This window comes from Pecten maximus, chromosome 13, assembly GCF_902652985.1.
Source record: "Pecten maximus chromosome 13, xPecMax1.1, whole genome shotgun sequence".
In the NCBI taxonomy this organism is placed as follows: domain Eukaryota; kingdom Metazoa; phylum Mollusca; class Bivalvia; order Pectinida; family Pectinidae; genus Pecten; species Pecten maximus.
The window spans coordinates 29,091,011-29,235,189 of NC_047027.1; the positions used below are offsets into that span (position 1 = coordinate 29,091,011).

At 35.6% G+C, this 144,179-nt stretch overlaps 4 protein-coding genes and 3 long non-coding RNA genes across 7 annotated transcripts; 6 read left to right on the forward strand and 1 right to left on the reverse strand.

Moving 5' to 3' along the window:
• Positions 1 to 16,491: 16,491 nt before the first annotated feature.
• On the forward strand, positions 16,492 to 24,622 carry LOC117341318. The gene is made up of 10 exons (XM_033903171.1): positions 16,492 to 16,799; positions 18,315 to 18,617; positions 21,093 to 21,212; positions 21,536 to 21,557; positions 22,316 to 22,371; positions 22,588 to 22,615; positions 23,189 to 23,265; positions 23,744 to 23,780; positions 23,906 to 23,979; positions 24,385 to 24,622. Exons 1-10 carry the CDS (start codon positions 16,553 to 16,555, stop codon positions 24,441 to 24,443), a joined length of 1,023 nt encoding a protein of 340 aa, XP_033759062.1. The 5' UTR covers positions 16,492 to 16,552; the 3' UTR covers positions 24,444 to 24,622.
• Positions 24,623 to 29,625: 5,003 nt separating this feature from the next.
• Positions 29,626 to 46,170, forward strand: LOC117340630. The gene is made up of 5 exons (XM_033902394.1): positions 29,626 to 29,806; positions 32,345 to 32,650; positions 34,745 to 34,875; positions 39,724 to 39,964; positions 45,899 to 46,170. Exons 1-5 carry the CDS (start codon positions 29,632 to 29,634, stop codon positions 46,168 to 46,170), a joined length of 1,125 nt encoding a protein of 374 aa, XP_033758285.1. The 5' UTR covers positions 29,626 to 29,631.
• Positions 46,171 to 58,240: 12,070 nt separating this feature from the next.
• LOC117340631 (cell adhesion molecule 2-like) lies at positions 58,241 to 87,716 on the reverse strand. The gene is made up of 7 exons (XM_033902395.1): positions 87,614 to 87,716; positions 68,192 to 68,479; positions 67,733 to 68,023; positions 65,993 to 66,280; positions 60,190 to 60,498; positions 58,834 to 59,139; positions 58,241 to 58,437 (listed from the first exon to the last, which is right to left on the reverse strand). The coding sequence occupies exons 1-7, from the start codon at positions 87,714 to 87,716 to the stop codon at positions 58,259 to 58,261; spliced, it is 1,764 nt and encodes a 587-aa protein (XP_033758286.1). The 3' UTR covers positions 58,241 to 58,258.
• A 2,172-nt stretch (positions 87,717 to 89,888) lies between these two features.
• LOC117340195 lies at positions 89,889 to 91,455 on the forward strand. Its single transcript, XR_004535391.1, has 5 exons — positions 89,889 to 90,182; positions 90,633 to 90,731; positions 90,873 to 90,894; positions 91,129 to 91,181; positions 91,429 to 91,455. It is a non-coding gene; the product is annotated as an uncharacterized LOC117340195 (long non-coding RNA).
• LOC117340193 lies at positions 91,450 to 94,572 on the forward strand. Its single transcript, XR_004535390.1, has 4 exons — positions 91,450 to 91,638; positions 92,025 to 92,061; positions 92,407 to 92,474; positions 92,866 to 94,572. It is a non-coding gene; the product is annotated as an uncharacterized LOC117340193 (long non-coding RNA).
• Positions 94,573 to 123,907: 29,335 nt separating this feature from the next.
• Positions 123,908 to 128,998, forward strand: LOC117341509. Its single transcript, XR_004535653.1, has 7 exons — positions 123,908 to 124,225; positions 125,089 to 125,193; positions 125,336 to 126,278; positions 126,467 to 126,676; positions 127,453 to 127,489; positions 127,651 to 127,718; positions 128,040 to 128,998. It is a non-coding gene; the product is annotated as an uncharacterized LOC117341509 (long non-coding RNA).
• Positions 128,999 to 135,571: 6,573 nt separating this feature from the next.
• LOC117341515 lies at positions 135,572 to 140,564 on the forward strand. Its single transcript, XM_033903385.1, has 2 exons — positions 135,572 to 135,694; positions 140,178 to 140,564. The coding sequence occupies exons 1-2, from the start codon at positions 135,574 to 135,576 to the stop codon at positions 140,552 to 140,554; spliced, it is 498 nt and encodes a 165-aa protein (XP_033759276.1). The 5' UTR covers positions 135,572 to 135,573; the 3' UTR covers positions 140,555 to 140,564.
• Positions 140,565 to 144,179: the final 3,615 nt, after the last annotated feature.

Below are 144,179 nucleotides of genomic sequence, written 5' to 3' on the forward strand. Positions count from 1 at the left end.
TTGGGCTTAATTGCCTCTTTGCCTAGAAGCCATTTCACACTCGGGTAACTATGAATTCCCAGGTAGTGCGCGATAAGGTTAAAAGTGTCTTGCCCATTGACGCAACCACAACAGCATAGATCAGTCGTCTGTTTTTTTTTCAGCTTCCCAAGCACCACAAACCTCCTTGGGTAGGGTGCGTCTAACCAAGTACTTCTGATCTTCACCTGAGGTTACGTGGCTGGCGCCCAAAACAATTGAGTGGCCCATGAGCCATGTACCATGCCCATACCAGGTCCCTTTCCTAGTCTCATTAAAAATGAAAAAGAAAAAAGTTAAATAAACACATTCCAACTCACATGTACTTCAATAAACATCGACATTGCCCTGCCAAATGTTTAGTTGTCAGAATACACTGGCTCTTGTTGCATAAGATGACCTATAAAAAGATACAGAAATATCAACAATTTCTATAAGTATTATCAAGGATTGCATTATCATTATATTTTTTAAATAACATTATTGATTTTGTTCATAATAGAGTACTTCTAACTTATTAAGGAAATATACAACATTTGCAAAACCATGGCTCGACTCATTATTGCATAACATAGCATACGATTTATGATAATAAAATCACTATCTCCACTACAAATTGAACCATGACCTCTGGGCTACTAGTCTTACGCTCAGTCAATCAACCTAAAGAAAATATTTCTCTGACCGAGCGGTATATTGCGCCCAGTAATCACCGGGGCTGTAACTACTACATTAGAAGTGCATGCAGTATTTTCAATCTTGTATACATGTGTAACTGACTTCAATTTGGGAGGAGGGTTTCCCTACATAGCCTGCCCCAACCTCAATCCCCCACCCCCACCCCCACCCCACCCCCAACCCTCAATAAAAATCACAGCATATTTGGCAATTTGGCGATGTGTAGCGTATAAATTTGCTAAAAGTTGGATTTTTTTACTTCTTTTTTAAACAAAAAAATATCTTTTTGTACCAATGCTCGTCGCTATATATAACGACCAAGTTATAGTTTATGAATCGGAATTCGTCATATTATTAATATGTCTCTGAATATCGAATCAACTAGGACTCAGAGTGTGCTTAAATAATTTCAAAATTACGATGAATTGGGAGAATATACCTACTCAGAAGAGGGCAGTTACAGGGAAGGGAGAAGGGTGATTAAACTTAAACCCGTGCATTTTATGTCAAATGGAGTAGATCGGTGAAGCTTGTGTTGAACAGTCAATGTTCAATGGTCAATTTTCAACAGACCATCCGTTGAGAATTGTTGACATTTGAAGTTGTCATTTTCAATGACACGACCCATTTTCAACGACATATCGGGTCCGCTCTCAACATTACACCGACACTAAACGAAATACAAAAGAAAAATAGCGGTTTTCTTGTATTTATATAATTTGGAGCTATAGGTAGGTCTTCCTTGGAAATCACGTAAAAAAATGATTCATTTGCAAAGAAGAGATTCGGCAGATGCGGGTCAAGTTATTGTATGCCTTATTTTTAATATATCAGGTTTAAATAACGAAAATATAATAATGTCAACGTCATCGCTGGTGTCAAGTTTAAAAAGTTGGTCTCAACTTCAAAAAATTCAGTTTATACATTAACTTCCAGCAATAAACCGAAAGGGCCACGTAATACAATAATTTCATTTCAGCAAAAAATATCCCTTCATTTATTACACAGGTAGCAACGAGTTCGACATAACTTCCTTTAAGCCTTGAAATATAAATAGAATTTTAATTAAAGTCGTGACGGCATGCAGTGACGCGGTGTTTTATTAAAAAAAGGGTGACGGGGCAATTAAAAGCACTGCATCTTCCGTAAAATGACAAATGTGTCGAAGTGCAGATCAAATTATATGGAACAAATTGGAGGAGAACTCATTTCCTAGTTGATTCTCAAAGTATGGTTGATAGAACTGTTATCTGACGTTGACAATTAATCGCGGACACGTCAAAGTCGGTCGATTTACGACAATTTTCATCGGCAAATTATGCTTTCGTTCTTCATTGAAACATAAAAAGAATGAAGACTGTGTGCAAATTTACAGTTTGTCAAAAATGGTATGATTTTTCAAAATATTATAAGTACTTTTTAAAGAAAACCTCAAATAAAACAAAAAAATTGAAAGTAAGAAAATGGTTGGTTGAGACACATTTTCTGCCAAAACGCTGGTTTTGATATGACAGAAAAAGACTCTTTCATTATATGTGGATGCATGATTGGATGTCTTGGATACACATATATAGGAGAGTAGTATGATATTGCAACAGAAGGAGAGTTAGGAGGGTAAAACACAGCTTTTGCAATGAGATAAATGCTGCATAATTGTCTTAATAACAGTCTTCTAAATTTAACAACGTATGACAATACCTATTCAATGATTTTGAAGCAAACCATGTAAATACCTGATCACTGATTCTTAAGTTAACTATTTCGAAAATTTTAAAACTAATGTTGAAAACTGTTATCGAATAGGTAAAAAAAAAAAAACGAAAAATTGTATGCATTAACCTTTTAAATCCATTCCAGACGGACCCTCAACCATAAGTCTGACTCCATCAACTGTGACCTACACTTCTACAGAGGGACAGACTATCCCCTCCATCACGTGTTCTGCTGACTGTAACCCGGCCTGTACCTACCGCTGGACAAAGGATGGACAGTCCTATATAACAGGATCAGGTCTCCAACTCACCAACATACAGCGTGGTCAGGGGGGCGTATACAGGTGTACGGCCAGTAATGGGCACGGGAGTGACGTCAGCGTCAATGTCAACGTCATTGTAAAGTGTGCGTATTTACTACTCATGTCGAATGTTGCCACGTAATGTTACTCGTAAATCGATCGAAAGTTCTTCTTATTTCCTATTCAATACTTTCACAAATTCAATTTCAAACATTTAGTATGACGTTGTAGATGGTCCAGGTACATCCATAGCTCTATCCCCGTCCGACACTACCCACATCAGGACAGTGGGTGACACGTTACCGGACATCACCTGTACAGCGGACTGTAGACCTGGCTGTACCTTTGTCTGGACACGACCGGACAACACCAACTTCACTGTCTCACCTGTGTTGTCACTGGGACAACTGGACAGATCAGAACACGGGACGTACAGGTGTACTGCTAGGAATGTTGTCGGGGAGTCGGCTATAATAACCAGTGTTACTGTACAATGTAAGTATACGAGGCTAACATAGATACACGAATACACAATTCATAACGTGAGCATATAAAGATAAATGATGTTTTTCCTGCTGATTTACTAATACTTCGGATCACGTTTATTATGTCAAAGTCGATTTCAGCGACTGCCATATGTGATATGAACCGAATTTTATAACATCTTTCCCATAAATTTATATTTTCACTCCACTTTGTCTTCATGATACCATTAAACCGATATCACATCACTTCCCGATTCAGAAAATTGGTCTCTCGCTTCGGATATCTTAATTGAGTTGCTGTTTTCCGACATGCGGATACATTGGCGATGTAGTTTGATACTACTAGTTGATATTTTATAGTGGTCACAAGTTAGACAATACTAAACAATATGGTATAAACAATATGATATATCTATCGCATGGGCACATTACTATTCTCATGCGTAACTTTGAATCATGCTCTATAACAATGGAGGACACAGAGTCTGGCCCTCAAATTCTGCCAGTTTTCAAAACAATGCTTCTCTAATTATTTTATCATACTTAATATATCAAACCTTTAGTGCGGCAGTGAAATCCTAGATTAAAAAAGATATGAAATTAAAAGAACATCACATAGATCCTCCACAATCTACGACTTAAATCCCATTGTTCTGAACTTCCAAGCGTTTAGATTGCATCACGTATACGGTCACAGGGGTTAGGTTTTATATTTTGAGAAACGTATGACGTTTGTGAAGAGTGACAAGACTAAAAATGTTACACACATTCATATTATAAAGCCGAGTCTCAGTCAGATTGTCAAATCGGGTTTTAAAAGTTTTAAGAGTGTATATAGATACTTTATTTCTAGCTTGGTGTTATTTCACTGCTGTCGGCTCGTATGCCCTGTGCTCCGGGTTTCAATCACATCAAGTTTTTAAAGTGTTTAGAGTGTATGTAAAATGCCGTGTGCCTAATCCTTTTAAAACCGAGCCCCTGCGTTTCGAGTGACACATAATAATACACTTAATCGCGCATTAAATTCGTATTATTGGGGAATCATAGATATTTAATGCGAATGTTTTGTTTAGCTTAAAAATGTCGTATTTATGTTTATCTACATCTCAATATCAAAACGTGATTGGAGCTATTTGTGTTGACATGGTGTCGAGAGTAACTGGCTGGCTGTTGTTCCACTTCAGTGAGCACATGTACTATAAGTAAAACGAATTTACGAAGTGAATTACTAACGTCATATCGTGGCGACCGAATCTTGCAGACTGACGATATGAATTTTGATTTGTTTAACGTAAATATAAAGAGAGTTAATTCTTAAACTTTGAAAAATTGAATATACATGAACATCTGGATATACGTTACTTTTTGGCATATCTCTTATCGAGGCTTGTGAATCTATATTTCATAGTATTGCAAGCTAACACAGTCCACAGTTAAGCTCATCTGTCAGTCGGTAGGTGACCTTATGCTATGGTTCGGCGTCCGTTGTCCGTTCGTCGTCCGTCCGTCTGGCGTCAATTTTCACCCTTTCTTTTCAACCTCCGAGACGCCGAGATGCCTGCTATTGGGCCAATTGCATCCTGGGGTATGGGCTATCAAGATTGTTGGAAAAAAAGAACTTGAACTGAATTCAAGTGGTTCGAATATGCTCAAATCTTTAAATGATGATTTCTCAATATAGTCCAATATACATTTGTATGCCCGTTATCAGCTGAGCACAGTTACGTTATGCACGTTAGCGATACAGGTTCACTGGACATCTGTTACATATCTATGCATTGATATTTGAACCATATTGTGTACTTGATTTTTGTGGACAATATTGCATAAACATAAGAACATTTTTTGTTCAGATGATTTGCGATTCACTAAGGTATGATGTAATTGTGTCTGATGATGTCGAATTGACTCGAAAATGCGACAATTTACCTATACATATTTGTTTTAAAATTTACGGTAGATGGTCCAGGCACGTCAATAACTCTGTCCCCGCCCGACACTACCTACACCAGGACAGAGGGTGACACGTTACCGGACATCACCTGTACAGCGGACTGTACATCTGGCTGTACCTTTGTCTGGACACGACCGGACAACACTAACTTTACTGTCGACCCTGTGTTGTCACTAGGACAACTAGACAGATCAGAACACGGGACGTACAGGTGTACTGCTAGGAATGTTGTCGGGGAGTCAACTATAATAACCAGTGTCAATGTACAGTGTAAGTTACTGGCAATGTTTTCGGGGAGTCTACTACATTTACAAGTGTTTTTATACGGTATAAGTAGTTAATGTTTTCTTGCATATTTACATTAACATTGATGCCGTCGTCACGATTGTAATGTGTAAAATGAAGACCAGTTTTCAAGGAAACGAATTTCAGGTTAATAGAATAATGATAAAAATACTTTAACGTAGTTTATTTTCACTAACATTATCGTAATTGATGATAGGTTTTAACCGAATGAAAATCGCAGCTAGTCAATTATGCATCGTTGCTATCCCAGAAACCAAAGCGTTGTTCTTAATTTGATACCTAAATTCGTAGGTGGCAAGGAGTGAAATTTTACCTGAAAAGTGCTGTATATCAACATGATCAGTGCTTGTCACTGAACGAAGGATATACCTGTTAATTTGGCTGATGGTTGTTCAGAAGCAAATAATCATCTCTTAAATCGCTTATACTGACAAAGCAGTTGCCCACGTGCAACTTTCACTTCAGTTACATGTATAATTGATATATGCGACATATAATCTATACAACCAAAATTACAACATTAAACCAAGAAGTTCATCATATATATGGACAATTCACCCGACAAACCCAACATTGTAAAACACTTACTACTGAAATAGACGGATATTATCACAATAGAACGATCAGAAAAAAATATCTTTGGCTGCCGCAGTTATTGTCGAAACTGTATGTATGTTATGGTAGGTCAAAAGATTGTCGATGAGATACTTGATCATTCGTTCCGTATCATAGCAGATTGTAAATGTGTATGTAGCGATTTTGTAATATTTTATTAAATTGTCACATGATGCATTTCTGGTACTTAAGTATGGCTGCCTTATAGTTTACATTACACGCGTACCTGCACCGACCCTACAAATGAACAAATCAACAAAATGTAATATGATGTTCGAGTTTTGTATTGGTTTATAAAGTGGTCATCAACTATCTGCTGTCTTTGATAAGAACCTAATTTGAATACGAAATAATTTCGATCTGTACATGTTCTCTTCTTTCATACAAAGGCAACTGAAATCTACAAAAACAAGTTAATAAAGATGGCCAATCTGTCACAATAGGAAAACGTAGGATTGAACCACAGTGTGTTCTTTAGTAATATTTTCTAGATCTAGCCTTTCTGAGGTTTTTTTCTGATCCATTAATTGTGTACCTCCTATTCATACCAGACGGACCATCCACCGTAAGTCTGACTCCACCAACTGTGTCCTTCACTCCTACAGAGGGACAGACTATACCCACCATCACGTGTTCTGCTGACTGTAACCCGGCCTGTACCTACAGCTTGACAAAGGATGGACAGTCCTATACAACAGGATCAGGTCTCCAACTCACCAACATACAGCGTGGTCAGGGGGGAGTGTACAGTTGTACGGCCAGTAATGAGTATGGGAGTGCGAGGGGTGCTGACGTCAGTATCACCGTCTACTGTACGTATATAAATGTGTTGGAAGGAAATAAAATGCCAGCCATTATGTGGCATTAATTATTTCATTATTTCAATTACAGGGAGGGCGTGCCATAAGCGACACCCTTAGTGTTTGAAATGTGAATGTATAAATCGATCTACATTATCATGCCATCAATAGTTATTGACATTGTCATGATTGTATAGGTAAACAGCATGATATACAATATCATGTTTTATTTTATTGACCATGGCTCTGTTTATTTCTACTATAGGTATATCAGAGAAACGGTTTCATGCTTTAATCAAATTAATTCTACAAACTATTTGCGTCTCTGGCGTTGGTGGATATATATCATTGCCACGCGATGATTTGATTTTATTAAACAGGTGCAACAGAAGATTAAGACCGTTTAAAAGTTAAACGTTTATGTTTTGTTTTTTTACCTTTTTTCAATTGCAGAATAGATCCAAGTAGAAACAAATTAAAAAAAAATAATAATAACAAAATAAAAGCTAATAGGAAAGGGAAAAAACACAACATAAACAAATAAGAAATAAAGAAAATATAAAGGCTCTGGTGGTAAAATGGAAATAACCTTACTGGCACAGTGTCATTCGCGTTAACCTCAAATGTTCTATAGCAAAGCATTACAGAATCTATTATAATACATATATTTATAAATAGCTTTGTATATTTAAGTGCTTAAAATATTTTGAAACGCGTGTATAGTCTCCAAAAGCCTGTTTGAATGAATTATTTCTCTGGAATTTATGTTTAAATATATAATTAACAATATTCAAAACATAACTGGTTGTAGATGGCTCTGGTACCTCCATAGCTCTGTCCCCGTCGGGCACTACCTACACCAGGACAGAGGGGGACATGTTACCGGACATCACCTGTACAGCGGACTGTAGACCTGGGTGTACCTTCATCTGGACACGACCGGACAACACTAACTTTACTGTCTCACCTGTGTTGTCACTGGGACAACTGGACAGATCAGAACACGGGACGTACAGGTGTACTGCTGGGAATGTTGTCGGGGATTCAACTAAAACAATCAGTGTTACTGTACAGTGTAAGTAACTAGGAATGTTGTCGGGGAGTCGACTATGGTAATCATTTTTACTGTACAGTGTAAGTAACTGGGAATGTTGTCGGGGAATCGACTATAATAACTAGTGTTACTGTACAGTGTACGTATGGGTAACCGTGTCTTTAACGCTCAGTTGATACTATTATATAATGCCAAGTGCAAAAACGCATGATAGGTGAGCTTATGCCATACAGTAGTGTCCGTAGTCCGTCCGTCGTCTGTCGTCCCTCCGTCCGTCCTTCCGTCAACAATTGACTTCTTCTTCATAACCACAGATCAGAATTGATCAAATTCGGTCAGAGGCATCCCTCTGGGGTGGGGACTCATAATTGTACAAATGGTGGGCTGCCCCCCCCCCCCAGGGGTCTGGAAGGCGGGGCCAAAGTGGGTCAATTTGGCTCTATTAATAAAAAAAGACTTCTTCTCTGAAACCGAGCAATGGATATCGCTCATACTAGCCTGGTAACATTACTATAGGGTGAGGAAATTGTACACATGATGAGGCCGACCCCCTGGGGACTGAGGGGCGGGGCTAAAAGGGGTCAATTTGGCTACATTGATATTAACAACTTCTCTGAAACAGCTTATATTTTACTGGTAGCATCATTTTGGGAAGGAACTGACCCGCGGGGTGCGCCAAAAACAATTTCATTTCATGGATTAATGTATTTTTTTGGCAAAAAAAATCAAGTTACCATATAAAATGCCTATGAAATACTGACATAGCAATACCAGTGTCAAATATACTTAATCGTCATTCTAGATTCATATCTCATGAAATCCAGGTGAGCGATACAGGCCCTCTTGGCCTCTTGTTTATATAGAAATTATCCAACAAACATCGTACCGTGGATATCTCTGTATGCATATTTTAGTTAAATATTTTAAGCAGATAATTTGATGTTTTTAAACAGTCATATGCCCAATGAAAATGTTTATCGTTTCAAGAAATGCACTGATCATATTTGTTTTAAACACATTTTAGTGTAAACTTGAATGGCTACCTCTGAATTTATACATGTCTATCTAGCAATTCTAGATCAGTGCCTTCTGAAATATCATAGATTCATGATTGTTTAGCTCCATTGCTAATTCAATTGAAAACTGGCATACATATCTCGTCAGTAACAACTTTGTGCACAAAAAGAAATTACTGCAATGCATTGCTTTATTCAGTTATTGAACCTGAGAGGTTTTTTTTCCGTGAAAACAGGAAATCATTGTAACATCGTAGATCACATCACTTCAATATGCCTTTAAGTTAACAACATATATGTGACTGAATAAATATATCTAGTTGTATCCATTGTGGAATAAAATGTTCTTTCTTTCAGTTCTGAGCTATAATTATGTTAAATTAAACTCAAAATGAAAATGAATGTCAGCGTTTATCATTAAACAAAACCCTTGAATCCTTTTATGTATTCAGACGAGCCCGGTAGCTCCATAGCTCTGTCCCCGTCCAGCACTACCTACACCAGGACAGAGGGGGACACGTTACCGGACATCACCTGTACAGCGGACTGTAGACCTGGCTGTACCTTTGTTTGGACACGACCGGACAACACCAACTTCACTGTCTCACCTGTGTTGTCACTGGGACAACTGGACAGATCAGAACAAGGGACGTACAGATGTACTGCTAGGAATGTTGTCGGGGAGTCGACTATAATAGCAAGTGTTACTGTACAGTGTAAGTAACTGGGAATGTTGTCGGGGAGTCGACTATAATAACTAGTGTTACTGTACAGTGTAAGTAACTGGGAATGTTGTCGGGGAGTCGACTATAATAACAAATGTTACTGTACAGTGTAAGTATATTGTTTGTGAAATATTTTAGAACTGAAGTTTAGACAATGTTTGAGTTGAAGATAAGTTAACGTGTAACGAATTTATAATTTCATGTTCATATATACAGCTGTATATATTATATGTAGAATTTAATACATCAACGTTGACCGTAGTTGGAAGATGTACCTCGTTGTTTTAGGCAGGTACATGTATTGTTATAATGATAGCCAGGTTAATATTATTGACATAATTTTCGGTTATGTCACAAATTAGTGGTTTGTTTATTCGTTTATAAACAAGCACAACAGATATACATGTAGAATTCTTCGTTTTAGCAAAACAGTCTTTAAAATTTCTCTACAGCTGCAATGTTGCTGTTATTTTTTTAAAATGATTCTGTTGATTAGTTTTATCCTTTTAACGTTACTGTTATCCAATACGTCCAAATGAACTGTTTCGTGAAGATAAAAGGTCTTTACATGTAAGTTGGTCTGAATCTGTAAATAGTGTTACTTCTGTATTGATCGATGGGATGGATTGAGTATTCATTGATATACAATTATTACAAATATAAAAAAAGATAAATAAACAAAATCGACATTGCTTTAAACCGGCAACAAATGTTAATTCCTCGGTTTGAAATCTCTAACGACATCATCAAGCGTGTATATAGAAAGACGGATCGGATTTAAGAAAAAGTTTAATAGACAATATACATATAAGGATATGATATAAGTAATAGTTTGATATGTTGTTAAATATAAACATTACAGACGGTCCCGGTACCTCCACAGCTCTATATCCTCCAGAAACTACCTACACCAGGACAGAGGGTGACACGTTACCGGACATCACTTGTACAGCGGACTGTAGACCTGGCTGTACCTTTGTTTGGACACGACCGGACAACACAAACTTTACTGTCTCACCTGTGTTGTCACTGGGACAACTGGAAAGATCAACACACGGGACGTACAGGTGTACTGCTAGGAATGTTGTCGGGGAGTCGGCTATAATAACCAGTGTTACTGTACAGTGTAAGTAACTAGGAATGTTGTCGGGGAGTCGACTATGATAACAAGTGTTACTGGACAGTGTAAGTAACTGGGAATGTTGTCGGGGAGTCGACTATAATAACCAGTGTTACTGTATAGTGTAAGTAACTAGGAATGTTGTCGGGGAGTCGACTATAATAACTAGTATTACTGTGCAGTGTAAGTAACTGGGAATGTTGTCGGGGAGTCGACTATAATAACCAGTGTTACTGTACCGTGTAAGTAACTGGGAATGTTGTCGAGGAGTCGACTATAATAACTAGTGTTACTGTGCAGTGTAAGTAACTGGGTAAAGAATGAAGTGTAGTGAGGGGCGATAACTCATTAGAGTTATCGTTCCTTACGGAACGTAATGATAATACGAGCTAATTCGCCTATTTTGCCGGATATAATAGCGATTTGAGGACAGAAAAATTGGCACATACAATTCGGTTGATACTTTGAGCCATTGTAAAACTCGGCTCGATCTAGGTCTGGGTGTATCTGGTATCCCTGTGGAAAATCGTTTTTGTGAGATATTTTGGGTCAAACATGCCAAAATCGACATTTTGACCGAGAGGTTCTGTTTAAATCGCCCTCAAAATTCAGAAAAAAATCCACAGATATATACAACGGTCATACAAAGAGATAAATGTTTCCTGAAGAAAACAGTTTGTTTAGTTTTTTGATATATTTAGCAGAACGGCCACAAAATTGTTATGAAAATGACCTATTTTTTCGACCGTCTCAGTATTTTTCCACTCGACTGGGGTATTTTCCTATAAATGGGCTGCCTGTTTTGATGACGCAAGGCCAGGTGTTTCTTTCCGTTTAGCGGGGTTGAACAGATGGACCGGATAGGCATACAGAGTTATCAGCATTAAAATCATTACAGATCAACTTGTTTTATATTTGTTTTGCGCGAGTCATCTTGATGATATCTTTTAAAGCCTGCATTAACATCAACAGGTCCGTAAAAATTGCCGTATGAAGTTGATACGAAATAGAAATTATAAACGCACTTGGTTTGGTCGTCTTGTCCGCATAAATAACGGAAAACTATAGAATAACGCCATCCTGAACTCATCGGGTATTATCACTGAAATGAGTCCCCGATGAGTTCCGGATGGAATAACACCGGGGACTTCACGCCGCTTACTCGTTCAACTCCAGGCTTCAGCTGCATTCTAAGTGAGTTGTATTATACATTTTCCCGTCAGGAACAGGACTTTTTAATATTATGACATATTAAAAGTGACATTGGAGGTTACAGTTGTTGTAATATGACCATATTTGTTGCTTTCCAGGATCAGTATTCATCGTCAACCCAGACCAGCGTTCAATTCTTTTCGATAACAAATCTAAACTCGTATGGAATCGTAGGCTTCCAGTAGGCCTAGTGTAAATGTTACGTGCTTATTAACGTTTTTGAGACAGGTGACGTTTAAATATGTAATATTTAATTTATTAACTGTTTGTTTGTTTGATGAAATTACTGTGTCGTTAGTTGATGCTTTGATGTCTTGATCAGCTGATAGGCCTATTTGTTTATGTTGAGGAGCAACGACGTTTCGAGAATCATATCTCGTACATAGAGTCTATTAGCTTACGATGACACGAACTTTCAAGGAACTACTGTGCATGTACTTAAGTACACACTAGCAGTATATTGAACAATTCTTTTTCAGTAATAGAAGGTTTTTTTCAAATTTTTAATGAAATATTTATATTCTAATGCTTTAAATTTTGAAATTAAAGTCTCTGACCTGCCCTTTATTGGGATGGTCCCTAGGACAGTGTCAAATTATATCATCTTTTGCATTAATAAATAAATGAAATAAGTTTTCAAATATATTTAAACCCTTCACTTTTATGCACCAAAGAAAACTTTTATGCACCAAAGAAAACAATATGCAAGAAAACTGTTCTGATAAATTTAAGCTAAAATATTGTCAATTATTATGTTACATTAAGTAAAATTATGTTGCTTTGGGCAGAGACATATTATATATGTTATATGTCTCTGCTTTTGGTGTGTAGGAAGATGTCATGTATTTTTTTTATCTTTTGAAATTAAATTAATATGTATTTATTGTGTTGCACAATGTTAGGGAACCATATGTAGTTTTTTTTTTATATCTTTTGAATTGAAGCTTTACTTGTATAAAGGTATTACAGAAAATTATTCGACAAATTCAAACAATGACCATAATTTTAATGATAACCATTCTACAAAATAGTCTTCTTCATAATGTCATCTCCACACAGGTAAAATACTGTAACACAGGGACTAGTTAACATGTAGACAGTTTATATGTCTCTTTTTTAGGCCAACACCATCATATGCAAATATTTACATTGGAAAGGGTGGTCTAAATTGTTGGCCAAAGACCGCAGTTAAGTTCCTTCTATATTCTACTGAAGAAACAAATTCAGAATTTTGAAACTTTACATAAAATTTGGTTTTAATTTCATATTGTAGAACTATTCTCTCAATATCAAATATTTTGATATTGGGATAACACCATTTTATTGAATTTTCACATCTTTTACAATTGCAACTGTGACAAATAAGAATTAAAAAGTTTTAAACAGTTAGTGTAATTGCAAGCCTTAGACCACAACTAATTACCCTCTATGTTCTACTTAAAAAAAAAATCATTAAAATGTTTTTGAGACTTTGCATAAAATATGGTTTTCATTTCATTTTGTAGAACTATTCTCTCGATTTCAAGCCATTTAGATATTAAGAAACAAATTTTCCACAATTTCCATTGTAATATGGTTTATTAATTATTTATTATTGAGGGGCCGCGGTGGCCGAGTGGTTAAGATATGTCATGACACTATCACTAGCCCTCCACCTCTGGGTTGCTAGTTCGAAACCTACGTGGGGAAGTTAACTGGTACTGATCATAGCCGGTAATGTTTCTCCTGGTACTCCGGCTTTCCTCCACCTTTTAACCTGGCACGTCCTTAAATGACCTTGGTCGTTAATAGGATGTTAAACCAAGTACACCAAGTTGATTAATATTATATTTATAGAAGAAGTATAGAAAAGTTTGAACAGTTATCCTGCAGAAGAAAATGGAAGCTGACAATCAGGCCGGTATGTGCTGTTTTAGTTGTGTCTTTGGGCAAGACCACTTTACCCTTATTGATCTGGATGATTTTTACCTCAAATGATGCATGACATTTTTAAAACTTAGAATACTGCAAGTGCATTTGTTCCTGAGCTGAACTTAGTTTGGTTTCTTTGCTGGTTTTATCATCACACATATGGTTCAGTCATGCAAGATCATTTTGAGACTTGGGCTCCTTGTAGTAGTTGGTGACTACCTCATTGAACAACACACTAGAACCCTGATTTTGACATCATATTATATAATATGCATGACATTTCTAAATCTTTGATGGCATATGTCACTATTTATGGATTAGAATACTGTGAGTACATCTGTTACTAAGCTGAACATAGGTTTGTTTGTTTGTTTATTTTATCACCACGGTTCAGTCAGGATCATTTTGAGGCTGGATCTCCTTGTAGTAGTTGGTGACTACCTCATTTAACAACAGACAAAAGGCCCTGAACTTATGCTTGGGTAGATGCAAATTGATGTCTCATAATCAATTAAAGTGTCATATTCGAGAAAAGTGTAGAATTTTGAGAATTATTATTATATAGGAGGTACCAGTTATATATCACTGTATCGGAGGTATATATTGGTATAAGAGGTGACTACCTCATTGAACAACACACCAGAGACCCTAAACTTATGCTTGGATAGATGCGAATTGATGTCTCATAATCAATTAAAGTGTCATATTCCAAACAACTGTAGAATGTGTGAGAATTATTGCACTGGTAACCCCATAACTTTCAATTTCCTCACGCCAGTATGAATTTTTAAACTTAGATAAAAGTCGCGTGTGTCAATTAAGTGCAAATGAGAAAATTTAGTGGAAGTGAGGAAAATCAGTGCAAGTGAAGGTATTAATGCTAAAGGAAGGGAATGTATTTGTATTTATCTGTCTTTCATGCTCAAATAGAGTTATCGCCCCTCACTACACTTCATTCTTTCTGTGACACTCCTTTAGGTGTCACCCCACTAGTATGTTGTAGGGGAGTCGACTATAATAACAAGTGTTACTGCACAGTGTAAGTAACTAGGAGTGTCGTCGGGGAGTCGACTATACTAACTAGTGTTACTGTGCAGTGTAAGTAACTAGGAATGTTATCGGGGAGTCGACTATAATAACCAGTGTTACTGTACAGTGTAAGTAACTAGGAATGTTGTCGACGAGTCGACTATAATAACAAGTGTTACTCTACATTGTAAGTAATTGGGAATGTTTGTTTGATATTATACTGTCGAATGTTGTCGGGGAGTCGACTATGTATGGATATTATACCGTCAGTCCATAGTTTGAGTATCGTAATTTAGTTAGAAATTTGACAGATACACACGATGTGTATATGCATATCTTTTTATGTGAATATAACTTATAAGACATATATGTGTATTTTGTTTTTCAGTTTCTCCAAGTATAACGAATCTGAACTTCAAAACAGGAGACGGAAATCTGACAGAAGGTAACAGCATATCTCTGGTGTGTTCGGTGGAGAGTTTCCCGCCGTCCACAATACAGTGGTTCTATAAAGCCAACAACACAGTTCTACTGACCACCCCAGACGTCCTGGAGAGTACTTACACCCTAACTAACGCTGACTGTCTGGACACCGGACTCTACACCTGTTCTGTCAAAAACAGTGTCTCTAATACAGCGGTTACCAGGGATATACCGGTCAACGTTCTTTGTAAGTGGCACCTCGGTTTAAATCTGAAAGTTTTTTTTTCTTTTATACTACACAAAATGTACAAGTGATAGCTTCCCAAAATCCTAATAGGCCAATCCGCTTCATTATTGTTTAAGATAGAAGGGTTTGTAAAAGTTCGCATTGTTACGCCGTTGCGGGGAAGGGGAGGTGGTACGCAACTGTTTATAATTTAGAGCATATTTATAATTCACACATATTTATAGACAATCAAAATCAACCGTTACCAACTAAGGCGTTTTTATTATATTAAATAATTTTAAAATGTAATTATATTCCTCATTTCCGTACGCATGGTTTCAAATTGTATGTGTATATGGAAAACTATTCCAACTTATAAATCTTAATTACTTTCGCGGGAAAAGCTTTTTACATACTATGTAGAAACAAACTGAATTCAAATGGCTATCTCGATACTGTATTATACCACTTGGGAATGAAAAAGACTTTGGTGATTTAATCTTAATTTCTACGCATATTCTACAACAATTATCAAAAGCATCATACACTGTTACCGCTTATATAGTTAGATTTAACGTCAGATCACAAAATTATCAATTCTACAATGCCCCCTAAGTGCCAGGACGACGCGATTGAAACATTCAGTTGGTTTAGTACTTCATCAGGATATACGGAACATAAACGAGGTTTTTTTTTCACATGAAATGCTATCGTACAAAAATGGATTGCATTTGAATGCCGTTTGTTTATGATGGATACATTCAAAGGGACATCTATATTACCATAGCAAACACGGCATGAACAAAACATCGCTTGTTTATGAATTATTTATCTGATTCTAGCAATATTATTTATGTTACTCTTATCTTTTGAATTGCTTTTTTAGGTAAGCCACGTGAAGATCCCAGAGTAAATAATAAGTATAAGTTTGGTTTAACTACGTCAGAAGGCTTCACTCTTACTGCTATGTTCCTAGCTAATACAGAACCAAGTTTCATTTGGACGTATCAAAACGCCGTTAATGCAACTAGAACTGAACTTATAAATGGAACAGGCAATTTCATTATCCGGAATTCCTTTGACGGGATGAACCTGTCTGCTTTGTCGATGGGGATACGTAAATACATGCAGAAACACCAGTACGGAACATATACTGTCACGGCCACAAACAGTCAGGGAAGTGGACGGATCAGCTTTTTAGTTGAAGAACAGGGTAAGATTTAAACCATGTCGCGCATATATTAGGAGGCTTGATTTAAGTTCTCAAAGATAATAAATAAATATATACATAAATAAATGAATAAATAAGAAAATAAAAAAAAATTTAACTGCTAAAAAAGGTTGCTATCAGGTGTGACAGGGCTCTATAGATATGTCATTTACCGTGGAATATGGTTACCGTCGACAACACATCCGATGATGTATATCTATGCGAATGATTGACATCCAAACGTGTCCATATTTCATTTAAGCAATAGATTAATGTATCTTATGAAACAAACCACATTTTTTGCCTTTTGACCATTTCAGTATTATGCGACAAAATTCATTTTTGTTTTGATCGTTCCTGTGTTACATACAACATTAACATACACCCGGTTACTGCCAAGACTTTAGTAACAGGAAAAAGACACAAAGTGATACATGTAAGCTCATTTGACTGCACACAGCGATGTGTCGCATATAATCATACTTCACGCTTGTAATAGTGTCAACGAACAGTAAAAAAACATCAAATGATGGGTATGAAGAATACGATATATCTTTCATGAGGTTAAGCTATCGGAAAATAAAAAAAAAACTTCATCTTAACTTGCGACCATAAACATAAATGCATTTTACATACTTTGCATCTTAAAACGAATTATTACAGCGTATCATGTTTAAAAAATGATGTGTAATAGGTAAACACCGTGGCGCGTCTCAAAGGGATATTTTCCGTTTGAAATGTTACGGCTATGTATAAAGTTTCTTCCAGAAAGTAGGGGAAATCAGAGAGAATAAAAACGCCGTATAAATATTTCATGATTAGGTACCTATATTCAGGTTATAAACCGACAGAATACTTATAGATAGCTCCAGCCACAGAAGCTTGAATATAAAGTGTTAATTTTGAAAAAAAGGACAAAACTATGATATGGCAGTGGTGTATATTGTGATAACAAAAAGGAAGGGAACTCCGTCACGTCAATCGACTTAAATAGACTTTTATTCAAACTGGTACGGCCCAAATCATACCAACGGAAACATAGCCATCTGTAATCATGGCCTGTTGGAAAGCCTTATCTAATTAAAAAATGACAAAAATGAGACGTATACTAGGAAAATTGATCAAAAAGGCCAATATGATAAAAATAAGCTTTTCCTTCCCATAAGGCAAAGAGATGTTATCAACAGTCGACAAACAGCTTAGGGACTCTCGCAGCATGTTTAGATCAGCACATGTGTGCATACAAATATCTATTTGATAATATCTATATGAACGTATTATGAACAAACATGGAAAATGAATTGAACCAAATTATTCGAGTGCATTTTTTTTCATCATGAAGTTGTTTTTTTGTTTTGTTTTTTTGTTGTTTTTTTTTAATTACGTATATCTTGATATATTACGTCATGTTGATTTTGTTTTCAATATGTTCGATTTGTCAGATAAGACAAGATATTGTGTATTTTTTACTGAAGGACATTTCCTACACGAACTTTATGGCATCATTCTTGTTTTCAGATAAACCAAACCCTCCTTACGAAGGCATAGCTATTTGTCCTGACTCAGACCGAGCGATTCTGATCTGGAGATCGGCTTTCAATGGAGGATCTAACCAAACTTTTGTGGTCGGAAAAAGAACCCGAACACAAGACATATTTGATATAGACAGAAAGCTTGATACCCCCGACCCAGGACAACACCGAACTGCCAACATTTCTATATCTGGCCTTACTGCCGGTACACAGTATTTCTTCGTGGTGTTTGCTGTGAACAAATTTGGAAACTCAACTATTGAACGTGACGTCAACTGTACAACACAAGGTATTGTATTTAATCAATTTTCCTATTACACGAAATGATACCCGTGCCATTTTTAGAAGGAAACAAATAACTGTACAAACAAGACGGGGCATGTTCATCAAGGAATAATATTAATTGAAACACGATTCGTTTGCAACGCGTATTTGATTGGATATGGACCATGTTCTAATCTGCGATAGAACCATGATCGATCGCGTTAAGCCCCGCCAATCGAGATCAAGCCACGCCCCGTTTCTAATCGAAACAGTATGGCGTCAAGTCGCCTGATAGCGAAATTAACTCGGCAACATTTAGGATTATAATGAAAACAGTTTCCACATCCCTAAACAACATCTATACCAACCATTGGGTTAGGGCTACATCAATAACTGTTTTGTCGCACGCGGGAGTAGAGTCAAAGGCTATTATGATAATTTCAGGTCACCGTAATGATTGGTCACTGAAGCATTTTAATGACAGTTCGGAGTCGCAAAATGGCAATACTGTGACATTCTCCAAGCTAGACCTAGTGTTAATCAGAAACAATCCTGCTCGATTTAACTTCCTGAACAAACGTTCACCAACAATCCCCATTCACGATCAGCTGGTTCGTCAGACTCAACAGCAAAATAAACGACATTGCCCTCAGTCGTCTGACGTCACTCAAGCAAGTCAACTTATCTTTCATAAGAACTCTCAAAAACTCACAGGACAAGTTGCAATTCATAGTTCAACTTTCATTATCTATAATTGTTATAGTTGAACTATTAATTTGTTAAAAAAGAATACTCTATATTCACCAAAAGTTACTGTTCTTACATTTTTTGTATTTCTAGGAACGTTTTTTGGTTAAATATGTCAGGGGTAGGGTAGGGCTAAGCTTATAACCACGTAGCAAACACATGGACAGAAAGTATTGTAGAGTACCTAATGGAAATTATTTTGTTGAATGAATTAAACAAATACAGTAGTTATTGTTCTTACCGTCATTTATTGATTGAAGCGTTCATTCCGTCCGTTTGAAGGCATCCAGTCAAGTTAAATATTCGAAATGAAATGGAACAAGTGCAAACACCTTGACATAACGATTGGGCCTATAAAAACACATGCACACTGATTTTGTCGGAACGCATATATCGCTACGCATACTGCAGAGTAAATCCAAATATTAATTTCAATCTTCGGTGTCAGAACTTTCACAACAATCCAAAAACACCGCTTCGTCAACATACAGATCGAACTCTCACGATTATGGGCGTGGCCAAATGACCGACTTTGAAAGCTTCTTTCTGATTGGTCAGTCCGCTACAGTATGATACGTCACTAGCGGAAATCACAGAGAAATTTACAGCGTACTTGTATCGATGTAAAACAATGTTTCTAAATATATGCGATAGTAAACGTGTTAGAATGGGGATAGTACGTTGTTTTCGTTCCTATTCCTATCGGTCTCGAGTTCAAACCAAATTTGATGTTCTTATTGCCAGTACAGCCGCTCAAAACAACGTACTATCTCTTAAACATGGTACCCGTGCCTTTTGTTAGAAAGAAACAAATACTTGTACAAACAAGACGGGACATGTTCATCAACGATTAGTATTACACATGTCATATCTGATTAAGGATTAATCGTGTATTTGCGATTGTTGCCAAGCATCATTTCATGTTTACAGTTATTGTTCTTTTACCTTCATTTATCAGAAACTACATATATATTTTCCCTTTGGTTTACTTGATTTCCAGCTGTATATGCCCCATTCCTAGCCCGGAAAAACTCATGTCGATCTTTTTTGATTATATTAATTAATTAATTTATTTATTTATTTATTGTATACCGATCAATGCGTCATTGCTATTTTTCAAGACAAACCATCGAAAATTACCGAGACCTTTGCTCTGATGTTACTATATGTGTTTGAATAATTAAACATACAATTTTCGATCCTAAAAACAATTAAGAATATGTGTTGAAGTACAGATAGCAAATTTAAAACCTATATTGAATACGTCCATTTACGAGTATTCCTAAGAAATAACAATGAAATAGTCAGCAAAATGAAAACTGTACCGACAACAAATCATCAGAATAAAACGCAAACAGAACATATATACATGTAGATTATATTGGTCAAAGAAAATATAATATTTACCAATGGTGTGGTATTGCTTTGAAAAAAAAACAAATACTATTCTATTGTTCTATTAGAAGTGTTTCTGAATTTGTCTACAGGATGCCTTTATGTCTAATTTACGAATTAGGAATGTGAAATCTTCAGGTGAATGTTAATTAAATTAATCATAAAATTATGTGGTGTTTTCATTATTTCGAATTTTTGCATATAGTAAAATATAATAGTAATAAAAAATCATTGCAGGTTTATGTTATATAATGATACGTAGAAGTAATGCCTTACATAAGAAACTGCTGTTTAAAAAATGAAAAGTACTAAACTAGCACTGATGATATCAATATACATGTAACAACCGTCTCATTAGTTTCCCAGGTACATGCAAGAGCATGTGGAACTGACAGTATGTATGTACCAGGAGTTGTCCTGGCGGTCACTGGAGTAATCACGCTTTTGTTTACAGTTGGACTCGAGATTATTTTTAGACGTAAGTATTTACTTTCCACACATACTAATGCTGATAACCAATGGATTTACCCGTAAATGTGTTTTCATGTTACTGATATGATATATTCTTGAGCGATTTTCCTAACCTCTGCCAATCAAAAAACGATCATGTCATAACATTTACAATAACGTTACTTCATGAATTGATGATGGCGCAACAAATTGGCTACTTCATTAGGACATATTGACTGGAAAAACTTCCAAAATGTATGTTTTCGGAGCTATGTGGTAAAACTTTTCTGATCGAAATCTATTGAAACCTAATATCCTTTAGCGTCATGGTTTATTGAATATCTTTTGCAGGAAATAGAAAACTGTGTTGTAGGTAAGTAAATGTGGCGTATTTATATCGATTAACTCTATATGACTATTTTCTATATAACTACGGCTACTAAAGTTATGGATCTATCAAATTGGAAAATAATCACAAATTACCTCGTTTACAAATGTGTATTTTGTTGTATATATAATTTTACAAGGGCCTGCTCCGTGGACAGGGATATCTAAACCCGGATGCAAGTTTTTCGCTGGCCATTGACACTCTTTCACAGGGGTTGAGATATACCCGTCCTCGGTAAAAGTGCATCTTATTATTTTGTTAATGTACATCATATTAAAAAAGTAATCAGCTTTTAAGGTAATGTGCATATTTTCACCAAACCATCATGAAAATGTGCGTCGAAATCGAAGACGTTGTCAATTTGCGGCGTGGTTACGTTACATAAAATGATGACGGTACGCTATTGTTGGTGGAGTCATAACGTGTTTCAACTGTCTTTTCCTACACCGTGCGCGATCAATTTGTCCCATACCTAGCAACCATGCATCACCATTGAAGTATGTGAGAAATTCTTCATCGAAACAGTCATAGTCGCATTAGGACGAAAGAAACGTTGTTTATAGTGGTGTACATATCACATTAGCACTTCCTATAAATAAGGAGTCGTTTTAGTATGGTTATATGAGTTATATTTTTCTTTTGTATTAATGCACGACTTAAAGACATTGCCTGTAGATATCAAAATCAAATGTCATTGTTTTCACACGACCATAAGTATAATTAACAATTCGTTTTGTTTTCAGTAAGTTGCAGCTTCCAAAACAGAAAGAGTTCCAGAATATTCAACTCTCAGAACGAGGTAACATCAGAAAACACTTCATGTAATTTAATACGTAAAACACTTTTTATCATACGTATTATTCAAACCGTTCGCATATTTAAAATCAAAGATAGATCCCCTGGTTTCTAGTTGATAACATACGTATGTCATGTGCGTTTAAAGGAAAATGGGATTATGGTTCTAATATATTTTGAGCGTTTGTGTTAAATGAAATATGTCCCATCCTATTTACAGACAGAACACCCCATAGGGACAATGAAAGGTAAGCTATAATAAATGAACACGCTTATCAATTACATCCGAAAAGTTCACAGACAACATTAGCCTAGAAAACATGAATTTAGAACAAAAAAAGAGTCACACCAATGTACATGTAAATGGTATATTTTTATTAACTATTTAAATGTCAAGCGTTCGGAAATTTAAATGTTATTTAAAGGGAAATAGTAGCTTTAATATATGACATATTGTGACAGATCCTAAACTGGAGAAGTATTTATGATATTACTATACAGAGGATTTCTTTTTCATCGTTGATATATCAAAGTGAGCGATATAGGCCCTGTGGGCCTCTTGATTGAAATGTACCTTGTTAAACGATGTGACTACAAAATGTCAAAGTTGTCGGGGGAAAATGCTTAATATATTGCATGGAGCTCAGGGACATATCCCAAACAGTAAAAACCATTTTGCAAATAACAATAAATAGTAGTGTTCTTTTTATAACCACTGAACTATTTTGGTAAGCGATACAGGCCCCGTGGGCCACTTAATGGAAGTTTGTTAAAATATATGACTAGAACATTTGATTAAATGTCATTCACATCTGATCCAGATCTTTATATGACCAACTCGATACAAATGACGTTGCCAAGGCGTCCGTCTACTCTGAACTTGGAGGACATCACCATGGTGAGACCATCTTTTGTTTGCATTGCCTGAACTGGGCATGTCGATATGTGTTAATTTATAGTGACATTTTAAAACTATGTACGCTTTTTATTTCAGCGAGTGCAGTATTAAGTAAATATTGGTCAATTTGAAAATAACATGACATCCATATTCAAAATCATGACCCCATATTTTTCTTTACTTTTGTTTATTGTCCTGTTCACATGGACATGCATATCTAACAAAATGTATTATCAATGTAATAAAATATAGTAATATTTTATTGATTATTGCCATTATGTTGCAACTATCACTACATTTCTATAGTAACCTCCTTGTGTTATGTGTGTAAGAACTGTTAGACCGATGGGTGTGTTTCACTTATTTCCTTTTTATTTTTTAACATATGACAAGAGCATCTGCATATATAAATTATCATTGTTCCCTTCATGTTTATTTATGCCAATTGATGTTTTACACATTGTTCTTGTGCTTTTAGTTTACCAGAACGATCCAGTCAGTGAAGGAAATGGCGGGTAAGTAAATATTGACATTTGCCTTGTTTTAAAGTAAAAAGAACGATGATGTTTTTCGCTTTATTTTTTTCTCGGACCCTTCGTGCAGTTACTGTACTATGTTGCACTATATATTTGTATTACAGTGACAGACAGTACGAGTCGTTGAAGGGACGCACCGCTTCAAACGTCTATGAGGAACTTCACAGTCAAACAGCTGGTAAGTCGTTGTCCATATTTGGCCCTGTCTTAATATTTGTTTTTCTTTGTTTTGTTTTTCGAAATGATTTAAAAGCTTACTTATTAAGGGTATACGAGTTAAAAGGAAGTTTTATCATAAGCGGAATAGCATTTTAATGACATTTTTTTGTGTTTTGACTATATGTTCGTTAAGTAGGATACGCGCAAGAGGTTACTGTGTTTTTGTCGATCTGACATTCAAAGAAGTGAATCATAATTTCCCATTGCATTTGCAAAGACAATTATATATGCAAAATCATATATGGTTTTTTATCTTTGTACATGATATTCCTGTTATTCAAAACATAAATATCTTAACTTGTTATATAATACTGTATAAATGTTAAGTGAAGCAAGAATAGGATGTGCTATCTATTCTATTCAGGTGAAAAAGAAACATATGTCAATACAGCCATTGGCGGAAAGAGGAAACAACAACACTGAAGTGAAAACATTTAGAGGCGATTTACCACACGTTACATAGTATGTGAATCGTGTACAGATTGAAAAGTAACATCTTCAACCTGCTGACGACCGTGCTTGAATAAGTCTCAGTGATGATAGAATAAACACTGCCAGTAGCCTGTGTGTACTGTCAATGTAATGCTCATTTGCATAAAAAAGGTATTCCGCTAAGTGAAGATTCATCACAACAATCATACTATTGTTGCAATGGCCTGTATCGTTAATGCATACAGGACGTGGTTACTTTTATCTGTGTTGCTATGTATATTTAGTGCGTAATGACAAGCTGACGACTCTGCACTTACTTTGGATGAAGAAGGTTCACCTCAAGAAGATAGGCATATTTAAAAAAAAATTAAAAAATGTGTGTGTGTGTGTGTGTGTGTGGGGGGGGGGGGGGGGGGGGGGTCGATGTGGGTTAAAAGCAATTCTAACAAAATTGAAACTATCTGGATTGGATGTAGAAAGATTTTCTCATTGGAAATCACTGCCTCATAAAAAAAATGGGAGAACATTATTCATTTAATTAAAAATAATATCCACAGTTAAAAATAACAACGTATTAATTATGACGAAAATGTGTAGAAATAAATGAAATTGATACACCTGGTCATCCAGGGCTCAAAGTTGCATCGGAAATGTCAACGTGAAAAAAGTGTAGCTCTATCAGACATGTATATGCTAATGACAGTCCTTTCAAAACCACTACCAATTAAATAATTATCGTATTAAACATATATTTTACCCTCTAAGTTCGAAAAAAATACATTAAAAAAAGCTGGAGTAAAATTGCTTGAGGAAAAAAAGAAGCACCAATTTTGTATAATCAAATAATTGTTGAAAATAGCCTTAAATGCAGGAGAGCTTAGCAAACTATTGGCATCATATATGTATCTAATTTAATATAATGTTTTTTTGCTCTCCCTTTAAACAGAAGAACCCACCATGTCTTAAACGTGCTACAGTTTGTCTAGTGCAATTCTGGAATTATGCACCAGAAGAATAAGAGAAAGCTTAACCAATAATTCAGAATAGCATACGTTGATACGAATATTCCAATAAAGCTCAATAAGCTGTTAGTTACATTGTTGACTTAAAGAAAAATTGATTGAATGCGTGTATTTTGCATATTAAACTTTACACATGCATATTCATATGTAATAATTTTATGCAATCTTTACTTGTCCCCATGGAATATGCAAAATTACAGAACTTGTTTAAAACAAAATAAGAATTGCTATGAAATTGAAGGCGTTTTCAACTTGTGTGGTGCTTTAAACCAAATCATTGTGCAAATAATGTGTATATAATGTATAATGTTTGGTGAATAAAACATTTCATTAAAATAATAATAAAAAAAATTGTAATATTGCTAGCCTCAATAAAATAACTATCTTTAAGTGACGTAAACTTGTTATTTCTAATTCTGTATTGGGATAAAGGTTATTGATAAACAATATTACATACTACACTGACACATTTCTAAAATAAACGCCGTGTGTACAACTCCCTGTTATTAAAGGATTTTTTTTAAATCCTTTTTAGACATTATACAAGTAACATTGCAGCGTTTTCGATCTACTACTTAAACGAAATCAAGTTTCACTAGCAATGCAGTTTGGTTTTCACAGAGTGTTTTAAATTCTGCGTATTATCTCTTTTTTGTATTGAAATAGAAACATATTATCAATTGAAAAGTGGAATGTGGATACATATAATACATTCTGAATAATTTCCCTTAGCAACATTATGCATTTGAATCCCTGGATGCAGGGTAATATGAAGGTTTGTTCCATGCAACAGAATATTAGTGTCGACATCTTGCTCCAGTTAGATATGATGTTTTATTTCACTGGCTCACGTGGCTCAACGAGATATGATGTTTTATTTCCGGGTCACATGCTGCGATTCGGCTAATCACAAGCACTGTTATAAACATGAGGTATACTAAATTATATTGAATGTGTATACATATTTGATCCGGGTTATTCATTTTCTTATCTATTACTGTGTTCAAAATAGTACACTAATAAACATTGTATTGATACATCACTCTTGTTTTATTATTTGATAATTCGATGACAGTAATGGGTAACGTTGCGATTTAATAATGCTGTAAAATCAAACTACGCACCAAAATATCTCAGCACTTCCTTCAGACATCGTTTGCAAAATTGTGCGATATGCGATTACACGCGCGAGTGTGCGGTTGAATTAAGCATCTGTGCAGTTTCGACAGTTTGGACAATCAATATTATAGAATGACGAAAAAAATACTTAATGAATCGTATCGAGTCGTATATACACAGGTTACTATCCAAAGTTAAAATGTGAATTAAATATAGGCCGTATCCGATACAAATGGAGCTTTGACGTTCTCCATAGTCCAATAAACATGTATGTAACATATTTCTGTGAATCTACCTTTTCATAACGTATACTTCAGAGTAGGGTATTATAGTATATTACACAATAGTACACCTAGTAAACAATGGCAAAGAAAAAAGTGGGAATCATTCTAACAAAATGGTCATCTATCCTTGATTTATCTGTACAGTTTCGGTTGATCATATATCTTACACAAACAACCGTTTCATTGTGTTAAGTAGGGAGATTTGTTTGACAAGCTGTGTCTCTATAAAAATCGTACTCGATGGCTTTGTTTGGAAATACAAATTGTCGCTGTAAATATTATAACTCTGTTATGGCATACATGGGAAATTACTTTATTTCAAAGTAAACCTTTTTAAAATCGAAGGTTTTCTTGTGGATACATACTATTGTCAATGTTTCTAGTAATTAAATCAAACAAGATATTGGAAACCACGTGTGCGCTTCCTACTTGATTTGAAAAGTTGATTTGCACATAATAATTTTGACATTCCAGTATCTCCATAATGCCATAATATTTGTTTCGCCGATAAACAGATGCCCTTTTCTGAAATATTCTCATTTTTGATTTGTTACCTACGTGCATTACAATACTTAACAGTGTAAATGTGTACTGAGGTGTTTCATGTTATCTCACAAATTAACGCATACATGTAACTAGTATTCTCTAATACAAATATCAATAAGCAGCATCACCAAAAGGTAGGTATTGGGTGTATGATAAAACACAGAAGAACAAAATTAATGTACTTCATTATTCACTCATCATTAATATCTTCGTATATTGGTGGTTTGTGCTGGTCACAAATTAGGGAAGCTCTTCATCATAATATTTGATCAGGACACATTCCACCTATCCAAAACTTCCCTGGGTTATTCTTTCGTAAACTAGAAGGTTTTATATTATACAATAGGCCAGATATATTACACTATATACAAGACATGTTATATTATTCGATTCATGGTAATGGAAAACTCAAATCAGCTACACTATACAGTTAATGAAGCTTTAATCAAGCCAGATCGAGATGTGTTTTTACAAGCAATAAGGACATACAAAGCATTTTAACCTATAAGTGAAATATGCATTAATGATATAATCAGCCTTTTCAGTTGAGGACGTTCAATGATTTTCAATTATTGACACTCTTGGAATACACATATCACGATACCTACCAGGTATCATGCCTGATTGTCGATTTTCCTGCATTAGGTAATTATGATGTATTTGTCGGACCCAACATCTCAATTGTAAACGATCTTTAACAGTGTAGCTCTTACGACTTTCTCAGCTAAAATTTCAAATTTTCCGCTCGGCAACCGTTAATCAACTATCAACCGACCATCAATCAATCAGTAACCAAGTAACCGATTACATTTTTTATCAATAAAAAAACCCAGATGACTGAAGAAAATCAATAATGGATCACCAAATAATGATCTGATTTGGACAATTCCCAAAAAGGTTATAATGATGTATCACAGTATTATAGTTTTACAATCTAAAATTATTTTCTTGTGAAATATGTTCACGCTGTATTCTTAAGTTGAAATTTACGAGGACAAACAAAAGTACTACAACCTCGTACCAGTTATGATTTCTTTTTAATTCTACAGCTGCCAGCGTCCATATGATATTAATGTTGTCAATATTTGTAGGCTATAAACTATAGCTATAGTGGACATTTTGATATCTGCATGTTTACATTTGAGGGTATTAAAATTATTAAAAATACGTTCATATTTACTGCTGTTATAGAAAAGACATTTTAGTCACATACCTTATCAGATAGCGAGGAACACCAGTCAAAACGACAACTATTTGAGCTGGCGCACTGCGTACCCTCCTATTTGTTGTTGATAAGGGAGAAATAGTAAGGCCTTGTAGACATGTGTACAATATTTAACCCAACGGTATCGCCTAGTAGGAGGTAGAGCTTACATGGTGTTGGCTGTGGTTTGATATATAGAGGTTAGACAACGAGTGAGTGTTGGATATGGAATTTATTTCACACGAGTAAGTTATTTTTTTTAAATTACAAAAGACAGGAGCTTTAGCGAGTGTCTTCTGCAACTTTTAAAAAATAAATTACGAGTGTGAAATAAATTCCATATCCAACAATCACGAGTCGTGTGACTTGTTCATAACACAATAATATCGGCTTGAATCAAAGGGAAACGTGGCCAAGTATAATTTCGCGTATGCAAATAAAGTATACCGGTGACGTCCAGGACCCGGTGAATTGACGTCATTCGATTATTGATGACGTCAATAACAATCGCAACTTGGATCAAAGTTCGAATTCTCGACCAATCAAAAGACCGGAAGGTCATATACCACTAGTGGTATATAACATATATTTATCCAACAGTCGGCACATTTATACAATGGATTGAGAGTGTAATAACACAGCGTATTGTGGTAGAAATGTACATAGATTGGTATATAATGCTTCACCGTTGTCACTAAAATAAGACATTAAAACTTAAATTTTCTAAGATTAAAAAGACTACTACACAATACCTATTATATGGTATCACAACATACAACCACGAATGCACAGTAAGACTAAACATATCTTTACAAGGTGCAAGCAAGTCAGCAATTTTTACGACCGATGACTTTAGATAACCCCAGAGAACTAAAAAAAATATCAAAACGGCGGTGAATCGTGCATTGTGGCAGGTGTTAATGTCAGCATACGCACTTTAAATCTAGATACGTTGTCGCCTTGGTAGGAACGGGGTATTCCAAACAAACGACGATTTGATTTCTATGTTACACACCGTAACGAGGCTTTTATTTAAGTGTTGTTATAGACGCCGGACACTGCAGACGTTTATCGATCTACAGCACGATTATCAGGAGAATAGCAGTAACAATATGTGGCAGGGAATCAACTTATCAGCGATTCACCTTGTTGTGGTTTCTGCGTTTGTCATCATACCAGGTACGGTAGCTTGATACACTATTTGCCAGGGCATTCGGACAACAATCACTACGCCTTTGAAACGGGTTTTACCTCCCTGGACTTAGGGAGATATAGTCATGGGTCGCATTTTTTTTTTTTTTTGACAAACGTTGTCTTTCGCCAACGGTTTGAGCTTTTCTAGTACCCACAGAGAACAATTTATTAAATGCAATTAAAGGTATGCTAATCTCGAGTTGAGAAGTTTGTAGTGACATTGACTTGATTCATTAGCGAGTAATTAGATAAATCTATTCTTTGTGTACATATAAATAGACACTGCTCTACATATGTATATAGAGAACGTATTACTGCTGGGGCCTACAGATGGGGTATGTTATTGGGGAACAAGTCTCTTGTATTATAAACCTCTGAGGTCACAAGTACTCGCATTCAAGATTTGTCCCTCATTAAATGTGTAACATATAGTCTAACGATTATATCGGACAGTGACCTTTGTATAGACATAGAACATGGAACAGTTACACAAATATAGTGGGTATACATAACAATAAATATCGTTATGTTGTCAAAACAATCCCCCGGCCGATAATTAATTCGCCAAGGGCCTATTGTAATTACTCAGAAAATATATTAGGTGGTGTACAGATGGTAAAGGTAAATAAATAAATAAATAATATAATATAACTAAAAGGTTTAACGAAATAGCATGGCGATTTGAATCAATGTGATGGCAGCGCATGCTAGTGTAGTGTTTTATTTTTCTACGCGTTAGGGTTCATTAAGTCCCCCAAAAAATCCTGGCCCAACCAGTAGTCAGCAGTGACAATTTCGTGTGGCAAATCCCATATTAACGATTAAAATTAATTCGTTTTAACGAAACTGAATATATATATAATGTAGAAATGCATAATTTAAACATAATTTAATTTAAAACAGAATGGTGGTCGAAAAGTACTCTTTGATAACGATAACCGGGTGGCTGTATCAGGACGACTCGTCACAAACCGACAACTTACATCCAATAAGAGAAACACCTTGTGCACCGTGTATATATATATCCCGAGGGTCTGTCCCCACCCAAGGGTCGTAGGTTCTTTGATATATTTCTGAAGCCACTGAGATCCCCATCCCATCAACATGTATGGCACAAGGAGATAAACACTATCTCGATCTAATAATAGGCCCCGGGGTATTTCCTCACCCCGAGGGACTAAATGTCATTAAACGTATTGTTATTAAAACAATCCCTGACGTCTTTTCACATCCCTAGGGAGGCAGGACTTTGTTTCTGGGTTTTATCTTAAAGCAGTTGAGATCAGTTCCCCATGATTCGACATCAACAAATAAAGCTATTAATCAGATGAAGATACAGGCCCTGTGGGCCTCTTGTTTCCAAAACCAGTATGCTATAAAAAAAACCCGAACAAATAACATGTCCAATGTCAATTCAGGGACGTCTGTGAATGTCCTGGTCAAATAGAGAAAGTTCCAATGAAATTTTCTCGAGTTCTAGAACAACTAACATAATAATCTGTCATTAAATAAGTGCTATAGCGTATTCTTAAAGTCAGACTGGTCAAATACGGTTAAATCTCTTTATCTTACGTAAGTCAATAGCTAATTCACATAATGCAAATATTATATATGGATAAAGAATCAGCAACATTTTTGGTAAAATGATTTAACGTGTAACGTCATTGACAACTGACCAAAGTCAGGTGTACCCCGCTCACATTTTTAAATGCCTGTCTTTGATAGGTCATATTTTGCTATCATTAGTCTGTATCCAACTGTCTGTCAACATTTACTTGTTAGAAAAAACATAGCTTTGTCGTCGAACAATCCTGTCCAGGGAGGTACGTGGTTATTGGTCTCTTGCTTTAAGAGGTTAATTGGTGTAGTGATCTAAGCTACATATATAAATAGCAAATCAATTCGAGGATCATAACATGACCTTCCATCGTCGATAATATTACTTACATATATATAACAAAATGATAATTATATCAATATAAATACTTAATATATAACATCTATGTAGCCTACACACAACACATCAATTCGCAAACAAACAGAAAGATACATGTAGCTTCCTTCAGAATATGGACATCATATTAAAATATCGATAAATTAATTGGATGTATAGTTTACATAAATGAAGTTTTGGAGACCCATGATCGAGCTCAAGATTAAATAAAACACTGCATTTGTTCTATTAATACTCAAGTAACTTTTTACTTCACAGCAATATTTTAATATTCAGATCATTGGATTGATAGACAAAAGTAATCGTAATAAAACTTCAAATAAATACGAAAAATCAATAGCGAATTTCTCATGTAATTTATCTGGGAAAACACCAAAATCATTTGAAAATTAGTGGTATACATGATGTCTAGACATGAATAAAGGACAATGATATATGTCCACCTTATTAATGAATACATGTATATACAAATAAAAGTAATCATCAACTTGTATCTTCTGCTTTTTGAAGCAATCTCGATACACTGATACATGTTTAGCTGTGCACATTGTAGATTTACCCATTTCCAGATCAAACACTTGGATATAGCATTTCGCTGAACAGGAATGCAGTAGAATCACAGTCTTTAGAAATGCATCTCAACATTGGAACAATCAGTACCATGGTAGCTTTGTCTAGACCAGATGGATCAACAGCTGGGACCTGTTTAGCACCATTAGGAGGAATCAGTGGGGGATGTAATCCAGGTTTAACACAGGATCTAACAACTGGAATAACGACATACAGTATAACATCTGTATCACGCGCCACAGATCAAGGTGTTTGGACAAGTACACATGGGAGTGATACTGGAAGTATTAACATTACAGTTTATAGTAAGTCTTTAACTAAAATAAAACAAACTTTAATTAAAATGAGTCCATCAACTATTGTAATTAACCGTTTCAGTTTCTTATCTTGATCAATTATTAATTTTGAAATCCAAATCCGAAATGATCCATTAACGAAGTTTTGGACACCCTTCGGTTTTTAGACATTCACATTATTAAAAGGAGGTGGACTCATCGAAGAGTTCCTTTCCCCTGACCTGGCTTTCGTAGATTGTTACCCGCCAATTTTTGTTATTGCAATTTTTCTTAAGACATATTGCATTGATATTTATGTTATTTTCCCACTGGTCCTAAGTTGGCAATGTATTTTAATTTCAAATACAAATATATATGTCCTTAATCTGAGAGTTTGACAGGTATCTGTTATTGTTAGATACAACTTCAAAGATCGCTCTCAAATGTTTCATTACTGTTCCTCTTGTTTATTAATTTTTTTTTTATAATTGACAGAATTGTTTTTTTTGAGAATGAGTAACGGGAAATATAATATTGACAGGTACATATTGGTACTACTATAACTTTTTTTTCAGAAATCACATGTAGGTTCTACGAAAGCCGGATGGGACCATTTTAGTAGAAGAAAATGGTTATGTTTTCGCTTATTACGTGAAACTAACGCGTTATATCGCGAAACTTTCGCGTTATTACGCAAAACTTACGCGTTATTACGCGAAACTAACGGATTATTACGCGAGGCTTTCGCGTTATTATGTGACTGTGATTTTCTTCTTTCCTGATTAGCCAATTATGAACATTCTCACTTTGCTCAAATATTATCAACAACCACGAATCCGCGCTACAGAGTGATAAAACCATACAATAACTTGAACTCGTACCTGAGTATAATAGCAAGTGACTTTCTTGCAATCCGTGACGTCAAATCCAGGGTGACATAACAATTCTACAACTCGATTACGCACCCAAATAAGGTAACAAGGGAATTTCCAACTACATGTACATGTACATGTATGTATGTGCTCCCGGACAGAGTTTGATAGACTGAATTCTAAATTCATTGCTGACTTTGACGTATTAACCTTTTCTCCGGTCGATCACTATTATTTATTCAATCCTATGACAGGTAATGATAATCATTTTGTAATATGAAAAATGTTGCAGTTTTGTCTTATGATAAAAACAGTGATCGACCTGTTTTCAGGTGAATACGATGACCTTCGGCCTCGGGAAATAGCATTTTCCCGAGTATATAGATCATCATATTCACCTGAAAACAGGTCGATAATTGTATAATATCCCGAAACGTTTGGGTTATTATGCGAAGCAGGTTATATAAGACGATGAAATGGTTTCAGAATATCAGATACTGACTGTAAAGATGGTGGGCGAGAATGAAGTGGGTTTTTTTTCTGTCCAAAATTTTGTAATTCATTGAGAATGAATAATGCATCATCGTTTATATCAGAGAACTCATTTCCTTATTGTGAAACACTATCGTGTAAGTGTTGAATTGCTTAGAACAACCCTATCTGCTATTGCTAAAAAAAGCAAAATTTTAGCTTGGGATATGCCAAGCTCAAAATAAAACCTCAATAAACTGTCGTGCCTCATGTCAATACTCTTCAAAAGTAGCCGATACTTATTGTATCTATATTGATATATTTGTGTTATAACGCGTTAGTTTCGCATAATAACGCGTTAGCTTCGCGTAATAACGCGTTAGTTTCGCGTAATAACGCGTTAGTTTCGCGATATAACGCGTTAGTTTCGCGTAATAACGCGTTAGTTTCGCGATATAACGCGTTAGGTTCGCGTAATAACGCGCTAGTTTCGCGATATAACATAGGGGTAGTGCAAATATTGGACAACCCAAACAAATTTCATACGTTGAGCCAACAATGATCATTTCACTTTTCAGAAGGAACTCTGTAAAATCTATGCTGTGAAAATGTACATGTTCTTGTTTTTGCCCAATCAACGTTCTGTAGGATAGTTATCTTTCAAATTGAATATATTGTCTGTTAACCGCAGAGCGTTTTAATCATGTTACAGTATTCACTAAACATCAGAATTATATTCTTACTAAATATGGCCTGTATGCATTTGTATTTTATTTCACAGCGATTCCTACAGTAACTGTAAGTCAGTCAGTATCGTCTTTGCCGCTGTCACCCGGTACCATTAATACCCAAAGTTTGACCATCACAGTGACGTGTGCATATCCATCAGTCTCACTCGGCTTATCTTTTGTGGTAAGTGTTAGGCTATTTAATATTCACCCAGTCTCAATAATACACGACGTTTGACTGTCACAATAACGTTTTTATATCCAGCAATCTCACCCGTCCGTTCCGTTATGGTTACCTTCTGATTATTGTTACATCACATTATTGGCCTGATATCCATCATAGATTATTACTGTCTCTACAACCTATCCTAAAATCAGACAAGCGTGACGAAGTCATTGCCTGGCTGTAAAATCCCCTTGTCCAAATAACCTGTTTGAGGATATCTTTCAGCTAATCGTTTGACTATCAACGCAGACTATTTGGTGTCGAAATTGACTAAGACGCCACGTTTAAAACAAATTCAAAAGGGTAAAGCAATTTCGATTATGATGGATGTAACAGCATTCACGACAGACCCATGCTCCGTGCCCAATAAATCATCGTGTGTTGACCTGATATCGTAGATATCGTAGAGAGAGAGAGACAGAGAGAGAGAGAGAGAGAGAGAGAGAGGGGGGGGGGGGGGGGGGGGGGAGGTACATACATGTATAAAGTTAAATGACTGCATCGGGAAGGATCTGGAACACGACCTATAAATGTTTGGAATGAATTCAAATATACTGAATCCATTAGAAAAAAAAATAGTATATGGATAAATGGAGCATTTTGGATTATGTGTTTTTATTATAGGAAAATGGTATGAAAAGAAGGGGGGGGGGGGGGGGGGGTAGGAAGTGATGATAATTAGTCGAATCTTTACAACCTTCTCAAGACGTTTTGCACAACTTTGGCGATTTTTATATTGTCAGTTGAGGAGATATTTACGATGGCCGATAGCGGCCGACAAAACACTCCTATACGCACGTAATGTATTGTTCTCAGCTCTGGAGTTTCGTAATATAATCCTATACCCCCACCCAGCCCACCTTAACTGTAACTACCTCCTCTCCTCTCTTTATTTTGTGAAAGTAAAAATGTAAACTGCCCGCATGAATTGACAAAGTGTCATGACAGGACACTTTTTTTACAAAATGTGTAAACTGTCTCCTAGTGAATTGACAAAGTGTCAGACAGAACACTTTTTACTTATAGGAGTGTTTTGTCGGCCGCTATCGGCCATCGTAGATATTCGTGTCACCATTGCAAAGTATATTTACATTAACATGACCGTACCAGGATAAATCAGCAATAAGAGTTCCTCTTAAGTTGTTGTACAGGGGACAGTTAAGGGGAAAAAATGGGAATCTCCACAGGGATGTCCACATTGACAAGCAGGTGAATCAACGAGATTGGCTCTAAAGAGATCATAGCTTAGTGCACTTGCTCGATTTCTTATTCTGTTGTGTAGTATATTTAGTTTTCGAGGACCATTACTGATACAATCCTTGACATAGATATTGTTTACTGTCATTGATTTTTTAAGATTAGATTTGAAGGAACTTAAAGTAAGCGAGTTACTGATAGTGTTATGTAAGTCATTCCAAAGTTTTGAAGTAGAAGGAAAGAAAGAGTTTTTGTATAGTTGTAGACGAAAGAGTTGTTCCCTAAATAAATCTGCAGTTCGTAAATTATAAGGAGCTTTGTTGCCAATATGCATTGCTAGTAGGTCGATAAGAAAAGTAGGTGCAAGATTATTGACTATAGAATAGAATAAGGAGAGTTTCTGAGCATCTCTTCTCTTTGAAAGGGGCAACCAACCGGTTTCTAGATATAATAACTCTGTTTTTGTGAATATGTGTAGCCCTGTGACTATTCTTTCGGCCTCTATATTTATCTTTTCCAATAACAATGAGTTTGTTGTACCGCAGTTGTCCCATACTTATTATATATATACGTATTCAAGTAATGGTTTATATAGGTACATTTTCCCTAATGTTTTCCTGTTTAAAATAAGTTTTAATTTACAGAGGGTGGCTATACATTTAGCTACTTTATTGACTATAGATTCTACATGTACGTTCTACCTACAATCATCAGAAAGAATGACTCCTAGGTGTGTATGGTGATTTGTTATTTCAATCGGGGTATTGTCGAATGTAAAGGACGAGCAAAGGACAGTTGTCTAGTTGATATTATGAAGGCCTCGGTTTTACTAGGATTAAAGGACATAAGCCATTCATTGGACCAAATTTCAAGTTTTGATAAGTCGCATTTAGCCTCAGTCTCAATAAGAATGAGGCCATATGACGCGTAGGATAGAGAGGTATCGTCAACGAAAAGCCTAGAGATAAAAAAAATTACAGGATATATCCTTTATGCATAGCAGAAAGAAAAAAGTGGACCAAGAACTGACCCTTTGGGGACACCAGCATGTATAGGCTTAAGAGAGGAAAGTGAATCATTGATAAATACAACTTGTTTTCTTTTTGAAAGATAACTAGCCACCCAATGAAGAAGAGGTCCAGAGATACCATAATTGTCGAGTTTATGTAAGAGGACTTTGTGCCACACGCAGTCAAATGCCTAAGAAAAGTCACACAAAAATTAAGATAGAATGCTCATAATTTTCTAAGGAAGAAATGACTGAATGATATATTTTGATAAGTTGGTGTGTTGTGGAGTGATTTGGAAGGAATCCAGACTGATACTTATAAATAAAGTCGTTTTCGATTAAAAAACTGTATATATGCTTATATACTACACGCTCCAAAAATTACCTATACAACTTAGCAGCGAGATAGGTCTGTAATTAGAGACAAATCTTGCGTCATTGGCCTTAAATATAGGTATTACATGAGCAATTTTCCAGCTCTCAGGAAATATCCAAGATGACAAAGAATAATTGAATATAAAAGAAAGAGATATAGAAATTTCATTTGAGAGTAAATTTAGTATTCTGCGGCTAATACCGTCAGGCCCTGACGCCTTTTTAACATCTAGAATTGTTATAATGTCTTCAACTTCACTAGAAACTATATGTATTTCTGATAAAATAGAATCTGTCCTCTTTTCAAAAAAGGGCAATTCTTTATCTATGACATTTTCTGACAGAGTACATACAGAGCTAAAATAATTATTCAACAGTTCACATTTCCAATTGTTGTCATATATAATTTCCTGTGTAGTACTAGCAAGCAGGGGAGATATATCTGTGTGTTTTTTTTGTTTTTTTTTTGCGATTCTTGACTGGATACGCAGTATTTAATGAGTGAATCTACCAAGGAATAAAATACCCCGTAGTACCTTAACTACGTAACTAAAACCGAAATGCCGTTATATATAAGGACAATAATATCCAGCGAAATTTTTTTTCAGACGAAGTTGCCTTAATTTGCCGTTATTTTAATGAAGGGCCTCTTGAATAGCCCCCATAAACCCCTGGCATTTCCCCATTGGATGGGCGTATCACACACACATCGTCAGCAACTTATAATTTGTGACCAGTTAACTTCAGCGTTTACAACATTCCCTAGAGGCGAATTGAGATTATTTGGTACTCCTTGCATAAAATTGTCTGTATAGGTATTCGAGCAATAAGTACCTTCACCAATTACTGTTGTGTATATTTTTCCAATGCAATGGTAGACTTCTACTTTATAATAATCTCAAATCCCGTCTAATTATTCAAAACAATCATTACTAGAGATGTATTGCATAATTTAATTAGACCTTTCCTTTTTGTCGAGCATATAATATTTTACTGATGCATTATCTATTTGAGCGTTTTTGATTGGCTGTGCTAGTCTGAAATCGCTTATAATGTTATTATATAACAATGCATCACCCGTGAATTAAAAGCAGCAAAATGACTTCGTAAGTTTGATTATGCCCTGCAAAATTGACATGTACAAGTGTATAAAAGAAGTTTAGTTAGAGTTGCTTTATTTTTATCTCCATATGACTCTCCCTGTACGACAGGTCTCTGTCAATATCTGTGTCTTTAGTGTACTCGCGAAACCTGTGAGTGTTTACATTGTATGTGTCCCTTATCCCAAAGCGTGCTAGCTAGTCACTGAAATAGCCAAACTTTATCAAAAAAATCATTTTCAATAATGTCTGCCGGTCCTCTGTAATATACCTGTATATGTTATGTATGAGTTATCTGTTTGCCAAGATTGAATGCGGGTTTTTGGTATTACATAACGAACACTAAGAAATACTAAATTTGTTTAAAGCATATCACAGTTAATGTCAGGGCAATAAATAGCGATATTTCAATTTTGATATCTTTAGGACTAATTTTACATATATAATATATTGCCTGATCTTCTTATTTATTTTAAAACTGTAGTCTCATAATATGTTATCCTGGAGAGAGTAATATTGTCTTATGCCTAGATAGGAATTGTTTACCAGAAAGAAAATCGTTTCTTTTTTCTATGACTATGGGAAATTGTCCTTCTATTATATCATTTCTATAGAAACCAAACATCGATTTGTAATGTTTCCGATGGAGTAATTATCCATTTCCTAACTAAATATTAAGTTATTGATAAAACATAACTCTTTCTGGGTAAGTATACATATGAGATGTTCATGTTATCTAGACCAGGTAACTGGCAGCATCCACACACATTATATTTCCTATCTTACCCTAGGATAGTTATGAGGGGTTTGCTTGTTCCCGACAATTGGAGAACGTCACGGCAATAATACACTGACATCATATCTACGTATAAAGATAAAATACGTATGCTACCAAACATTCGGTAACGTTATTGTTGTCGAGCTAGAAATATTCCCCATCACGACTCTCATACCTCAGGTTCATATTCTTCAGTCTTAGCCGAAAGGAGGTAATTAATTATGTTGTTTAAATGTACATTTGCTGCTCAATAAAACTGTTACGCACATTAATGTGCCGAAGTAAAATATTAATTTTTGCATCCAAAACTCTGTTATTCCGATATTAGTATCAGTATTTTATTCAAGCCAACTGGAGGAGGTACTGCAGTAGATGCCCCATCATCAACATCAACTTGTACCTCTACTGGTAGCACAGGGTGTTCTGACACAGATGCCAACAGTTACACTTGTGATATTACACCAAGATATGAGACAACTCTGTCAGCTGATACTAGATACTATGTACAAGTAGAGGTCAATCTTGACGGACAAATCCACACTATAGGACTGTCCTCCACCATCAATGATACAGAGATAAGAGTGCAAGGTTTGTGCAGTTTATGTATTTATTTTTGTAGATGCAACCTAGCTTTGATTGATTAGGTATACCAAGTAAGGTATGGTGTAACGTTAACGGTTTTTTTTTAAACGCAAAAACCTAGCAAAATGTCAATGTGTATATCTATATGGAAGACACAAAACAGACACATAACATGCATGGCTTTATCATAACCCTTTTAAAACATTCAGTCCATACATATCATTAATTTGTGCCCAAGGTCGTGATTAATCTGTATCTTGTGTTTGCCATGTCTTACATGTATTAGAAATATATGCTAAAGGAAAGGAATGGGCATAAAAGATAGATCGTTCGTTATTTTTATACTGCACTTGCGTTAAGAAATTTCTTATGCAGTAGCACTTATGGCAATGCACCACACAATACCATTTCCAGAGGACACACGCTAAATTGTTGTTGTGCAACCTGAAGCTTACTTAGTTTATTGTGAGCTGGGAAAGTTACCATTGTCATTGTGTCGAAAACTGAAAATCATTAAATATTGGTTAAAATTAATTGGGTTAAACTAAGCTTTGGAACATTGGTCATGTTTATAAAAATGCATTTACAAGTGTCGAGATAAGACATTTAAAGACAGAAAATATTGACAATATATTTACCGACATCTGATTTTTTTTTGTTACAGTTATATTTGAGAAAACCAATTTATAACTTATATTAGAGAACTACCGCTCGTTTTAGACTTAGTTTAGATAGTTTTGTCATAGAACAGGGGAGATATAGAAACTTCCAGAGGGACCAAAGAATATGTAACCTGTGTAAATTAGATGATAATAAGACAAATTTCATTTTATTTTAAGGTGTAATGTTTATAATGACATAAGATTCCAAAATATTAAACCATATTATTATAAAAGGCTGGGTATTTTCAAGTTGATTCCGCTCTTCACTACTCAACTCATATTTAAAATGAATGATTTAGTAAAATGTCTGTCATTTAGTTTAAAACGTTTATTTTGCATTGTTGAATGTACATTTCATTTACCATAGTTAATAAGATAAAAACTTGGCTTTCTCATTTCTGTCCTTTTATGTACTGCAGGGCTAATGGATATCAATTATGTATCATTTTATGAATTTACTTACTATATATTGTATGATATGAAGCTTTTATATATTTTGTTCTACAACTGCTGGGCGCAATCGCAATCACAGATTTGTAATATATTGAATGCATGTCAGCTCTCCAAAATGTTTTATACACGGAATAAAAATTAATTAAAAACAAATAACATAATTTATAATCGTTTTTGTTAAATGAAGAAAAATTAGGAAAAGAACAACATTCATGGTGAAATGAGGCGAATTTATCAAATAGCTTGTTTAAAAAAAATCAATTACGTTCACATTCAAATGACATACTTTGCATATTAGTATTACAATAATAGATTGCAGTATTGCAGTACTGCTTTGTATAGTATATCTTCTTATTTTCTTCAGAATATTCAGATCATCATGCATCGATAAATCACAATTCAAACTCAATACACTTTTACAACTTTAGCATTTAGAGAATCGATATATATCCATCTTTATATGAATATCTATATTCATGCATCAAATGGAAATTATATTGTTTGGATTTTATTATCGCTTTTATTTATGTATTTATTTATATGCTTAATTTTCAACGATTTGATGTTAACACTTTACTGTTAAAGCCATTCCAAGTTTACTTAAAAGTTAGAAAACAGACGACTGTTTTGCTATGAATATGATTTGTTGCGTTCTCGACAACACAAGTTTGCATGGAAAGAATGTGGTTACATGCTTATTAACACTACTCAGTTTCCTATAATAACTACAAATGATATCACTGCATTCATATTTGATATTGTTCATATGATTACACCAAACCCCCTCTCTCCGTCGCGTGCGGGCGTCGCGTGGTTCTCGTTTATGTCTACTTATTGGGGTAAGTATCATCATTTGTTTTTAATTATCAAGTATCTTCATTTGATTTATCAGGTAAAGCATGATGATTGTGTTTATGTATTGTATTTTGGGAATATCCGTTGTTACGTTGTTACGGCAACTTCATTTTATCTAGACATATTTTTTCATCTTCTTTCTTTTACTGATGCGTGTTCCGTTTGCTTTGGTTTATATTTTTTTTAAGTTTTATGAACAGCCAGTGCATGCTTCATACATTACAAAAACAGGATGAAGAACAAATTAATGTTCGAAGTTCTTATCTATTCATCTTTATCGTTGATGTCATACACACAATTGAGCATACAAACGATATATAAATGTTGTTAGAGGTTCATTGTAATCATTTTCCTTATTTCAATCTCAATTATTGACATGAAATATCTTCTTGCACACACTCGTTATCAAGTTCTATTAGTCTTCATTTCAGAAAATACCCTAGCTTTCTTTTTAAAATAAAATGTAATGAAAAATTATAACCTACACAGAACCCAATAAATTACTAAAATACAGTATGTACAAATATATCGCAAGTTATTCAAGTATAAAAAAAATACGCCACTTAAACAGCACACTCTTCCAGCCAACGTAAAACTGCAAAAGCACCCTCCACCTTATTTACGCTTTAAACAAGATTAGCAAGAATATTTACTGTAGCTGAGATGATAAAACAGGAAAGATCGTAACGATTTATTAATAGTGCCTTAACTTCAATAACTGAGGAAAGTAAATACAGCTGTTTAGACGTATGCTTGTATCAAAGGAATATTTTCCTCTTTGCATCTTATAAATCACGTGTAACTAAGGAAACGGCATGTTACGAAGCTTTGTATCGCCAAAGTGTTTACTTGTTAGGTCATCTTTCTTTTTAGATCAAAGTGAACTTCAGCGGTGTCCTGCAATATCAAGGTATGTCAATATGGTCATAAATGATTTTATGTGGTAAGATAGCATCAAATATTTATATGGTTAAACAATAAACCTTGGATGATTCTTATTGTTGCTTTAATTAAAAAAAAAATTATAAAGGAAGAAATTGTGATAATAAATTTCAAATGTCGACACAAATGGCCACATGTCGACCATTTAATTTTCTAATATGACTCAAAATGAATGCGCACATCCGATCAGTCTTCAGATGCAATACGCACCACTAGGAACTAAACAAAACATAGATTTGAGAAATATACAAAAAAAATATGATCTGAGAAAAGAAGTTCATATCTAAATGATGGTGGGCTAAAAATGAACCTGCTACAATTACAGGATTTTTTCTGATGTTATATATGCATTAGACAGATGTAAATATATCTTAGTTGGATGTAACATGCACCTTATTTTGATGTGATATGTACCTTAGGTTGATGTTATTGGTACCTAAGTTTTATGTTATTGGTATCTCAGTTTGATGTTATTGGTACCTTAGGTTGATGTTATTGGTATCTCAGTTTGATGTTATTGGTACCTTAGTTTGATGTTACTGATACCTTGGTTTGATGTTATTGGTACCTTAGTTTGATGTTACTGATACCTTGGTTTGATGTTACTGGTACCTTAGTTTGATGTTACTGATACCTTGGTTTGATGTTATTGGTACCTTAGTTTGATGTTACTGATACCTTAGCTTGATGTTATAGGTAACTTAGTTTGATGTCATTGGTACCTTAGTTTGATGTTATTGGTACCTTAGTTTGATGTTATTGGTACCTTTGTTTGGTGTTATCGGTACCCTAGTTTGATGTTATTGGTACCTTAGTTTGATGTTACTGATACCTTAGTTTGATGTTATTGTTACCTTAGTTTGATGTTATGGGTACCTTAGTTTGATGTTACTGATACCTTGGTTTGATGTTATTGGTACCTTAGTTTGATGTTACTGATACCTTGGTTTGATGTTATTGGTACCTTAGTTTGATGTTACTGATACCTTGGTTTGATGTTATTGGTACCGTAGTTTGATGTTGTTGATACCTTGGTTTGATGCTATTGGTACCTTAGTTTGATGTTATATGTAGAGCATCACCCAGCAAAGTTTATGGGAACATGAAAGTGTCCGAATTTAGGCAACCTGATAATGTATTGAGGGGGTTTACGAAAAAAAAACACATTCGTTTTTACGTGAATACCTTCAAAACGCATTTATACCATTTTGATATTTCTAAATTCCGTCCTTGAGTAAAGATAGCCATTTCACACCAATTAATTCACATGCAAGTAACAATACTATCACGTTAGCATTGGCATTACTCCAATGAAATAGAAGCCAATAATTGTTGCATGAAATCAATTACCCTCTTTATTTAAGACATGTAAAAGGATTTTTCCCATCGAGGTAGATTCCTTTGCTACAAAACATTGGTAAGCTTTTATCAGAAACCCGCCGGTTGAGATATCCTAGTCTGGACCTGAAATTATACTCATTAGTTTATGATTCTCCAAATTCGTGGGAAACAGTACAACGACGCTTTAAGTGTAGAATATTCAAACACAACATACCAATGCGATTTTAACTTTTACATTGCGTCATATCTTAATGTCAGCATACCCGCTTTAAACTCATGTACGTTGTTACCTGGGTAGGAATTGGGTATTCAAAACAAACGCCGATTTGATTACCATGTTATAAATTGTCGCAAGGCTTTTACTTTAGTGTTGTCATAGACGCTGGATACTGCAGACGTTTCTCGACCTACAGCAAGTCCATCGGGAGAATAACAGTAACAATATGAGGCAGGGAATCAATATATCAGCGGTTTATCTGATTATAGTTTCTGCGTTTGTCTTCGTTCCAGGTAGGGTGAATCTGGATGTACTATTTTTGACTATGATCTTGTCAGGGTATTGGACCGAGCATCACCGCGCCGTTAAAACGTGCCTTTTTAAGTGGTGGCTTTTGGTGGCGTAATATAAGTTGCAATTATCTCTGGTTATGCAATTCGAAAGTAATCAGACAATGAATCATAAAATAGTCTTCCTCCGTCGATTGTATTACAAGCAAATACATTTTAAAATTAAATTTAAAGTATTTTCCAAATAGTTTGAATTTGAATGCTAATGACCGTACGAGAGTAGGTTTTAAATGAACAAAGTAGTTTGTGTAATTAAAACTTTTATTGCATTTTTGCAAATGAAATATGGAAATTTATCAAACTAATAAAACTTATATTTTCACTACAGTGATGAGCAGTGAAAAGATAAGATTTTGCAGTGAAAATGTGAAAAACTTTTCCGTTCTTGACCAATCAGAGCGGACTTTTGTTTTCACCTCGCTGAAACTTCTCGATTTTTCCGATCAAAGCGGAGATAGATACAATTGTTATTTAACACTCACTTGACGTTAGCTTTTTATGCACAGATTCTTCAATAACAACAGAAAACGCTTAAAAGAGTTAAAGTCAGATTGTTCATATCAACATAAATGTTTGGTTATTAATATATCCTCCCACTTCTCATCATATCTGTCCTCTCATTTCTCATTAGATCCATTATCTTACTTCTCATCAGACCAATCATTTTAGTTTCCAGTAGGCCTGCCCCTCTTTTTCTCAAAAGACCTGTCATCCCACTTCTCATTAAGACCTTAGCATTTCTCACACATAACTATCCCTTAACTTGTTTTACTAGACTTTCCCTTCCTCTTCTCATCAGCCTGTACTCACACTTTTGATCAGACCTCATTGCCTCTACTTCTTTCATTTCAAAATCATTTGAATAGTGCAATATATTTCAAATTCTGTATGCTGATTACGTTTATAAGTCTGTATCAAGTTCTACCTTGATTTGCATTTTTGTTGCAAGCAATAAGCTATGGTTCAATAAAAGTTACAATGGTTAACAGCAGATATAATCGTTGATTTGATATGTGTGAAAGTAAATACAAATAAAACTATGTATCTGTATTTTCTGCTTTTGAAGGAAATATTGATCAACTGAGGTATTTTCAGATTTTATTATTTTACCTGTTTCTAGATCACACGCTAGGCTATATCACAACGCTGAACGGGAATGCAGTATCATCTCAGCCTTTAGAGACACAACTGATTATTGGAACAATAAATACAGTAGTTGGTTTGTATAGACCAGATGGATCATCAGTTGGAACCTGTTCAGCACCATTAGGAGGTTTCCTTGGAACATGCGGTTTAGGCTTAACACAGGATTTGACAACTGGAATAACTGAGTACAGTATAGCATCTGTATCACGCGCCACAGATCAAGGTGTTTGGACAGGTGACCATTGATTTGAAAATGAAAATATTAACATAATACTTATAAGTAAGTATTTAATCAAAATCAAAAATAAGACGAATTTTCATCATGATAAAAAACCAAAATGATTCATTAACATAGTTTTGAACACCATTCTGTTTTAGACATTCTCATTTATATCAGGTGAGGGAAGGACTAAAGAGTTCTTATCCCCATGTTCCAGCTTTCGTGGGTCGGTCTGTCGGCCATCAATTCCTGCTATTTTGTTATGAAATATTGCATGAATCTTTTAGTTAATTTCTCCACTGGTGCTAAGTTGGTTATTTTTTCATTTTTTTCGAATTTGAGATATCCATATCCTTAAACAGAGATTTTGACATATTATGTGTATGTTTTCGGTAGATACACATTCAAAGATTGCTCACAAATGCTATATAAATACTGTTTACCTGGCCCCAGGTTATTTTCGCCCTTGAGTAACATATTCGCCCAGTTTTAAATTCGCCCTAAGCTACTTTTAAGATATGTCTGTTTTCTTGTTTACAATCGGAAAATTCCGTTTGGAGTTCTCGATACAGTTGCACTCGGAACACTCGGCATTTATCGAGTTCCTTATTTTCTTTTCTCTGCATATCTCGCTGAGATGTGAAATGTGAAAAGGTGTGAAATATATGTTTACTTGTGTTCAGATTTACTTGTAGCCTAAGCAAATAGAAGCAACAAGCGACGGTGAACTCATAAAATCAGCCTTCACAATGGTAAGAATTTGATGCTATTTTGTGTGGATCTTTTAAAACAAACGACTGGATTATTAAAGTACCTTCGTATTTACTAAACCTAGAGCGCTATCCTAGCTGATATCCTTGATTTAACTCGACGTGATATTGCAACTTTACTAGGACTAGATTAGGACTAGTGTCGCTTGTGATTGTAAAGAATAAAACACACTTGAAAAGTAAGAGAGTATGTTTTGGATCCGACTACAATTGGCATATTACGATGACTTGTAAATCCTTCAATATAGCTTGACATTTTTGCCGTCATCTTCAATTCGCCCTATCATCAAAGGGCGAAAATAGCGAAATTTAAACGGGGGTGACAATTACCAGGCATACAGCAGTCCTCTTGTTACATTATAATTGTTATTTATAATCCATAGAAAACATGCTGACATATGGCAAACATGAAACGACAGGTACATTTTAGCATTCCCATACCCTGAAAAGCGATGAGTGATCCTTTTTCCAGATATCACTTGTAGGCTCCCTCTGTTCTCTAAGTGGTTTATATTATTAAAGTGACTAATGGAGTTGATTAAACATGTTTTGCAGGTGTAATAAAAATATATTTTTGTTTAATCCTTAACAACGAAAAGAACAATTAAAATTGCAATCATGTGACCATATCTATACCGACTAAAATAAAAGGTTGACTATTTTGTAAAATAACTGCACCTACGACACTAAAATATTCGACTGATTGATAGTCGTTATCATATATATCGTACCATTGCATTGGGAAAAGTTATCATCATAGTCACCGTTTATTGAGTATAATGGGTACTTCGATCTTTGTTTTTACGGTGCTAAAAACGTTGATGGATCTGCTGACGTAATTTTATTTTTTTTTATTTTGCATTACTCTCTCATGTCGTGAACTAAGGGGTTGTCTAGTGCATGTATGGAAAGAACGCCTAACAGATTACTTACGTTGATCAAACAAGGATTAGTTCACTTTTCGGAAGTAATTATGTACAAATCTCTTTTGTGAAAATGTGCACACTGTTATCTTTTATTGATAAAGGTTAATTAGGACGGATGTGTTTCAATTTGAATGCAATGTAACTTCTGTTGACCTCAGATAGTCTTATTTATTTTATTGTATTCACCAAACATCTCAAATATAGCCCTTCATATTATAGCTTGCATGCATTTTTGTTTTATTTTTCAGCAATTCCTACAATAACTGTAAGTCAGTCAATATCGTCTTTGACATTGTCACCCGGTACCAGTAATACCAAACGTCTGACCATCACAGTGACGTGTGCATATCCAGCCATCTCACTCGGTTTGGCCTTTGTGGTATGTTTTGGGTTATCATATATTCATCCGGTCCCATTCACACGCTTGACCTCCACAGGCTTTTTCCTATTGTAATGTCACACAATCGGCCTGCTATCCAACATTGACTTCCTTTCTCTCACCCTATCATTAAATCACCAAAGCGTAAGGAAGACTGTGTACGGCTTTGTAAATATATTTAGTCCAAATCATCTGATTGAGATTGCTTTCAACCAATCATTCTAACGCAGACTAGGTTTAGCAATTTTAATCATCAGCACAGACACTTTGGTTTCACAACTAACTAAGGCGTCAAGCTTAAGAGAAATTCAAAATAGTGTAGCAATTCTGATGTTGATGGAAGGCCATAGACATTGTCGCATAGCAGACTGACACAACCAACACATTTTTTCGTTTTACTAGTTCAGTTTCCCATTATCCCAGGAAAGAAAGGTTCCCCGCGTATAACTATCGCATGGGTGTTTCATCTTTTCCTCATATTCAACAATACATGCAGATACTGCAGCATTTGCCCTAATTATTCACACAAAACCCATCAATTTCTCAATCTGCTTCCGTACCGAATAAATCAGCATTGACCTGAGTAGGCATGCATGGTTAACCGTGATAGATTCGGTGAAGCTAATTTAATCGTGTAACGATGCATCTTCATTCATAACCAAAACCTCCATTCCGTTATATACATTTATCGGAATATTTCAGGACAAAATTCCCTTAGTCTGCCGTTATATTCGTACGGCAAACAAAGTTGAGCTCCTTATAAATAATTACGCCAAATAACGCCCTGGCATTTCTCTTCTTGTATGGGCTTGTCAGACACCGTCAGTAAACTTTAATTATGCGTGCTTAGTTAACTGCAGCGTTAAAAAAAATAATAATTCCCCGAGGCGAGTTAAGATGCATTTGTGCTCCGTGCACACGCTGATGTGTGCAGGTATTAGTACGATAGCTACCTACGTCAGTTACTAATTTGTAACTTTTATGCAGAGGAAAGACTTCTACTTTATATTATAATAGCATTGTGTAAAATGATTCATATTAAGGAAGTTTTTAAAATTATGCGATAACAAGTTGCTATACTTTTATCTCATCTGACTTCATCTCAACGGCGTTTACCGGTGTGTTCATTATGCCAATGCCAAACAACTCTGAAAATTGTTGATTACTTCCATTTTTTTTAAATTCTGTTTATCTAGGTACGAACACTTCGAAATGTGTATAAAACATACGACAATTAATGTCAGGGCAGTAAAAAGTGACATTTCCATTAAGATATCTTTAGAACTGATTCACATATAAGTATCAGATATTACCTGGTGATCTTATACATTTTAAAACTATAGCATACTTATATGCTAAAAAGTGAAAAGCAATGGTGACATATTCTAGATATGAATTGTTTATCAGAGGGCAATTCTGTTTTTCTCTGTGACTATGGAAAGTTTCCTATTATATCTTTTTATATAAACCAAACATCGATTTGTTATTTATTCCAATCGAGTGAATATAAAGTAGATTCCCGTTAACTCATTTAACAGTTTTATTGATAATACTCAATTCTTTATGGGGAAGTATGCATTTGAAATGCGTATGTTAATAGGCAATACTACACTGACGACATATCGATATATATACTACGCGAAGTCTATGGTGTATTGTAACGGTGTCAATATTAAACAAGTAATGTGGTTAAAAATTAGGAGAAATGTAAGGATAAAATAATAACTCAACCTGATATTCGGCAAACATTGTGTTGGTCAAACTTGCAATGGTCATCATATCCACCCTCATCCCTATGTCTCATATTCCTCAGTCTTAACCGATAGGGGGTCATTATTTATGTTATCAAAATGTACATTTGCTGCTCATGAAAAAAATGTCACGCGTATTAATATGCCAAAGTGATATATGAATTAATATGTATCAACAACTCTGTGGTTCCGATCTTAGTATAACTATTTTTTCCAGCCGGCTGGAGGAGGTACTACGATAGATGCCCCATCATCAACACGCAAATGTACCTCTACTGGTAACACAGTGCTGTTATTGGTAGCTTAGTTTGATGTTATTGGTACCTTAGTTTGATGTTATTGGTAACTTAGTTTGATGTTATTGGTACCTTAGTTTGATGTTATAGGTGCTTTAGTTTGATGTTATTGTTACCTTAGTTTGATGTTATTGGTACCTTAGTTTGATGTTATTGTTACCTTAGTTTGATGTAATTGGTACCTTAGTGTGATGTTATTGGTACCTTAGTTTGATGATATTGTTACCTTAGTTTGATGATATTGTTACCTTAGTTTGATGTTATTGGTACCTTAGTTTGATGATATTGGTATCATAGTTTGATGTTATAGGTACCTTAATTTCATGTTATTGTAAGCTTAGTTTGATGTTATAGGTACCTTAGTTTGATGTTTTTGGTACCTTAATTTGATGTTATTGGTACCTTAATTTGATGTTATTGGTACCTTATTTGATTTCATGTGTACCTTAGTTTGATGTTATTGGTACCTTAATTTGATGCTATTGTTACCTAATTCCATGTTATAGGTACCTTAGTTTGATGTTATTGTTACCCTAGTTGGATGTTATTGGTACCTTAGTTTGATGTTATTGGTACATTAGATTGATGCTATTGGTACCTTAGTTTGATGTTATTGTTACCTTAATTTCATGTTATTGGTACCTTAGTTTGATGTTATTGGTACCTTAGTTTGATGTTATTGTTACCTTAGTTTGATGTTATTGTTACCTTAATTTCATGTTATTGGTACCTTAGTTTGATGTTATTGGTACCTTAGTTTGATGTTATTGGTACCTTAGTTTGATGTTATTGTTAGCTTAGTTTGATGTTATTGGTACCCTAGTTGGATGTTATTGGTACCTTAATTTCATGTTATTGTTAGCTTAGTTTGATGATATTGTTACCTTAGTTTGATGTTATTGGTACCCTAGTTGGATGTTATTGTTACCTTAATTTGATGTTATTGGTACATCAGTTTGATGTTATTGGTACCTTAGTTTGATTGATATTGTTACCTTAGTTGGATGCCATTGGTACCTTAGTTTGATGTTATTGGTACCTTTGTGTGATGCTATTGGTACCTTAGTTAGATGTTATTGGTATCATAGTTTGATGTTATTGGTGCCTTAGTTTGATGTTATTGTTACCTTAATTTCATGTTATTGTAAGCTTAGTTTGATGTTATTGGTACCTTAGTTTGATGATATTGTTACCTTAGTTTGATGTAATTGGTGTCATAGTTTGATGTTATTGGTGCCTTAGTTTGATGTCATTTGTATCATAGTTTGGTGTTATTGGTACCTTAGTTTGATGTTATAGGTACATGTACCTTAATTTCATGTTATTGTTAGCTTAGTTTGATGTTATTGTAACCTTAGTTTGATGTTATTGGTACCTTAGTTTGATGTTATTGGTACCTTTGTGTGATGCTATTGGTACCTTAGTTTGATGATATTGGTATCATAGTTTGATGTTATTGGTATCATAGTTTGATGTTATTGGTACCTTAGTTTGATGTTATTGGTATCATAGTTTGATGTTATTGGTACCTTAGTTTGATGTTATAGGTACCTTAGTTTGAAGTTATTGGTACCTTATTTGATGTCATGTGTACCTTAATTTCATGTTATTGTTAGCTTAGTTTGATGTTATTGGTACCTTAATTTCATGTTGTTGTTAGCTTAGTTTGATGATATTGTTACCTTAATTTCATGTTGTTGTTAGCTTAGTTTGATGATATTGTTACCTTAATTTCATGTTATTGTTAGCTTAGTTTGATGTTATTGTTACCTTAGTTTGATGTTATTGGTACCTTAGTTTGATGTTATTGGTACCTTAGTTTCATGTTATAGGTGCTTTAGTTTGATGTTATTAGTGTTTTGGTTTAATGTCTCAGGTGCCAGTGCCGATGTTGGTGTTATTAATACCCGTGTTTTGTGTTGCATAAAACATTGAACTATGATTTGAAATCAGCCATTGTGACACTTCTGAAATATGCGGCCGACATTAAAATGATTATCCATGTAAGCACCGTTTATAATATATGAAATACAGTTATCAGTTTCACACATACAGTCAACATCGTTTATATGGAATATTTGTGAACCATGAAAAACACTTCATTATATCTAGAATACGTTATTTTCAACTGCAATGTTTTATATGAAGGAAGTGATAAGAAAAAACACTTAAGTCAAATTATAGCATGTATTTAATTCAGATAATCTATTGAACACAATGTACTCAAGTATTTTGTTTTGCATATAAAACTGTCTACACAGCTATACATGATCTTATCACAGACATTTTTAATTGGATTTTTTTGGGATTTTTTTTTGGAAAAAAAAATAGAAGTAATCGTCTGGTTTTTCATTTCATTTGTTTTTCGACAAAATCATCTAATGTATCAACATAGACAAAGTATATCAATAGTGTGATTGCTATGAAATACCCTATTATCTTAAGATATCTTTTTGTATCAGATACGCAATGCTTTCAAATAATTCCTATATTTGAGCACCATGTAAGCTATATGTAAGACTTCCGATACAAATCAGAAACCTTTTATAAAAGTTCAATATCAGTGACATTTCTGACCAAATGACAATATGAACCCAACTTTTAAAAAGCGGAATATACAATGGAATAATACATAAAACATTAGCGTGCATTATCATATAAATGTATTCTTAAATGTGATACATAAGAAATATTTTGATTTTTTTTTTCAGAATTGATGGCCACTATAACACCTCACAGTACATTTGGAAATTGCGGCATATGTTTGCTCACTACATTTTAGCACCTTGTTAAGGCATACGGTACCAACCTGAAGATAAACTATTCAAAATAATAAGATTAAAATTAATCGTTGAACAAGACTGGAATGAGACTGTACTGTCGTCTCTCACTTAAAAGTTGGCCGGTGCATGGCGCTCCGTACGAAACATTAATACGCGCATTGTTGATAACAGTGTTTTTTTTCATCTTACCATTGTCAGTTTTGTAATATCAGTATAATCAATAAATCAATAAATGGAGTAAGTAACTATTGCGATTTCAATTTTTTCTGGTTCATCTATTGCATTATAATATTTCTAAATATTATAATGTCCGTCGGTGCTTTTGAGTTAAATGGATATTTCTGCACAAAATGTGTTTCTTCATCCTGAGCTGCTTTTGGTTGATCTCATCGCGTATATTCGGTCAAGTATTTGCATACTGCTTTGAACCTATATTGAAAAATTAAAGATATGTACAAGACATATTCTGTATCTCTATTCGTATTATTTGTGATGATTTAAGTTAAATCCAATTAATTATCATTTCCTTTAAAACTGTTTTGCAGACAGCAAGTTATTTTTCGTAGCTAAATTGTATAAGCGTGTATTTACAGTTTTGTTTGTAATAAAGTCATTACAATTTTCACGGAAATCTATTTGTTCTTTCAATGTATCAGAGTTTTATTAATAAGTACTACTTGTCCAGGGTACATTAAATGTATATTAAATGACTAACGAATAAAAGTTTAGTAATAAAATACCTTAATACGTTGATGTTCCATTAAATATTAACTGCTTAATTACTTACCATCATCTATCTTTAGTTCGTCGTAGACTTGTTTGGAAGAACTTTCCTGGAGAGTTTCGTAGTTGTCCCTGTGAACAGAATTTCTGAATCGTTATTTTAAGCCACTACTCAAGATGCATGTTGCCACTTAAAATCTGTATTAATGCATATACAGAAAAAAAGTTATATAACGAAATCATATTAATTTGAATTGAAATTAATTTGTCATCACCTTTCATGTTCCAAACGAGAATCAATGTCACCTACAAAAATAAAGAAAACGATTGTACATTTAAGTTTGTATTTGTTTCAAATGCAATGTCCATATAACTGAGAAAATTTTGTTTTATCAAAATACAAATTAACAACAGCGTAAGAATTTCAGGTCTAATCCTAAGTAGAGACATTTACACATAGAACTTACTAAGTAACGTATTGACTAAAGGGGCAAATTAATCACCGAGTGTAAGCCATCAACATAATTCTAGAAACAGTGCCAAAACCTTGATATATGTCTGCTAAATCACAGTAAGTTTAAAAGGTAAAACTTACCTTCAGAGAGACTTGCATAAGGAGAATGGTGTTGAATTTCACTTGGATCAAGCTCTTGGTAATGGGTTTTGCTTTGACAATTGTGAAATAAAATGTTAAAGAATAATTAAGCTCAGATAGTTATACAAGATTATATGTTTTTTTCTTTCGAAATCATCAGTTCGAAAGCCAACATCCAGCAACCTGTCGTAACAATTTCATATTACTTGATCACACAGATTAAATAATCGTATCTTTACTTTCTTCAGATTAAGTAAAAATGGAATCAAAGAGCAATTCAAGCATATATATAAATACCTTTCCTCCACAGAGTCAGGCTCTCTGTCTGAAAGGTAAAAATGAAAAATTGGAAAAACCCTGCCTCGTGTCAAATAATGTTTGTATGATGGGCTTCAGTAGATATTAAAATGTTGTCCCCGCAAAAGGCATCAGTGCATTACAATACAAAATCAGAGTTAGATACACCTGGGCGGAAAGAGTGATTAAATTAAATATAACAGCTATTTAGTCTTTCGATGTGACAGGTGGAATAGTCCCATTATTGAAGGAAATATATAAATGTTAGAATTGAACTTCAAAGGAGCATTTAATATATGTGCAATGTAACTTCTCAAAGTTACGACAAACGTAGGGAACTAAAATGAACAAATACTGCCTACAACTGCAATTTGCAATCTCAAAGGATTGATGTATGACACAAGCGGTATTAGCACCTTTCGAAATTAGATTTTTTTTTTTAATACAAGAGATAAAAAGATCAAACAAATACACTTTACCATACAGCTGTTTGATCAAGTATTCCATTGTGTTTGTGATAGATAACGTGAGAGACACTTGTTTTCATGCCATATTGAGTTAATTAAGAATATAAGAGACGGAAATAAATTGTAAACAAAAAAGTTTAGTATTCTTTAATAAATTACTATATTGTAAAATGTAATAATAAGGGATCTATTCATAATCAGATCACACCATGTTAAACCTTAAATTGATACCTGCATATTCAGAATGAGATTTTGTTGAGACAATCCCGATATTAGAATTGTGTGTTGCTCAACTATGCATCATTTTGAATACCATCGCGAATAAACCAAATTATCATTTGGCCAATAATGTCTGTTCAAACTTCATTTCTGATATCATGCAATGTAAATATTATAACAAAGATACCTGTTTACATATCATTTATATATTGCTCAAAAGTTTCTATAAAAGCTGGAATGAGTATCAATACACTAAAAACGATGAGTTTCAAAATCTGTCAATTATTGCCCATCAAGGTATTATGTGATGTACTCACTGTCTCTCTGAACGGCTTTCTGTGTCATTTCTTGCCTCTGATGTGAACCATGGGTTTTACTATTACACCAGCTGAATAGAATGATTTTGATAATTTTAAATAGATACTTCGCGAAGCAATCGAATTTTAACAATTTATGGAAGTTTTTTTTATAGAATAGTTCTTACTATTATAAAACTTAATCAGGCATTTGAATGTCAGCACACCTGGCATCTGCGATGATATTCCTCAATATCATTGATGAAGTGACACATCGTTGGTATCACAATAACTTCATGCTATTTGAAAATGTCATATTTCTTCGGGGTTTTCATTTTCCTTGATCAGGATTTTATAAAGAAAATTTCTATACGACTCATTTTTATCTGTCATCCATAAACTAATAATTGAACGTTATAGCCACTGTTTTAAGTATAAAAAGACATCAATTGCTCATTTGTGTTTTCTCTTACCATCCTGAAGATGTCCGTCTCTCTGTGATAAAAAAATCATATAGTTACAACGGTCGTGGATAATATACATATAAAGTGATTGACATGCTTCATTTACTGTGATTAATTCAACGCATTGTATTTTACTATTAATATTAAATGATGGTAATGCATGGTTTAAAAGGCGCATATGTACTTACTTATAAGTACGACGAAAACAATCCCCACTAAAATCCCAGCACCGCAGATTATGGACACGCAAATCAGTGCAGTTCTGGTGGAATGTAAATCCTCATAGCAGTCGTCACCGGCTTTACAATGTATATGATAACAAAATGATCATATTTCAGCACAAAGTTTTGGATACTGTGTAGACCGTGCTAGGAAACATTATACCTGAATGTTTGTAAGACAATAGCAGCATTGATTTGAGAAAAAAATAATGGTAGTTCAAATCCCTACAATCGTATTGAGAAATACAGTGTTCCATCAAACAATTCAATTGTCTATCAGAGAGGACTATCGCCACTAGGTATTATAACAATCCTGGTCTATCAAATCCCGTAAGTAGAAACATATTTGATCGACAAACAATTGAATTGAATCATAATTTGATTCAGATTGAAGGTCATGACAATTAAACCACATGTAAATTATTTAAATCCTCCTCAATTAAAGACATAAACAAAGAATGCCCGTCTGTTTATTTGTTTTATATGTTTCCCCTGATGATAATTGTTAATCAAATCTAACAATATCGGACCATTTCATTATACCACCATCTCTCTCATCTTCGTTAAGATGTATGCTTGATACTGTAACAAGCATCATCACACTACTAATAAATCAATTTGATTTACAAATTTCACGATTAACAATGCCCTATTAGTCTCTTATAAATTACGCGTTAGATAATATATTGCGTTCTTAAACGTAAAGTGATTAGCTCTATTTACCGTTTGTGGAAATGTTGATATATCTATGATTACTCAATCCGATATCATTTTTCGCGTAAATTCGGATAAAGTATATGGAGGATGCTGTCAATCCATCTATGGTGTATGACACAACTGATTTCCGTGTTTCTGGAATGACGTCCGAGTCAGTGTAGCCATGGGTAACGTCAGATCTATAGCCAATCACAAAGGTCTGTGTCTGATAATCATCTGAAGCTGGAATCCATTGCACCGTGACACTACTAACAGATGTTTGTTTCTGTAGTAGGTAGAGAGGTGATGGTGGAGGCCCTGTAACATGGAAAGGGACAAGATAGTGATTTATTTCTGTAAATTATCTTTGCTACAAGAAGTTAAATTTCTTTTTCAACAAAGACTTCTGCTTTAATTGGTTCATTGTTAATATCCAAAAATCGACCACAAACCAATTCGACGACTTCGCATGCATTTACTGATAATATATAGAAGACTTGCATCAAATGTCTTACGTTTTTTTTTAAAATAGACGATGTTATGGCCACTACTTTGATCATGATTTGAATATTGTACTCGCGTATCTACAGAAATAGAGTCGTCCATATAATGATACAGTGACTATTGATGACAAACGTGTAAGAGGTCAGAAGAAAGTTGAATAAGTGCTTCAATTATACATAGCAGTTGACAATTGAAAATTTGACGTTTTGATTAAAAATCGCCTTTAATCTTGATTTAGGTTTGTAATAATCAATATTTTGGGATTGATTTCCACGCCCTCACACCAGACTCACTTATTTGTTTCACTGTAAAACATCACGTGCACCTAGTATTCGTCTTGGCCTTTGTTAAAACATATTTGTTTTTTCGTTTAATTTTGTCACGTCTATGGTTTCTTTTTTTCAAGTTACGCAAATGATTTTGGAACACTGGCGATGACCCTTTCATCAATCATGAATCAACAACTATTGTCATCAGACTTTGGACTTTTGATAAAGGTGACATATTATGGTTCTAAACCTAACTCATAACTGATTCATGTATGCCTAAATATATTCACACACTACTCACCTGCTTTTAATAGTTTCACTGTGTGGTTTGTCACCCCAATGCTGTTGTTTATTGTCACAGTGTAGTCACCAAAGTCCAGTTCTGTTAGTATACTTATTCTCAGTATAGTCACATAGCCTTTGACGTGAACGTCTACGCCATGGAAAGCCACCAAGAGTTACCTGTCTACTATAGACGTTAGAGCTCTAACAGGGGGAGGTAATCCGTTAGGATTTCTGGTCCACTTGATGTCATTAGGATGTACCGTTGGTCTACTGTAAAAATCTACCTCAATAGTGGCGTTGTTCCCTAACTGTTCCTTGATCACTGTTGCGTTGGTTATTACCAAAGGAGGAGCTTGAAGATAAAACACACATATACATATATATAGAGACACAACTATTCATACAACTATGTTGATGCATGATTCTCGGCATGATACAACACCATACCTGACATGAACAAATTAATTATTTACTCATATTTATTAGTATCATTAATTAAAAACCCATACAATATAACGACATACTCAAATATTATTCAAAGATTATAGTAAAATTGCTGACGTGACGTAATTGTAGTAATATTGAGCTTAGTAACTGCATGTTATATCGTCTTGACTCTTGGAGAAATACAATAAGAAAGACATTATAAGGACATTAGGGTTACTGTCTTTCCTATAATTTACATCTCTATAGACAATTGGTTGGTAATGGAGTCGGAGAACAAAACCTGGTTACCCTCAAGTTTTACCTTCAACGACGAAGAAGACAGAGCCAGACGTGGAGAAGGACGAGTCTGGGACATTGTTAGTGGCTATGCATATGTAGTAACCGGTATCCTCATATCGTCGTGGTACGCCGGGGTCGGGCAGGGTCAGGACCGAGTGTGTGGAATTTGAACTTCCGGTCAACTGACGTATCTCTGAACCGTCCTCTGCTGTATGTTTCCATCTACCGAATTTGTAGATGTTTGGATTACCATCAGGTGCGCAAGTCAGTAGTCTCTTGGATGACGTGTATGTTGTGTTTTTACCGCTAACGTTGATGTCAGCGCGGTCTGTTGATAAAAAAATGTGTTGAGTCGTTTATATCAAGATTTTGTTGAGTCGTTTATATCAAGAGTGCAGAGATTAAAATATGCTATTATTTAATTTTGAATCATGTAATTAAAATCATGAAACTATCTGTCTTTACGTTCTATTAATATTCTCCAATTGTGCGTCTATGATTCTGTTTAATACAATAAAAACGGTTTGTTGACTATATCGGATAAAAGACCTTTGCATCAGAAAAAGACCTTCCCGTTAGATACATACTGAAGTATATATGACGACGCTGTTTTTATCATGTTGTTAAAACATATACTATAGTAACCAAGTAAGTTAAGAACACAAAATACCTGAAGCAGTAAGAGCAACTTTAGCTGACTATAAAGCACACTTATGACTGTATTAAGGATAGTAACTACTCACTGGCTTCATCTCTCCAGACAAGACCCGGGTGCTGACCTTATAGCGCACAGACTCCCCGAAATAATGATATGTGATGTATGACGGCTACTTACTCAATACTTTTACAGCCCGGCCCACCCCACTGCCTCAATCCCCCTAGGATGACCCTATTACTGACTCGACAACACACCGACTCCCTACTATACTGACATGTGATTGTGTTAGGGTTACCCTCCAGACAAGGCACGGCTACTGACTCCACAATATACCGACACCCCACTATACTGACATGTGACTGTGTTAGGGTTACCCTCCAGACAAGGCCCGGCTACTGACTCCACAATACACAGACTGTCCACTATACTGTCATGTGTTAGGGATACATATTGACTCAACTCCTCTAGACAAAGCCCGACAACTGACTCTAAAGTACACAGACTCTGCATTTTTCTGACGTGTGACTGTGCTAGAGATACTTACACAATACTGTAATAGTCCGCCGTACTGACTCAATCCATCCGGACAAGGGTACACAGACCCCAACTATCTTGACTAGTGACTGTGTTTGCGATACATACTGACTCAATCCCGCCAGACACGGCCGGCTACAGACTTTTCTCATTGTCCTGACGTAATACCGTGATAGGGATACTTACACAATACTGTTAAAGTGCGGGTAACTGACTCGATCCCCGCAGGCAAGGCCCGGTTACTGGCTCTACAGTACACAGATTCCCCATTGTTGTGACGTGTTACAAGGAGGGATAATGTCGACGTCACAGTATACGTTTCTGTTGAGCTGTCAGGTTCCATGACATCAGTAGAATTGGAGGATAGCCATTTACGCCCAATATTCCACTGTATGTTGGCGGGTGGTCTACTTCCAGTTGAAGTACAAACTACCTGTAGGTTGTTGTTTTCTATCTGGGAAACCTGTTCAGGGATTTCTGGCTCTCCCGGTTTTACTGTGGACATAGAAGGCAATAACTGAACTTTAGTTACATGAAGTGGTCGAGATTGGAATAGATATATTCGACTAGCTGTAAACACATAGTGCAACTCATATTTCCAAAATGTGTAATGAAGGGAAAAAAGGTTTGAGCTACTTAAACATTTATACGCAATACTCATCGAATCGATGAATTTATTAAATTTTGTTATTTATATATACTTTTTTTGTATTTATTATATTTGTCTATGACCTTTTAGCATGCCAGATAGATGTTCTATGCATATCGACACTTTCTTGGTATATTATGCAACATTGTATGCCCACAATCCGTGTAAACCAACACAGCACACTGATGGTCTGGGCTGGACTACAATACTGACATGTATACAATACTCTTTACTCACATTAAAGGTTTACAAACACACTGGTGGTTTGAGGATTTGTCAGGGCTGGACTACTAGACTGACTTGTATACAACACTCTACACTCACAATCTAGGTATACCAACACACTGGTGGTCTGAGGACTGGCAAGGGATGGACTACTATACTGACATGTTGACAACACTCTATACTCACATTATAGGTATACCAACACACTGGTAGTCAAAGGACTGGTCAGGGCTGGACTACTAGACTGACGTATATACAACACTCTATATTCACAATCTAGGTATACCAACACACTGATGGTTTGATGACTGGTCAGGACTGGACTACTAGACTGACATGAAAACAACACTCTATACTCACAATCTATGTATACCAACACACTGGTGGTCTGATGACTAGTCAGGGCTGGACTACTAGACAGACATGAATACAACACTCTATACTCACAATCTATGTATACCAACACACTGGTGGTCTGATGACTGGTCAGGGCTGGACTACTAGACTGACATGTATACAACACTCTATACTCACAATCTAGATATACCAACACACTGGTGGTCTGATGACTGGTCAAGGCTGGACTACTAGACTGACATGAATACAACACTCTATACTCACAATCTATGTATACCAACACACTGGTGGTCTGATGACTGGTCAGGGCTTGACTACTAGACTGACTTGTATACAACGCTCTATACTCACAATCTATGAATACCAACTCACTGGTGGTCTGAGGACTGGTCAGGGCTGGACTACTAGACTGACATGTATACAGCACTCTATACTCACAATCTAGGTAAACCAACACACTGTTGGTCTAAGGACTGGCCAGGGCTGGACATATAAGAGCGCAGCTCTAGGGCGCCGAAGGCGCCCGAGCGAAGCTCTCTAAATACTGGAAAACGGTACCTCCAACAAGAGTTGCCTCCCTTCCCATACATACGAACAAAGAAAATCGTATTGTCCAAAAAACCGGTACCGGAATGGCTCAAAAGCGGATGTAGTATTCTCATGGGCAAAAATCTTGAACAATATCAACACCAAAGTCTCACTATAGTGTTTAAACATTAGTTATATATGACTTTTGTTCTCATATGAAAAATAAGTAACAAAACAGCGGTATGTTTTCGCTTTTATTTTTATCATGTCGTCCATAACCGATCGGGAATTACCGAACGTCATCGTCTCCATTCACATCTGACCGATACATTGTACACAACAAGACATGCGAGTACGTTGGAATTAAACTCAGTATAGGGTCCTTATAATTATTTTTGTATGTGGTTCCAGTCTGATCTGATCAAAGGTAGGCATTTGCCGATAAGACTGTGTTATGATCGATCCTATCGTAAATATTTAGGCCGCCTTGTCGATTTATTTTCTCAGCGTTAACGTTAGGCTTACGACAGGCACTTGATTTGCATTGTAAACAATAACATGCCGAAAGACAACTAGGCTAGGTATATGCATAGGAAACAAGTGCCTATCGGTTACGTAGAGTTCTACCAGCTTTTGTATTGTTAGTTACAGATGATACGATGTGTCTGACTCGCATTGTTTATTATAATTAGAAGAAGGTTATATTATCTACAGCACATGGGGCTAGTAACCATTAAAAATGTCCGAGTCTAGATTCCAGTATAGTAGGCCTATATAAAGCCCATGTGATAACCCTAGATTTTTATCATTTATGAAATGCAGGCTTAGTACATGTGTAGTTAGTCTACATTAGTCAGCAGAAATAAACATAGATCAACATGGCACATATGATATGTAGGTTGTACCAAGAATAATGATTGAATTTTAAATGAAATTTATCTGAAAAATAATTCTTTGCAATGTTTATAAAATAATTGTCATATTATCTGTGTGGTGTTTTATGGTTGTGAGAGAACTGTTTGTCATGTTTGTGCTCATTAGTTTATCAGCGTGTTTGTTTTTTTTGCTATTATTTTTGTTTGTCATTTTGGTACCCGGTTTAGGTTGGGGGTTTGGTTATTGGTGGTGTAATGCAGATTTCGATTCGAGTATTAGTAACGGGTTATGGCATGCACAAAAGATGGTATTGTGTGTTGGGCTGGGGGAAATGTTAATGAAAAGGGGAATCTTCTTGTGGTCAGGTAAACAATCTTTTGTACTCAATGTCAAACATAAGGACTGGTGTGTGGGGGGTGTTTCTAAGGATGTGTTGAAGGTTTGTTTTTTTTTGCCAACCTCTCCAGCCTGCAGGTGTGTGTATATAATGAGACTCAAGTTAGAGGGACATTCTTGCGTTCAGATATCAGAACCTTTACATTTTTGACTGAGGAAATCCACGGGGAACAGGGAATAAAGCAATGCTACAATGGACAGAAAAATGATGAAGCCTAACAAAGACGTACGGCGGTTTCAAGTAAAAAGTGAGAGTGGGTGATGTGCGTGCTTCGGCAGAATGGGCGTTTGTGATTTCTTGTGGGAATGGGGGGGGGAGAAGGCTTGTGTTAATGACCCTGCGAGCAAACGGGGGTTCTTGTTGTGGTTTTGTAGTTTTTGGGTTTGGTGGTCAAAGGGGTGTGTGTAAAGGTGTTGGGTGTGTGGTTTTGTTGTGGGATTTTCTCTTTTTTGTGTGATCACGTTTGGTTGTGTGTTTTGTGTTATGTCGTGCGGGTTCAGAAAACATGGGTTCTTGGTGTCGAGAGGGGAGGGGGAGGACCGAACCGTTGGTGTGTGTTGTGGAAGGGAAATAAGGGGGGGGGAGCACCGGGAAAGGAAGGAAAAGCGTGGGGGAGAGGGGGGTAGAGATCTTATCGCGAGCTCGAACCAAAGGAGGACAGGGGGGAGGGACACAAGGAAGGGGACAGGGGAACGGAAGAGGAGGAAAACGCTATTTTGCGAGGACGGGGCTGGGGGTGTTGGTGGAATGGGGCCAAAGGCGGAGTGTGTGCGAATAGTAGCGTGGAGTGATAGTGTTGGAAGGCAGCAGAAGGACACAGAGAGGAAGTGGCGAGGGGAAATGGGGGGGTTGTGGACGGACGGGAAGGTGCTAGGGGGAGACGGGGGAATGAGGGGCGACAAAGGCGGGGGGACAGGGAGACAAGGAAGACATGGAACGACAACAAAGGAAGGAACCGAACGAGGAAACGGCTAGGGAGTGCAACGGAACACGGTGGTAGAGGGAGTGTGCAACGGGGAGGTGGGCGCGGGGTGGGCACGGGCCAAGGGTAAGGCGGGGGGTGTGGTGGAGAGGAGAAAAGCATACGAAGAGAAGGCAAAGTGGACACTCAAAAACGGATAGAAGTGTGTTTCGGCTCTCCAGGCGATTGCACTGGGACGGTGACACTCGGGTGGGGTTGTTTGGTGGTGGGTGGGGTGTAGAAAATAGGGAAGGGCGTGGGAGGGGGGGGATAAGAGCGGCGGCAGACCAGTTTGGGACACGGTGGACAGAGACGGATGGGTGGGTGTTAGCGTTGGTGTGGCCCAGGGGTGGTGGGTGTGCACTTTGGTGGGGAGGGGGAAAAGCCAAAGGGAAGGCCGCGGGGAAAAAGCGCCGATGAACAGAGCGGCAAAGCAGAGGGGAAAGGACAGCCGCCCAAACGGTGGGGTAGGGGGCCACAAAGGGGTGGAAAGGTGGGAAGGGGTCCCAGAGTTCGGACAGTCGGGGAGCAATAGGGAGAGGTTCTGTAGTCCAGTGGCCCCATAGCACGGGGGGGGGAATGGCGGTGGGTCGTAGGAATTGTGGGAGGGCGGTTTATGTTTAGGTTGTGTTGCGCGGGTTTCAAGAGTCCGGTGAAAGGTGTGTGTGAATGTGACAAGGGCACGCGGGGGCGGGGGGGGGGGGGGGAAAGAGGACCCTGGGAGAGGACGCAATAACGAACAGAAATTATATTGAATATTGCTATTGGAAATAACACAAACTTTAATAGAAGTATCAGAATGGGATATCTGTGCAATAGTATATGTTTATATATTTATGTACATGTGTATATACATATACATAGAATAAAACTTGTAGAAACTTTGTGAATCGATTAAATATATATATGTATATATATATATTGGCACTATGACTGATCCACAGCGGCCGGAGTAGTGGGACCAAAAAGCGTATTTTTTTTTTGTTTACCACAGGGTGTCCTGTTACCCTATAGGGATGGGTTATAGAAATAATTATTTAATTCATATACAGAAATTACACTTTTTGGCCTTATTTAATTTGTTCAATTAATTTATTAAATAAAAGCGAGTTTACAACCATCACTACAAATATTTAATAGCAGTGGTGTCAATATTTATTTAAAGTCCACATACATTTGACAGTGTTATTGAGTTGCATGCTGTCAGATTGAATTGAAACTGGTGAGGGTACTGATACAATCATATATACTGTTGTACATGCACCTATACTGTACATGCACCTATCCATCATTTAGAGGATTTTTTTTTCCAGGGTCACCTATTTTTGGGTAAAATAAAAATTCTAACAGGGAATTTTGTGAAGTTATGTTCAGATTCACTTTAAACTGTGTTATAAAAGCAATAATAATCTAATTGAAACTTAAATGTCTTTACAAATTCACATATTTTGGCCTCAAAACTGAATTTTGAGAATTTTCATTAAAGTTCAGTTTTCACCCTATCTCAATGTCTCGCTGAACACTGGTTACTGATATTATTTAATTACTTGAACACTACTCCATAAATTGAAAGATGTTATTGATAAAGCGGGAAAGATGAGATATATAATTCTGTATAATTCTTGTTATATAAGGCCTTTTGATGACTTATCATGGCCTTGTGATTTTCATAAATCTGCTAATATAATGAAAAAAAATTACATATATATTGCATAAACATATATATATATACACGTATACAAGTGACAATTAGATTAGCTGTGCTCTTCCAAGGCTTTGCCTTCATTCATATTATACTGACATGTATATAACACTATACTTACATTCTAGCTATACAAACACATGGATATCTGAGGACTAGCCAGAGCTAGACTACTAGACTGACATTTATACAACACTCTATACTCACAATCTAGGTATACCAACACACTGGTGGTCTGGGGACTGGTCAGGGCTAGACTACTAGACTGACATTTATACAACACTCTATACTCACAATCTAGGTATACTAACACACTGGTAGTCTGGGGACTTGTCAGGGCTGGACTACTAGACTGACATCTGTACATTGTCCTGTCGTCTGCTCGAGTAACCACTTTTGTGTACTTGGCTATGCTGTCATTTATAGCAAGATAGACATTATTTTTTATCCACGACACGTTTGCCACCGGGAATCCGCCACGTGCGTTACATGACAAAGTAAGACTTCCATCCTCTGTCACTCTTGTCCTGTTCTGACCGTTTACGGCAAATGTGTTCTCTATTTCAGGAAATACTGGTGGAACTAGAACATATAAGATCATTTATATATATCTTTATACAGCAAAAATGATTAAAGTCTGCTTCAGCAGTTGTATGTATAATCATAATGAAGTTTAAGTTTGTATTTTATAAAATGGTTAGACCGACGTTTACATTCATTTCTCAGCGAAAAACATGAAGTAATCAAGGTGTTGTCTGTTTGCTACCTTTATCGCCCCGTGAACAGCCAGGGTCAATTAGAGTCAATGTTATATCGTGGTAGTTGGTAACTACCTCACCAAAACATACGGGAGGCCCGTCACATGTGACATAATTATCGTTAGTACAGTAGGATTATGCTTAATGTAGAGTAGTTGACAATACAACGTTGATGTATCACCGTATACGATAGACTATATATGTTTCTGTCACCAATTTCACAACAACTTCTGTACAATTGTAGATGACGAAAAGCGCAATATACGGCAGCAAAAGAAGTGTCGGTACTACCAATAATTACTTACTGTACATAGTACATAATATCATGTTTCTGTATTACTAATCTGATATAACTTATTGAACAATAAAAGGTAACGTAATTTATCTGTATTAAAAATCTGACCTAACTTACTGTACAGTAGTAGATGATAGAAATTGTCTGTATTACCAATCTGACATAACTCAGTGTACAGTAGTTGATAATAGAATGTGTCTGTATTACCAATCTGACATAACTTACTGTACAGTAGTAGATGATATAATGTGTCTGTATTACCAATCTGACATAACTTACTGTACAGTAGTAGATTATAGAACGTGTCTTTATTACCAATCTGACATAACTTACTGTACAGTAGTAGATGATATAATGTGTCTGTATTACCAATCTGACATAACTCACTGTACAGTAGTAGATGATAGAGCGTGTCTGTATTACCAATTTGACATAACTTACTGTACAGTAGTAGATTGTAGAACGTGTCTGTATTACCAATCTGACATAACTCACTGTACAGTAGTAGATGATATAATATGTCTGTATTACCAATCTGACATAACTTACTGTACAGTAGTATATGATAGAATGTGTCTGTATTACCAATCTGACATAACTTACTGTACAGTAGTTGATAATAGAATGTGTCTGTATTACCAATCTGGCATAACTTACTGGACAGTAGTAGATGATATAATGTGTCTGTATTACCAATCTGACATAACTTACTGTACAGTAGTAGATGATATAATGTGTCTGTATTACCAATCTGACATAACTCACTGTACAGTAGTAGATGATAGAGCGTGTCTGTATTACCAATTTGACATAACTTACTGTACAGTAGTAGATGATTGAATGTGTCTGTATTACCAATCTGACATAACTTACTGTACAGTAGCAGATGATATAATGTGTCTGTATTACCAATCTGACATAACTTACTGTACAGTAGTAGATTATATAATGTGTCTGTATTACCAACCTGACATAACTTACTGTACAGTAGTAGATGGTAGAACGTGACTGTGACTCCGATGGTACATCTGTACTCCCTGACATCTGACAGCTGTACATCACTGATTCCAAGGCTATATGTCCCGTTATGTATATCAACAGTCAGTCTGGTTCTTAAAGAAATAGGTATTGTCGGATTGATGTCTGTCCCGATAGTGTAAATGAAGACAGAAGGAGATGTAACTGACCACTGCGCTGTACCATCTGCATTTGGACAATTAAGTGTTATAGCTCCACCCCGCCTGACATACACTGAGGAAGCTGATCTCCCACCTGGAAAGCACGTAAACAAACTTATGAAAACTATGGTATATGTATTATAATCCCATTCGGAAAATTCACACTTTTTTCAGAGTTCTTGTTTTTAATATTGTAAATAGAAATAATTAAAATGGACGACACACCCAAAACTTAGAATTATGTATATAGGTATACATGTACCTTGTACAATGACCATCCGTAGACCAACTGTCCCGTCCAATGTACATGTAAATATTCCCGTGTCCCTGACCTGAAGCTCTGTAAACGTCAGTGTGTAATTCCCTCCCGAGTGACCGGCAGATATCCGTGATTTAATACCGTCACTCAGACCAGCCTCCACTGTGGTACCGGTAACGTACAGGTTACCTCCAGGTCCGGTCCAGGTCAGTGTGGTGGCCTGGTCATCAGCCGGACAGGTCAGTGTGACGGAAGCGTCACTCTGTACATACACAGGTGTGATGGTCTGACCTAAAAGGACGTTTCAAATAAAAAGGCTTGAAAGATAACGTCCTCTTAGCTATCAGTAAATGTAAACTTTATTTATTTTACAACAATCGTTATATCAACTTATATTAAGCATACGTGTTGGCACAGATGGAAGCACGGGAGGGGTCTTACTGTGGCAGAAAAAAAAATGGAGTATCCGGGAAAAACCGATGTGGTCGGGCAGGTGACCTAAGTGAAAGGCAAGTGTGTTACCACGTTGCCATCCGACAACCAAAACATACTATCGATCTATTTTCTTATCAATCTGATATTGACAGAAAGATAAATATGAATAAAAACTTCCCGTTAATACCACATTCCGGGCATGAAGAATGCTTAAAATGTAACTAAACATTATGTTACGCAATCCTGTTCAATTCAGCTACAGAAAACAAAAAAACAAATGACACTATCGCTTTGTATATGGTTTGCTTACATTATTAGGTGAAATAGCCAAATGTCGACCTATAGACATATAACGGGAGATATCTTTACGGTATAATAAAACATATAGACATATAACGGGGATTATCTCTACCATATAGTAAAACATACAGACATATAACGGGGGTATCTCTACCATATAGTAAAACATTGGACATATAACGGGGATATATCCACTATATAGTAAAACATACAGATATATAACGGGGATATCTACTATATAGTTAAACATATAGACATATAACGGGGGATATCTCTACTATACAGTAAAACATATAGACATATAACGGGGGATACTTCTACTGTATTGTAAAACAATTATCGGGATATATATATCACATGTAATTAAAAATACACGCAACAGTGGGTTTTCTACCGTAGAATAAAACATATGGAAGCTAACAGAGCTTTACATATTATATAATTACAATGCTTTATTAGCTCTCTGGACGGAGTCCAGGAGAGCTTACGCAGTCATTCTCATGTTTTTGCCGGAAGTAGAATTATTAAAAGTTTGTGGACAGAGGATATCAGAAACAGTGGGACTGTCAGAATGGATTTCAAGACACATGATTGGGGTCGACACGAACTAGATTTGACAAGAAATTTGAGTTGTTAAATAATTTCATTTTCGAGTAATCGTCAATTTACGTTATTCTGAGGAGTTATGAGGCAAAGTTCCTCTATCAACCCACTGTGATGTGTATATAACAATGTGCTGCAACACACGTATCCCTGTGACGCTGCAAAAATGTGCTGCTATGCGTGTTACATTATACACAGTATGTCGTCTTCTACAGTGTACAGGGTGTCTCGCGAAGTATATGTGTATACGTCCCTGACAAACACTGATATGGAATATTACTATGTATTCTTAGTAGTTCCAATTGTTTATCTTCTCTCATAATAATAACTTAATTTCTTGAAAGGAGGGGAATGGAGCCCTATCTTTAAATCGGCAAAAGTTCCGGCCTATCACATGGAGACTTGACACGAACACACCGGAGCCTCCCAAAACACACATACGCACTCACCACACTCATACATGTCGCACGCACGGGAGGCCGTCCTTAAATGACCTTAGATGTTAATAGGACGTTAAACAAAATAAACCAAACCAAACCAAACCAGAGCTATTACTTAGTATTTGAAATATGTCCTGTTACCCAGTGTATAGCTTTAAATCACTAATACATGTAACTGTTGACAAATGTGTTTTGGGTATAAAATGTACCATGTGTAAATATGGTAAATATCAGAAAACTTGTGATAATTTAAATCAAATTTGGAGAGAATATAGGTTTCTAATTGATTAAAGTCATATGCATATATATTGATGATTTGTATTATGTAGTGATAATGTGCAAGCTGAAAGTATGTCGCATTGGTACTATATTGATGACCAATTTGACATGTGACCTTCGGTGACTAATAAATGAATAACATTTCTCTAGTCATATACATCGGGAAACAGTGAAAATATTATGAGATGAAACAGGAAACAATTCCCTATAAGAGTACAAAATTTCATTTGAAACGATCAATACACAAAGTCAGGAAAATTCATTGAAAAAGTTGAAAATACAGAGAATATATAGCAAAGTTAAAAAGAAAATAAGACTGAAATTGGCAAGGAACTGTATATACAAACAAGCTGGATTTCTAATCAACGTCCAGAGAGCTACGAGGCCCTTGGCCTCTTGTTTATGTAGTAATTATCACTTACAAGTTTAAATTCCCGGTTCATCTCGTGTTATCTCAATTATATATGCTCACGTTAACATATCAATAAAGACAAACTGGGGTTAACTAGCGATGGTAGGGAAATGTTTAAAATACACGGTAACAAAAACGTCAGTCCTGACTTAATTGTTGTGTTGTTATAAAACTTACACTGTATCAAAAGCTCTTTTAATTGTAGCACTGATGCACAAAACCAAGGAAAAAAAGAACACAGCATAAGATCGCGTCATATGTTATATGTTCATATTTGTAACTTAAGTATCAAATTTAGTATCTGGCATCGGCTGTTTAGCAGTGACTTCTTCCTGATTATCACTTAATTCATACTACTTATGAAGGGGAGATAACTAGTAAAGCCTTGTCTGAAATGCTAGATACGATCAATTAGTTAAAAAAACACCATATGTAAACGATACTTGCCGAATTCAGAACATATTGAACGATAGTACACTTACCTCGGACTAATCGTATCACATTTAGTACCGACACGACCGAGAGAAACATACTGTGGACGATATACCGAGTCATGTATTTGTACGACCTATAAAATAAACCAGGAAGTTCATACTCAACGAAACGTTAACTCATGTGTAAGTAGCCTAAGTATTCCCTTCTATGTATATAGTTATCTGAATGACCTTTCCTGTGTAACAGCCAGTATTGTATTTGTATGACTTTCCAGCGATCACGCTTTGTAAAAATTATCAGAGCAGAGTGTAGCGTGCTAGATAGTTATCAAGTCGATCGGTCTTGTAAAGTCTGATTGTTCGATTGGCTTGATTAAAACCAGATAATGTTATTCATTGGTTTGTGGGCTTCTGTACTTAATGTGTGTATGTTTGCTTGGCTAGTGACTAGGATTGCATTTATTCATTATTATTTGTTTAACTATTTTTGTTTTGTTACCTTGATGCCATACTGTTGGTGATTATGTTTGATTTCTCATGTGATAAGATGATATGATTGTTTATTATTTTGATTGACATTGACATGATGACAATGATAATAAGGATGAAGGCGAATGATGATGAGGAGGAGGAGCATGACAAACTATGCAATTTAATGTTGGAATTTCACTTAGTGCGCGTGCGCGTTAAATTAGCATTAATTGTATTTAGAATTAAAAGCAGGACTGCTTTGTGTGTTAGCTTAATACTGACCGTCAAGTACACAGCCTCATATACTATAATAAAGGTTTATTAATAATGTATAGCTATGTTGTGCGATGACTGTCAACATTTTTGACAAAATGTCTATATTACAAAATAAATAACAATGGAAAAATGAGAAAATGATTTTTATCGTTTTCACTTGATTTTGATTATGATCTGACTTCAATTGTCCCTCCATTGTAATTGTCGTCGATTATCATTGTCACTTGGTTATACTTGTCACCTCATCAACATTGCCAAAAGATTATCATTGTCATCTGAACATCATTGTCACTCGATAATGACTGTAAATCCCATTATCACTGTTGTTGAATATCAGTATTACACGACTATCGCTGTCACCTGATAATAATTGTCATTTGATCACTATTGCCACCTGAGTATCATTGTTATCTGGTTATCGCTATCACTTGGTTATCATTCCCGCCTGATTGTATTCTGATTATCATTGACACCTGATTATAACTGTAACATTATCTTTGTCGCCTTTTCATCATAGTCGTCTAATTTTCATCACCATCATATTATAATTTTCACCTGATTATCTTTGTCATATTAATATGAATGAAGGCAAAGCCTTGGAAGAGCACAGCTAATTTAATTGCCACTTGTATACGTATATATATATATATATATATTTATGTAATATATGTAAAAATTTTCATTATATTAGCAGATTTATGAAAATCACAAGGTCATGATAAGTCATCAAAAGGCCTTGTATAACAAGAATTATAGAGAATTATATATATCATCTTTCCCGCTTTATCAATAACATGTTTCAATTTATGGAGTAGTGTTCTAGTAATGAAATAATATCAGTAACAAAGTGTTCAGTGGGACATTGAGATAGGGTGAAAACTGAACTTCAATGAAAATTCTCAAAATTCAGTTTTGAGGCCAAAATATGTGAATCTGTAAAGACATTTGAGCTTCAGTTAAATTACTATTGCTTTTATAACACAGTTTAAAGTGAATCTTAACATAACTTCACAAAATTCACTGTTAATATTTTTATTTTACCCAAAAATAGGTGAACCTGTAAAAACTTTCCTCTAAATGATAGATAGGTGCATGCATGTACATGTACAGTATAGGTGCATGTACAACAGTATGATTGAATCAGTATCCTAACCAGTTTCAATTCAATCTGACAACATGCAACTCAATAACACTGTCAAACGTGGACTTTATACACATATTGACACCGCTGCTATTAAATAATGATGGTTGTAAGCTCGCTTTTATTTGATAGATTGATTGAACAAATTAAATAAGCCAAAAAGTGTGATTTCTGTATATGAATTAAAAAAAATATTTCTATAATCCATCCCTATAGGGTAACAGGACACCCTGTGGTCAAAATAAATGTGTGCATACTATTGCACGGATATCCCATTCTGATACTTCTATTCAAGTTGGTGTTGTTTCCAATAGCAATATTCAATATAATTTCTGTTTTTGTATTTTCCCTAATTACTGCAGAGTAAACAAATAACCTGGGTCCCCTCACCTACTACAGACCCAAGGTGCATTAAATTATATCAGCTTTAAATGACTTGAATTGAAGATCCTTCTACCATGTGTAATATTTGATTCTACCATATATTTAGAATGGAATAGAACATTTTGAACTGTTATTCAGTCACTTCAACTCATTTTTGGGCAAAACCGCTTTGGACCGAGGACATGTACGTATACTTATAGCATATGATTTGAAGATCTGTTTATAGAGAACTTTTAAAAGAAATTCACTTAACAGTTAACATTGTGCGCCTTTAAAAAAAAATATGAATCAACTTTGGGATTACATGCATCATTATACAATGTTTTATCAATTTTGTAATATCTGGTTGAAAGTTTAAATTTAGTTATTTATATCAGAGTTTTTCGAGTTGTCAAAGTTTAAATTATCTGATATATATTTTATTACTATAAAAACAAAGATTTTGACTTGGACCAGTGAGATACTTTAATTTATAATCAGTGTTTTTGAATTACCATAGTTCGAGTTAATCAATTTTGATTTTAAGTACATGAATTCTCTTTTCTTGTCTTCACTAAAACATAATTTGTAGCAAATCTAAGTTAAACCTACTATTAGTCAACACCATAGATATGCAATTACTCTCCTTTTGTAATTAATCATTATTACAAAATAATTATAGAAATTCTATAATCTTCCAGGCTTTGAAAATTAACAGCAGTTGATTATAAGTTTAAATCATATTACACTGTACATGTTTTCATAAACATTGTAATAAATTTGGTTTAAATTTGGTTTAATAGTGATTGCAGATTCACTATTTATATTTCACCAGCTTAAACGTCTTGAGAAATCACACCTGTATAGATCCAGCGAAATGGGGCTGAAGGGGTTAGGCTAAGAAAATCGTTTCGGTTTGTTGGCGACAACAGGCACAGAATTGTGACTTTTCGCAACGGATAATATTGAAATGTTTATTTAGTTTTTATTTTCTATTTGCATTAAAACCTTGCAATTAAAGTTGTAGTTAAGTTAGGCAACAGGCAATATTTATAGTTTTCCCAGCTGAATAAATAAGTCCACCATGTCTGTTTTCTTCTGTATGTAAATCTCTTCCCAGAATGCACTGCAATCAAGGTCAAGTGTTTGCAAAGAAGATTATAATGTTCAAAATTTCGAATCTTTTTGGCTTCATTCCGACAATTTTTGACGTTATAAAATTATTATTTTCTATTTGTATGTCTTTAATAGGCATACATATGGCATAAATGTCATTTATTGTCAAAAAAATAACTATTCATCACACTCTGTCGGAGGTGTAGCATCTGTGGTGAACCACTGTTGTGTGTTATGTTACCTGTCGTTCCGGACTGTCCGTCTTCTACTTTGTTTATTAGTCTCGACGTCAGGTAGACGTTTGTAAGTAATATACACCTAGGAGGTTTAGAAGCGTTCTAAAGATCCTGATTTTATAATAGGTGGCGCTAGTTTCCCTTTCGCGAGAGTATAAAAGGCGGCGGTCGAAACTAGATATTGTTCACTTCTTCGTCTGACACGAACGAGATAAGGCCGGACAAAAAGGTATTAGTTAAGATATAGACGTGCCTGAACAAGGCTTCCCTATATCAAAGTACTTATTGTGTATGTAATAACTTACGGTAGAGTACGGAGGCAGATGTGCCTGAGTAAGGCTTCCCTTCTCCGTGGGGACTCTAGTTAGTCTATGTGATCGGTACATCACATACGTTGTAAGTGTATTAATATCAATAGCCTTGGGTCTGCTCGTGGTTTATAAGAAAGTGTCTGAGAGCCCCGAGTGTTGTACTGTACGTACATGCCTAACGTTAAATATATGCTAGGGAGGGGTTTAAGAAGGATTTCCCCTGAGGCCCGGGAATGAGTCTCTACAAAATACTGGGAAGGGGCTCGGGAAAAGTGAGCCTAAAGCCCAAAGTGAGGCTCTCGGTTAATGGGGTAAAACCCCCCCTTTTTGTAAAAGTACAATTTTAAAGGGAAATTTGCCCCAATCCCCAAAGGGAAATTTTTTCAACATCATTTTTATGTTTTATTATTTTCGAAAAAAAACCCGGTTTAGGAATTTTATTTTAGGGGTTTACCAGGGGAATCTCTTTTTTAAATTTTTAAAACTGTTAGTATTGGTATTATGAAATTTTACTAAAACACCCCATCATGAATTTTGTATATTTTTGACTGAGGATAAAAAATAAAAAGAAAATTTGGGGTATTTGACTGAAGGATTAAACTAATTTAATTTGGCACGTGGTGCCCCTGTTGCTATTTTTTTGGTGGCCGTTGGAAAATTTTGTTAAATTTTGTTTTTTTGTTAAAAATAAAATTTTGAAGGGAATTGTTTTGATGATTAAAAGGGGGGGTTTTGGAAATCCAAATTTTTAACCCAAAACCCGTCGGGACAGTTTAGGCCCCTTTTTAAAACAAAGCTGAAAAAGGCAAAAAAGGGGATTTTGTTCATCAGTTGATAAAATCCGAAGATTCTTCCAATAGAAGGGGGGAATGAACAATCAGGGACTTTTCCCGGGGGGTGAATAAAAAATCCATGCGAGATTCTTTAAAGGGAAAAGATCAGGCTTAAAGAACTTTTGGGCCAAGGTAAAAAGGACCAGTCCAAAAAAGGGTTCCTGAACCCTACCCCCATTTTTAAAATAGGGGAAAAAACCTTCTGAAAGCAAAAAGGAGGCGCTCGAAAAAAGGGAGAAGGGAAACATATATAAAAGCTTGACTCTGTGGGTAAGAGAAGAACCAAAGGGCAAGTTGGATATGGTGATAGTGATTACGAGGAAAATTCCATAAAAAACACAAAAAAAAATTTTGTGTTTTTAAAGCTTCACTTGATGGCCAACCCCTTGGGGGGATTACCGTCTCTTTTGAGGCACCCTCGAAAAATAGATGGACAGAGCAGGAGGGGGCTGTCCCTAGTGGGTTTGAGGGGACAAGTCAAGGATACGGGGATTTTCCTGCCCGGAAAAAGGGGCTTATTTTTCATGAAACAGCTCTTTAAAAACGGTTTGCCCCCCCCAATCAAACGGGGCTTTTTCAGTACAATTGCTGGAGAGGGACGGCCAATGAGACACTTCAGAAGGTCAAGTAGTCAAATTATCAAAATTTAAAACCCCTGGAATTGGGGGAAAAAAAAATTTCCCCAAAAAACTTTCTAAACCCATGATAGAATCGAATTAAAAAACAACCAAACCCAAAAACGGGGATCATTTCATTTTTGGGGGGCTGGGAAACAAAAAAAGGAAAAAGGAATAAGCGCCCTACTGAAAGATATGGAACTTTGAAAATTAGAAATCGGAAATCGGGGGTTAAGGAAGGGAAAAATTGAGAAGATGCAAATGATATTTGTCAGCTCCAAGCTGTAAGGAAAAAACAAACTGACCTGCCCCGCAAGGACAGGATGAAAAAAATAGCACGATCGACGTTTTTACAAGTGTCAAGAAAAAAGGGACATTTTCGCAGAGTCCCCCGGTTAAAAGGGCAAAACAGCATCAAAAGGAGTAGTAACCTAAGGAAAGGACGAGGAAAGGAGTAAAACCTGTGGGTTGGGTTTTTCGGGTCAAAGGGGGGACAACATCAAGCTGGGGAAAAAACCAAAGTGAAAAATTTTGGGGGGACGGAGCAAGGAATTTTGGGAAAGGGGAAACAAATTCAGGGAAAAGACCCATTGCAAAGGGTTTGGGGGAAAACTGGCCGAATGGATTTGTTAAAACCCGGTCCCGGGGGATTAGTAAAAAAAATTGCCCCGGGGGCTTGGGGTTTGACCTAAAAAGGAAATTTGGTTTTATTTTTAAACGAAAAGGGCTTTGTTTAAAAAAGGTTTTAGGTTACGAGTTCATGGCAAAGTACAGGGGAAAATGGGTGTTTAATTGCCCGAAGTCCTTTTTGGTAAATAGAGGAGCGAGCATTTTCTTATTGAAACGAACCCGGGGAAAAAGGCCTTTGGGGCTGTTTTTGAAAAAAGGGCTGTTAGCCCCTATTTTGGAAAAACCCCAAAAAAGGTTACGGTTCCCTAACTCGTGTATTTTTTGAAATTGCAATATAGAAATCTCGTCTAGTCCCCCGAACTTGGGGTTTAAACATAAAGGAAACCCCCTGCCCGACGCTAAAAAAAATTTTGTTTGGAATAGAATCGGGGACCAAAAAGTCTAAAAGAAAACCCGGGTTTCCCCCAATTGGGGAAATTTTGGGGAAGCCCCCCCTAAAAACCCCTGTGAAAAGAGGGGGGGAAGGGCAAGGGTGGGGGGAGGGGGGAATTTGGAACCAGGGGGGGGAAAAGGGGGGGGTCCGGGGGCAAAAAACCAAAAACCAAACCAGGGGGAAGGGGGGGCGGGGGTTTACTTTCATACCCACAAAAAAAGGTCTAAAAGGGAAAAAAAAAAAGATTTTTTTCCCCTGGCCGGGGCCCGGGACAAAAAAAGACCCTAACAAAAAGGGGAAATTTTAAAAAAAGGGAGGATTTTTAAGCAAAGGGCCCCCCCCAAAGGGGGAAACAAGGAAAAACAAAAAACAGCCTTGGAAAAACCACCGGGGGAAAATGGGGAAAGGGAAAAAATTTTTTAACCCCCCACCCCCCCTTTTTTTTCCCCCCCTTTTTGATTTGGAATTTTAATTTTAGGGAAGGCACCTTTTTAAAAGGGGTGCCCCCCTGGGGGGATTCCCAAAAAACCCCGCAAACCAAACCCCTTCCGGCACAAAAAACGAAAATGAAATTTGTAAGGAAAATTGGGAAAAGGCCTATCCTTTTTTAAAGAAAATTTAAAGTTAGGAAAAAAGGGAAAATTTTGGGCCCCTTTCCAAAAAATTAGAAGGTGGACGAAACCTACCGTTTAAAAAACCCCCAAAATCGGGTTTTTGAGTTCTTAGGCAAAGGGGCCCATTTTTGCCTTTTAAAAACGGATCCCCGTAACCCTTTTAAAATTTGGGGTTTGTGGGGATCCGGGAGTGGGAAAAAAGGGGGGAAACGGGAAATGAAAGGGGGGGGGGGGGGAAGGGGAAAAAACCTTTCTCAAAAAAAATTGTTGAAAATAGGGGTTTTTGGGGGGGAAAACCCCAAAAGGGAAGGTAAGATCCAATTATTTTCCCTTCGGAATATAAAACCTCGTTTATTTTTGGGGCCGAGAAAAAAAGGGCGGCAAAAGGTATTAAAGAAGATTTGGCCCAAAAAAAAACCCCGGAATTTCAAAAGGACGGGGGGGTATTAAAAGATTAGGTAAAAAGCGACCCCCGGAAGGTTTCCTTTTTCCGGGGGATTTTTCTTATGGGGGCCCTCGGAAAAATTTATTAATTAAATGGGGTTTGGCTTTAAAAGGGGCTTGAAGGAGGTGAAAGGGTTGGGGAAATCCAAGTTTATTTTTTCAAAGGCTAAAAAAACAATAAAACAAACTGAGTGATAAAAGTAAAGGCTTTCGGTAAAGGGTTTTAAAACTCCCGGTTTTCCCCCCTAATAGTTGAAATACCCAAAAAAGAAAAACTATTTTTTGGTGAAAAAAGGGGCCCAGAATAAAGAAGGAAGAATTAAAAAATTTTGGTAAAAAGGGGAAAAATAACCTGAGAATTTTCCTTCAAAAAGGGGGGTTAAATTTTTTCCCCGTAGGATTTAAAAGGGGCAATAAGGGGGACCTTTTAAATTTTAGAGAAAAATAAACCCCGGGGGGGTTGGGAAAATTTTGGGGAAATTTTCATAAGAAAAAACCCCAAATTTTGTTAAAAAAAGGGGGAAAAAGAGGGGGTGATTTTTGGCTGTTTTTAAAATGGGGACGGAAAAATGGTTTTCTTATTTGGGGGGAAAAAAATATTTAGGGTTTTAATAAAATTGAACAGTTTAAAACTGATTTATTGTAAAATCCCAAAGGAACCCCCGGAAAAAAAACCCCGAAACTTTTTAGGCCCGGAAACAAATTTAACAAAAAAATTGGGGGGGAAAAAAGGAAAAAGTTTTTATTTAGCACTCTTATTGATCGGAAAAACGCAAAAAGAGGGGCTTTTTCCCCTTACGGGGGAGGAAACCCGGGAAAACTCATTCCAGGAAATAAGGAGAAAAAACGGGGTTAGGGAAAGGAAAATCAGGGGGTTTTGAAGTTGAGTAGACATTTTTGGGGGCCCCCAAAACGGAAAGGAAAAAAGCCCAGAACTCGGGGCCTTTCCCCAAAGAAAAGGAAAAGGAATGCCAAAAATACCTTAAAGGAAAAAAAAACCCGATTTGGGGTTGGGTTACAAAAAGTGTTTTTAGTTTTTGGAAAAAAAAAATTTTTTTTCGAAAAGAGGGGGTTTTCCCTTTTTTTTTTTCCCTTAAAGGGGAAAAAGGGGGGCCCAAGGGGGCGCAATTTTTTCCCAAACAGGAGTTTTTTGTAAAAATTTGGGGGAATGACAAGGGGAGGAAGGATAAAACCCCGCTTGGAATTGGGAAAAGGTTTTCCCCCGGGGGGCTGCAAAAAAGAAAAGGCTTTGGAAATTTTTTTAAAAAAATAAATGGGGGTGGGGGGTCAGTTTAAAACCAAAGTGAATTTTTTAAAAAAACTGGGGCCTTTAAAGGTTGACCCTTTTGTACCCGGGAAAAGGGGGGGGTTTTGGGGGGGGGGGGGGGGGGGGGGGGGGGGGGGGGGGGCCCTTGGGGGGGGGGGGGGGTTTGGGGGGGGGGGGGGGGGAAAGGCCGGGGGGTAAAATTTTGGGGGGGGAGGGGTTGGGGGGTTTTGAAAGTCCTTTGTAAAGGGAGGAAATTTTTAAATATTTAAAAAACCCAAAAAAGGGCAGGGGGATTTTGTTTACCTTTGTTGAAAGCCCGTTTGGTTTGTAAATAAACCCGAAGGAATCTTTTTTTCCTTAAACAAAAAATGGCTTTTTATTTAAACGGGGCAGTGTAATCCTGGAATGATGAGGGTCATACTTTATTTTGTTTCCAAAAGATCATCTGGGAAATGAAGGATTTGGGGGAAAGTTTTCCCCCCAGGGGAAATTTAAACCATATTTTTAAAGGAGCCCTTCCCCTAAAAGAAAAACTTCGTTCCCCTATCCTGATTAAACCCTTGAGTGTTAGTTATTGTTTTAGCTTTATTTGTGTTAGAACGTGGGGACACGTGTTGCTTGGAGGCGTGGGTAGTGTGGTGAACCACTGTTGTGTGTTATGTTACCTGTCGTTCCGGACTGTCCGTCTTCTACTTTGTTTATTAGTCTCGACGTCAGGTAGACGTTTGTAAGTAATATACACCTAGGAGGTTTAGAAGCGTTCTAAAGATCCTGATTTTATAATAGGTGGCGCTAGTTTCCCTTTCGCGAGAGTATAAAAGGCGGCGGTCGAAACTAGATATTGTTCACTTCTTCGTCTGACACGAACGAGATAAGGCCGGACAAAAAGGTATTAGTTAAGATATAGACGTGCCTGAACAAGGCTTCCCTATATCAAAGTACTTATTGTGTATGTAATAACTTACGGTAGAGTACGGAGGCAGATGTGCCTGAGTAAGGCTTCCCTTCTCCGTGGGGACTCTAGTTAGTCTATGTGATCGGTACACCACATACGTTGTAAGTGTATTAATATCAATAGCCTTGGGTCTGCTCGTGGTTTATAAGAAAGTGTCTGAGAGCCCCGAGTGTTGTACTGTACGTACGTGCCTAACGCTAAATATATGCTAGGGAGTGCTCAGTAAGAAGTGAGTACTCAGTGAGTGCTCGGTAGAAGTGAGTGCTCGGTAGCAGTGAGTACTCAGTGAAGTGAGCGCTCGGTAAAAGTGAGCACTCAGTCAAAGTGAGTGCTCACTCGGTCAATGAGTGTTGAAACTCTCTTACCCTCATATATAAAGTAATCATAGTTGTATAATGTGATATTGCCCGGAATAAACCCCAGATAGGGAAGATTCATTTTGGTCAGGGAGCACTCATTATTTCATAGTATATTATTCCGTTCTGTTAATATAAATAGCTCTCTGTTTAGGTATATTTGTATTTCTACTGTAGGATTACTCAGAGGAACTGAGCAATCATTGTGTTATATTTCAACTGTATAGCTAGTTGGTACTTGATGTATATTACATAAACACAGCCAGATCAGCTGTATATTTCTGTATATTTTTGCACTGAGGACTCGAGTAAAACTAATTATATGTTAGACAATATGGATCATCAGTAGTGACTGATACGGACCCTGTAAACGTCACAATATTAGTAGGGAAATCTGCTATATAACCATTATCATAAAAAGATAGCAATTTACAAAACATCAAACGGGTATGAACTATCGTACAGTTGCGAGTCTGAATGTCGTCCCGGTGTGACCAAGATAGTTAGGGGCGATGTATTGTTACAACGATAGAAGGGAACGGGAAAATCAGGTGGAAAGTGGGGTACCTGTAAAGTGCGAAACGAAAGCAAATCGAAACGAAACCAAACGAAACGAAATCAAACGAAATAAAAAATGAAAACATTGAAAAAATAGATAAATAGAAAATCTTAGACTTTTCATATGCCTTAGTGTCCCATTCTCATCGGTGTTAAAACAACACACAGGAAAGAATGAATGTATCGCTATATTCACTCAGTTATTCAAATATAAGATATTTACTCTATTTCGATAATATGCTTAGTCCTCAGTTTATAGGCGCGCAAATCGCACAGTGTATCGGTGCACGCTCGATCTAAAATCACGTGACAAAGGTGATGATTGCAAGCAACTCCTTTTATAGTAGGAAAGCGAGGTGTGTATCTGATCGGGAAAAGTTAGAGTTCCGGGAAAATTGCTGGACTTGAAAGGTGCGATTCCTATAAAAACGCCGGCTTAACGCGCTGTTCCCGTATTGCTGGTGTCGGGAGTGTAGACAGAATTGAAGCATCAGAGAACGACTTCGAATAATTCTGGATATGCAGAAACTATTTAAGTACTTGGTTAGTTAAGTGGATTTCCTATGGTTGAAAACGGAATATATTTTATGTTATGTCAGCTTTGCTCGGAAATTTTCCTAAGACCAACTTGTTCTTTTCATCTAAACCCCAAGTCAGATATGCATTAAATAACGTACTGTAGCTTTTTTTGATTTAAACATATTTTTATTGCCTTAAAGCAGCGGGATTGGGCACAAGTTGTACAACTTATACAAAGCCCTCTTCCTGTGACAAAACATTGTTATATATACAATACAATTCAAGATGGCTTAAAATAATATAACATGTATATAATTATACACTCTCATGCAGTTTTGCAACCTATTTACAGAGAGAGAGAGATGAATTGCTGAGTGTGGATAAAAACTTGTTCGTTTTCCTGAACAGACATATTTAAATCTCCAAAAAGAAGTAAGTTAACAGATAGAGGATTGTATGCAGACAGTTTTCTGAAGAGTGTCGTTCTCTGTTCAGCATAAGTAATACAGTCGAAAAAGAAATGATAGTTGTCTTCAATTGGGGAGCCACAGTGGCACATCTGGTCATCAACTATATTGGCTCTGAATAAATAACCCTTCAGTATACTGGCATGATTTCTTAATCTAGTGTGTAATATATTGTTTTTTAGTTCCCCATAGAAATAAAAGATAGGTACCTGGGACAGATCTTTATTACGTATCTCATTTTAAAAAATAGAAATAGAGACGCTATGTCTAATATTAAGCGACAGTTGGTTCCATAGCCTTATTGTAGAAAGAAAAAAGGACAGATTGGACGATTCTAGTCTATTATTTGGTAAGTCATAATTTTCTGCATTACGGAGATTGTGTCGAGAGTTATTTGCAACAGGATTAGGAAGAAGGGCATTAAGATAGTTGGGAGTAATATGATTATGTACTTATAAAACAGGAGAAGTTTTCGACGAGATCGTCTCTGAGCTAAAGGTTCCCAACCCGTTTCAATGTAAAGTGATTGTCTACTGGTATAGGAAGGTAGACCAGTGACAATGCGACCGGCTTCGAGTTGTAATTTTTCTAATCTATCTGCATCCGATAATGTGCAACCATCCGCGAGCTCGCAACAATATTCTAAGATTGGAATGATGAAGGATCGATAAATTCTATTTAGCGTTTTTCGCGACAGAATGTATTTTAGTTTTCGAAGGGCACCTAGTTGTTTAGATACAGATTTACATGTGTTCTATATGAGAACTCCACTTACCATTTGAGTCGATGTATACTCCAAGATGCTTATGACAACTGACAAATTCAATGTTGACACCATTAAAACGTATATCGATTATAAGATCCAATTCAGTATTAGAGAAAAGCAAAGCCTCTGTTTTAGAAGGATTCAATTGAACCAACCAATTATCAGCCCAAGATTGAATTTTTAAGAGATCATTATTAATGTTTTGTTCAATCAGATGTGGGGATTTATCAGATTACAAAAGAGATGTATCATCCGCAAAAAGTTTTGACAGACTGTCTAAATTATCGGTAATATCATTAATAAAACTAATAAATAAGAGTGGACCAAGGACCGAGCCTTGAGGTACACCAGCATTAGTATATTTTATCGAAGATTTACTATTTCCAAAAAATACTTGTTGTTTTCTATCTGACACATAATTAATCAACCAGGCTAACAATTTGCCTGATATACCATAACTCATTAGTTTCATTTCCAGACCCCTATGCCACACTCTGTCGAATGCCTTAGAAATGTCACAAAAGACTAGACAGGTAGGTCGTTTTTTTCTAAATTTTCACATATATTGTGGTAAATTTCTATAAGCTGATGAAGTGGAAGTCGTTCATTATGTCAATAAGTGGATGATTATTATCTACAGAAAGAAGGTTGACATTTATATCGCCAACTATTACAACATGTGAAGTTTCATCAATGGCTGTTTCTACGGAGAGACGAAAAAAATTCCAGAATGCTTGTGTACAATTAGGGGGCCTATATATAGTACATAACAGATATTTTTTGTTTGTCCATACAACTTCGCCTATATGGAATTCTAAGTCAGGACGACGGCGTGTGCATAGGAGACTGGAAGTGAAAACACAAATCCCCCACCCGGGGAGCCACGGTCTTTACGATATAGGTTGTATCCCTCTAGGAGGATATCGTCGTCTGCTATCGTTAAATCAAGGTGAGTCTCTGTGATACAGACAATATCAAAATCAGATGTTATATTTTCTAGATATGACAATTTGTTCCTCACACTACGAATATTTAAATGAAAAATAGAAATATCTTTAGAATGGCTCTTAGGGCCTGGATTTGGGTGAACGTCATTACAGCATAAAAGAAGTAATTGTATCACTAGGAAAAAGCTCGAGTTATCGATAAGACAAGATAAAATCAGTTGAACGACGTAACCTAGGTTGAATACAATATATTTTGTACACGCCATGAACCTGTTTAATCATTTTAGGAGGTTAAAAAAAAAAAAAAAAAACTGTTTCCGAGAAAGGGCACCGTGCGTGCATAGGTAAAAACATCCGATCGCCGCTCTATAAGACACTAAATCGTTACCCATTGTCATCGAATACAAACATTATAATCGAGCGACGACCAGGTCTGAAAAATACACACGTGAACCCCAGCACGGACACACACTCAGCAATCCGAGAACTAAAGAGGTCATTGGGGTCAGGGGAGAACAAAAGTGGAACATTCCAAGTATAGGTATGAGAAGTTAGAAGGAAGACTAGAAGTAGAGAGGTAGAATTTAGCACAGGGAAGGAGATGATAGGGAAAATAAAGATCATTAGAGAGTAGATATGATAAGAATGTTTTGAAATGTTGAAATTTGAACGGGTTTGTAGATAATAAGACTTATAGGGCTAAAAAGGATATTATCGAATAACACCATGATTATATCAATATTACAATGTTTTCTTACATGTCATCAGTTCTATATTTAAACTCTTACATACACCCCAATATTCGTAGTTCACATATGTACATGTACATGTAGGCAATTCTAATATTCAGTATATAATGCTATGTAATATATTATACTATTTACACAAGGAACTTAAACAAAATCTGTCATGGACACATAGGTGAATACATATTAGTATACCATATAACACTGTATATTATTACGTAATTGTATAGTTGTCGTGTATATATAGTTTTAACACGATAATGACTAGTCTGTATGTGAACATTTTGGAACAGACGTTGAGTTTACTATAAAGATCGAGATTATGAGCTAAGATGATTAAATAACAAGTACTTTTCGTACACTATAACTAGTTTTGCATCAGAATTTAGCAATAGTGTGAATTCCCATGTGTCCATGTCGTATTGTAATCAATCAATACTTATATCTACATCATAGCTTTTGTGCACAATGGAAACATTTCCCATTATGTTTGACATCTCAGAATGAAGTAAATAATAATATGACTTGTTCATTAACAAAATAAACAAATGTTGAATACTTGGCTATAGTAGTGAGTACGTAGATGTTTACTTTATTAGGGAAAATAAAGCACCTTATGTTGATAATATAGCGAATGAAATACATGTATGTATCTAGTATGACTAATAATTGGCATGTGCAGGTCTACATGAGAAATCAGACACCTACTATATATGTACCGATACATGAACATACACATACATGAAAGTTTATAAGGACATTGGAAGTTTCGTTCCTTTTACATGGAGGTAATTTTATTTATACATAATGTGAATTAGTGAACTTTGCACAGTGTGTTATTGTATTGTATAACTATATCCATAGAAAAATCATAGACTTTACCTGGAGATATGCATTAATGATTCCAGATCTTACAAAAAAGAACAAAAATAAAAGACTGCAGGACTACCAACAGTTATTGGTCGTCCATGTATACGAATATGTATCAATTCGTGTAGATTTTCCATATTTGGAAAGGAATGGCTATATATTTAATTTATGTATGTAAATACGTTGCTGAACTTGTTATTTATTGTAATTTTATATAGGTTATCATTTATCTTACTTGTAGGTAATCGCTGTGCGCTCTTAGCCATACACAGTATATACACTTTGTATGGAACTTATCAATGCATAATCCATCTCACAAATACTTTCATAAGTCTTATGGAAGTATATAAAACACATCGTGATATACTACAAGCTATAATGCACAAACATGTTTTACAATTTACACAAATTGAAGCCAACCTTGCATGTAGACTTGTTTGAAAAAAAAAAACAAAAAAAAAACCAGATATATATGTTAATGGTTCCATAATTGGTGATATTCATATTTTGGTGATATTGATATAATCGGTATTTCAACAGCCTATGAAGAATGATATCCATTTTTGTAATATAAGCATTTGACATGTACAGGTAAGAGTTCAAATTTGCGTATGTAGAGCAAACTTTCTGATTCGTTTAGAAAGTTTTACTTATATATTGTAAATAATATTACGGGAAGTCGTGTATAATGTATACAGAGGACGTTATAGATTAATTTAACACAATCTAATATAGTCTAGTACTTGTTAGTCACACTGGTAGCTCTCGTGCATGTTATGCCTCAGGGCGGAGAGACGGGATAGTGACATTCATGTGTTCGCGAGATTTGAGAAGGATCTTATTTCCATCATGACTTCTTTTAATGAAAATTCTGCCGTCATTTGTCCAAAATGAGTGAACTTCACCAGACGATTTAGCTAAAGACAGATATTTCATTATTCCTTGTCGAACTCGGGTTAGATCTTCCGTAATGAATAGGCGCTCAGAGTTTCCCTTCAGTTGCCTCTTACTTCGAAACACATTGTTTTTTATTTTCCAATTACGGAAGCGACATATTATTTGGTATTTGTTGTCCCTTGGGGTTCCCAGGATGTGGGATCTACATATATCGTCTTCATTTATATTTACTTTGAGGAGTTCTTTGCAAATATTTACTATGGTAGGATCAGTGTTGGTAACTGCATCTCCTGTGAGGGGAACGTTATGGAAACGGAGAGAATTTCTCCGGGTATATTGCAGTGACTCCTCGAACTGGCCCTCTAGGTTACCCACTACATTTTCTAAATAGTCAATCCTATTTTCAAGTGCCTTATTGACATTTTTGAGTTTATCAATACGATCATTTTGTTGATCAACAGTCTGCTTGAGGGGGGCAACAATTTCACTAATGAGTCCTTTAAATGATTCCTGCAACAGCGGTAGAAGTGCCTTGGCTAAAGCGGGAGCTAGAGCAGGGGCCACTGAATCTATAAAGTCTTGTTTTACCAATGTGGTCTTAACTAGGGTACTCAGGTCAACTGTCTTTCCCTTACCCAGATTGATATGGAACTCGGACTAGTCGTCCATATCTGATGTGGAGTTCCTACGTCTAGAACTGGGACGCTCTGTGTTTGGACTAGGAGTGTTGTTTTCGGGTTGGTCTCTTTTCCTGGATGGAGTGTCTTCAGTAGATTTGGAAAACATGGACATTGGTGTAAAAAGTAGTGGTCAAGTCGGCATCAAAAATGGCGGACACGTAAACAAACAAGCAATGGGACAAAGGAATTCAGTCAAGTATTGTTATAAATGGTTTTTCCTTCGTAGACTAACCTTTAACAGCACAGTTTTTACATTAGACGTGTTGTAATCATCATTTGGTGTATCTTCCGAGAATTATTGGCCACACAACTACATGAATTAACACAAATTCAAACCCGCGGCTATGAGCCGATCACATTCCAACTTGTAGCTGAACGTGCGTGCTTGAAATAACGCTTATAGCAAGTTGAACAACGTTAACTTGTAAGAGTAACGTCCCTTCATTTTGAAAAGTAAAATTAGCAGGTGGGTAAGACATGGTGTATATAGTTTATGATTATAAATGTATTGGTAAGAAGACACTTCACCAGCATTTGTGATTATTTTTGGTAGAATCACATGTTTGATAAACACATTTTGTGTACACACAATACACTACACGATTGGCATGCCTATACATAATGGACTAATCATATATTCTGAATCAGACATCGAAGGAAGTCTTCCAAGTGCGGACACAAAAGAAAGCACTAGTTCTTAAATTAACCGTTTACGACTAACATCTAGTCCGTCTGGTAGGATTTAAATTTGTGTCCCCTGTGGGTATATCTAACTTGCACGATACAAATCTATCGGTGGTCTTTTGGTGTGATAACGCCGGCCCAGAGGATAGGGTATTTTAGGCCGGTATTTAATATTTCGAAATATTCAGTAGGTGTTTAGATGGACGTCAGAAACCTTGATAAACCAAATTCACAGGGTAGGGTATTCTCTATTATTCCTTCATCTTCGATAGGGTAAGCGTTACTGCTACTAAACAGTGCTAGGTTAGGACCCAATCGAATCTGGGAATCGCTTTTAAAAATAATCACTCCATCAATTAGGTAGGTGACTCTCTTCCACCCCACTTCCCTTTTCATTCTATACTTTTCCCATTCTACTCAATGACCTATCTATTGTCGTCCACTGAAAGATCATAAGGCCGTAATAGTGGACTGAAAAAGACCGTTAGATAGATCAATAAATATATTCCGAATAAAGTTATTTCATATCTAAAGAACTGAACGAATATTGCGATACTCTTTTTCGGGTTCAATGCTTTTGTTTTATTTTCAAAGAGATACAGATACAAGAATGTCCTTACACATAGGGGCTAGCATTCGCCATGCTTCTTTCTTCCTATTGCGATAAATTTATCCCTGTGTGTTGTTTAAACAACGCTTTCATTTTTTTTTTATTTCGTTTGATTTCGTTTCGTTTCGTTTGATTTTGTTTCGTTTTGCTTTCGTTTCTTCGCACGTTACAGGTACGCTGGAAAGTGACCACCAGGCTGTGTGTCGGCAATTTTGTGATATTTGATAAGTTCTAGTTTTTTCATGGGCATACGGGCATAATACTGAAAAACCCATGATAGGAGCTTTAGTCGTTTTTGCTCTATTTTGCCCCATTTCCTCTCTTTGTTGTTTTCGCTGTGAGTCATTTCATATTTCATATATGAATGTTATCTGGATTGTATAGATTGCAGCAGTGTTCCGATATTTACATGTTCAATGTTCATGTCCATATTCTACTAATAGCTAATGATATGTTCTTCAATGTGTCTTGGTGGAAACATCCAGAAGGGATTTAGTGTGAGTTGCGTCGCTTTGCGCATGTATAGAAAAAGTAATACGTGTTTGACTACTCATATATCTTCATGTCGAGGTCGGGTCCGGGTATGCCTCTCTAAGCAGAGCCAACAATAAGATGTCTCCACTTCCTTAGATATGATGAACGAAACATACTGTTATTACAGGGGAGTATCTAAGAAACGATTTATGAATGCTAAAACTTCGTATTTACAACATTTTTATATCTCAATTGGAAACATTTGTTATTGTTTGTGTTTTCAGGAGTGCTTTTTGTGGAAGCTTCAACATTTGCTTTCGTATGGAATTCATACTTGATTTTATTACAAATCTAAACGAGTTAGATCTATATATTTACGATATATATCGATATGATATCAGTGTTCCGTATACCTCACAAGAACAACTATTTACTTCCTAACCTCATGCATACATTTTCATTATATCGTTGGTTATAATTAAAATAAGAAAATTAATTGCTGAATTACAGGATACCCAGGTTTCCCTAACTATGTGTTAGTCGGGTGTACCTTGCCTAATTCTGCTGAAGTCTCATGGAGTGACGGAGGGGACTCCGAGTATTACCAAGTTATGTTCAGCACCGACAGGTTTCTCAACTCACAAGAAGTTTATCCGGTGACGACTTCAAAATATACAGACGGAAATGACGTGTATAGTCTAAAAATAGACAATCTGGATGGAGGTCATGTTTACTTTTTTAAAGTTGTGGCGTACAATCAGTACGGAAACACAACATCGGCTGAAGCTGTGGGCTGTACTGTTCAGGAAGGTAAGTCGTTATCAGTTAACTGGTAAACCATATAGATAAAGAAAATAATTCATTACGTCAAGTAAATGGTATACTGGTATATTATTACAAATCGGTTCAGCCAGAAATCGCCCTTTGGGCCAAAGGGAAATGACACAAACATGTTTAAAGCAATAACTGTATAAACTGTATCTGGATAGACTGTCAACGCCCTAACGGAAATAAGGTTAAACTTATATTGGCCAATTTAATGCTATGGTAATAGCTATCGAGGTATTTTTAATCAAGCTCAAGTATTTATAATAACTGTAGTTTTCCTTAAACCGATATTTGACAACACAAAGTGCAGCAGATGCCTGTAACACTACTTTTGCGTTGAACTGTGTTTATCTGACGGTGATGACGCCATGACAAATCATTATAGCTGTATCATCATGTTCCTTCATCGTTTCCCATTTGTGTCGTCTCTAGTACATGGTACCGACAGCATGTTTGTGGCAGGGGTAGTCCTCGCTGTTATTGCTGTAGTCATGGTTTTGTTCACGGTTGGACTCGGGGTATTTATCAGACGTACGTATTTGTATTGTTGCATTACTAGTATTTTTAAACGTTTCCTTATGATTAAAATCTATGATAATTTATCATTAACAAGACAGTCCTACATCAAGTAATTTCAAATATATTCCTCAATGTTAACATGTTATTTTACAGGAAATGGACGACTGCCTCTCGTGTGAGTAAAAAAAACTATCAATCAATTTATTTATTTACTTATTTGATTGTTTAGCTTATAATTACGATAATTTACTCAAGATTTGTGTTCAGATATTTATATAAGGCATAGTCATAATTAGTTAACAGAAATGCTTTAAATTCGGATTTCATATTGAATAAACAGAAAAAGGAAGGCAAAAACTTTACACATTAAAAAACCCACTGTAGTATAATAATATTTATTCTTTTTCAGGAAAGGATGCCGTAAACAGGAAGAGATAAAGAATGTTCAATTTTTAAAACGAGGTAAAATCAGAAAACTGTAATGTTTATGTTTCCGTATTTATAAAGCAATTTATAAGTCAGTTAACTTAACTATCGTATTCGTTGTTTATATGCATACTACACAGATATTTATGTATTCGCTACATGTTTTTATTATTTGTGAAAGCTTTGTTCTGACTGTTGCGATTATGGTTAAGACGGGATCAAAACCAAAATGACAGAATTATGCTTTGATTGCTATATTTATTTTTCCCTGTCAAATTTGTAGATGGAACTCATGAAAAGGATGACGAGCGGTAAGTCATATTGAACACATAAAACAAACGTAAATGTAACAATAAAGATAATTATGTTATCTTAATTGTAATATGATAGTTTAATGACAATGTTATTATACGCATATCTCAATCGGAACAATTTGATGTAGACGGCATTGCCAAGGTGTTCACTTACTCTGAAATCGGAGGGCATCATCAAGGTAAGTCCATGCTGCCGCCGTTAAGTACACTACACTGGGCATGTTTCACTGTCTGTATTTGATTTATAAACTGTCGTACTAAGTACACTACGTACCCCTGCTAAGTAGGTGGGGCTCCGAAATTATTACCGTTTACACAGTAATGTACGGATATCTGATGTCTTATGTAATTCACTCAATGGTGTCCTACTATGAAATTTTTGGTCGTTTTAATAGAACTTTCTACTGACAAACAACTGACGTTGTCTTATATTGCTGACATGCGAGTTAAAACGGTTAAAACTTTATAGAAATGCTGGTAATATATCTGTCAATATCAATCTCTCCCCGAAGTGTTTATTGCTACCGCAACATAAATATTCCTGATGCAATTTTTTCACTTGCAGTATACCAAAATGATCCAGTCAATGGCGGGGATGACGGGTAGGTGTAATATGCAGTTACTAATGTCTTAATGAAATGTATACCATTGATAATGGTATTATAAGGCAGTATTTCTTATGGGTATTTTTACAATTAAGTCATGAATATATGTACATTCATAATATTGGTTGTCGACAGATTTTCTTTCTATACTTTTTACTTGAGGGTGTTTTAATCACTTCGAATCGTCAATATGGCTTGAATATGTATACAATAGTAAAGTGTATAGAATCATCGTTGTGCTCATGGTGCGTTTGGTGCATTTAACAATGACACAATGATTATTTATGCAAACGTTGTTCCACCTAAATCACACCTTACAGCCGTTTATTTGTTTTTTAACAGAAAGTACGAGTTCTTGGAAGGGCGTTCTAATCAAAACGTTTACGAAGAACTTCAGTGTACAGAGTCTGGTATGAAGCTGTCCACAATTCATACAATTTACAATCATATTGAAGTCTTTGTCAAAATCACAAACATTGAAACTGTCCGATTTGGTTTTACCCTGTTTATCGTCAGTTTAACGTCACTAATAATGGTCATTTCATGACGGAATTACATGTGCACGATATGCGTGCTTGTGTGTTTTTATATGATCTTTAAACGCTGCTGACTTGATAGTGCTATCTCATCGCAATACACTGCAGCAGAAATTAGAGAGAAGATTATACATCAAATTTAGTCGCCGCTTACGGGGACATTGGTTGGCGTGCAAACTTATTATTTGCCGATAGAAAATATTTCATCTTCACCAACTAGATGATGTAAATGGTAACAATTCATACATTCGGTGTTCTGTTTTAGGTGACAGAGGGAGATATGCCAACACCGAAGATGCTGGTGACGATAAACATTGACGCAGTACCAGATACATACCATTATTAAATAATGTCTTGCTTTGAAAGGTGTGACAACAGCAATATCAAACTATTGCATTATAATGATGCTTTAAAGAACCTTTCGGGCGATTAAATTGGCAGCAACAACATCAATGCATATATTCAAATTAACATTTGATCTTGACGTTCCTCATCACCTCAAACAGACCTGGTGAATCGCATTCGTGGTACGTTAAGCAACGGAGAACGACATTTGTTGGAGAACTGGAAATTATTATGTACTATTTTACAATCACCTACTTTGATCATGAAGAAAAACAAGTATCCCGCTATGTTGTTGAATTGTAACAATATGTAAACAATGTGTACACTAATGCGAGGTGAAAATGATTTGATTGCAAAACAATTGAAAATTATGTTGATGATGAAAATACTTAATCACTAAGTAATTATTTTATCGGAAGAGAGATGTTTCTGTTCGCTTTTGTTTTCAAAACGAACTTAATCGGAAAAGACATATTTCAAATGACAAACGTACGACAAAAAGCTGGTAATTTGTCACCATATAAACAAAAACAGCAGAGTCCTCGGTCACTTGGAAGAAATACGTAAAACAATCTTCAGGTGTGCAAATTAACGCACTGTGGGAAAATACGAACCCTTGCTCTGCCGGTGCATTAAGTGTTTGTAAACATATTGCATGATACAATGTATGACGACCAAGCAAATTTGTAGAAATTTAGCAACATTTAATACTCAAAGAATGGGTCAAATCCTATGCCTTTGTTTAAATTAAATATACACGTATAAACATGCTTTTAAGTAGATAGATGGAATGTCCACGAATGTATCTATGTTACCAAATTCCGTTAATTGTTCAACAAGGTTTGGTTTATTCCTTGTAAGGTTTCCATAGCGTTGGAATGCATTCTGTCACATTGTACTGAAGAAATATGGCAGTTGGAATACAAGTGTACAGCAATTATATTCTATCAGTTTTTTTTTTCAGAAGTCGTTTGCCAACACGGTGATGATTCCTGGTGTTAGTAACTGGCTCTGTGCATATATGTACACTCAATCAATAGAAGCATTCGTTTCAAACGATCATGGCTCTTGTTTTAGACGCACCCGATCTGATTAGCCTAGCAAGGCTACGGGACACCTTTTCTGATACTCGTAAACGGTTAACGAGACAGCGATAGGGATTACATAATATTGTGTGTTCACACTACTGATTTTACGAGTCTTACGCTCGATTCCTGGCATCAGGAATGCAAACATTATGGAAATATCAACCTAATAGGACGAGATCAGACTAAGTTCTGTAATATAACAATACGAAATTTGAACCCTCGATTTTAATGCGCTTAAAGTAACACATTATAGTAAACGAGTTTTTTTCGACCGTTAGTTTTGGCCGCGTTTTCTGACAAGGGATGTTCTTAGACTTTGCTGATTCAAGTATCACATTTGCTTTGAATTAAAATACACCTCGCCGATATAACAGATTCATATATCATGATGCCGCTTTATTGTTATGCTTTCACACGTACACATCTCATCTTGCATACTGCAGTGCAGGAAAGAATCCGAAAACATTTCATGAAAGGTTAACAGTTCTTTCCGTCTCTCTCTGGCTCTGGCTCTGGCTTGAATAAAAAATATATTGACATAACGATTTAAGTATTATATTTGACAAATATCCTCACTGACACCAGTACAATGTCACTCGTCGTTGAGATTCAAATGTTGTTGGAAACATGCAAACACGATTGTAAATACTATATAACAAGTTTATTGTGTCATTTGTCAATGCCAGCTTGTCCACTTCAAACTTCCCCTGCGTGAATTGGAAACAATCGCACAACTTAACCCAGATAAGTATTATCACGTTAGAAATTAGTCTCAAACGTGGATGAACAAAGTGCTCTTATAGACGCCGGACACTGCAGACTGTCAGACCTACCGGAGAGTAGCACAATCAGCATGTGGCATAGAATCAATTTATCAACAATTTACGTAATCATTACTGCATGTTTCATCAGAGCAGGTAGGCATGACAACTTGATCATAAAGACCTCAGTAAAAGTAGAGCATGGATGATTACTAAATTGGTGAGTTCAATAATGAATATTTCGCCACAGGAAACTAGATCCATATTTAGTACACTATATATTGTGATAATGTCATCATATTCCATAATACTGCATTTGATAGTAAGTACAGTTATTCATATTAACGGAAGCACTACAAACCTGGTTATTTCCAGCTATAAAGCTATTCGGTGTATGAGTATGAACACCTTGAACATTGAAATATATTAAACCAGAATGCCATGTTGAATCATCATCTACACTTTACATTAAACAGGACAACAGATTTTAAAACATTATGCTTGATATAACATATTTTCTACGAGATTTAATGATTTTATTTTTCCATAAACATACCTGCCTTTGGTAGACAACCTATAGATCAAAATTGTAAACCAATATTTGGATTTAGCACAAATCATCGAATTTGAAAGAAAAAGATGAAAGTTGATGCCTGCATTTAGAACAGTACTTAAACTGGTATGGAATACTTTCAAATTGTCACATAATGGTTTCCATCAGACCCTGACCCACGTTTGCCGAAATATACATTATAATTTGTAGTGTTTGTAATGTTATAATGAACGAAGCCATATTTTGACATTTTATCGATTTCTTCGCTGACATAAATGCTTATCAGGAAAATATTCTACCAGAAGTGCACTTTACATTACAATTTTGATAGAATTTTAATAAAACTAGCGATGATATCAATACTAAACATAATTTGGAAACACTTCCGACAATATTTATGGAATGACAATCGTAACAGCTGTCTATATAAGCGAGAAAATCGGCCATAAACATTATATTATTAATATGAATTTTATACGAAATACAATTCATGGTTTCCGTAAATTTTGATTGGTTATCTAAATTATATATCAGTGTTCGTTACACTTTCTGTGCAAAACATTTGATAGAAGACCGAACAACACAAACTTAAGTAGCTCGCTTTGTTGTCCCTTGACAACTGGACTGATCAGAACAGCGGACTACATTTATACTGCTAAGAATATTATCAGATAAGGGAATAGGTATAGAGTAAATTATGAAGTAAAGCAATTCAATTGATTCTGAAAGCTTCTGTAACTGTCACCATGACCTGGTTACAAAGTATCAAAAAGTGCGACAAAATGTATATAAATGTAAGATGCATTCGATAGTGCTATAATCCAAACCAATCATCGCCTATTTTCAGATGGCCCCGGTACATATATTGCCCTGTCCCCTGCGGAGTAATTGTACACAGATACAACGGGTGACACGTTTCTTGACATAATCAGTATCAGTTTTTGAAAATGATTTAACTTCTTTACTGTTATCATTAAATACAAGTCATGCTTCCTTATATATCCCTATCAAATAATATATGTATTAATATGTTACCATATTTTTCGGATCTTACCATTTCTCTTGTTTCTGAACAACTTTCTTCTTCCTAATGTCTCCCTTGGCAATGTCCCACTTTTTTGGTCTTCAGTTGATCGTTCGCCCCTGTGAGGAAGGCTTTGGGTTCTGTCCCCTGGCCGAGACATACAAGAGTCATTAAAAGTGTTAGTTGCTACTCCTGCTTAGCGCTCAGCGTATTAGGAGTGGGACAACCGGTTCGCCTGTTGTCAGTATAATGTGACCGGGTGGGGGTATCCTTCTGGGTGTCGTCGGCAGTATGCTTCCGTGAGGTAGCACTATAAATCGGCATTATTCCGGCCTATCACAAAGAGACTTATCACAAACATACCGCAGCCTTCCAAAACACACATACGCACTCACCGCACGCTTGGGAGGCCGTACTTAAATTTCCTTTTGTATGGACAATTTTAAGTCAAGGAACTTACTCACGAGGGGAAACGCTGATGTAACTTTGCTAAGGCAAAGTAAGGAATTCAAATTAATTAAGCAATTGACGAGCCAGTTATTGATGACTGGTATGTACTCCTGAACAAATATACGGCAGGGTTGTGCAGCACTGATAAGACTTATATTGTTTCTTTATTATCTGATTTTATGTGGGTAAATCAATTTTAATATTCAATCAATTTAAAACCACCCGTTTATTTCATGATATGCCCCAGCATTTGACCACGAGTACGTTTCAGATGATTCTTCCTTTTTGCAAAGTAAACAGTCATTAATCACTGACCAATACAAGAAACGTGTCTGAATGTTGTTACAGAGATTGTAGGAGTTAGTGAGGACATGCGATTGGTATAACAGGGACTGTTTGAATAAACGAGGACTTCCGATTAGTGTAACAAAGATTGCAGTTATTAATGGGGACATCCGATTGGCGTAACAGAGACATATGCTACCTGAAGTGCACTTTGTATTGTCAGCAATTTTGACGGAATTTTGATAAAACTAGCGGCGATATCAATAGCAGTCATCATTTTTAACACGTTCGACATCATTTATGGAATGACACTCGTAATTGCTGGCTATATCAGCCAGAAAACCGGTCATAAATGATGCAAGAGTGATCTTGTTTTCTGAAGTGTGAATAAGGTCAATTTAGTTGTCATTTATGTAACGGCAGATGCTGTAACCCTGACCGGGTCGTCTGAGTACGCTGTCCCTGAGACTGAGTTTACATTGACGTGTGATGTGCCAGAGGAGGCTATTTTTGTCCAGTTTTATCGCCGTCCTGACGTCATTTCTCCAGTAGGTAGTATACAAGTAGGTGGTGACCAATGTTACAACACCAAGGCCAGCCCAGCCGTCCTTTGTACACCGGATGTCTGTTCCTGTGTAACGTCTGGAGGCCTTGGTACAGTGTTCCGGTGGATCATACAACCACAGACGGGAGACCATGGATCTGTGTGGTACTGTAGACGTACCAACCTTAACCTACCCAATAGTAACCAAACACTGGACAGTGATAACTTTACACTTAATATGGCAGGTAAGTGTTAAATATGAACGTGAACCTGTTTATATATATTGCTAAACAATTACATGCGTATCAATCTTAAAAGCTCCTTTTAATTAGTATTTAATTTGGTTTGTTTTAAATATTTGCATAGGTGAGTGTTAGGTGTTCAAATAACTATACCTTCCATGACTGTAGCTGTTTACACGCGAAATTAAGGATTGCAGTATTCCCTTAAATTGATACTGGTGGGTTATAGTTCGCTACACTTCGTAAGCATATGATATTGATACAGATATAAATGTTTGTAGTCGGTCCCGCTACATCCATAGCTCTGTCCCCGTCTGGCACTACCTACACCAGGACAGAGGGGGACACGTTTCCGGACATCACCTGTACAGCGGACTGTAGACCTGGCTGTACCTTTGTCTGGACACGATCGGACAACACCAAATTAACTGTCTCGCCTGTGTTGTCATTGGGACAACTGGACAGATCAGAACACGGGGCGTACAGGTGTACTGCTAGGAATGTTGTCGGGGTGTCATCTATATCAACCAATGTTACTGTACACTGTAAGGATTTGTATTCACCTTGTATTACACCGTAGATTGGTAGACAGAAAAAAATTATACTAATTTGATATGGTGACAGTGGTGATGACATAATATTATAATCTCTTAAGTGGATCTGAGTGAATACTTTAAGAGTCAATTATGAATTAAAACTTCAACTGATATCTAAGGTTTAGTTTACTCTCAATAGAACGACAAAGATTGATTATATAATGCTAGAAACCAGTGCCTGTATTGGGATGACCCCAATGCCTGTAAAACAATGTCCCCGTTAGATATTTACTACAGCAAAACAGATGGTAACACGTTACCAGGCACCTGTTTCAATTCTATAATATTTTACTGAAATTATTATGTAATATAACTCACGTGTTCCTATCAATGCTCATTATATGATATGCACTCATTCATTACCAGGTGTTCAATATTTGGTAAAATAGTCATATTTAGTGCACTGTCACACTAAGTTAAACTTAAAACAAATGCAAGTTGAAATATCGTCATGTCATCGAGATATTGATAAAAATAAAAGGTATAAAAGAAGATAAACACAATGTATGTAAGGGCTGACTCAATATTAAGGTTTTTGATTTTTCGTGTCTTTCAGACGGACCATTAGCCGTAAGTCTGACTCCAACAAATATGACCTACACTCTTACAGAGGGACAGACTATCCCCACCATCACGTGCTCTGCTGACTGTAACCCGGCCTGTACCTACAGCTGGACAAAGGATGGACAGCCCTATACAACAGGGTCAGGTCTCCAACTCACCAACATACAGCGTGGTCGGTGGGGTGTGTACAAGTGCACGGCCAGTAATGGGTACGGGAGTGACGTCAGCGTCAATGTAAACGTCATTGTAAACTGTAAGTATACACTTGTTTACAGGCTATATTTACCCCTTTTCAGGCATCAAACAAACTAAATAAAACACAAAAGTAAAGTGAAGGAACTTCTTGATCATCAATTTTCTTATTCAACATACTCCACAATACCAACTAGCAGATACTGACGACAAATACAGCTAGTCGTAAACTGACTTTAAAAGGACAAACGACGTTTTGTTTTACATGGGTGTGTGTTTCATAGATACTGAAAATTGATTGTTGACATGACCTATCGCAGAAAAATTACCATATATGCCATATCGTATTCAAGAACAATGTTATTTTTATGAATATATATTTTTAAAGAAGATATAATAAACACAAGTGTGTTTACAAATACGAAGTACCATAGCAATTAAATCCTGAGATGATTTAAAAGCCCTTTTTAGTAGCCGATTGAAACTAAAACAGACTTGGAACGTTATGTGTAATAAATGAATCATTTAATTCATGATCTGCAGTGTTATAAAACAAAATCGTGGTATGTGTTAGTATTTAACATTTAATCATAAAATTGTTGTATGGACGAAGTTTATAATTTAAATTCACGTTATTGTACGATATAGATTATTACAGGGGCTGATTGTAAATATCGGACTTATAAAATATATCGCCTTGCCTTTGGGAGATTGGGTAAGAGAAATGTGCGTAATAGATACACGATGTATGTACAGACCTACTTAAAATAAAGGTTTCTAAAAATCTGTCTATTTCAGACGGGCCATCCTTCGTCAGTCTGACTCCACCAACTGTGACCTACACTCCTACAGAGGGACAGACTATCCCCACCATCACGTGTTCTGCTGACTGTAACCCGGTCTGTACCTACAGCTGGACAAAGGATGGACAATCCATTACAACAGGGTCACATCTTCAACTCACCAACATACAGCGTGGTCAGGTGGGCATGTACAGGTGTACGGGCAGTAATGGGTACGGGAGTGACGTCAGCGTCAATATGAACGTCATTGTTAACTGTACGTATACACGTGTTTATGTGAAATATGTAAAATTACTCAGTCATCAAACAAACTATATATAACAAAAAAGTTAATATAAGTGACTTATTGATTATCAAAATTCTTATCTCACATTCCCCACATTACCAAAAAAAAAGGTAAGGAATAACGACACATACATCGTTATAATCATAAATTGTCTTAAGAATGACAAAAGATTTGCAAAATATCAACAACAGATACATGTATATGTCAAAAGAAATCGTACAGGTACACTGCAGTTGGTACTGTATAGTGTAAGTAAGCCACACATGAAGAAGTCATCTACGACAATAGGAGTCTTTGCATATGGCCTGCTGGATTATTCTGTCCACGTATTTCATAAGATGTAATAAACAAAAGTGTAGATTATGACCAATAACTACGTGTCTATCAATAGTCAGGGTCTGTTGTAGATTATACACAATACGTAGGTGTTTATCAGTTATCAAATAATTTAATGTTTCCTTCCTCAAAATATAGGTATGTTTAGCCTAATGGTGTCGAGGTGTCCATTTTAGAGTGTTTATCTCTGTTCTATACACCTTCACCTTATCTTCTCTATATCTAAGTAAGTGAATAACTCGCATATACCTCTCGACTTACAGTAGCTGTTTTGACCCCGATTGTTAATCTGAGAAATGAAACATCCGTGTTGAACTAAAATAATCTGCAATCGGGTGTTTACGCCGAACAAATCCGGCAGGAGGTGGACGAAACTGATTTCCGAACGCTCTTTCTATCCTCTGGCACTTTCGCGGTTTTCTGAATTAAATGAATGTGGTCATAAATATATAAGAGTACACAAAACGATGAAGGCATGTGTTGTTTTTCTTTAACATTATTTAAGGGCGAATCAGAGAGAATATATAGGAGACTGACAGTTATGTCGTTAATGAACTAAAATATTAAGGATTTTGTTTACACTTCAGTTCATAAGATGGGTGTATGTTACAAAATCACTTTCTTCAGACACCGCTGATTATAATTTACTCTGGTTCCATTGTCATCCGAAATACATTAATTTGATTTAGCATATCTTTTCTATGCATCAGTTTCAGTAAAATGGTACGCTTAAAGTTCAGGAGTATATTGGAAGTTTGTTTTTTCCTTAACCAAACTTAATTTTCTCGCCTTCGACTCTGGTCTCAAAAATTAGAAATAGACAGAAATTGCAATATCCGTCAACCACAACAATATGAATAAAACTGCTGTGTATTTTTTTCTGTATTTTTTTCTTAACTGGGTATTTCTCCCTCGATATTGGTAGTTTGGATACTTTGGTTTCTTCGATTTAAGAATACTCGTACATGTCGAATAACTGATCAGTTCTTGCTTGCTAGCAGATAGACGTCGGATTGTGGTAAAATGTTGGTATACTTGGTGTCAGTTTCAGTTAGTATGTTGCAAACAATTTTCCAAACCTTTCAGGTTGCCTGCGACTCTTTTACCAGAAACTTCGTCATTTACTATGATAATTGCAAGTCGAACAACGATAAAAAAATTGATAAGTTAATAATAACTATAAAGAATATATGAACACATCAATTCCTGCATAAAATGTAATTTAAGTGTAGTAAATAAGACTTAGCACAAATTTGCACCCCATGTTTGTAATTAAATGAAGCCTTAAATCAGGTTGGTATAACCTATTCCCTGGAAACCTACATCAAATGTCTTTACGGTCCATTATTCTGACCCCGTTTGTTATCGTAGCAAAGTATTATGTTGTTTTTTTTCAATGAATCGTCCATACATTTAATTGATATTCGTATCTTAATTTTAAGACGGCCCCTATGCTTCCATAGCACTGTCCCCGCCGGACACTGCCTACACCAGGACAGAGGGTAACACGTTACCGGACATCACCTGTACAGCGGACTGTAGACCTGGCTGTACCTTTGTCTGGACACGACCGGACAACACCAGCTTTACTGTCTCACCTGTGTTGTCACTGGTACAACTGGACAGATCAGAACACGGGACGTACAGGTGTAGTGCTAGGAATATTGTCGGAGAATCAACGACAAGCGTCCATGTTGATATATTACGTAAGTATCTTAAGTATCATATACCATGTTCACTGAAGTTGTTCGTTGTATCATTCCTATGCTTGAATAATAAAAAGAAAATACTTGTCCACTTAAATCATATTCTTATGTACTGTTGATTAGAACAGTATGAATAACAGGGAGTATAAAGTGAATTAAACTCTATCAAATTAAGATGAATTCCTATTCATCAACTATTCAATTTGCACAACACTGATGAACGTAAAAATCCATTAATGTTATTCTGATATTTCATAGTATGCTATCATTATGAATATCTTGATATGATTTCCATTTGATTCCATTTTATATGTATGCTTTGTTCCGAATTCAAGTAATACGCGTTTTCGCGTATATTAACGTTCGGCGCCATGTCATGACGACAAAACATGTTTTATGGTAAGTGAGTCAATCAATCAATCAATCAATCAATTAATCAATCAATCAATCAATCAATCAGTCAATTAAGCAATCAATCAATTTGATATTTCAATTCAGGAATAGATACATGTGCAAATGGATACCCAAATTTACCTTACAAATAAATCTGTCTATCAATTCTGTATTATGTTTAAAGTAAATTCTATAATGATTTTCGAAATGAAATGTTTGTGACGACTTATCATTGTTTTTTTGTATAATTTTACTGATATTGAGAAAAGTCACTAACCCTGTTATCACATTACTCTAAATATATTGACAGAACTAAATGTTTTAATGCACTTTAATCTACATTTACGGTTCTGTCTTACTCATGTCAAAAACTATAATAAGAACATAACAGCCCACGAATCAGTGCCTGAAGTTATACCACAGACAGGGCAGTGTATCTAATAGCAACAGTGAAGAGGAAACCGTTCATAGTTTGTGTTAACGTGAGTACGGTTCGTGATTTATAGCAGCCTCTTTTCCGGGTCTCTTTAAATATAATTTGTTTTTTTGCAAATTTAAATGTAACAAAACATCATTTTCGTTTTGAAATCATATCGCTTTATCAAGCTTGTCAGTAGTCTAAAACACACTATCGTCTCATCATTTCCCTTATAGTTATCCTGATTGTAATGGACATTTTCTATATGATATTTATCATGTATCGTTTATGTATTTAATATTATAGTCGACTGTAAATATATCAAAATAAACATACGTAGACTAATTATGGCACACTACTTACTTGAAGTTAACAAATCTATTTGTGGGAGAATTGTATTTTACATGTGTCTATTGCAAATGTATCATTGTCCTCTTAAAAACTTCCTATATATTGATGAACGACTTCCTAGCATACCTGAAGTGAAAGGCTGATTTTAAAGAAGTAAAAACAAAGGGAGCAAGTTTTCACACGTCCTTCTTCATTAGCTATTACTTCAGAAATGCCATGCATATGGATGTGTTCGTCTTATAAATATCAGTTACACAAAATTATTTAAAGACAAATTAAATCAATAAAAAAGTCATGACATTATCTCTCTCTCTCTCAAAAAAAAAAATACATACCCCGTACCCATCATATTCAATGTTTCCTCTAGGGAAATATATTAAACATATATGTATCGACCTGTACTAAGTACCGTTATAACTAGATCTGGTCATTATTTATAAGATCTTCATTTTAGTAGCCGATAGAAAAAAAAGTGCTTGATGCCTCTAGACAAGGAATAAAAGATACATGTTAAGATGAGGTGGCACGTTACTTGAACATTACTACAAACAAACCCTAACCCGGAACAAAAGTATGTATATCAATGTAATGGTCATTGTTCATATCTTTTTAAACGAGTTATGTATTTATGTTATAGCACAGTAAACCTGAGTATATTGAATGTATTTTCATACAAGGAACATCATATAAGTCACTGCATTACTGATAACTATATATAACGTTCTCACATACAATTCATATCGGCTTCTCCAAACATTACTAGAATGAAGACATCTAGTCTCACCCGCAACAATAAAGCATTCAACATTAGGTAATTTATGAGACACGTGGTGTTTTGTTAGTCGCCAGGCGAAGGAAACTAAGGCCGTTTTACGATTTCCTCTCGGTATAATATATCATATATATAATGTAAGATATGCAGCGATATTTTTTTTCTTTCTTATACTAATACACCACATGTAACTCTATACTGTATTTGTAACATGGCATTACATGCTTACATTTATATCAGTACCATCGGAAACACGTTTGGTCAAACCTAATGTTACCGATAGATATCTGTCCCAGACGTAAGCCTGTGCAGAATTGCCACCATTGCATAATCAGACGTTGGGATATTATACCGATTCCACAGACTCCATTCGCACTTGAGCGACACAGAAATCACGATATATGAACATTTGAATGTGCATCATAGTCTGTCACTTTATGCGATAACTTTAATACTATCGTAAGTAAACATATATTTATAAAACGTATAAATAAACTTCATTTAATAATTGTTAATGCAATGTACCATCAAACGAAAAATAAATTCGATCTTTGCATTTTCAATTTGGAATCGGCTTATATTTTAATGAAATAAAATACTTGAACATTCTACATTTGTAAACTACCTCGAGATTTATGATATTTGAAAACCTCAAATGATTAAGTACGTCATAAACTAAATTCTAAATCTCTCCAATGGTAATATAAATAGTGTGTAGCTAATATCAACCGTCAAACAAACAGACTAGGTGACAAAGTTTTAAACTTTAACCATTAACGATTTCGCTAGTTTACCATAACTGTCCCGGACGTTGACTGCAGCATATGACGGACTGAAATAATATATAAGAAAACTATCAACATGGGACAGGACACCAATATACTTGTTCTGGTTGTCATCTTTGTGTTGCTTCCAGGTAAGAATTGACAAAAGATGTTGGTTTGTCTTAGAGTATTTTTGTTAACGGGCACCTACAAATCTTATAAATTTAATAATACAGAATATTTTGACGGTTGATAATCATGAGAAATATACATACCAACCAATATACGTACAAATGCGCCAAACCCTTTATGATAAAAGTGATATTCGACTGAATCAGATAATGTTGTAAAATAACATTACATTTATTATCAAGAGATAACTTTCCAGCATGATAAGCACTGAATCTTAAACCAAGTTAATGAAAGAATACTTGTCTGTCGTTTGAGACCACTCCCACAGACATATCTTGAACAGTTTGTCGACAATCACAGTTTTCTCTAATTTAATTGTGTCACTAGGCCGATGTTGTTTCTAACCTGATTGTATGATAGGTGTGTTGATAGACGAGGCGAGTGTCAGTGCTCTAATATTGTCATTACGAAACATATCATTGCGCGTTTGCTTGAATTAAAAAAATATTTCTGTTTTGATATAGTTGATTATTTTCATTAATGTTATAGTCCTATATTGCTATTGTCTTGAATATAGGTGCTTTAATGCATTTCAAAAGGCCGCCGGTGATTTATAGGTGAAAAGTTGTATTATATTCGTCTTAGGCATTCTAGCGCAAGCCTCATTATTATGTACCATGTGTAAATATTAATAATTACATTCTGTATGGTTAGCATCATCTAGATACAATGCACGCGTGTAAATTTGGTTAAGGTCATCAAAAGACAGCGCAATACACTTGTAAATATTTGTAATTACTATTAGGTTATATAATGATTGTTATGTAACACTGGTTTACATAGTTCATGAACAGATAGGGTTCTATTGCAGGTACAAACAAGGCCACACATTCAGAAGTTCTGTTTCCTTCATACGTCATATGTTGACAGACAGGTTATTTTTAGGAAGTCGTTCCTTTTATTCAAACATAGGTGTTTGCGGGATGTCAGGGACTTCTGTTATTAATAACATTAGTATCATCCCGGAGGTTTTGGTACTTTGCATATAATGAGAAATTTGTCTAATTTTTCAGATAAAACACTAGGGTATGATGTTTCGCTTAGTGGGAACGCAGTGCGCTCACACCCATTAGAAATGTATCTCAACATCGGAACAATAAATACAGTAGTGACCTTGTCACGACCAGATGGATTTCAGGCTGGAATCTGTTTAGCACCGATTGGTGGAGTAAGTGGAGGATGTACTACAGGTTTAACACAGGATTTAACAACTGGAATAACTACATACAGTATAACATCTGTATCACGGACCACAGATCAAGGTGTTTGGACAAGTTCACATGGGAGTGACACTGGAAGTATTAATATTACGGTTTTAAGTAAGCATTGATGTCATTGTGAATTATGTCTGTTTATATTGTGTGACTATCAACGTATAGAAAGATATTCAATGATTAAATATTAATTTTGAATAGTCAGTTTTGTTAACCTTTTTAATCATTTGTTCAACTGATATTTTTCAAAGCAAAAAAAAAAAAAAAAAAAACAATAAAAAGAGTTAAAAAAAAAAAAAAAAAAGACAGAGAAACAAATGTGAAAAAATAATGCAATTGATAAGCTTAATGCATTTAATTGCGCCATTAATAGTTTTATCTTTCATGTGACCCAATTAAATTGTCTCTTGTCTGTGATCCGTCTTCTGTCCATCCTCACAGTTCTTATTATTGTATTTCTTGAAGAGAACTGGTGTCTTGTTATAACTTAGTTGGACACGTTTCATTATATAAGATTGATGAGGAAAATATTTTTTCTGGCAGGATGTTTTCTTCAATTGTCATCTAAGTTTGTCGTAGTTATTTCTTTTAGTTCCTGAATTGTGATTGGACTTCTAGAATGATTAATAGAAAAACAACAGACAGCTGCATGGATTTGACAATTATGAAAATTTCTTGGAAAAAAACTAGCGGAATTTTTGTTTTATAATTTTTGTTTCATTTTGTCACATTTTAAAAGGACAAAATCCTGTTTACTTATTATAAGCTTGATTAAAAACAAGCTAAAACATCGACTATGAGGTATAAATGATGCACATTGCACTAACCGCTTTATTATCATTAGGATGTACACGTAATTCTGTTCTAGTACTCGGCTAATACGGTGTTGTCTAGTCTGCTGTTTGATATTTAACCGATGATTTTCCAACTCTTTTATATTACCAGCCTTTTCTGATTTAAATAGCTTCCAAAATATGCTTTCATTTTCCAGCCATTCCTGCAGTAAAAGTAAGCGAATCACTATCGTCTTTGATATTGTCATCCGGTACCAGTAATACCCAAACTTTGACCATCGCTGTGACGTGTGCATATCCAGCAGTCTCACTTGGCTTGTCCTTTGTGGTAAGTGTTAGGTTATTTAAAATATAGTTATCCTGATTTCTTTCCTTTCAAACGACATACGGCAATCTTGAATGATAATTATCACACTTAAGTAATTAAAAACCTCGTTCTGTTCTTGGCTTTATAAGTGACACCGGTGTCGTTTAATTTAATACATTACTTTTGGAAATATAAGTATCATATTTTATTCCAGCCGACTGGAGGAGGCACTGCAAGCGATGCCCCATCATCAACATCAACGTGCTCCTCTACTGGTAACACAGGGTGTACTGACACAGATGCCAACAGTTACACTTGTGACATTACACCACAATATGAGGCAACTCTGTCACCTGTTACAACATACTACATACAAGTAGCAATAAATCTGGACGGGCAGTACCAATCTCTAGGACTAAACTCTATCATCACCGGTACAGATATAATAGTGCCAGATTACACGACCTTGCCCTAACCTAACAGGTGTAATTCTAAAATTGGTCCATTATGAAACGAGCATTACTCCAGAATCTTACACCGTAAATAAATGTTATGAGGATGACAGTGAAGTGTTTACATATATTGAGTGTAGCAATCTGCTACGAACGAAACATATCCATATAGCGTCCGTCGGTATAATTTAAAACCGTAAGACATTGTAATCATAAAATGTAATAACGGTGCAGCTGTAATGTCCTCAAAATTCAACTGTGAACTTTTTTCAGCAGAAGTCTTATGGATCAATCTCTCCGGAATGAAAATATTCACCAAACACCGACGAAAAGTCTCCACCACAACGACCCAGTAATGATAAAAGCTGCAAGTTGAGAGGACGGGTATTTGAGTTGGCAAGTTATCCATGCATTTGGACAAAACTATTCAATGCCACCTTATACAAAAATAATCCCAAATGATTATAATACCTTTAATCAACAAACTGCATGAATAAAACAATCATTATATTCATGATAACTTTATCAATACAAATTGAACAATACAGAACACAAATAAAAAAAGTAAATAAACAAATCACTTTATAAAGTACCTTGATGACTTAACCATTCATAAGTATGTACTATTTTTTAGATATAGTCAAGCATGCATTGTGATATTTCACTGGAAAGCTCTGGTTGTTACATGTTGTCCATGGGGGTACCATATCAAGAAAGTTCAGTGACTATATTAAAGATATGTAAACCAAATTTAAGTCACGGTAATAAATCATTGCTCTATTGACAGGTCAAACATTTGGGTTCAACAACTGGAAAAGCCTGTACTCGCGTGCAGATTCGTAAACAAAAAAGGTGCATAGATATCACGAATCATATTATAAACATTGGAAATTTTATCCTGATTTATTATCAACATAATCATATCTATTATCATATGTTTTATAGGATGATTAACTATAAAGTACATGGTTTTGGAGTTGTCACCCGGAACAAATTCATATATGTATTGATAAATCTCTCATTTTTACACAATTTATGCATTTAATTCATTTATTCGTTGAAGGGTTTATAAACTCAAGAATAATAACTATGAATTGATGATTGTGATGAAAAGATGTTCGATGATTTCTTCAGTTCATTTCCTTTCAAGACAAATATAACAATACAATTCATAATGAGTAATTTGTGGTATCAATCATCAATCAGAGTATCATGAGTAATGCCTTGAATAATTCCATTACAAATCTCATAGAGTGGATTTCTAAGCAAGCAGTCCATGTATCTCATCTCGTTAATATACTCAGAATACTGAGTATCAACTTGCTAATTATATACTACCATTCGGATGTCACAACATCAATACGTAGGTGGTGACAATTATCAGAGACAGTCCAGTCGTTATCTGTCCGTCGTATGGAAGAGGCCTCGGAAAGTTTTTTGCTGTTAAACATAACAACCTTAACCTGCCTAAAGGAACACTGAACAATGTTTAGTATAAGCTTAAAGGCTCAAGTAAGCAATGTTTATGAAATTTAGCATTTTATGTTACCATTTAACAATGATATGTATTTAGTACAGAACATTTTACAATTATAGCATTTAGTTTTCATTGTGATGCATTTGTATTAAAATCCCGGAAACACAACAGATATCCATAAGTCCTGAGTCATTGATACCAAACAATTCCATCTCGATGATTTATTAGGGACCAAGCAACCAATTGATTTTCCATAGACGTCAGTGTTAACGTTTTAGAGTATCTCATTAAAATTCTTGAATTCATTTGGAAAATTATCATTTATAACAAAAGTATACGGTCTCATAATTACTTAATTTCAAAAAAAAAAAAAAAAAAGTTCGGTCCTTCAGGTCAAATTCTTTCCAGGGTAGCCATTTTGAAATTTAGTAAACTCCTCTGTAAAAATTCTGAGAATTCTGACATTTTCACCTGTTACTTACATGTATCATGACGTCTACATTTGAAAAAAATAATAATCTGACTTACCCAATTTATTTCAACATTACCTATGGATAGTAGCCTATCAGGCTACATCTCTGTTTTGGAACTGCATAATATACTGGCCAATCGGTGGCAGCCAGACATGTTATCCTTGGCTCAACTTTCTATACACAGGGGCAAGTTTTAAAAGTCTATTTTTCAATTGGTTGGTTGATCCCTATTAACTACAAGACAACACTATAAAATATCGGACAGTGCTATTTATTTTGTATAAAATGTTTATAAAGTTGAAATATATCTGTTAACTGTTTTATCATATGGTTATTGCTATTGGTAAATGTAACATCGATATCCATGTCTATATCTAAGATTTGAAGAATTAGTTTTACATGAATGCATACATTTAAGTTTACTCCTGACAGTGTTAGAGGTTTATTCAGTGATCAAAATAGATATAAATTGCAAAACGCTATATTTATATGTTATCCATTAAAACCACACTTGGAAAGTAAAATAAGTATTTGAAGTACACGTGTAATAATGTTCTACTCACAATTGCTACAATGGCTTATAATCAATCGGCCATATGTTTGTTAATTAACAATAAACACAGTCCTTCAGGTTTTTGTACTTACGCAACAATTATTAAGCCATGCTTTACTGTGTCTTGTTGCTATATGCATGTAACCCCTCCATTTTTTTTTATTGAAAGTGTCGTATGAAATGTTTGAATATATAAAGACTCGTGGCCATAACTTTTTCATTGCCAAAAAAAAAACATACAAAAACAGCAACTTGATGGGCTTGTAACGTGGCTAACGGAATCGGACAACAGAGGCATTTTACTGTCGTATGACTTCGAATACGTTATATTTGTCTGTATAGTGTATTACTTAAGAGTAAAACATATCTCTAGCGTGCACAAATTAATTTTGGCTAGTCCCTTCGATACCGACCAGAAATATTATATTCATACAACTGTAATGATGAAACGATTCGGGTGTTGGTAAATATTTAGGTATATACGATACATATGGCATATCGGTAATTTATATTACGCAATGTTTGCGATGTTTTTCAGGTAATTTCGAAGGAGTAAGTAAAGAGCGTTTAGAGGAGTTAATTTATAGTTTAAAGTATTTGTAATATTTTACTGTAATAACGTCTTCATCTTCACATCGGCCTTGGTTTAAACCTTATGTGTGTCACATATTTGTAAACGTGGGATGTCACCAAATTAAGATAGCGACACAATTCCTAACTTGTTGTTGATATATGTGAAAACATCTGAGCAAAGAGAGGATAGCTTCAGAAATGTATTTGTATACCCTTATATACACCCGTGTGCACAGGTAACAATCAGAAGTTCTATTTATAACTGGGTATATGTGTGTGACTACACTTACCAGGAAGTTATGAACTTGAAGTATGTTTAGTCTAGGTATACCGATCTTCTACATGTTTAGCCTTCTATGGGTATTTATTTCTCCAGCAGGTAAGATATGTGTTTTATATTGTTTGGTCCATGGGTCTTATATAATGTCATTTCTAAGATCTGTATTATGTACTGTCATGTTATACATAGCTTCACCATTTTTATCTGAACAGTTTTATTCTAACAGTTCTAAAAATAGACCAGAATGACTTGTCGTGTGTGCTGGATAATGAATATGCATAATATTGCTGTATATATCTTTAACATTTTTATCGGAGCTGTGTTATCTTAACAATCTAAGAAATAGACCAACATGGCTTGCCTTGTGAGCTGTACAATGAATATGCATGATGGACACAATGATAACGTTTGGTAAACGCTCAGAAGGTCTTTGGCTACAATAAGACATCTGACGAAGTTCTCTCCGGGTCACTAATTGTGTTTGATACGAGTAATGCAGTGTGATGTAATGGCCGGTAATAATGATTTTATCAATAGTGTTTGATACGAGTAATGTAGTGTAATGGCCGCTAATAATGATTTTATCAATAGTGTTTGATACGAGTAATGTAGTGTAATGGCCGCTAATAATGATTTTATCAATAATGTCTTATTGCTATATCTTCTGTTTTGTTTTGTTTGTTATGTTTTTAACAAAGCGTGAAGTTAGAAGTTTAATATGCATACCGAGCTTATAATATGTTACATTAGAGTTCAGTGATGTGGTTCTACAGTCTGTTATTCCATTTGTTTATTGTATTTATACTGTTCTCACTACATTCCCAGATTATGTTTGATATCGAACTTCTTCGGAAATCATTACAAGTATGAAACAAATACATAAAATCCTACAAAAAAAAAAAAAAAAAAAAAAACACTAAAAAATCGATTAACATTACAAGGACAAAACAGAAATTAAATTCAATGCTATCACAAAATCGAATCAAGCCTAACAAATGATCCCACTTCCTATTACAGACACTTGTGGGCATAGTCCAATATAGTTGTTTTATAAAATATAAATACTGCATTGTATAAAGGCTGAATATCATTTACCTCTTCCAACGTAAAAGACCTGCTAGACTGGCGAACTGGACAGTTATCCTCTTTAACAATCGACGACCATAAATGGCATTTCAGCAGTATTGGCCATATACTCCATCGGTAACTTTTATACTTTAAAAATACTTAAAAGTGTGATGATTGATCTTTGGAACTCATAATGTTTTGTATCAAAATTACCAGATGATAATGCACACACAAAACGTACAGACAATAATAATACTCACTATGGTCAAACGATGATACATTATCACTATAGACAGATAATGATACATTATCACTAAGACAATGATACATTATCACTATGGACAGACAGTGATACATTATCACTATGGACAGATAATGATACATTGTCACTATGGACAATGATACATTATCACTATGGACAGACAATGATATATTATCACCATGGAAAGATAATGATACATTATCACTATGGACAGACAATGATACATTATCACTATGGACAGACAATGATACATTATCACTATGGACAGACAATGATACATTATCTCTATTGACAGACATTAATACCTTATCACTATGGACAGACAATGTTACATTATCACTATGGACAGACAATGATACATTATCACTATGGACAGACAATGATACATTATCTCTATTGACAGACATTAATACCTCATCACTATGGACAGACAATGTTACATTATCACTATGGACAGACAATGATACATTATCACTATGGACAGACAATGATACATTGTCACTATGGACAGACAATGATACATTATCACTATGGACAGACAATGCTGCATTATCACTATGGACAGACAATGATACATTATCGCTATGGGCAGACAATGATACATTCTCACTATAGACAGACAATGCTACATTATCACTATGAACAGACAATGATACATTATTACTATGGACAATGATAAATTATCACTATAGACAGACAATGATAAATTATCACTATGGGCAGACAATGATACCTTGTCACCATGGACGGACAATGATACATTATCACTATGGACAGACAATGATACATTATCTCTATTGACAGACATTAATACCTTATCACTATGGACAGACAATGTTACATTATCACTATGGACAGACAATGATACATTATCACTATGGACAGACAATGATACATTATCTCTATTGGCAGACATTAATACCTTATCACTATGGACAGACAATGTTACATTATCACTATGGACAGACAATGATACATTATCACTATGGACAGGCAACGATACATTATCACTATGGACAGACAATGATACATTATCACTATGGGCAGACAATGATACCTTATCACCATGGACGGACAATGATACATTATCACTATGGAAAGACAATGATACATTTTACTAGGTACAGACAATGATACATATTCACTAGAGACATACAATGATACATTGTCACTATAGGCAGACAATGATACATTATCACTATGGACAGATAATGATACATTGTCACTATGGGCAGACAATGATACATTATCACTATGGACAGACAATGATACATTATCTCTATTGGCAGACATTAATACCTTATCACTATGGACAGACAATGATACAGTATCACTATGGACAGACAATGATGCATTATCACTTTGGACAGACAATGATACATTATCGCTATGGGCAGACAATGATACATTCTCACTATAGACAGACAATGCTACATTATCACTATGGACAGACAATGATACATTATTACTATGGACAATGATAAATTATCACTATAGACAGACAATGATAAATTATCACTATGGGCAGACAATGATACCTTGTCACCATGGACGGACAATGATACATTATCACTATGGACAGACAATGATACATTATCTCTATTGACAGACATTAATACCTTATCACTATGGACAGACAATGTTACATTATCACTATGGACAGACAATGATACATTATCACTATGGACAGACAATGATACATTATCTCTATTGGCAGACATTAATACCTTATCACTATGGACAGACAATGTTACATTATCACTATGGACAGACAATGATACATTATCACTATGGACAGGCAACGATACATTATCACTATGGACAGACAATGATACATTATCACTATGGGCAGACAATGATACCTTATCACCATGGACGGACAATGATACATTATCACTATGGAAAGACAATGATACATTTTACTAGGTACAGACAATGATACATATTCACTAGAGACATACAATGATACATTGTCACTATAGGCAGACAATGATACATTATCACTATGGACAGATAATGATACATTGTCACTATGGGCAGACAATGATACATTATCACTATGGACAGACAATGATACATTATCACTATGGACAGACAATGTAACATTATCACTATGGGCAGACAATGATACATTATCACTATGGACAATGATAGGTTATCACTATAGAAAAACAATGATACATTATCACTATGGACAGGCAACGATACATTATCACTATGAACAGACAATGATAAATTTTCACTATGGACAGACAATCATACATTATCACTTTGGACAGACCATGATTCATTCTCACTATGGACAGACAATCATACATTATCACTTTGGACAGACAATGATACATTTTCACTATTGACGGACAATGATGCATTATCATTATAGTCGTTATTGACAAGCAATTGTATGCTTAAGATTCTGTAACCCTGACGGGAACGTCGGAGTATGCTGTCCCTGGGACTGAGTTTACACTGACATATGATGTACCAGAGGAGGCCAACTTTGTCCAGTTTTACCGCCGTCCTGACGTCACTACTACAGTAGGTAGTGTACAAGTAGATGGTGACCAATGTTACAACACCCAAGTCAGCCCCGCCGTCCCCTGTACACCGGATGTCTGTTCCTGTGTAACGTCTGGAGTAAACCTTGGTACAGTGTTCCGGTGGATCATACAGCCACAGACGGGAGATCATGGATCTGTGTGGTACTGTACACGTACCAACCCTAACCTACATATTGATAACTACCAAGTGGACAGTGATAACTATACACTTAATGTGGCAGGTGAGTACAATGTATTATATGTGTTGAAATGTAGAAGCTAGTCTTTAAGTTTGTAAACCTCGGCATGTTCTGAAATTTGACAATAAACAGCGTTGATATCAACACGGACAGCGTTTATAAGGAATTAATCACGTACCTTTTGTTTTGAGTGAAATGAAAAATAGATAAATATACAAGCGCAATAATGAAACATAGATTGTATTCAAACGGACAAAACAAACAATTACTAGAGCAAATTTACAAGTAAAAAATACAACAAAAAAACATGCTTAAAATTGTGTTCGTTCTTTCGATATTTGTTTTTGTTTTTTGTTTTTTGTTTTTTTTTATTTTTTCCGTAGTCTTACTTTGAACAATGGGAGACTAAACTTACAAATGACATTACATGTTAAAAAGCTTCCAATCGAGATTTACAGAAATATGTACTCATTTTTTGCGCGAAAATAGTAGTTCCACGGTACTGGTGCGGTATATCACGGTGATCCACGGTTCCAATACAACTGTAGTGCAGTGTTTATTATCGACTGGTTTGTTCTGGTAATTGTATATTGGATACATGTGTGCTTCTCGTGTTGACTTTAGACTAAAAGATGGCTTAACTGAAGGCTTGAATTTGTTTAATTGAACATAAAACACAACATGTGTACTACGGCAAACTAATGCCGGTAACACTACGATTAACACTACGAATCACTCTGGATTAGTACGGAGGCCCAAAGTTCAGGAAAATAGCAATACGGTACCACTACGGTATTACGATGGTTTGTCCTGGTATGCTACGGATTACATCAGTCCTAGTACGTATACGGCAATAACACGGTTGTGTCCGGTGGTACTGCCGTCCTCCACCATAGACCTTCCGTAAGTCACTGTAGCCCAATAACATTACAGGCATTCCCGGGTGACCCCGTATCCGTGTACGGTACACGTACACGGTGGTCTAACGGTGCCACTACGGTGTTGGGACGGCGCTAAAATACTACGATTTGACTGCGGTTTATCACGTACAAGTGTAATGTGTAATGCCGAAGTAACCTTCCGTAGTGAGCTACGGTCCAGCACGGATCGACACCGGGAGTACAGTACCTACAGACTAACGGGGTGTTCTCTGAACGCCAACATTTTTTTTAACAATAGGTAGGTGTTGTTTCATGAAACAATGGGAAGTCAATTATATATTGCTTCATATAAGTTGTCTTTTTTACCTGTACAGTCACCTGAGCTTTACCTGTGTTCCACACAGCATACAGAATTGTATTTTCCCCCATTTTCTAACAACATACATGTACATGCATGCATTCAACATAAAGAGCAATAAAGTACAGTGTAACACAGAACATAGTTCTTAATAATTTAGCAACAGATATGTTATACCATGTTATAACAGAAATTGGTCATAATTGTACTTATTATATGCCATAGAGAAAGTTTAAATATCTGAAATAAAAACATATATAGAGAAAGTTAAAAATAAATATTCATGTGCATGTACATGTACCTCTCAACAAAGGTAATATAGCAATTTTGAGGGCGATATGCTGAAGCACCTACGGCAAAAACCATCTTTTTAAAAGATAATAATAAAATAAAAATGAGCAAAACCCTATTTATAACTTTTGCTGATTTTTATAATCACTTACAGTCAAACACCCAGACTGTTACGTGACCAAAATGATCTTGATATCATAAATAATACCCTTAAAGAAATAAAAGCCCCGGGTCGGATGGATTTACTTCAGAGTTTTCAAATGTTTCTGGAAAGATATCAATAAATTATGGTTATGTAAACGGTCAATTATCAGTTACCCAGCGTCAGGGCATTATCACTTGTATACCTATGGAAAATAAATCAAAATATTTTAGAAAGATGAGATTATGATGATAAGTATGATAATGGTGATGAGTCCTTTCCGGTTTGCATCAACATATTTCACCGTGACTTTAAACCGACTCAGTGTTACTGGGCGTACGGAAGTGCTGACATTTTAGTTTGTGCTCTGCTTCCGGACGCATACACGAAATCGACCCCCACAAAAGAAGTAGTGTTTCTCACCATTGAACCCAGAAAATGCTACAAAGAGTGGATGTCGCGCAACTTTGCAAAAACAATTAGTGTGATTAAACATTTGTAATGCAATTGAGCAAGTTATTTTCACATCTGAGAACCTTTAATTCGATATATCACGTGATTTACAACGCATGTGCCTGAGGTCGTAATAGAGAGGTGAAGATAAACAGTGCCTTTCCTATCATGGCGACGCGTTGTGATTGTAGCGCAGTATAAGCGCAGGTATTAACCCATCACTATCATAAGACTTTCCATTTGCTTGATTTCTGTCATATTTGTACTATGCTAGATATACAATGTATGTAACAGGTGTATATCAATGCATTGTATATAAGTATTCGTTTCATCTTATATAGCCAATCATGTCCGGGTAACTGGCCACATTTCCACAGTGGTTTAGCCTGTGTGTAATGGTGTACAACTTACTATCTCGTACGTACAACTTGTACCCGGTACGTACAACTTAATTATCATGCTTGTACAGCTTGGTATCTTGTAGGTATTTTGGTATCGTGTTTGTACAACATAGTATTTTGTATGTACTGTTTAATTATCATGTCCGGACAACTTAGTAGTATTTAACCTACAACTTAAGTATCGTGTACGTCCAAAAAGGGTCTTATACGTACAACTTAGTATTTTGTACGTACAACCTCATTATCGTGTACATACAACTAACTATCATGTACATAAATGTGTTTTTCATTGCGGGACTTCAGATCTAAATCATCTTATGATCGGCGGTGCAAACCGTTAAGTTTTGTTCTATTAGACTTTTGATTATAAAGTGAATTAACAATGAATATCGGGTTGAAATACTTCGAGTAACGAATTCATTTTATTGATATTTCGTGCTACATATTTCATTGACGTCTTTGTTGGCGTCCATCAGCTGCAAATCACTGTATTCAGAGCAAGAGACGAGTATCAGACAGAACTGTGGATTAGAAAATGGTACCTAAACAAAACAAGTACATTGTATGTAGGCTGTGTACTCATGGATTAGTCAAAGGCTTTTGTTTTGCCTGCCCCTAAATCTTTGCTTCTGAAACTAAAATATAATAACTTTATCAAATTCGGCCAACGATATATTGTCAAACTGTATATACATTGAACATACAACTTGATATAAAACGGGGGAAACAAATAAAAAGTGCTGCGTGTCTGAATTTTATGTTCAATTTATAAAATACCGCAACCCACTCAACCAGGCTGATGTCAACACAATCTGTCACATGTCTCTAGACACGGGGAAACTTAACTGGAGATCTTAACTGCATCGAATCCGCATCTGTCCACATGCATAATACTTTTGCGGAGAAACAAGCACATACAAAACGGAAACTATACAGGAAAAGTCATTAAAATTTATTGATGACTGACCTAAATAAACTGTCCTTCTACGCTGTTCTAAATGAACGCTCAAAATTAGGAGATTCAGGCGTTTCGCTAAAGCATTATTTCACAGATTTCAGTAAATTGCATAACAACCAGCATACGTAGCAAGGGAAATGTATTCGTTATTGATCGTAATGTTTTAAACAATGGATAAGCTACAAATTATTACAAATTATCTCCCAATAAGCATTGAACGGTTTTCAGTTAGCATTCATAGTCAATATGAATGCTAACTGGACAGAGGCAAATTCCCTGAAGCGCGCTAGCCAACTGAAAGCCGTTCAATGCTTATATTTACCATCTGCGTTTTTTCATTTGTCGTGCGATTTTTTTTTTTTTTTTTGAAATTTTCAAATTCAAATTTCAGTTGGCAGTTCATAAGCTGGTGAACTCGCAACTGAATTGATAGGGTTATATAGTGGCAGTGCCATACAGTGGTAAATATAGGCACATGCACATTTATATATCGGAGACAATCTAACATAATATTTATAGACGGCCCCGGTACCTCCATAACTCTGTCACCGTCCGACAATTCCTACACCAGGACAGAGGGGGACACGTTACCGGACATCACCTGTACAGCGGACTGTAGACCTGGCTGTACCTTTGTCTGGACACGACCGGACAACACCAACTATACTGTCTCACCTGTGTTGTCACTGGGACAACTGGACAGATCAGAACACGGGACGTACAGGTGTACTGCTAGGAATGTTGTCGGGGAGTCGACTTTAACAGTCAGTGTTGCTGTACAGTGTAGGTATATTATGCTTGTTTTACTAGATGATAATAGAACCTAAACATATATATTGTTTGAGTCATTGTTTATCATAGTAAACTACCGTTCACTTAAAAGACCTTCAAATCATTTATTAATTAAGAGCATAACTAGTGAAATATTTATTGATGGATACAATTGTTATACTCATTATGAATACTTTTCCTGACCAGGCAACTTGTTTGTTTTTATCTTAATTCAAGAAAATGCTTGCTCATTATCTATAACGAACAGACGTACATTATTATAGAAATCATGCGATAAGTTGCTTTTTTGTTAAAAAATAACTGATTCCCAGTATGGGCTCATCACACACACCTTACGCATTCACCGTGATAACCCCGTACGTTTTGTGGTTTCTTAAGTTTGTTCCCAAGTTTTGAATCTGACAAGATCATTTTTTTTTCTTTTCAAAACATATCAAAAACGTAGATAACGAACCCTATTAAAGTAAAATCCTTTTATTTCTTCGAAGATGACAATATTCATTCGATATCAACAGCATACTTTTCTGAACGCGGAAACTTATTGAATTTTATGAATCGTTCAATAAATATCATAACTCTTGATAATAAAAAACGTCAAAAACAATATTATCATACTTGTCATTTGTCATTTACAATATTACATGTAGTAGTAGTATAGGTGTTCAAATATCATATACTTAGCCAAATCGTTAAAATTCCTCAGATGGACCTGGAGACAGTACTGTATTTGATCCACCACAAGACAGTGTAGACATTATTGAGAATCAGACCATCTCAGATGTCAGTTGTTCCGCCGACTGTAGACCAGCGTGTACCTACACCTGGTCTAGATCAGGTACAGATTACACAAACCCACTGAGTCTGTCTGTGGCCACGAGGACCAACACCGGACAATACATGTGTACACCCAGAAACCCTGTCAGTCAGGGAACAAAGACTTGGAACCTTATTGTCAGATGTAAGATTTGTCGATATTTTGAATTATATTACGTCAAAAATATGTCTGATGTTTATGTTAGTGACAATTCTCAAAAGTACATGTATGTCAACTATTCTTTTGTATTTGTATAAACCAGCCTACTCGTTCAGTGTTAACAGACTCTATAACGTTTGAGATTCAAACTAGAAACGACGAGACTTGAAGTATTTTGTGTTGTTCTTGTTTAGTATCAAAGGTCAAATATGATTTACCGGCACCATACGTATTTATTAACTTTAATACTTTTTTTTGTATTCTTTGGTATGATTTTTAACTCACATACCCGTATGCATTCATTATAGCAGCGAGAGATATACATTTTCGCAAATCATGTTTTGTTTTGAAAAGTAGTTTTTGCTTTTAAAATTTGAGATGATATTGATTTCATATAATCCATTTTTATTTTTAAAATTATTTAATTCTAACATCTGTATGTATTTCAGTTCCATCACGAATTCTCAGTCTTGATTACACTGACGGTGATTCTGACGTGGCTGAAAATGGACCTAAGTCACTAGTGTGTTCGGTGGAGAGTTTCCCTCCGTCCACAATAGAGTGGTTCTATAAAGCCAACAACACAGTTCTACTGACCACCCAAGATGTTCTGGAGAGTACTTACACCCTGACTAATGCTGACTGTCTGGACACCGGACTCTACACCTGTTCTGTCAGAAACAGTGTCTCTACCACAGCGGTCACCAGGGATATATTTATAAATGTTCTGTGTAAGTTTGTGAAAAAAAGTAAATTACTACACAACCAATCACTAACATGACTAACTCATTGACCGAGTGAGCACCCACTTTACCGAGTGCTCACTTTTACCGAGCACTCAAAATACCGAGCACTCACTGAGTACTCACTTCTTACTGAGCATTCCCTAGCATATATATACATAACGTTATGCATGTATGTACAGCTCTGTGCTCTCAGACACTTTCTTATGAACCACGACCATAGACTTACTAGAGTCCCCACGGAGAAGGGAAGCCTTACTCAGGCACATCTGCCTCCGTAATCTCACGTAAGTTATCAAATACTAGACAGCACTTTGATGTAGGGAAGCCTTGTCCGGTCACGTCTATATCTGTATTATTACCTTTTTGTCCGGCCTTATCGCGTCTGTGTCTGACAAGGAAGTGAACCGTAACTAGCTTCGACCGCCGCGTTTTATAGTCTCGCGAAAGTGGAAACTAGCGCCACCTATTATAAAATCAGGATCTTTAGAAAGCTTCTAAACCTCCTAGGTATATATTACTTACAAATGTCTACTTGACGTCGAGACTAGCAAACCAAGTGGAAGACGGACAGTCCGAAACGACAGGTAACCAAACAGTGGTTCACCACCCATTGCAGTTCAAGGCCTTACAGAAATATCCCTACGCCTAAGGTTTAGTTATTGCAGAACTACCAAGTATTTTACACTTAATTTTTACTTAGAGGAAATGGTGTCAATTCAGTTTCAAAAATCACATATTCAGTGACTGTGATCTAGACCACAGGCGCCTGCATAGAAAATGAGAAATTTGACAAAGATGATATCAGTAGTATGTCTCCGTCTCTCAGCCTCTCCAGATTCCTGATTTATGTAGGAAGTTGAAAGGTCATGCGTTTATACAATCGACTGTCACCAGGTGCATCTCTGCATGCAATTTTTCCCGAAAAAATCTTCGGGTCGTTGAAGAGTTTCATCTAATTTGCGATTATTTGAAGAGTTTCGCGCAATGAACGATGATTTATCATCATACATTTTTGTATTATTTTAAAAGTGAGAGTCCCGTGCACCGAATATGACAGTACATGGGAAAAGCGAACGAAGTCAAAAATGACCATTCTGCAATCACATACACGTACATGTAGTAGGCCTAGCACTATACTTTGAAAACAAAAATAAAAAAATAAAATTAAAGGGAAACGAATTAGTATATTTTTGTCACAAAGGTAGCACAAAATGCATATTTATATGATTAATGTTTGTCAGTTTGCTGAAATCAGGATGAACAAAAGGAAAAGTATATCATGAATAAGACTTTCATCAGCTTATTTATGTATTTTTTTCATTTTCTGTATTTATTATAGGTAAACCACGTCAGGACCCAAGAGTTAAACTTAATAACGATTTTGGATTAGCAACGACTGAGACTTTAGTCATGAATGTCATGTTCCTCTCGAATCCGGAACCAACTTTTTCTTGGTCTTTCGAAACATCACCAGGCACGGGTGTTACAAGACTTGTCAATGGCGGAGACAATTTTGATATTCAAAATATGTTCACAGTGAGAAATCTGTCAGCCGTATCAGTCGGGACACGAAAGAATATACAAGCGTCCTGGTTTGGTGAATACATATAATATTATTGTTGGGATTTATTGTAGAATATTTAAAGAATGCGCCGAACTCTCCTTTTACCGCGCTGTTTTTCTAAATGTTGCACCTCTAACAATCTAGAAAACATGACGTGATTATTTCACCATTTTCAAAGATGACACGGAAAAACTAACTACATTACAAATTAATCAAACGAAGCGAGGATTCTATTGGAAAACAATTGCGGTATAACGACATCATTTTTATTTTCTATAAAGATTTTCATTGCAAGAATTTGACTAGAATTAATCTTCGCGGGCGGGGCCAAAACGGATCAAACTGACAGACATGTAAACATTGTTCTTCAACAGACATAGCCTTGGTGATAGCTAATATTTTGCATGATATTAAATGACCCTAGTCTATTCCCAGGCTTTGTACGTCAATCTTCGTTACAAATAAACATTTTGGCAACGAATGCCACTAATTGTAAATAAGGTCGAATAAGTATCTCAAAATTGTGAATTTAGCTACCACTAGTCGTCACATCCGCCATTGCGGAGCGGATGAAATTTACTAGTTCATGCAAATTTAGAAAAACACATTCCTTCTGGTATATGTGGTCAATATCATTATCAGTTGAAAACCAAACATATTTTGGATGTATATTCTAACGGTTTGGTACGGGGTCAAAAAGTGTCAGTTTAGGTGTATTTTCCTTGTGTTACCCTGACACTCGTGTCTGATATCCGCATGCTAAATATTAGATTAGTCAGTTGTATTGTGTATAGCATTGGGATTATATTATTAAAAACAACAATGTTTGGCAAAAAGTCAGTATATATGCATAACGCGGTGACAGTTAAGGTCACTTTGTCTCTATTTTCAAATTTCTTCTGTAGGAAAACCAGACCCTCCGTATGGGGGTTTAGCTATGTGCCCTTTTGAAGATCGAGCCACGCTGAGTTGGACATCCGGCTTCAATGGCGGGTCTAGTCAAACATTTATAGTTGGTATACGGACAGATACGCAGAACAGCATAACAATCGACAGAAATATTAACCAGTCTGACCCAGGACGTGGCCAAAGTGTTACTACAACAGTTACAGGTCTGACAGCTGACACAAAGCATTTCTTCACTGTATATGCTGTTAATGAATTTGGGATCTCATCTTTGGTCCAGGAAGTTAACTGTACAACACAAGGTGATCGATTTGTCAGTAAACCATTATAACGTAGTGGATTATAGGTAATCCCAATCATTTTGTCTTTTATTTGTCGATCGTCAGTGCTTAAACACTTTTATAGTTTTGAGAATAATTATTCTCTGATAAAATGATTTCTCACTAAGGTCGGCTTTAAAGAACAGATCACTGTGTATAGTTCATTTCCTGATATTTCATTAAATCTAAATGATGATCCAACTTATTACGTAAGTAAAGAACCAGACTAAGAACGCATCAAACTTATATGAAATATGAAAGTGGAAACAACAGATTAATAAATTAAATTGATATATAAAAAAACTGTGTAAAGGGATAAACAGATCGAGTATTATGCTCCAGATTTATACGTAAATGAGTTTCGTATTTGTATATGTGTCATTGGAAATTCATTAATAGACTGGATCTTCCTTTTATGCGTGTCCCCACATATAAAACAATCAGATAGCATAATTCCTATAGTTCTACTCCACACATATGCAGAGATAATTGTGTATATGGCGGTAGTAGAGTTATATAGAGAGGTAAAGGCTAATAAAACAGATGAATTTGACATTAGACGACTTCTTCAGTACAAATAGTTGATTATTTCGGCTTCAGAAGTCATATATAACCTGATAATACTAGTCGTTTGATTTTAAGAAATGGAAGCATACGACAACCTAAAACTGTATTACATGTGTCAAATAACTTTATTTTGATGATATTCTATTGATAATTGCTTGCAGTGACCATAAACTTCAGTTTAGGATAAAATGAAATTTTAAGAAATGTTTCGGTAAAAAACTCCTCTTAAAAAAGGTAATGCTTGTGATTAAAAATAAAAAAAATGCTTTCTTATTTAGCACGTCCATCTCTAGCCGAAAGTACAAATGTAGCAGCAGTTGTCTTGCCGGTCACTGGTGTTCTTATACTGCTGTTGACAGTTGGTGTCTTGATTTTTGTCAGACGTAAGTACATTTAATAAGAACCTACAATGTCGTTATAACGTTTTTAACATATCTGAGAAATGTGTGATGAGATCGTCACACGAAAAGTAACTAGCTATGATTTTCACGATACAAAAATAACTTGTTGGATGTTGTTTTGCAGGAAACCGGCAACTGTGCTGTATGTAAGTATATGTACTGTAGATAGGAAATTGTGCTGCACGTACTTGGAAATGCTGAACCTACTGCATGTGCTGTATGTAAGTAAATGTGGTGTACGTGAGTAAATGTTCTGATAGTAAGATGATGTAGATAAGTTAATGTGATGTAGGTATGTAACTGTGGTGTAGGTAAGTGAATATATTGTAGGTAAGTAAATGCTCTGTATATAAATGTGCTGTTAGTATGTACACGTGTTTAAGCTAAATAAATGTGCTATATGTATGTAAATGTGCTGTGGGTATGTAAATTTGCTGTAGTTATGCAAATGTGGTTTATGTTCGCAAATGCAATGTAGGTATGTACATTTGTTTTGTAAGTAAATGTGGGGTATGTATGTAAATGTGTTCTAAGTATGCAAATGTGCTGTAGGTATGCAAATGTGATGTAGCTTTGCAAATGTGTTGTAAGTATGCAAATGTCCTGTAGGTAGGTACATGTATTGTATGTTCTTAAATGTGCAGTAGGCATGAACATTTCTTGCAGGTATGTAAATGTGCTATAGGTATGCACATTTGCTCTAGGTATGATATTATGTCATACGTATGTAAATGATTTATTGGTACATGTAGGTATACTTATTATTATTTTGATACGTCAGCATACCTTTTAATTGTGATGACAGATGATTTTTGTTTGTAAATGCGTATTTGTCGGTTTAAAATGTAGGATTACCTTGACAGAAACACCAAGCGTCATGGGATCAAAAACGTAAATATGGTTATCTGTTTAGCATTCAGATAAAGTAATCAAAGCAGCAGCATTATTGAAACGAGTTAGCTTTGAAACAAACGCTTGCTCTTGATCATGGCAACATTTCTTATCTTTCAGAAATTGTCAACTTCCAAAGCAGACGGAATCGCAGAATGTTCAACTTTCAGATAGAGGTATTATCAGCTATTGTACGCACCGTTACCATATAAAATACGTTACATAAAAGGTGTATATTGTTTTTATGTTTTTATTTATTTTTTCCTGTCAGTTTTAAAACTTAACGGGCATAAAACAAAGATTCTGCTTTGATAAATACCTTTGCATTTTCAAACCGAACTTAATACTTTTATCTTATTTACAGACGGAAACCCTGATAGGAATAATGAACGGTAAGACTGCATTCAGAAAAAAAATTGAATAATGCTACATTTGTAAAAAAAAAAAAAAATTAAATCACGTGACCGTCATTATTCATGTTTGTATTTTTTACGCAGATCTCCATATCAACAACTTGATCCAAATGACATTGCTAAGCCGTCCGTATATTCTGAACTTGGAGGGATTCAGCACAGTAAGACAGTTTTGCATATAAATGTTTTACATTCGTAACGAGAAAGTCTCGCTGCTTACATATTTAAGCAGTTTGTGATTATATTTGTCAGTTACGTACATTGTAATATGTTATAGTTTAAAAGACAGTTTTTTTTTATTCGTCAATTGTTTAAGTGTTTGGCTGCCTTGAAAATAACTGTCCAGGATCAATTGATAATTCACCAGTTCATCACTGTATAAACACCCGCTGGCGGCTTACAAAGTCATCGTTGCCCACTGGACCAGAACGAAATCGACGATGGTTTACAGAAAGTAGATATTTTAGTGTAAAGAACGAACTCGAATTTGAAACAGGCCGCATTACAGAGTAGACAAAGTAGTTAAACTACTAAAGATGTAGTAGGATTTTGTTTGACTACTATCCAGACTGGACATAGTTCGATGTAGACAGAGTCTACTGTATTTTTTTCTATGAATCTAATGAAGTGTCCATAGTATTGTTGTCTTGATATTGATTTTTGTCGAAGTATTAATGTTGAAAAATATCCAACATAATGCAAATCAACAAAACAATAATGCTTGCTGTTTTGAAATGAACGGGCGTAATAATAAGGGATTGAGCTTAAGTACCTTGATGTAAGTGTTCATGAATATTCATGCAGTATATTCATGAACAAAATGTGCCTTTACCTGAACGTTAATATTAGCATCATGCTTCGGAACCATTAGCATTAATGCACTTTACATTTTCACGTAAGTGAATGAATGTTTCCACATTATTCTTTGTACTTACAGTTTACCAAAACGATACAGTCGGTGATGGAGAGGGCGGGTAGGTAATGCTTACATGTATTAGTTTTCCTTTGTAGATATTTAAGAAGTATAATTGTTTCCTTTTTTCGGTTTGTAATACACTTTATTTACTCTTACAAGTATATCTATATTGATACCCGAAATTATATCCATTTGTCTATTGTCTATTTGTAATAACAGACAGTACCAGTCTTTGGAGGAACGCTCCGATCCGAACGCCTATGATGAACTTCACAGTTCAGCATCCGGTAAGTCGTAGTACACATTGTGCCTTAATATCGGAAATTTGATGAAATATAATACATGTATGTTTTACTGTTAAATATTTAGTAAATAATTAAAAAAAAATTCAAATACTGACTAGGATTCGTAAAATGTTCATTAAGTAGGATTCACACAGTATGTTTGAGTTGATTCCAGGATTTAATAATCACAAAATGAATTTTATGGAACCACATAATTGAATGACAAATTAATCAGGTTGCATTATCACATTATCATTGTCACCATTTGATTGTGTTTGATGTTCTTGCTTTTCGTTGAGGTTATATGTGATTTCTGTTTTACAGGCGATAAAGGAACATATGTCAATACCGTCATCGGCGGAAACAGGAAATACTGATACGGACGAGAAAATGTTTACAGAAGATATACAACATGTCGTATGGCATACTGAATTGTATGTAAATTAAACAGAAATATTTGTAATCTGCTGAGAACCGCGTCTGAAATGTTCTGGATTTGAATAGAACAAATATTGCCAGCTTCTTATCAGGCAAAACAAGTACGTCGACAGATGAAGATCATAACCAGTATAAAAGAACAGGATACGAATGTTGTTTTGTTACAAAACGTTATACCTTTATAGCCGCTGACTTGTCATATGTCAAATGTAAAACAAGTACGTCGACAGATGAAGATCATAACCAGTATAAAAGAACAGGATACGAATGTTGTTTTGTTACAAACCGTTATACCTTTATAGCCGCTGACTTGTCAAATGTATATCATAGAACAAAACAGCGCTGTGGGAAGGTGGTACTTACCCAGTCATCCCGTCAATGTATCCGGTGTCTGTACATTAACAGGAAACTATATCGGGAATACCTCGATAACTATTTGATGTTTTTCATTCGACAATTTGTTATATTTTGCAGCCAGTTAAAGATTCACTACTGTTAGATAACCATTCAACTTGGTTTTACTGATTTTCCGTATCATGCTAAAGTTCCCTTCTTTTCTGAACTTGTGCCTATTCCAAGACTGTATAACTAAAATGTGAAATGCTGCCATTCTTAAAGAAACGGATTGATCAAGTCCAATAGTGACATTATAAACATTTTAAGAATGTTGACCGGTATTCAAAAACAACGGTAGAGAATTCGTAGTAGAAAAGCCATCACATTGAGAAACACACTTGAAGACATACATACAGCTTTTAAGCACCGATATTGCATAGAGAAATGTGAGAAGTGATTTCCTTATGCATTTCATTGTTTGCTTATCAAAAATAAAATATAGTTATTATTGTGGTACTTTTTCATTTAAGTCACCATCGGAGATTTTTACATTCGTATTTGTTATGTTTTATTTTAAGTTTTATTACTGCTTTGTTTTATTGACGTTGAATACTTTTCAATAAAGTCTCTAATCAGAACATTCAAAGTTTGGTGTTAAATTAAAAATGGACTTTTGACGAAAATCGTCAGTAGTCAGTTGGCAGCTTTGGAAGACATTTAAAATGCATTAATTCGGCAAATTAATGATTTATGATTTCGGTAATCTCCAATATCAACTGATCATCATTGTGATTCATGCACTTTGTTAATCAGTACAATTATAAACCATATTCCTACATAACAAGAGGAGACATATATGATCGAATCTTCTGCTTATTGCTGCATTAACAAAACCGATAATGTCATTGACTTTTACAAGTAGGCTGATTGGATGAAGAGCCACAAAGTTATTCCAAACACAATCTTTCCCACGCTACATGTCGTATTAGTCCAATTTTTAGAAATCGTTAAGCAAACTTCTGAGAAACAAAGAAGTAACACATCAAAAAAGATTAGACGGAGGTCGTTACCTACATAAATATATGCAGTACTGATGTGATTTGCGGTAGAGTTTTTTTTGTTTTTGTTTTTCTTATTTTATCCTTTTTTTTTTCTTTTTTTTTTTGGGGGGGGGGGGGGGGGGGATGATTCCATTTTCTTTCCAAGGTCTATAACGACGAGTGCTTCTTCGTGGTCTTCACGTTCCTCCTTTGATACTTTCTATTAATGTAGCCACTATTTCCAAATGGACATCATGTATGACGTGTTGTGTGGAACGACTAGAATAATACACGTCTGCCATGCTGTACACTGGTTTTATTCAGTAGAAACCTACCAAACACATCAATGTAGAGAAAGTGTTGACTTAACGATAACTTCAGTTATCAATTAACCTCTAAGATAATGGACAAATGCATTCATCAAACTCCTACAGTGACCATTCTAGGTGTCTCAGTAATAAATGACAAAGACCCAGGAAAACAAAATACCCGAGTAAATAACTCTTGATCTGGAGTATCTTTTTAAAGATAACAAGCATCATCGGTAAAAATGATGATGTAAATGTGATTATCGCAAAAAAAAAAAAAAAATAAATAAATGAAAATAATCTTAACACATATCAGGTAAGCCGACATCGACAAGCATGACGATAAGCATTTTGATGCAGTGAATGTATTTACCAGATACATTTACTTATTTCCAGACACATTAAATGCCATCATACGTTGGTGATTGTCATATGTTTGTACATTGTATACCACAAATTGTTCAATTAAGTCCAACATTATGGCCCACCTCTAGGCTGCATCTGTACGCACACGTATGCAACAACATGAAGGATCACCCCTGGGTCATCTTTGTGATGCAATATAGTTTGAAACGTTGAATCACGCGTTTGAAAATAAACTAGACGCTTTCAGACAAAACATAGCCTCTTATGTTTTTTTACGTACACCGTATCTAGTAAATGTTCGTCCGGAGTATATTAGCACATGACACTTATATAATACAGCTGCCCATTAAGTGACGTAACGCTGTCAGAAAAGTGACGTCAAGCTGTCCAATAAGTTACGTGAAGTGTCTAATAAGTTATATATTCAGCTGTCCAATAAGTTACGTAAACTGTCCAATAGATTAGGTAAAGCTGTCCAATAAGTGATGTAAAGCTGCCTAATAAGTAACGTAAAGCTGTCCAAAAAGTTACGTAAACTGACCAATAAGTTAGGTAAAGCTGTCCAATAAGTGACGTAAAGCTGTCCAATAAGTTACGTAAACTGTCCAATAAGTAACGTAAAGCTGTCTAATAGATAATATTAAGCTGTCCAATAAGTTACGTAATGCTGTCAGATAAGTGACGTAAAGCTGTCCAATAAGTTACGTAAACAGTCCAATAAGTAACGTAAAGCTGTCCAATAAGTTACGTAAACTGTCCAATAAGTTACGTAAACTGTCCAATAAGCTACGTAAAGCTGTCAAATAAGTATCGTAAAACTGTCCAATAAGTTCTGTAAAGCTGTTCAATAAGTAACGTAAAGCTGTCTAATAAGTTACGTTAAGGTATCAATAACTTACATAAGCTGTCAATAAGTTACGTTAACTGTTCAATAAGTTACGTAACGCTGTCCAATAAGTTCCGTAAAGCTGTCAATAAGTTACGTAAAGCTGTCCAATCAGTTACGTGAAGCTGTCCAATATGTTACGTAAAACTGTCAATACGTTACGTAAAGCTGTCAATAAGTAGCATAAAGCTGTCAATAGGTTGCATAAGCTGTCAATAAGTTACTTAAAACAATTCAATAAGTTACGTTAAACTGTCAATAAGTTACGTAAAACTGTCCGATAAGTTACGTAAAATTGTAAATAAGTTACGTAAAGCATTTAAATAAGTAACGTAAAGCTGTCCAATAAGTTCTATTAAGCTGTCCAATAAGTTACGTAAACTGTCCAATAGGTTAGGTAAAGCTGTCCAATGAGTGAAGTAAAGCTGCCTAATAAGTAACGTAAAGCTGTCCAATAAGTTACGTAAAGCTGTCCAATAAGTTACGTACAGTGTCTAATAAGTTATATTCAGCTGTCCAATGAGTTACGTAAACTGTCCAATAGGTTAGGTAAAGCTGTCCAATAGGTGATGTAAAGCTGCCTAATAAGTAACGTAAAGCTGTCCAATAAGTTACGTCAACTGTCCAATAAGTTACGTAAAGCTGTCTAATAGATAATATTAAGCCGTCCAATAAGTTACGTAATGCTGTCAGATAAGTGACGCAAAGCTGTCCAATAAGTTACGTAAACTGTCCAATAAGTAACGTAAAGCTGTCCAATAAGTTACTTAAACTGTCCAATAAGTTACGTAAATGGCCAATAAGTTACGTACAGCTGTCCAATAAGTATCCTAAAACTGTCCAATAAGTTCCGTAAAGCTGTCCACTAAGTAACGTAAAGCTGTCTAATAAGTTACGTGAAAGTATCAATGACTTACATAAGCTGTCAATAAGTTACGTTAACTGTTCAATAAGTTACGTAAAGCTGTCCAATAAGTTCCGTAAAGCTGTCAATAAGTTACGTAAACCTGTCCAATCAGTTACGTGAAGCTGTCCAATATGTTACGTAAAACTGTCAATATGTTACGTAAAGCTGTCAATAAGTAACGTAAAGATGTCCAATAAGTAACGTAAAGCTGCCAATAGGTTACATAAGCTGTCAATAAGTTACTTAAAACCGTTCAATAAGTTACGTTAAACTGTCAATAAGTTACGTAAAGCTGTCCAATAAGTTATATTATGCTGTCCAATAAGTTACGTAAAGCTGTCCAATAAGTTCTATTAAGCTGTCCAATAAGTAACGTAAAACTGTCCAAAAAGTTACGTAAAGATGTCCAATAAGTTACGTAAAGCTATCAATAATTTACGTAAAGTTGTCCAATAAGTTACGTAAAGCTGTCAATAAATTACTAAAAATTGTCAATAAGTTACGTAAAATTGTCAATAAGCTACGTAAAATTGTCAATAAGCTACGTAAAACTGTCCAATAAGTTACCTAAACTGTCCAATAAGTAACGTAAAGCTGTCCAATAAGTTACGTAAACAGTCTAATAGATAACAATAAGCTGTCAGATAAGTGACGTAAAGCTGTCCAATAAGTAACGTAAAGCTGTCAAATAAGTTACGTACAGCTGCCTAATAAGTTACGTGAAGGTATCAATAATTTACATAAGCTGTCAATAAGTTACTTAAAACTGTTCAATAAGTTCCGTAAAGCTGTCCACTAAGTTCCTTAAAGCTGTCAATAAGTAACGTTAAGCTGTCAAATAAGTTGTATATCAAGCTGTTAAATAAGTTACGTAAAACTGTCCAATAAGTTCTATTAAGCTGTCCAATAAGTAACGTAAAACTGTCCAATAAGTTACGTAAAGCTGTCCAATAAGTTACGTAAAGCTGTCCAATAAGTTACGTAAAGCTATCAATAATGTACGTATAACTGTCAATAAATTACTAAAAGCTGTCCAATAAGTGAAGTAAAACTGTCATTACGTTACGTAAAGCTGTCAATAAGTTACATAAAATTGTCAATAAGTTACGTAAAACTGTCCAATAAGTTACGTAAAACTGTCCAATAAGTTATATAAAGCTGTCAATAAGTAATGTAAAGCTGTCAATCAGTTACGTAAAGCTGTCCAATAAGTTACGTTAACTGTCCAATAAGTAACGTAAAGCTGTCCAATAAGTTACGTAAACTGTCTAATAGATACTATTAAGCTGTCCAATAAGTTACGTAAAGCTGTCAGATGAGTGGCGTAAAACTGTCCAATAAGTAATGTAAAGCTGTCCAATAAGTTACGTACAGCTGTCTAATAAGTTACGTGAAGGTATCAATAACTTACATAAGCAATCAATAAGTTACTTAAAACTGTTCAATAAGTTACGTAAACTGTCCAATAAGTTCCGTAAAGCGGTCAATAAGCTACGTGAAGCTGTCTAATAAGTTACGTAAAACTGTCCAATAAGTTACGTAAAGCTGTCCAATAAGTTATGTAAAACTGTCAATAAGTAATGTTAAGCTGTCAATCAGTTACGTAAAGCTGTCCAATAAGTGACGTAAACTGTCCAATAAGTAACGTAAAGCTGTCCAATAAGTTACGTAAACAGTCTAATAGATAATATTAAGCTGTCCAATAAGTTACGTCAAACTGTCAATAAGTTACGTAAAGCTTTTAAATAAGTTACGTAAAGCTGTCCAATACGTTATATTAAGCTGTCCAATAAGTTACGTAAACGGTCCAATAAGTTGTATATCAAGCTGTTAAACAAGTTACGTAAAGCTGTCCAATAAATTATATTAAGCTGTCCAATAAGTTATATTAAGCTGTCCAATAATCTATATTAAGCTGTCCAATAAATTACGTAAAGCGGTCCAATAAGTTACGTAAAGCTGTCAAAAATACGTAAAACTGTCCAATAAGTTACGTAAAGCTGTCCAATAAGTTACCTAAAACTGTCTAATAAGTGACGTAAAGCTGTCAATAAGTTACCTAAAACTGTCCAATAAGTTACGTAAAGCTGTCCAATTAGTTACGTAAATATGTCCTATAAGTTTATTATTTAGTGTTCCTAATGGACTGATACAATTTACTTTTTTTTGAGAACCACAGGTGATTTGATCCCATGATTTCTACTTCATATTTAACACAAATGAATTGAATGATATGTTTCAATGTATACCTAGCGGTTAACTTCGAATAGGATTGACACCTGTCTCTGAGTGTCTGTATAAATTGAGAGACAGCAATGGCATGTCAATCTCGTTCGAAGTCAATCACTAACTTATGGCTAGAATAAATAGTACAATTCGGTTATATGTCTTTGAGTGTATTAATTCAGGGGCCGCGGTGGCCGATTGGTAAAGGTGTCCCGACACATTATCACCAGCCTTCCATCTCTAGGTTGATAGTTCGAAGCCTACGTAGGGCAGTTGCCAGGTACTGTCCGTAGGCCGGCGGGTTTTCTCCTGGTAAATGTACTTTGGCTCCCTCCACCTTCAAAACCGGCATGTCCTTAAATTACCCTTGCTGTTGATAGGACGTTAAACAAAATAAACCAAGTATTATTTGATCTCGCAATGCTTATCTGTTTTCTAATTGATAGTGTGTTGTTTCATATTGATATCATTAATTACTATCAATTTGGAAGTATCACTTCATTGTACAGGTCGTGATACCTGATGGTATATATGAGGCAAACATGAAAATAAAAAGTAGGAAAACGAAAAAATGCAGACCCTTTAAAATCCTTCATGTAATATTTTCAACAATGTTAAAATCAAATCCCTTTCAACGATCCAACATTAAGGATATTTCTCAAAGTTTTGTCCTTCGGTCTGATTATGATTTAACATATATCCCAATGTTTTGTATAGAAATTGATATCGACAATACAGATCGAGATTATCTTACAGTTCCTTCAGTATTACAGGAATCAACGGGTAAGGTTTGATAGCAAGACACTGCAGAGGAAACACTAATACTTGTTTGTTTTGTTTGTTTTTGTTTAACGTCCTATTAACAGCCAGGGTCATTTAAGGACGTGCCAGGTTTTGGAGGTGGAGGAAAGCCGGAGTACCCGGAGAAAAACCACCGGCCTACGGTCAGTACCTGGCAACTGCCCCACGTAGGTTTCGAACTCGCAACCCAGAGGTGGAGGGCTAGTGTTAAAGTGTCGGGACACCTTAACCACTCGGCCACCGCGGCCCCAACTAATACAGGTCAGGTCAGACAAAACATGTTAAAGTATACACAATGTTACAAGCTAAAGTGAACCTCAATTCCTGCAGTAAATTGTTACTGGAAACTTAAAACTTGACTTACAATCACGGAACATTTCTCAGTCGAAAGTCTGTATACATGTACCTAGTAGCGGTAGTCTATGCTGATGATTGTTGTAATTTTAACCCGGTGTTTAACTGTATATATTACGACACGGGGTATACAGTGTACATGTATCTATTTATAGCTTTATATAGGACCGTACCGACCAGGAAGTTTGCATACAACATGTACGTAGACAGATGTACGTCCAATATTTACCTACAAAATCAACATTCATTTGTATCTCACAGTGATATAAAACGCATCTGGTTCATCTTATTACTCCTGACAGTCTCATCATCGTCAGGTACGTATCTACTATATTCTTACCTCTCTACCATGTATAATATTTATCCTACAGATACTCCATATCCAGTATTTATACCTTGACAGAGTAATGGAAATAGGAGGATGCTATGTAATAGCACTGTAGGTAACTTGCTTGATAAACAACAGTACGTGGTTCGGCTCGAGTTACTCAACTGTTTTAACAAACATACTCTGTAACAAATAGCAAAAGTAAGAATAAATACACCATCAAGCTTACAATGCTTCTCCAACTAACACACGAACGGAACGAGTTTTTAAACTTACAACAAAGTGACACGTGTTTAAGCTTCGATCTGATATTTATTATCGCAGGATACATTGTTAAAACAATGACATATGCATTTTTCTTACTTTATTCATGTAATTTATAATTAAACTTGGTTTGATAAGTGTATGGTACATACCAAAGTGTGACTCAGCTTCATGTTAATATAGAAAATGCTGGATATCATTCGTGCGTGACACTAACGTATTCATTTTATGTATTATTCAAACACAAAATAAATCAATGTCCTTATGGTATTGTTGAAAGATCGAAGTAAAGAAGGAAGTCGTTTAATTTGACAGATATGAACATTTGGAACCAAACAATAGCGAAGGACCTTTTAGCTAGCACAGGCGCTTGCATAGAACATGTGATTTTCATCTTTTTTTTTTTTTTTTTTATTTGACAGCGGTATGTGTAATCTGTTAAGCTCAAGGTTGGTAACTCCGCCACAAGCGAAACGGCACCCAATCTCACTTCAATCGACTAAAAAACATATTTACTCGAACTGACACAGTGCATACTATATACTATCGTCATCAGGAAACATTCATCTTTAACCTACCGTGTCACTCAATACGAATTGTTACATCTAAAACACAATAATCCGTGAAAACATCGCCGAATTCCTCGCTAACGCCATTTTTCAAACGGTTCCCTCAGCCTGTCCAGATTCTTCATTTACATACGGGGTTGAAAGGTTATGCGATTATATAATCGTCAGTCGTCGGGTGCATTTTGTCCGGAAAACGCTTCTGATCGCTGAAGAGTTTCGTCTAATTTACGATTATTTAAAAATTTTCGTCAATGAATGATGATTTATAATCATAAATTATTATTCATTTTGAACGTGAGTGTACCATGCCACGTATATGACAAGCAAACGAAGTCAAGAATGCCTATTCTGCAATCACATTCACGTAGTAGGCCTAGACATTTTATACTTGAAAATTGAGGGAAAAAAAAAAAAAAAAAATGGGAAATGGATTCGCATACTTTTGTTACAAAGGTAGAACAAAATCCTTATCTATAGATTTACTTTTGTCAGTTTACTGAAATCTAGACGAACAAAAAGAAAAGTGAATCACGAATAAGACTGTCATCAGGTTACCGGAACGTATACGTATGTACCAACATTACTTACTTCAGACCTGTTCATTTCTTTCTTCACATTTTACAAATAGCATGTCGTCGTCAAATACGAGGATCATACTTCAGACCTGCAAAACGATTTGTACGTTATGATCGATGCTCTATCTTCAATTTATTTTCATTTCCCACAATGTTAGATTTAATGTTTGCCAGAAATTCTTCGAGTTCAATCAAAATTTCATGCAAGACTCGGGACTTACCTATAGATCTATCACTGTATGATTATCGAGATATTGAGGAATTTCATTTTATTTTAAACCCCTTTTTATTCAAATTTTCGAAACAGTATTACTTACTTATTTGATTTCGATTTTAATAAACTTTCAATTAGGGTGCGTGCGAAATTATAGGGGGAGGGGAAGGGATGGGGGGTGGAGGGGGGGAGGGGTAATCCCCCTAAAAAAATTAGCAGGTAAATGCAAAATCCAGCATTCTAGTGTTTTATATAAAAAAGTATATGAGAAATATTTTTTTAATGATTTCATACTATCATTTCGCTGATTGATACGGGAATTCGTTTTTTAAGATACACTTACTTTAGGGTTGGGGGTATGGGGGGGGGGGGGGGGGGGGGGGTTGTAACAATGTCAAAGGGTTTAACGCATTGTAAAGTATTCTTCGTAATACTGGTTATCTATGTAATTCCACTTTACATCGCATATATAATATTTAAGTTATTGGTGAATTATCTGATTAATTGAGTGTGTAAACATCCAACGCTACTCTAATAATGATGATCACACTGGCTGAAGTGCTTAAAGAATAAAGAAACTGAATTTAAATGAGAAAGAAAACGGAATACTTGAGGAGTAGTAGTATAGTTATTTTGTGTCTACGCCATAATTTTATAGTATTTAGGGCTAATGCCAGAACACCCAGAATAACCTCTTATTCTTACCGATACATGTATTGTGTGTGGTCTATATATTTTTAACTAGATCTAGTCATGTAGTGGTCCATTTTTTTTTAATTGAAGATAACCCTAAATAGATGGCAAGTTCAATAAAAAACAAAATATCAAACAACTATCAGCTATTACCCCATCCAAATTTCAAGTTCGAAAAATTTCAACTGATAATGATAATTCATGTTCCTGTCTTGAACAAGTTACTGAGCACCGTTACATGCAATCTTTCGATTTCAAAACGAAGTTTAACAACTAACGAAATGATGCAGTTAAAGAAAAGAAAAGGACGATCTCATCACTTGTATTAAAACATCCAACCTTATATAATTATTAATCCGTGATCTCGCAAACGACGTCCTGTACATGCAGATGTAAAATAAAGTATGCGGAGATGACCCCCAAAAGTTCACCCGACGACTGACGATTATATAATCGCATAACCTTTCAACCCCGTATGTAAATGAAGAATCTGGGCAGGCTGAGAGAGCCGTTTGAAAAATGGCGTTCAGAGCGAGGAATTCGGCGATGTTTTCACGGATTATTGATCTGAAGCATGGTAGTTATCTAGAATTATGTCCCTGGTAAGGGTTATTTCCTCTCGGGCTACGTCATTGGTGGAAGAACCCGTACTAAGGATATAATTCTGGAACACATTTATATTCCTCTAGGGCCATGCTGGTATGTTACATGCTACTTTAAATATATATATCTATGTCTATGTTTCATGTTTTATGGACACGCATTGTTGCGGTTAGCAAATTAAAACGAGTATAATTAGCATGATAATATCTCGAGTGTGGAAGCTTTGTCATTTTCAAAATAAAGACAATTGTAATTTAACAAAACTAGTTGTGGCAAGTATTCAGAAAATAAATATATAAAAACACCATGATTATGTAACTGTTCGAAATATAATGTACAACTAACTGAACTTACACATTGTACGACACTACCATAACATATCTTAACAGTTCATTTAGGTATTTATACTATAATCATCTTTGTGAGTATATTCTCTACAGACAGTGTTGTCCTTAACATTAAACGAGTGTTTCTTCCTCCTGCTATTTAAAGGTAAAACGCAAGTACATGTGAATGTCACAATTAAGCAGCCAGAATGAATTTAAGCTACTTGTAGCCAAGTTGTCATTTATTGATGGAGAAACAGTTTGATCTCGTACTGAACAAATATATATAATTTCTTTTATGCATATACTTCAGAAGATATCGTATGTAATCAGTCCGATTTAGTATAATGTATATTTACTATGGCTTATGTCTTTTTGTGAGAGTTTTAAATAATAAATCCGATAAAATGACACCAGGCTACGTGTCATAAGGGAAGCTAGATATCGTTTATACAATTATATAATTTTTTCCTCTTTTTTCAAATATATTGAGGTCCTCGATCGCGCGGTACAAACACGACCTTGTGGTTTTTGTTTGCACCTTGCCTCACGCTTACCACATGTGCACGTGCAGCTATTAGCTACATGTAGGTAAAATCGAGTTCACCTAAATGCGGGTTGAATTCGCTTGTATGTCGTTTCTATTATAATCACCTACCAGTTTTTTTTTCACAGACGAAATTCACATGAGCCCGTACATAAAAATCTATGAATATATATTTTACAAGTTTCAAAACATTGTTTACATCGATTGATGTCTGCATACATGTTGTAATCAGAATCACGTAGGTGATGTTACGTTTCTTTCCCATATAAGTGTGAGTTCCAACTGCATATATAGCCACATTTCCAGGAGAGTGATTGGCTTTTGTTTAATCAATATTGGGTTTTACAATATCGATTGACTATTTCGTCTACTTGGACGAGACGTGGCCTCAACTGACGATAACATTTATGGGTCCCCAAGATTGGTACAGTAATACTATTAATCATTAATAAGCATCCATATGACGGTAATGTATGCTTAGTTCAAATTGAATGTTTTTGTTTATATCCAGGGTACCGTACAATTATACGTCATCAGAACCTAACATTATCAGGACTCTTGATAAACTTTTAACTTAGGCAACTAAATATCTGAAATGGGGTTATATATACTTCCGTTGAAACCATCAATATATATTGCATCAATTGTTTTTTTTAAATTAGATAATTCAAATATTTTTAGATGCTGTAACCCTGACCGGGTCGTCTGAGTACGCTGTCCCTGGGACTGAGTTTACACTGACGTGTGATGTACCAGAGGAGGCCAACTTTGTCCAGTTTTACCGCCGTCCTGACGTCACTACTACAGTAGGTAGTATACAAGTAGGTGGTGACCAATGTTACAACACCAATACCAGCCCAGCCGTCCCCTGTACACCGGATGTCTGTTCCTGTGTAACGTCTGGAGGCCTTGGTACAATGTTCCGGTGGATCATACAGCCACAGACGGGATACCATGGATCTGTGTGGTACTGTAGACGTACCAACCTTAACCTACCTAACGGTGACCAGACACTGGACAGTGAAGACTATACACTTAATGTGGCAGGTGGGTATTAAATATTTAATATTTAAATAATAGTTTCCCTGTTTACAATGTATTTGCTATTACAAAATATGTACTGGGTAAACAACAATGAAATACTGGACAGTCAGGACTATACACTGAACGTGGTATGAAAGTGTTAAGCATTCCAACAACGTGTGTTAAATTCCTACATTTATCTTGGTAGCAAATAGTTGATAAAAGTATCGCGCACACACTGATTGTATACATTTGAAGTTCGATTTAATTTAATAAATCTACCATTTTAACGGGTTACAGATTCAGGATAATAAAGCGACATCTGTCCTGAATTAAAATATCCGATGCAGTTTTTAAAAGATCCCGTAGGTGGACAGAACAAATATCAAGAGGTTATTTTTCCTTAATAACTAAACATTTGCTTTTAAAAGAACAGTTATGTTTACTTGACACTGCTCACATGATTACCGTTTTAGCCCCTAGTCCTATATAATAGAGTAAAACAATATATTACAACTGTAGCTAGTACATCAGCTCTGTCTAATACAAAACTTTAAATAATGTTGCAATATTAAACTGAAGAGTTGGTGTATTGTCCTAATTGTAAGGTTGTATCAACATAAAGGGATCTGATATAACTAATAGATTGATAGGGTGTATATGTAACATTACAGACGGTCCCAGAACCTCTATAGCTTTGTCCCCGTCCGACACTACCTACACCAGGACAGAAGGGGACACGTTACCGGACATCACCTGTACAGCGGACTGTAGACCTGGCTGTACCTTTGTCTGGACACGACCGGACAACATCAACTTTACTGCCTCACCTGTATTGTCACTGGGACAACTGAACAGATCAGAACACGGGACGTACAGGTGTACTGCTAGGAATGTTGTCGGGGAGTCGACTATAGTAATCAGTGTTACTGTACAGTGTAAGTAACTGGGAATGTTGTCGGGGAGTCGACTATAATAACCAGTGTTACTGTACAGTGTAAGTAACTGGGAATGTTATCGGGGAGTCGACTGTAATAACCAGTGTTACAGTACAGTGTAAGTACATGCATGTATCTATATTAGTACTGTGTAGTAATTCATTGTCATTGATTTCATATACATGTAAATGGATTGCTGACATAAGTCTACACATCAAAAGTATATTCAACACATATCTGTTTAGTATTACAACGTTGGTGTTTAGTACAGTTTATGTTATGGTGTAGAATTATCCAACAAGACAGACCTATCAATGGTGGAAAAAATCAGAAAATAAAAAATCGTCTGCATGTTGGTATAATTTTTCACTTTCTCTATTTTGCATAAGAATTAATGTTTAGTTTTATCATAGAAATAAAAAGAAAATCCACAACGCGTCGCGTTACAAGTAATCACAAATTAACAAGTCTTGTATAAAAAGGGGTGGTATCGCTCCATGGTTAGTTTGTTATAATTCATCATTACCCATATTAGCCAGCGTCATATGCTACCAATGCACCGCTCAATTCCGTCCGAATCTCTGCTATTGATATACAGGTACATTTGTAGCTGTATAATGTGACGTGTCATCATAACATGTACTGACACGAAGACATTGGTGACACAATATGTCCACTTTACTATTAGACTATTACGTGATAATTTCAAGGATGTGGTAACTATCATGAATAGTTTGAAGCCGACTGAAATCCAGCTCGCTATTTATTCTCTCTCCGGAAAAGTTATTTTTGGACCACAAAAACCTCTCCATAGACCAGTCTTATATATTATTTATTTGTGGGAAACCTGAAATAGTTGTCAAGATGGCTATTGAGTCCGTATGTGTTCAGAAGAGTAACAATATCGGAAATAAAATCCTTTTTCGTGGTTTAATTCTGAAGCTTTTGGTTGCCATAGGATATAAATACGTGAAAAATTAGTTTGTTTTTTTTAAATTTCAACATCGATTCTTGTAAGAACATATCTGAGTGTGTAGATTTACGGACGTTTAGTATGTATTTCACTAAATGGTGTTTAAACTGTTCAATATACTTGATGTCCGAATGGTCAGTTTGTATCAGTCTTCACAGCTGTAGAGAATCCAGGGATAGATCATTCTCCGATATAATTTTACCTTCATTATTGTGTTGAAGTCTCATGCACTCCTCCTCTTAGATCCACATACAGCGTGACTTTTGTAACTTAGCAAAAAGTAAAATCGTAGTAGTTGGTGACTTCCTTACTGAACAACACAATGAAGGCCAGCCACATGCAATTCACAGCAATACGGGTAAAGTGTACTGCTCAAGGAGACAACCACAACAGCACAGACCAGTCGTCTGTTTCTCAGCTTCCCAAGAAACACGCCCCTTTGATCCTCACCTGAGGCTACGTGGCTGGTGCCCCAACCAACTGAGTGGCCCAAGAGCCATGTACCATACCTACCTCTGGCCCCTTTCCCAGTCTCATTAAAAAATAACAAGAAAACAGGTTTAATAAACCCATTCTAACTCACATGTACTTCAATAAGCATCGACATTGCAAAGTATTTAGTTGTCAAACTGCACTGGCTCTTGTTGCATGCGCTGACCTGTCAAAAGATACAGGAATATCAGCAATAGATATTAGTATTATCAAGGGTTGTGTTATCTTTTTTTTTCAAATATTATTATTAATTTTATATTTGATAAAGTACTTCTAACTTATTAAGGAAAAATAAATTATAAAACATTTGCAAAACAATAGCTTGACTTACAATTGCATAACAGATAATATCATTTATTATATTTAAATCACTATCTCCACTAGAAATCGAACCTGTGACCTCTGAGTTACTAGTCTTACGTTCAGCAAATCAACATAAAGATTTCTCTGACCGAGCGGTATACTACCGGAGGTTATAACTAATGCATTAGAAGTGCATGCAGTATTTTCAATCTTGTATACCTGTGTAACTAACTACAATTTGAGAGAAGGGTTTTTCCACATAGCCTCAGTGTTTCAAATTACAGTAACCTATATTCTGACCTTGAGTTAGTTCTAGGCCTATTTTTTTTTCAACGTCTCAAAATGTATCCCCTTTCCTTCTTTATTGGGAATGCATCGGATGAAAGTCCTTGATGTCATAATTTGCAGCATGCACATTGGCACACTTGTATACATTGTACATAGGGCTGTCTGTACTTGATTATGTACTGCGGTGCTCTACATCTTACTTGCATTTCTAGCCTCGTTTTGGATTTTCTCTTCGTAGCGAAAAAAGGACGGGTATTCATAACAAAAAAATAAAAAGAAAGAGCACGTAATACTTTTCGTTGTTTAACCTGCGGGCGTTGAGAGCGAAGCTCTTGTGATGGATATACAAATTCATCATAACGATTTTCTCCTGTAGGTCATATAATTCTTGAATAAGGACAAAGATGAAGAAACCAGTAGACGAGGTCTTATTTATAGAGAAATATAGCGCATACCTAGCGTATGGAAATATAAGATAAGTTTGCTTAAAAGTTTTAGTTTTTTGCTTTTTTTAAATCGGAAATTGTCATAATGTTAGTAAGTCTCTGATTATCAAATCAGCTAGTACTGAGAGTATGCTTAAACAATGTCAAAATTTCGATGAATTGGGAGTCTATCCCTACTCAGACGAGTGCACTTACAGGGAAGGGAGAGGGATGAGCAAGC

What these genes read in the sequence shown, in the direction of transcription:
- LOC117341318 (XM_033903171.1), top strand. Translation starts at nt 16,553, where the DNA reads ATGTTCCTAGCTAATACAGAACCAAGTTTCATTTGGACGTATCAAAAC. An exon ending in ACTCGAGATTATTTTTAGAC is followed by an intron (nt 21,213 to 21,535) that starts GTAAGTATTTAC and finishes TATCTTTTGCAG; the next exon opens with GAAATAGAAAACTGTGTTGT. An exon ending in TATTCAACTCTCAGAACGAG is followed by an intron (nt 22,372 to 22,587) that starts GTAACATCAGAA and finishes TCCTATTTACAG; the next exon opens with ACAGAACACCCCATAGGGAC.
- LOC117340630 (XM_033902394.1), top strand. Translation starts at nt 29,632, where the DNA reads ATGTTACACACCGTAACGAGGCTTTTATTTAAGTGTTGTTATAGACGC. An exon ending in CACTCGGCTTATCTTTTGTG is followed by an intron (nt 34,876 to 39,723) that starts GTAAGTGTTAGG and finishes ATTTTATTCAAG; the next exon opens with CCAACTGGAGGAGGTACTGC. An exon ending in TACAGAGATAAGAGTGCAAG is followed by an intron (nt 39,965 to 45,898) that starts GTTTGTGCAGTT and finishes ACCTGTTTCTAG; the next exon opens with ATCACACGCTAGGCTATATC.
- LOC117340631 (XM_033902395.1), bottom strand. Translation starts at nt 87,716, where the DNA reads ATGTCCATGTTTTCCAAATCTACTGAAGACACTCCATCCAGGAAAAGA. An exon ending in AGAGCGTCCCAGTTCTAGAC is followed by an intron (nt 68,480 to 87,613) that starts GTAGGAACTCCA and finishes ACGTCCTTTTAG; the next exon opens with GTCAGACCATCACACCTGTG. An exon ending in ACGGATGGTCATTGTACAAG is followed by an intron (nt 68,024 to 68,191) that starts GTACATGTATAC and finishes CGTGCTTTCCAG; the next exon opens with GTGGGAGATCAGCTTCCTCA.
- LOC117341515 (XM_033903385.1), top strand. Translation starts at nt 135,574, where the DNA reads ATGTACGTAGACAGATGTACGTCCAATATTTACCTACAAAATCAACAT. An exon ending in GACAGTCTCATCATCGTCAG is followed by an intron (nt 135,695 to 140,177) that starts GTACGTATCTAC and finishes AAATATTTTTAG; the next exon opens with ATGCTGTAACCCTGACCGGG.